The sequence below is a fragment of the Microcebus murinus genome, chromosome 5, assembly GCF_040939455.1.
Source record: "Microcebus murinus isolate Inina chromosome 5, M.murinus_Inina_mat1.0, whole genome shotgun sequence".
NCBI classification, from domain to species: Eukaryota; Metazoa; Chordata; class Mammalia; order Primates; family Cheirogaleidae; genus Microcebus; species Microcebus murinus.
Window position 1 is genome coordinate 100,385,881 of NC_134108.1, and position 144,179 is coordinate 100,530,059.

Here is a 144,179-nt window from a genome sequence, read left to right on the forward strand (position 1 = left end):
CCCTTAAGCAAAGATATGGTTTAAATATCTTTTCCCGTGAGATATGCAACATCTGGGGGATGGTCACGCTTGAAGCTCTGACTCGAGGGGGGAGGGGAGGGCAAGGGCAATATATGTAACCTTAACTTTTGTAACCCCATAATATACTGAAATAAGAAAAATGGAATAAATAAATAAAAATATATCTTTTCCCAATCTATAGGTTTATTTTCATTTTGTTGATAGTTTCCTTTGCATGCAGAAGATCTTTAATGTGATGTAGGCCCATATAGTTATTTTTGCTTTTGTGGACTGAGCTTTTGGTGTGATATCCAAAAATTCATCACCAAGGCCCAAGTCAAGATTTCCCCTATGTTTTCTCTTAAGAGTTCTATGGTTTCAGGTATTACGTTTGGATCTTTTATCCATTTTAAATTGGTTTTTGTGTATGGTGTAAGAGAAGGGTCCAATTTAATTCTTTTGCATATGGAAATCCAGTTTTCCCAGCAACATTTATTAAACAGACTGTGCTTTCCTCAATGTGATCTCTTAGGGCCAAAATTAGTTGGCCATATGTGTTTGCATTTATTTCTAGGCTATTTATTACAAGACAGTCTAGTAATAAAGCATGGGCCTAGCATGCTGTGTGTTGCTATGACAGAATATCTGAGACTCAGTAATTTATAAAGAACAGAGATTTCTTACAGTTCTGGAGGCTGGAAAGTCCAAGAGCATGGCACCAGCATCTGGCAAAGGTCATCACACTGTATCACCCATGGTGTAAGGTCAAGCAAGCACACAAGACAGGAAGGGGCCAAATGTGTCCTCCTCATGAGGAACCCACTCCTGCAATAACTAACCCACTCTAGAGATAATGGCTTTAATCCACTAATCCATTCACAAAGCCAGAGCCCTTGTGACCTTACCACCTCTTAAAGGTCCCACCTCTTGGTACTGTTGCATTAGAGGTTAAGTTTCCAACACATGAACTTTTGGGGTACATGTTCAAACCATAGAAGCTCTCTATTCTGTTCCACTGGTTTATGTGTCTGTTTTTATGCCAATATCATACTGTTCTGATTACTACAGCTCTGTGATATTTTAAATCAGGAAGTATGGTGCCTCCAACTTTATCTGTCTTTCTCAGAATTGCTTTAGCTATTTGGGGTCTTTGTGGTTCCACATAAATTTTGTTCTATTTTTGTGAAGAATAGCTATGGGATTTTGATAGGGATTGCACTGAATCTGTAGATCACTTGAGGTACCATAGACATTTTAACAATGTTAATTCTTCTGATCCATGAGCACAGAATAACTTTCCATTTACTTGTGTCTTCTTCAATGTCTTTCATTAATGTTTTATAGTTTTCAGTGTACAGATCTTTCACTTCCTTGGTTAAATTTATTCCTAAGTTTCTTTTGTTTTTTGATGCTACTATAAAGGATTGTTTTCTTGATTTTTTCAGCTAGGTCATTATTTGTATATAGAAATGCTACTGATTTGTGTATGGTCAATCTTATATTCTATAACTTTATTGAATTCCTTCATTAGTTCTAATGGGGTTTTTTGGTGAAGTCTTTAGAGTTTTCTGCATATAGGGTCATGCCATCTGCAAATAGAGATAATTTTACTTCTTCCTTTCCAACTTGGATGCCTTTTATTTCTTTTTCTTGTCTGATTGATCTTGCTAGTAGTTTTAGTATTGTGTTGAATAGAAGTTGGGGAGAGTGGGCATCCTTTCGTTGTACCCAATCTTAGAGAAAAAGCTTTGAGTTTTTCCCCATTGATTGTAATGTTAGCTATGGGTTTCCCATAGATGGCCTTTATGATGTTGAAGAACTTTCCTTCTATACCTAAACTGTTGAGAGTTTTTATCATGAAAGGTTGCTGAACTTTGTTGAATGCTTTTTCTGTGTCAATTGAGATGATCGTGTGGTTTTCATGTTTCAGTCTATTAATGTGATATATCACATTGCTTTGCTTATGCATGCCACTTTGCATACCAGTGATAAATCCCACTTGGTCAGTATGTATAATCTTTTTGAAGTGTTGTTGAATTCAGTTTACTAATATTTTATTGGAGCTTTTTACATCAATGTTCATCAGAGATATTGGCCTGTAGTATTCTTTTCTTGTAGTGTTTTTGTCTGGCTTAGGTATCAAGGTGATGCTGGCCTTGTAAAATGTGTTTGGAAGTATTCCCTTTAGGTCATTTTTGGAAGAGTTCAATAAGTATTGGCATTAATTCTTTTGGGTGTTTGGTAGAATTCAGCTGTGAAACCATCTGGTACTGAGTTTTTCTTTGTTGGGATGGGGGGTTTTTTGTTTATTTTGTTTTTTAGATGGGATCACGCCCTGCCAATGTTTTAATGTTTTGTCGTGATGAGGTCTTGCTATGTAGCCCAGGCTGGGCTCAAACTCCTGGCCTCAAGGGATCCTCCTGCCTCAACCCCCAATGTGCTGGGATTACAGGTGTGAGCCACTGCACCTGCCCTTTGTTGGGAGATTTTTAATTACTACTTCAGTCTCTGTTCGTTATTGGTCTGTTCTGGCTACTTCTTCCAAATTCAATCTTTGTAGGTTGTATTTTTCTAAGAATCATTCATTTTCTTTCAGTTATCCAATTTATTGACATATAATTGTTCATAATAGTCCCTTATAATTCTTTTTATTACTGAGGCTGTTGTCATGTTCCCACTTCCATTTCTAATTTTTTTGAGTTGTCTTTTTTTTTTTTTAGTCTAGCTAAGGGCTTGTCAATTTTATTTTTTCACAAAACCAGCTCTTAGTATCATTAAATTTTTCTATGGTTTTTCTATTCTCTATTTCTGTTCTGGTATTATTTACTTCCTTTTGCTAACTTTGGGTTTAGTTTGTCCTTTTTCTAGTCCCTTGAAGTATAGTATTAGGCTATTTATTTGGGATCTTCTTTTTAATGTCAGCGTTTATTTACAGCTATAAACTTCCCTCTACTTTCGCTGCATAGCACAGGTTTTGGTATATTGTGTTTCCAGTGTTGTCTCAAGATATTTTTTAATTTGCTCTTTAATTTCTTCCTTGACCCATTGGTTGTTCAGGAGCATATTAATTTTCATGTGTTCATGAATTTTCCAAAATTCCTCCTGTTAGTGATCTCTCATTTCATACCATTGTGGTTAGAAATGATTTCCAACTTGATTACTTCAATCTTCTTAAATTTGTAAGACTTGTTTTGTGACTTAACATATGGTCTATCCTGAAGAATGGTCCATGTGCACAAGAGAAGAATGTGTATTCTGCTGCTGCTGGATGGAAAGTTCTGTATATGTCTGTTAGGTCCATTTTAGTCCAAAGTACAGTTCAAGTTCAGCATTTCTTCATTAATTTTCTGTCTGGTTGATCTATCTATTGTTTACTGTGGGGTTTTAAAGTCCTCCACTAGCCTCAGCAACATAGTGAGACCCTGTCTCTACAAAATATTTAAAAATTTTTGGGCATGGTGGCATGCACCTGCAATCCCAGCTATTTGAGAGGCTGAGGCAGGAGGATTGCTTGAGCGTAGGAATTTGAGGTTGCTGTGAGCTATGATAATGCCACTGCACTCCAGCCTGGGCAACAGAGCAAGACTTTGTCCCCCTCCCTCCACCACCACCACCCAAAACGTTCCTCTACTATTATTGTATTGCTATTTCTCCCTTCATATACATTAATATTTGCGTTATATATTTAGGTGCTCCAATGTTGGGTGCATATATATATTTACAATAGTTATGTCCTCTTGATGAACTGACCCCTTTGTCATTAAATAATGACCTTTGTCTCTTGTGACAGTTTTTGACTTAAAGTCTATTTTATCTAAGTGTAACCACCTCTTATTTTAAATAGCTCTATTTTTAGTCAGATATTAAGTTACTCTGCAAGCAAAGAACAAATTATACTGTCCATGATAAACCTGTAAGAGGCAGCCCATATGCATGGCTTTTAGAATTTGGTCCAAATACTGTTTTTTAGCCACTTCACTTTACCAAGGACTATCTTCAGATGCATTCAGCCAAATATTCTTGGCAGAAAAAAGGAATGAGAGACATCAAGTGACACTTGGTGGGAAGAAATGACAATTGCTAACTGCTCTTCCATGAATTCAGTTCCAAGGGCCTAAGTACAAGATACACTCCTAAGACACAGACTCTCCATAATTATTCATGAATAAAAGGAGTGCATTCCTTTACACCTTTGGTTCATGCCGGGTTTCAGGATGATAAGCCACTCAGGTTCATTAGGAGCAGCAAATAAAGGGTTGTTTTATTTAGAGACCAGTAAGTGTTCTGCAGTTGGTCTGGTTTGAGATTTCAGATCCTGCAGCAGCTGGATATAATGGAAAACAAGGCCTGGTCTCTGGGCTCAGCTTGAACACCAACTCTGTCATTTGGGAAAATCCTTTCCCCTCATGAGATATCAGTCAACTCATCTGCAAATGATATCTTACTGCAATAACTGCTTAGGGTTTCCTCATGACTCTGTATTTTGAACACCTCTCCAGGATGAAGACAGAAAAAAGAGCAATAAAACCAAAACAAAACAAACAAAAAAAAATAACTGGTCACTTTTGCTGCTTATTCAAGTTGAAAAGCCTCAGAATCAGAGAATAGGAATAAGAAAAGAACAGCGACTCACTGCATACAGAAGACACAGGCACCACCACCCTTCCCAGGCATGGTAGGTAGGGCTGGAAGGGACTTGGAGAGCAGGGAACACCGTAACACTTCTGATCAGAGACAGAGACAGCTGTGGATTCCCTGGGCAGAAGATGTTACTTTCATCCAGCAAGTTTAATCTAAATTAGTAAGTTTTCAAATTTCTTGGTCTCCGGATGCCTTTACATTTTAAAAAATTGAGGACTTCAAAAAACTTTTGTTTGTACGTCACACTTATTGATATGCACCATATTAGAAATTAAAACTGAGAAAGTTTAAACATATTTTGCTATAAATTCATTTTAAAGTAACAGGCTGAGCACAGTGGCTCATGCCTGTAATCCCAGCACTTTGGGAAGCCAAGGCAGGAGGATCGCTTAAGACTAGGAGTTCAAGATCAGCCTGGTCAACATAGTGAGACTCCATCTCTATAAAATATTTAAAAATTAGCCAGGCGTGGTGGTGTGCGCCTGTAGTCCTCGCTACTTAGGAGGGAGCATTGCTTGAGCCCAGGAGTTTGAGGTTACAGTAAGCAGTAAGCTATGATCGTGCCACTGTACTCCAGCCCCAGCAGCAAGAAAAAAATAAAATAATAAGCACTTACCATAACAGGGATCAGGGATAGGCAAAATTTTTCTGTAAAGGATAAGTTGGTAAATTCAAAGGTGGTCTTACTAATAACCTATCCAACAGAGGAAAATAAACTATCAAACTCACAACACAACTACCCTTTGTTTAATTAAAACACACATGGCCTAACTTGTTATCTCTGAGTTCTTTCTCAGCCTTGAAAAAGTTCCTGAGTGGACAGTTGGACTGCGAGCTTCCCCTGCTTCCTCAAGATACAGTACCTGGTGCCTCCCACTAGCAAGAGGAAACTAATTTCTGCTATCAATCTGCTGCATGAGAAACGGAAAAAGCCAACACAGCAGCTTCACAGCCACTTTTGTAATCAGTCCTCTGAAGCAGAGAAAAAAAATTTTTTCTAGCCTTTAAAAGCACCAAACAACTTTTTTCACTGCCAGACATTTCTTTACCCGCTCTATGTGTAGTGGCCACTCTTTCTCTTTCTTTCTCGGGAAAATAAGCTTTTACTTTTGTATACACTAATCACTGTCTGAGAATTACCCCTCTCTTACAAACTTCACACCCTAACATAAATATTTTAAGTTTGCAAGCTACATGGTCTTTGTTGCAACTACTTAATTCTGTTGTGAAAACAGCCACAGACAATGCATAACAAATGAGTGTGGGTATGGGACACAGTTTGCTTGAAACAAGCCTCAAAAGGATGAAGCTCATCTATAAGTCAATTAACTATGAATAAAGCCCAATCTAATTTAAAGGAAGAAAGCAAAGGTCAGCAAGGCAACATTCATCACAATGTGTACCATCCTTTGTGGGTACTAGACCTGCAAAGAACTGGAAAATGACCAAGAACCAGGAGAAAAACTAGTCAACAAAAACAGACCCAGAAATGACAGACGGTGGAATTAGCAGACAAGGACATTAAAACACCTATCATAAACGTGGTATATTTGCTCAAAGATATAAAGGAAAATGTGAATATAATGAGGACAAATGATATAAAAAAAGAAAAAAGGGCAAAGCTAAAGAAAAATACAGTATCTGAAATGAAAATTTCGCTGGAAAGCATTAACAAATTAGACACTGCAGAATAAAAGACCAGTATACTTGGAGAACTGCAATAGAATTTATACAAAATGAAGAACAGAGAAGAAAAGGAATAATTTTTAAAAAGAACAGAGCCTCAGTGACCTATGGGATATCAAGCAGTCTGATACATGCCTATTATAACCCAACTACATGATATCTATAGAAAATCCACTTAAACTATAAAGATAGAGAGAGGTTAAAGTTACAAGATAACTAGAGTAGCAATATTAGTGTCAGACAAAGCAGGCTTCAGGACAGAGAAGGTTGCCAGATATAAAGAAGGACATTTTATAATGACAAAAGGGACAATTCATCAAGACATAATAATCCTAAATGTGCATGCAGACAATAACAAAGCTTTTAAACAGATTAAGCAAACTGACAGAACTAAGACATATGCAAATCCACAATTACAGCTGGCGTTTGAACATACCTCTGTCAACAATCTACAGAACAATGGGGAGAAAAGGCAATTAAGAATATGGAAGACTTGAACTCTGCTGGTCAATTTGACCTAATTGATACTTATAGAACATTACAGCCTACAGAATACATGTTATTTTCAAGTGAACAAGGAAGATTTACCACAACAGACCATGTGCTGGGCCATAAAACAACTTTCAATAAATTTAAAATGACTGAAATCCTCCAGAGTATGTTCTCAAACCACAGTGGAATTAGGACTCAATCACACACAAAAAAAAATTAGAACAGTGCTGTGCAGTAGAATTCGAATGCAAGCAACATATGTAATTTAAAATTTTCTATTAACCACAGAAGTAAAAAGAAACAGGTGAACTTAATTTCAATAATACGTTTTGTAACTCCACATATCCAAAATACAGGTGACCTCTTAAAGAAAGTGGGGATTAAGGCACTGGTACCCCCCCAACCATGCAGTTGAAAATCTAAGTATAACTTTTGACTCCCCAAATACTTACTAATAGCCTCCTGTTGACTGGAAACCTTATCAATAATATAAACAGCACATATTTTGTATGTTACAGGTTTAAGTACTGTATTCTTACAATAACATAAGCTCGGGAGAAGGAAATGGTAAGAAAATCATATAGATTTTCAATAGAAAATACATTTACTATGTATTAAGTAGAAGTGGATCATCACAAAAGATCATCCTCATCATCTTCACGTTGAGCAGGCTGAGGAGGAGGAGGAAAAAGAGGTTGGTCTTCCTGTCTCAGGGATAGCAGAGGCATAAGAAAATCCACAAATAAGTGAACCCACATAGTTCAAACCTGTGTTGTTCAAAGGTTAACTGTACTCTCCTTTCAACATGTAAGCAACATAAAAAATTAGTGAGCTAACTAGATTCTTTTTTCACAGTAAGTCTTCAAACCCCAGTATCATATAGGTAACAGCACAACTCGGTTTGAACCAGCCATGTTTCAAGTGCTCAAGAGCCTCGTGTGGCTAGTGGCTACCCTACTAGACAGCACAGCTCTACATGGTAAGTTAACCAATGTGTGATAGCTGGTCATTTTAATACCCATTACTAAGTTATTGTAATTTTTTTCAAAGAAAAATATCTTGCCTTGAGACACAAGGTTTTTGAAATATTTGAGCCCATCTAAAAAAGTTTTAATCTATTAATCAATGAGAGATTGCTAACTTGTCTTCAAACTTTTACTCCCTTTCACTTTCCCGCAAAACCTGTACCAATTGCAGCCATTATTCTCAAATTGGTCCATCACACATTCCATGAATACCTGCTGACTATTTTAGGGTTCTCCTAACCCTAGTTCTGCCCCAGTGCTTCCCTCTGCTTTCTCCTGCACAGACACTGATACACACAGGCCTTGTGACTGCTGGAGGTTTATCCCCACCCTCTCATATTCTGGAGTTCATGGAGATACATTGCCATCTAGTTGTGTTGTAAATGTTAGCCGGAGGGGGGGGGGTTGCTTATGTTTTTATGTAAAAAATAAAAAAAATAAAAATCCTAGCTATCATTATGTTCTTAGAATTTGACTTTGTAAAACATGCAAATGCACTGCTGATAAAAATTAATTTTTTAAAACAGAGATACAATAGTCCCCCTTTATCTGCAGGGGATATGTCCCAACACTCCCAGTGGATGCCTGAAACCACAGATAGTGCCGTAGCCTACATATAGAGTCATGTGTTGCACAAAGCTTCAGTCTATGACAGACTGCATATATAACGGCAGTCCCAAAAGATAATGGAGCTGATTACAACTATTGCCTTACTATGGCCATCATAACGTGTAATGCAATCACTTTAAATAAAATCACTTTAGGCCGGGCGCTGTGGCTCACGCCTGTAATCCTAGCTCTTGGGAGGCCGAGGCGGGCGGATTGCTCAAGGTCAGGAGTTCAAAACCAGCCTGAGCAAGAGCGAGACCCCGTCTCTACTATAAATAGAAAGAAATTAATTGGCCAACTGATATATATATATAAAAAAAAAAAAATTAGCCGGGCATGGTGGCGCATGCCTGTAGTCCCAGCTACTCGGGAGGCTGAGGCAGAAGGATCACTCAAGCCCAGGAGATTGAGGTTGCTGTGAGCTAGGCTGACGCCACGGCACTCACTCTAGCCTGGACAACAAAGTGAGACTCTGTCTCAAAAAAAAAAAAAAAAAAAAAAAACATAAAATCACTTTAATGCAATCACTTTAAAACACTACACTTTAAGTGTAGTGTTTTTATAAGTCTAAGATAGTGTAATGTCCTAGGCCTTTATATTTATTCACTGCCCATTTACTGACTCATCCAGAGCAACTTCCAGTCCTGCGATCTCCATTCATGGTAAGTGCTCTATACGAGGGTACCATATTTTATGTTTTACATCATATTTTTACTGTACCTTTTCTGTGTTTAGATATGTTCAAGTACACAAATAATTACTATTATGTTATCAGTCTATGCAGTACAGTAACATGCTATACAGGTCTATAGCCCAGGAGCAATAGGCTGTACCACCTAGGTTTGTGCACTATGATGCACACTACTATGCTCCCACAATGACAAAATCACCTAATTAGGTAATTCTCAGAATACATCCCTCTCATTAAGCCATCGCACAACTGTACTATGTTTTTATCAATCCAACAACAGCAAATGGGCAGGTATTATATACAGCATGGATACACTGGACAAGGGAATGATTCACATCAAGGTTGGATGGAATGGGATAGCCAAAGACTTCATCATGCTATTCAAAAACATATCCAATTTAAAACTTATGAATTATTTCTAGAATTTTCCATTTAGTGTCTACAGGCCACAGTGACCACAGGTAACAAACATCAGAAAGCAAAACCTGGGTAAGGGAGGACTACTATAACATTGCCTGAACTTTCCTCTTTGGCCTTAATCTATGGCAGCAAATGTGGAATAAAGGGGACCTAAAGAAACACTGCAGGATTGCAGGAAGGATACACAACCAAGGAAGCACTTCCAACAAATAATCCAAGCCTGAAAGGCTAGGCAGAGATGAAAAATGTAGACTCAAACCCAGTGACTGGCCACTAGGAACAACCAGATGAAATAAACATCCTTGAATAATGAAACAGCACTCACCCCTGGAGATTCCCTATATAAAGTCTTCCAACCTCGGTGAAAGGAGCTGTTACTGGAATTAAAATTGGCTCTGAATACTGCTTCATCCTTGACTCAGAAGGCCAGAAAACTGAGTGTGATTTTGAAAAACAATGGTTATTGTGCCAATTCCAAATTCACTCTTTTTCCCTGCTTTGTGATACTGGAGCTGTAATAATCTAAAAAGATTTCCACTTTGCCAGTGGACACATTATTAGGCTCTAAGGGACAGACACTTCATGTGGGAGGGGCTTCACTCTGGTTCTGGTGCTTTCCCTTCTTGTTCCCACTGCGTCACTGTCAGCCCATCACTGTCAGCGTGTGGCTTCCTCAACAGCAGGGTGCTTCTCTGCGAGTGAGATGGGGAGACCCAGTGGCGCACACTCTCCAGGGCTTTGCTGGCACGCCAGCAAGCAGCTTTCCTCCAAGAATCACCAGCACCCCAGCAAGTGACTTCTGCTGAGTTTTCCTGGCACCTCAGCAAACTCTGCACCCACACCCTCTTCAATGAGATGTGAATCTCAGCCTTGAGGGAGGAGGGAGAGGGCTCTTCAAGTCCTTCCTCAGGCACTCTCCTTCAGTCGCCAGGTAGCAGCTGCTCCCCACATCTGCTATTCCTGTATCTTTAGCTAATTCCCTATTACTAGGTCAGTAATTCTTCATATTGAATCTTCCTTGTTCAAATTACTGGTATAGTTTCTTTCTCCAGAATGGGCCCTACATGCTAAATGATATCATAATTTTTTTTTTTTTGAGACAAAGTCTCACTTTGTTGCCCAGGCTAGAGTGAGTGCCGTGGCATCAGCCTAGCTCACAGCAACCTCAAGCTCCTGGGCTCAAGCAATCCTACTGCCTCAGCCTCCCATCCTACTGCCTCAGCCTCCCGAGTAGCTGGGACTACAGGCATGTGCCACCATGCCCGGCTTATTTTTTGTATATGTATTTTTAGTTGGTCGATTAATTTCTTTCTATTTTTGGTAGAGACGGGGTCTTGTTCACGCTGGTTTCGAACTCCTGACCTTGAGCAATCCGCCCAACGAGGCCTCCCAGAGTGCTAGGATTACAGGCATGAGCCACCACACCCGGCCCATATCATAATATTTGTAAAATTTAAAAGATGATATATATTTTCTAGATCACTAAGAAAACTAATGCCAGGAAATTACAATCCATTTAGGGAAATCAGTGAGAAAGCATAAAACATGATCACAGATGACCAAAGTCAGTAATTAACATATAAGCAAATGGATTAAACACTATTAAAAGGCAAAGATTCTCCAAAAGGGTTGAAATACAAATTCCAAAAAGATATGCTGTTTAAGAGACAAATTATATACAAAAGTTAAAAATAAAAGGATAGACAGTTTATCAAGCAAATACAAACAAAAAAAGAAGAAAAATATTCTAACAACATTTCATTCAAGGCAAAATGCATAAGCAGGACAAAAAGGGTAACTTCAGACTAGTCAGTCTTCCATAGGAATTTTACACAACACACACAAGTATTTATATGCTAAATAACAGTTTCAAAATATACAAAGTAAAAGCTCTAGATAAACAAAATTGAGGGAAATAACTACAATAGGAGACTTTAACACAACACTATTATTTTAGGTATTGATAGCCAACAAGAAAACTGAATTTGAATAATATAATTAAATTGGCTGAGTAAACACACATTCACCTCTGTCCTATACAAACTAAATAAAACTTCATTTAAAATATCCACAGAACACTTCAAAGACGCTAGGCACCAAAACATCAATAAACATAAACTACATACTCTTTCCACAAGGTAAAAATCTTACAAGTAGCAAAAAAAATTTTTAAAAAGCCAACCACACAGAAATTTTTAAAGATTCTTAATTATTGAACCAAAAATTTTAAATGCAATGGTAAACTACTTAGAAAACAAGACGACTACACATCAAAATGGCTGGGATGCAAACATATTTAAACTTAAGAGATAATTCAAAAGCCTTCAACATATTCATTTGTATACAAACAAAAATCAGCATCAAATTCAGAAAGTTAAGGGAGAAAACTTAGAAAACAAAAAAAGTAAACATAAGAAATTAATATATTTTAAAACAAAATCACAGTTGATAAATCAAAACACTAGTTTTTTGAAGAGAAAAAAGATATCCCTAACAAGTCTAATCAAGTGAAAAGTGGTAGAACTAAGGGAAGGTAAATTTCTTATAACAAGGAATAGCAAAATTAATAGAAGATAGAGTGATAAATTATCTGCTAACAAATGTTTAAATTTCAACAAAATGAAAACTTTTCTTAAAAAGCATAAATTATTTAAATTCAGTAACAAACATAAAAGGAGAAATACATTTTAAAACAAATTTTAAAACTGAAAGTTACTTAAATTTAAAAATAGATAATATGCTAATAATCACACAAGAAACTGACAGTTATCAAGAAATTATTTCCAAAAATGGCTCTGAACTCAATTTTACAAGCACAGTCTTTCAATCTTTCACAGGACAAATCACTCCCATGCTATAATAGCTTACTGCACAAAAAATATATATAGTTATCCTATTTACTTTACAGAGCTAGCAAAATCCCAATGTTGAAATCTGTACAATAGCCCAAAAGACCAATCTTGCTCACATAAAATCGTAAATTTCCTAAATAAAAGATTAGTAAATCAAATTCTAATTAATTTCTCAGGAAGATACATGGTTGGCCAACATTAAGTCTGCCATCACTATAGTGTAGCTTTTCTTTGATATTGTTTTTTATTATCCCAGCATTATTTCTACTATTTCAAAAAGGATTCCTGTTCATGGTGGTGTTTTCCCCCCCAGCTCTTTATCACATTTAATTTCTGCTCCAAAGTTACTAAGACTTGAACATGCTTTTCAACACTAGTTTTACCACCACCACTTAAGGAATGCCTGTGAGAAAACACAATCAATGTGAATGTTAAAATAGTAACCAAAATTGCTCAGAGTGGTGCTGGGAAAGCACCTGGGTTTAACAGGATACTAACAAAAGATGATGGCATGTCTGTTTATCAATTCAAGTGGTACTGCTTTGTGGCAAAAGCATAAGCAGTTTACAAATGAGACTGCCAGGTTTTGAAATTTTGCAATTCTTAGTAATTTTAGGGGGCTACAAGTATGAGTGTTTCTTCAAACTCTAAAACAAAGTGAGCCTTTATTATTAGAGTAAATATTTTAGATCTATATAATTTAAGTCTACATAAAATGCTAGTATATTTTTTAATTTTTAAAAAATTAGTCTATCTGATTCTAATACAAAGATGGTTTAATGTTGGAAAATAATAAGATGTTAACATGTCAAATGAGAAAAACTATGTGAACATCTTAACAGATGCCCCAAATTCCAGAGCCATTTCTAATTCAAACTTCTTAAAAACTAAAAATAGATACTATCTTCCTAGATCAAGACTAACTCAGTCAACTTAGAATTAAAATACCATGGACACTGCCATTAAAATGAGAAACAAAACAAGAATGTCTACCATCGCTATCATTATTTAACATTATTCTAAACATGTCAGCCAACAAAACATGCAATAAAAATGAAATAAAACTACTATAGGAAACATTATCATTATTCACAGATAAATGACAGCAGAGTTTCCTAAAAAACCCAGGAGAAATTACTTAAAAATACACTAGGATTAAGTGACTAGATACCAGGAAAATACCAATTTTATGGTCTGATAAGACTACAAGAAAATATTACCTCTCAAATCTCTCCAACCTATCTCCATCACTACTGCCTGGACCCTAGTTTGAGCGGCTATTACTGTTTGCCTGGATTACTGCATCAGGCTCCTCAATTAACTGGCTTCCCTGTTCAGACATCACATAGTATGGCCACAGTGATGTTTCTAAAACCAAATCTGATCATGTCATTCCTTTGCTTAGAAGCTTCTCATAGCTTTCCACGATATTTAAAATAAAATTCAGATTCCTTGCCGTGGCCTTATATATGCGGCTCTGTACAACCAGAGCTTATATAAATGCCATTCTTGACACCACCCACACTGTCCTCCTTTTTGTTCCTCAAACACACTAAGGAGGCTTTGTGGTAACTATTCATTCTCCCTGGAATGCTTTTTCTTTGAATCTCACAAGGATGGCTCCTTCTAAAATGTCAATCACATATTATCTTAAATGTTACTTCTTCAAGAGATCTTTGATCATCCAATCTAAAGTCGCCACCCAGTCACTATCTCGTATCACTCTATTTAAATTTCCTCCATAGAATCTAAAACTCACAACCTGATACTTTTCCCTGTACATGTTCAGTATCTCCCCCAACTAATGTCACCTCCACGAGAACAAGAATTTTGTCTTAATAACTGCTCATCTCCAACATTTAAAAGTGTCTAACACATGAGAATCACTTTAAACATTTGGATTTTTCTTTTTTTTGGAGATAGGGCCTCGCTTAGAGTACAGTGGTGTCATCATACTTCACTCCAACCTCAAACTCCTGGGTTCAAGCAATCCTCTGCATCAGCCTTCTGGAAGTAGCTGGGAGTAGCTGGGACTGCAGGGGCATGCCACCATGTCCAGCTGATTTTTCTATTTTTTGTAGAGACAGGGTCTCTCTATGTTGCTCAGGCCAGTCTTGAACTCTTGGCCTCATGTGATCCTCCCACCTCAGCCTCCCAAAGCACTCGGATTGCAGGCATGAGCCGTCACATCCCGCCAACATTTGGATTTTAATTGTCTGCCATTCTCAACAGACTCAAGGCTCCACAAAACCAAGCCTATTTTATTTATTGTTCTATCTCCAAGACTCTGGCACAGGGTATACATTCATATAGGATGGATGAACGAACGAACAAATCAATGAATGAATTCCTCTTTCCCTCCCTTTAATCCCTAAGTATTCTGGGATTCGGCAAACTTTTTTGGTGAGCCCAACACATTGTTGGCCTATATTGAGCTTGTAGCCAACTAATACTGTACTTAATCATTGTATACGAATTGTTATAAAATTAGATCTCCCTACTTCTACCCATTCCCCAAATTCTACACTCATGAGATTGACTTTTTAAGCTAAATGCAGAGTTTTAATGAAATTTGATGGCCTTAGTGAAATTAACCTTTAAAATGCCTTTGTCAAAAAAGAACACAAGAAAGTAACAGGTTAAGAAAAATTATATCTTTTAAGTACTAATCCATAAACTGTGTAATAAGTAGCTGGCAGAGTCTCTAAAGTGATATTAAAAAAAAATTTGAGGTACTAAAAATTTTATCTTGTCAGTGTATAGACAAATGACCATTCTATGTGGAAACTTAACAAAGCCACAAAGGATTGCCTCTTAAGGATTTAAGCTAAGATACTAGATGGCCAATTGATTACCCAAGAGTTACTGATTAAATATGACACCAAGTACATAGCTGCTAAGTTTACAGGTACTCTAAGCATCTAATTACTTTAAACAAAAGGCTACATTTTAAATTTTTTATATTTTGTTTTTATTCAAGAGTTTACTGACAGGCAGCACTTTAAAATTAGGCTTTTTAAATTAAAGGCCAAAACAAAAAAATTTTGCAAATATGACACTGCTAAAAGAATGGTTGTCTTAATAATTTAAACCCTAAAATGTCCATTCTGTGGAGTTAAAGTCTTTATACACAGCATATGTAAGACTGACATCTTTTAAAATAAACCAAAAAACCACAGATGGTGGGTAAATTTGTCAATGAAGAGAAACACAGTTTCAGCCTTCCAGAGTATGAAAACCAGCAATTCACCCTGTGATAGAATATAAACTAGGCTTCAGAATTTTGACTTTAAATTCTCTTTCTCCAGCATCAAATCAGCATATCTTTGTTGAAGTTCCTTTTCTCTTTCCTGTTGTCGCTGAACATCTTCTTTCAGACACTTTGAAGAGACGAAAATATTAAATAATTATTTTATATATAAGTACACAGAAAAAAGTATCTATGGTATTTTATCATCTTAGAAACAGCTGAGTTAATTCATGATTCTTGAGAGGTAAATATTCCCCAAAGAGAAACAAATATAGCAAATACTTCTGCCATAAAAACCAGTACCACAGCCATTCTTTGATTTGATCATGTGATTACTATCTTGATTACAGTCTCTGTGGCTACCTCAAATAAACAAACTATTCTTGTCCTATCAATACCTACAAATGCCTGTAAATAAGTCCTGACTGCCCATTACCACGGAGGGGCTCTCATGCACATTTGGTAGATAAATCTAACCCAAACCTGGCCAAAGGAATTTGATGCTTTGGGATGGCTAGCTATGCTCCCCACATCCTAAGTTACAAAACAAAAAGATACTGGTTTAGTTTCCCCTCATAAAATGAGATGTAATTAAGTTTCAGAGAGAAAAATGACAATGGTTACTTATTCCATCTCACAATATATCTCTATACAAAACAGAAAATGAGTAAAGGGAAGATCTTTGTATCCACCACTTGCTTGGTCTATCCATCAACACACAGATAATTCTAGACTAGAAAGTCAAAAACTTTAGGCTCTCATTGAAAAAAGCCTGACAGTATCAACTTCAGAATAGCCTGCACAGAAAAAGGAAAAAAAAGGGAAAGCTCTGATAATTTTCTGCAGCTCTCTTTCTAAGCAACACTTCAAAACAATATATAACATTACCTCTAGCCTACGGGGAATAGCAGAATCTTCATGTTTCTTGAGTTCTTCAAAAGTACGTAGCTCCAAGTGAGCCTGCTCGATTTGGTCCCATAAGTCATTCAACTGTTTCATAAGCCCCATAGCACGAGACTGGTAACCCCCAAGCAAAATTTTCATCTTCTTTTCCATCTTTGCAGCTCTCTTGGCTTCTGTTGTCATGTGGCCCCTATTTATCTGGAGGGCAGGAGAAGATCGCATCAGCAAACATGAGAAAAGCAAGCTATTAAATAACAGGGCTAGAAAGCTACACTACATGCCTCAAAGCGAAAATACACTAGAACTCCATATACTTCAACTATCTTAACACAATTTAGGCTTAAGAGGGATTTATCTTGCGCCTGAAGGTTTTCAGAGTAATTTATAATCTATTTATATAATAACTTAACCCATGATTCAATCTCAAAGCAGAACTGAAATTCACAGTATGGGAAAAATTAACATCCACTTTCTGAGAATAGCTTCTGCTATCATTCATCTGCATTTATTTTGGGACTAGCAATAATCCATCTTCTTGATTTATATCTCAAAACTGCTCTTCTGGAAGTCTGTTCACACATCAAGTACCCCAACTTTTACAGTTTCCACCTGAGGGGCTGCATCCTAGCTCTAGATCACTAGACTCTTAGAACAAAGAGCTTGCCTGATTAAGGCACCCAAGACCAGCCATGGTAGCTCGTCTCCTATAATCCTAGCACTCTGGGAGGCTAAGACAGGAGGATCCCTTAAGGTCAGGAGTTGGAGACCAGCCTGAGCCAAGAGGAGACTCCACCTCTACCAAAAAATAGAAAAAATTAGCCAGGCATAGTGGTGCAGCCTGTAGTCCCAGCTACTTGGAAGGCTGAGGCAGGAGGATCGCTTGAGCTCAGGAGTCTGAGGCTGCGGTGAGCTGTGATGACACCATGGCACTCTACCCAGGGCAACAGAGTCACACTCTGTCCTCCAAAAAATAAATAAATGAAGTAAAATTAAAAATTAAAAAATCAGGCATGCAAGTACCTTCAAGGGCTATACCCTTTGAGAGTTGTGCATAGAAGGGCCTAAACAAGTGAAGTTTCACATTACTACCCAGAAGGGTAATTATAGTACAATTTTCCAGTGGCCACCTGACAGCCTGGCCTCTAACTTGCATCCAGGAACAAACAGTAGCCCTCAGGCAACCTGAGCAGGAACTTGGCATATCACAAGCCTTTCCTCCTGTCACTCACTGATAAATCCAGGTCTACCCATTCTTCCTAAGAGGAGTTCATCCACGTACCAAGTGCCACAATTTCTACAACTACCTCACAAGGGACTGTATCCTTAACATCCTAGCTCTGAAAGTTGATGAGGTTTTGCATTCCTGACTCTTCCTAGACCACACAAAACAAAAAGGTGGATATACAACAGGCCTGCTTCCAGCAACTATCACCCCAGGATCATGGGGTAGCCTGAACACCAGTACAGGCATTTGCCACAGAGCTGGCTTAGTGCAGAGTGGGAGAATCAGGCACTCAGCTTCAACAATAGGACAGAAGGAATGACATACATCCAATACCTCAACCTTTCCAGCTACATCTAGAGAGCTGGCTGATCTTACTGCTCTTACTGACCACCTTACTGATCACAGAGAACTGACAGGACACGGCATACCCTAATCTCCATGAGGCCACTAAAAATAGAGACAGCAGTCTGGACAAATGGAAAGATTTGAGAGGCACCTTAAAATCTTGAGCTAGATGGATTGGTGAAATCCTTCTCCTACACAAGGCCAGTCTGACAACACTGGGAGAGGCAGCTGTCTTATTTAATGTACAGAAATTAACACAGCAAGTTAAAGAAGCTGAAGAAAGAGGATAATAAATTCCAAGTAAAACCAAGCTGAGTGATTTGGAAACATGTGATCTACCCAATAGGGAATTCAAAATAATAGTCATAAAGATGCTCACTGAGGTCAGGAGAGCAATGCAAGAACAAACTGAAAACTTCAATGAAGAAACAGAAAGTATACAAAGCACCAAACTGAAACATATATCTGAAAAATACTATAACTGAAACGAGAAATTCAATAGAGGGGTTCAACAGCAGACTAGATCAAGCAGAAGAAAAGGATCAGTGAACATGAAGACAAGTCACTGGAAATCATCCAATCTGAGGAGCAAAAAGAAAAAAGAATGAGGCCCAACACAGTGGCTCACACCTGTAATCCTAGCACTCTGGAAGGCAGAGGCAGGAGGATTGCTTGAGCTCACGAGTTCGAGACCAGCCTGAGAAAGGGTGAGACCCCCATCTCTACTAAAAATAGAAAAATCACCCAGGCATCATGGCACATACCTGTAGTCCCAGCTACTCAGGAGGCTGAGGCAAGAGAATTGCTTGAGCACAAGAGTTTGAGGTTGCAGTAAGCTATAATGATGCCACTGTACTCTACCAAGGACAGAGTAAGACTGTCTCAAAAAAGAAAAAAAGAATGAAAAAGAGTAAAGATAGCTTAAGAGATTTATGAGATACAATCAGGCAGAACAACTTACACATTATTAGCATGCCAGGAGAAGAGAGAGAAAAAGGACAGAAAACATACTCAAAAAAAATAATGGCAGAAAACTTCCCAAGCCTAGGGAAGGAAATAGAAAGCTAGATCTAGGAAGCCCAAAAGACACCAAATAAGATAAATCCTGCCATTTGCAACAACATGGATGGAACTGGAGAACATTATGTTAAGTGAAATAAGCCAAGCACAGAAAGACAAATATCACATGTTCTTAATCACATGTGGGAGTTAAATATTAAAAACAATTGATCGCATAGAGACAGAGAATAGAATGATGGGTACCAGAGGCTGGGAAGGATAGCAGGAAAGGGGTATTAAAGTGGGGATGGTTAATGGATGCAAAAATATAGTTAGATCAAATGAACAATATTTGATAGCACAACAAAGTGACTATAATCAACAATATGTTAGGGTATACTTTAAAGTAACTAAAAGAATGGAACTGCAATGTTCCTAGCACAAAAGGGAATATTAAATGCCTGAAGTGCTAGATACCCCAATTTGATTAATTCACATTGTATGCCTGTATCAAAACATCACATGTATCCTACTTAATAAAAACATATGTAACTATTATGTACCCATAATTTAAAATTTTTTAATTAATTAAATTAAGCTCCTTTAAAACTATTCATTTCTTTAGCATTTTATAAAAGTTAAGCTTTTATTCCTCTGCAATTTGCTTGAGGAATAAATTCATAAGAACTGTTAAGGTCCTTTATAAAGAAATCATTTTCCTCTGATAACAATCAAAGTAAGTTCCATGGCAATGCTATGTGTCTTCTAAGAGTCAGGAAATACTGACTGAAGGCAGGCAGCACAGTACAGTGGCTAAGGAGTGAGTCACTCTTACTACCCAGCACTGCCATCCAGCTGTTTTGAGCTGGATGCAAGTTATTTAACCTGTGTGTCTCCATTTCTCCACCAGTAAAATAGCAGTCAACTGCTAAAAGTTGTTATGAAGTTTAAATAAGATCATATGTGTAAAAGACCTCAGCCTCTCAGTGCCTGGCACAGAATAAGCAGTCAATAAATGTTAGCTGATGACAATTATTATTTTACAGATACTAAGAGTTCAAACATTTACCTCTCCTCTTTAATAACTAAGGGACTAAGGATATGGCTTTAAAAGCTTCTTTAAAATTCCAACTTTAATAAAAGACTATATGGACCCCTTCTTGGAAACAGATCAAGGAAAAACAGCTCTTTCATCTTTTAAGTGAACAGTTTGCCTCTTGAGGACCACGATACCAAACACCACATACTGGACCTCTGTCCTACAACATTATCAGAAAAGGACTCATGGAGTTCCCCAATTCTATGGGAAGATTTCCTAACCCTGAAGTTCAAATTAGGTGACGAAAGTACCCAAGTACATTTGACCCAGCAATTTCACTCTTAGTATTTCCTGACAGAAATGAAAACATAAATCCATATAAAAAGGTGCACATGAATGTTCACAGAACATTATTCATAATAGCCAAAAGGTAGAAACAACCCAAATATCCATTAAGTGATGAATGGGTAAACAAAATGTGGTATTATCCATACAATGAAATATTACTCAACCATAGAAAGAAATTAAGTACAAATACATGCTATAACATGGAAGAACACTGAAAACATTACGTTAAGTACAAGAAGCCAGTCACAAAAGACCACCTATTAGTCCACTTATTTGAAATGTCTAGAATAGGCAACTAGATACAGAAAGTAGATGGCTGACTTAATGGTAGATTAAGGGCTGGGCAGGTGAGGGGGATGACTGCTAACAGTACAGGGTTTCTTTCTGGGGTGATGAAAATATTCTAATGATGGTTGTACAACTCTGTGAATTTACTAAAAACCAATTAAACTCTAAATGGTTACCCTGTAAGGTATGTAATTTTTATCTCAATAGGCAATTATAAAAATAAAGTATCCAAATAGTAGAAACATTACCTCCACGGGGTGGGGGTCTAGGGGAACTCCTTAACATCAATTAAATCTAAGCATTATTTCCCCCAGAAATCAAAAGCAGTACCTTTCTGAGTCTAAGCTCTAGAAAGGTGGTGGAGTTAGATTTTTTTTAAAAAAGGCAAAACTTCCACCTTACAAATTTCATAAGACAATCAAGGAGAGAAGATGATAATTTCCATTTGCCCTCTCCCACTTCAAATATTCCTGGAGCATGTCTTTTTAAGGCAGTGGTTTTCAACCATGGCTAAACTTGAGAATTGCCTGTGGAGCTTTTAAAATCTACCAGCACCAGTGTCCTAACCCCACAGAATGATTTAAATGGCTTCAGACTGTTTTATCTTTAAAGCTCCGAGATGATTCTAACAGGTAGTCAGGATAGAGAACTCTGTTTCAGCCTGACTCATTACGTAATCTAGGTATCAGCTGTTTTCTCAGCTATAGCTACCAAAAAGTCCTCATTCCCCATAAGAAATGAACAACTAGGCCGGGCACGCCTGTAATCCTAGCACTCTGGGAGACCGAGGTGGGCAGATTCCTCAAGGTCAGGAGTTTGAAACCAGCCTGAGCAAGAGCGAGACCCTGTCTCTACTATAAATAGAAAGAAATTAACTGGCCAACTAATAAAAACATATAGAAAAAATTAGCCAGGCATGGTGGTGCATGCCTGTAGTCCCAGCTACTCGAGAGGCTGAAGCAGTAGGATCGTTTGAGCCCAGGAGACTGAGGTTGCTGTGAGCTAGGCTGACGCCACGGCACTCACTCTAGCCTGGGCAACAAAGTGAGACTCTGTCTCAAAAAAACAAAAACAGGCCGGGCGCGGTGGCTCACGCCTGTAATCCTAGCTCTCTGGGAGGCCGAGGCGGGCGGATTGCTCGAGGTCGGGAGTTCGAAACCACCCTGAGCAAGAGCGAGACCCCGTCTCTACTATAAATAGAAAGAAACTAATCGGCCAACTAATATATATAGAAAAAATTAGCCGGGCATGGTGGCTCATGCCTGTAGTCCCAGCTACATGGGAGGCTGAGACAGAAGGACTGCTTGAGCCCAGGAGTTTGAGGTTGCTGTGAGCTAGGCTGACGCCATGGCACTCACTCTAGCCTAGGCAACGAAGCGAGACTCTGTCTCAAAAAAAAAAAAAAAAAAAAAAACAAAAACAAGAAACGAACAACTAAATTCCTCAAGTTATATCAAGTTCCTTATGCCAGTGGTCCCCAATCTTTTTGGCACTAGGGACAGGTTTCATGGAAGACAATTTTTCCATGGATGAAGGGGGGTGGTTTGGGGATGATTCAAGTGTATTACATTTATTGTGCAGTCAAACCTCTCTGCTAATGATCATCTGTATTTGCCGCCACTCCCCAGTGCTAGCATCACCACCTCAGCTCCACCTCGTATCAGGCATTAGATTCTGACGAGGAGCACAACCTAGATGTGCAGTTTACAGTAGGGTTCCTGCTCCTATGAGAATCTAATGCCGCTCCAGATGCGAGCAATGGGGAGCGGCTGTAAATACAGATGAAGCTTCCCTCACAAACCGCTCATCTCCCGCTGTGCCTACCACCTAGTTCCTAACAGGCCACAGACTGGAACTGGTCGATGGCCTTGGGAGTCAGGGACCACAGCCTTATTCTATAATTCAGTATGTTCTAAGAATATCCACATTAGATACTCTAATCACATCTGGATTCAAATACACATTCCAAAATGTAAAAAGCAAGGAGTTTCAAATTAAGATAAAGTGATTTTTTTAAATTAGCCATACAAATTAATATTTTCATTGTTAAGACAACTCAATTAGATATACATTTCACTCCATGGATATTCAATTTCTAATATGGTGTAACAGTATGCTCAGAAACTGTTTAATGATTAATAATTATCAAGGTATATTTAGTATTATTAGTACCCTGTATCTGGGAATTACCTTACCTCATACACTTGAGTCATTTATTATTCCCAAACCACCAAAGGTTTTAAAACTTCAAAGTTGTTAGCTTCCATTTAATATCAACCATTTTATTTCATTTAGTTCAACCTTTATAAAAGTCTTCTGGCTCAAATACTGTGCTAAGATTCCATGCAAGTATAGACATAAGTTGTACAAAAATTTAAGCACAGGAAAAACTTCAGCTGAAGAACTCTATGAAGCTAATCATTAAACATACAAAAAAGAAACAGGATACAGCTTTTAATATTCAAGTTTAGCTTCGTTATCTTAACTTGCCACTTTATTATTAAAATATGAAGGAAGGTACCTGCATGTTTTATAAAATGCTCAACCTATGTCTAATCAATATGCTTTAAGAGGAAAAATACAAAACTATAGTTTCTGGTCTTTTTCGAGCCAATAAATCTCAGGCATGAAATACATATGCTTATATGGGACAGAACTACCTTAAATCAGCCCCAATCCCCCCCCCAACACTCACACACACACACACAAAAATAACACTGAAGTCCAAGAGAGTATAAAACCTTATTGTTTTATACTTCAGGTTGCTGTAAGCTAGGCTGACACCATGGCACTCTAGCCTGGGTGACAGAGTGAGACTCTTGTCCCTTCCCCCCAAAAAACAACCTTTATTGTTTTTAAATACAAAGAATGAAGAAAAAAAAAAATCAGACTCTGATTTAATCAGATTAATATTTCTAAGTCCTTCAAAAAAAAAAAGCATTAGCAACTACCCTGATGGACAACTATTTTGAACAAAACAATACTGGCTTAAGGAGTTTATACTGCATTTTATAGCTGATTTACCACAAATTCTCAAAAAAAAAAAAAAGGCTTTTTCAACTCACTCCATCTTAGAGTTTATTTACCAAAAGTTTTCAAAAAATGCTTTTCAAATCTTTATATGTACTTACAGACATACTTTAGAATTTTCTTAAAACATTTAAGTTAGTACTGGAACTAACATTACTTTGTCCTAATTACCAGAGAAACTTCTCAAACATGGTTATAATGGAAGTTCAGAAGCCAGTACACTGTGATTCAAATATTTATTGGCAGAAAATTTCCAATAATCAAAAGAAAATTTCCAATAATCTTAAAAAAATGTTTACTACCACTATTAGGAATTTAAAGTAGACCAACACTTGATACAATTAAAGCTGACTTCATCCAATATGAAAAGGTAAAATTCAATTCAAAGCAGGAGATGAAGGAGAATATATCTACATATAAATGTGTAGAGAGATCCAACTGACAAATTTCATGCATCATAACTCTATAATATGATATCTGGAATTTGCTTCAAATAATCGTGGAAAGGGGGGTAACAGGTGAAACAAATGTGACTATGCTTCGATGATTTTATCATAGCTGAGTGATGATACACAGGGATTCATTATACTTATTATTCATTTTAGTCTCTACTTTTGGGTATGTTTGAAAATTCCTGAAACAAAAGATTTTTTAAAAGTCAAATTCAGTACTGCATGTACTCTAAGGCTAATTATTTTTTTAAAACTGTACACCACAAACCATGGAACATCAAGATAATCTAATATAATGAAGACATTAAAATTTACGAGTATGTCACCTATTTCCACACACCAAAATGTATACATGAAATGTTAAATTAAAATCCAATGATGTTAAATCCATTTACACTAACCAGAATCTGAGTTTTAAGCCTCAGTATAACAATCTCTCCCCTAAAATCAGCCCGTTTCAAATTTCAAATATTAATCAAAATTTATAGAATATAAAAACTTAGTCACCCTGTTGTTCAAGGTGAAGTTACTTCTTAACATTTCATATTATCAAACCAAGTATAATCCAATTTAGGTAACCAAGGGTGATGCACACTTGAAGAGACGTGGAAGAAAATTGCAATTTACTAAAACTTGCTATTTGCTAGGCACACAGCATCTCATTTAATATTACATTATCTTAAACTCATATTTCCATTAAATAAAAACTATTACCCACCCAAATTTTATAGATAAGGATACATGAGACCCAGAGAGGCTAAGTAACTTTCCCTAGGCCACACAGCCACTAAATGATGCTATAGAGTTATGTCCTACTTGAAAGTTCAACACATTGCCATTTCATTGCTAATAAACCAAATGTCCTCCCTGCCTCAGCCCCTGAAATGCAAACATGCCTGAAGACATTCAAGCTGTGGGATTGAATGGCTTAATGCCACCAGACCCAGACTGCTCCCTGAAAAACAAATTATTCTAGACACATGTAAACAAGACCTTAATGAATGGATCTGCCCATCATTCTTTCCCTGATTTAGACATTTACCTGTATGTACCCACTTATAAGCATTTTATTTGATACCTCAGAAAAGATTTTACTTTTCCCAGTTTGTTATTTTTAAATTCCAAATTTGCTTATTCTTAACAAGCTATAAAGCTGTAGGAAAACAAACACCTCTCAGAAAAATTTTATGGGAAAAAAAAGGTGACATTTAACAACTTTTTAAGAAGGACAGAATATAACTAGCATTTAATTATTCAGAGATTTCACCAGAGCTAATCTTTGCCAAAGGCTTTAAATAACAGCAAATGATAATGTTTCTCTCCTTTTTAAAATCATATTTACAATATTATACTATTAAATGAAAAATGTAGTATATGATGATCCCAGTGCAGTTTTATACCTTCCTCCCTTCATCTGCACATAGAAATAAAAAAAAAGTTATATGGGGGAGGAGGCAGGTGGGTTGGGGCATGTGTGTGTTTACACCAAAATGTTTAAGGTGATTATGCCTGGATAGTAGGCTCCTTTTCTTCTTTATTTTTTCTATTTCTTTTAAATCTTCCATAAAACACAGATATTATTTTTAGAAAGACGCCTACAAATGTTATTTTTTTTAAATGCATAGAAGAGAAACTGTCTAAAAAAGACTGGCCGGAGACCAATGGAAAACTGATGGTCCCCAGGAGATGAATCAGTAGAACCGTAAGTGTTTCTTCGGGTCATTACAAAAGGGAGCTCTATGGGACTTATAAAAGTGTAATTGTTACTTTCAAGCTAAGTTTGTTAAAGTTACTAAGCTTAAGTAATTCCAAAATAAACATATTATCCTTGGGTCTCCAATACTGTCTTCAGTTAAAGTCTGTTACAGTGAGGTTCAGAAACATTAAGAGCATCCCTCACTGAAACTCTTTGCTTGAGGAACCAGAATATAACCTTATACCACTGGAAAAATAGGTAGGATACCCCAAATAAGTAGTCAGTGGCAGCTCCACTTTCTAGCCCATCATTCAGCAGTATGATGCTATAATAGTAAAGATGTGGTTCAAATACCAAAAAGTTTGCAAACAAGAGAGTCCATGAATGACTCTCCTTTAATCATCATATTTCTCATTAGCATCAAGTTTTATTAGTGAACCCTCTCTACTATATTGATAAGATGCAGGTCCAAGTAAATGATTATTGCCACTTCTATGAGTTAGTAGCCATCAGACTGCATCCCTGCAAAACAAACTAATCAATAAGGCAAAACTTTATTTACTAAAATCCTTTCCGAGGACAGTAATAATCTAATAAAGCAATGCAAAAGCAGTTTACTTCTGTATATGTTAGGAAGTGAAATACATAAAATGCATGAAATAAATTCAGCTCAGGTTGAGGCATAAGAGAAGCAACACAGTTGTACCAATGAGACCTCTGGTATGGCTCGTAGAGTTCTTGCTAGATAGCACTATGAAATATGTCCGTGCCTTTAAGGGTCATGAAAAAAGAGAGTATTCTAAAGTACTAGAAACTCCTCCTGTCCCACAAGCTACCTCCCAGATCCCCAACCCCACAAAAGAGAACATAAGCATAAACCTGCTGATATACTACAACATACAGCCCTCTACCCAGAATTGCCCACTAATGTAATCCTTACCCTAAGTTTTCACTCTTTAAAGTATTAAGCACATTTTTCCTATGTAAAAATATCTGACTTTATAATGAAAATCACTCAGAAAATGGGATACATTGTACAGCCAATTTTGCTGAAATATAACCTTTAGTTAAGTTAACGGTCCTCATAAGAGTTCTACAAATACACTGAGAAGGATTTTAAATGTGTTATCTATGTTCTTTAAGTTACTTTACTTCCAAGAAGTCAAGGTTACATAGTATTTCTTGACTACGGTTGACTGGGCCAGTAAATCACAGAGAGAAGTAGTATTACTTCTGGACCTAGTTTCTACCTCTAAGGAAAGCCTTTCCATTTTTATAGCTAACATGACAAAATCTACTTTTCAGCCAAACTTCCTCAACATAGCAGTTTAGATACTATTTCAAATACTATTAAATTTAATGGCAGACCTAAATTCAGACTTATTTCCCTTTTGTACCTACTGGAAATTATTTTACTCAAAATAATTATGTCTTCAGATGATTTCCTATTTCCACTTAAAGTAGAAACAAATTAGAACACTTCAAATTCTATTTGCACTTCCTAAATACAGTAATGACTCATTTATCTGGCATCATCAAAAAATGAAGTTCTCCACAGTAAGTATTTTCTAGATAACTGAAGCCCACAAAAGCAGAGAACTTGTCTGCCTTGTTCCTGTTATATTCCCAGGATCTAGAACAGTGTCTGGTACATAGTAAATGCTCAGTAGCAGTCAATGAATGTGTGAATAAATAAAAGTACTAAAGCTTTTTTATCTTTAACCATTTGATAAACATTTTCCTACAAGAATTACAGCCATCTCTTTTTTAATAAAAGCATGACACTGAACAGAAATGAAGCTATATTATTAATCTGGGTTATCACTATAAACAGCAATCACTCTACTCTCCTACCATACATCTGTAATGCCCCCAGACGTTATTAAAATGCACAGGGCTTTTTGCCATCCTGTTGAAATGGCCTCAGCATGCTATGCGTTCATAACTTTTTGTTTTCTGACATTAGCTGTCATTGCTATGTTTGCTGTTGCTGTCTTATTTTACACACAAATATCTGGAAAGGTTCTAAAGTTAATTCTGTCTCAAAAGCAGAATAAAGTACATGGACTTGGTTACAATTCAGAAGTCTTTTCCACTTACTTCTGAGCTGTAACTACATTCTGATTCTATTTATTTAACAGGCTCCTCACACATGCATACCCCCTACTACATTCTACATAAAATTTGAGATAGTTCTATTAGTTTTAAATAAGTATCTTAAGGATTTTCATTTAAGTGCTAAGTTTCAAATATTAATCATGAGTAATGGCTTAACGACTAGCTCCAATATAAACCTCAGGGCATACTTTTTAAATCTATTTAGGAGACACCAGCCACAACAAAGCTGGATTTTATCTTGCTTGATAGGCTGTGATAGGGCCATAATTTAGATTCACTGTTCCAAAGTTCATGGCAACAAAAATCAAACACACTGGCAGCCCTGGTGTACTGTGCTTGTACAGAAAGGCACATCTCCTCAAACCTAAGATGGAAAGGATAATTTCAGTATAACATTTAGTTTATACAATATAACTGGAGTTCCTTCCCCACAACAAACTTTGAATAATGTTTATAATTTAGCAATCAACTGAAATGATGAAAGAATTACCACAATTGAAATAAAATATTTATGTATTTCAAACCAGTAGAACTGTATCTTCAAAAACTAAAATAAGCTAAAAGAAACCTACTTTTGATTGAGGGATGGATACAAATAAAATGTAGGTTTTGTTTATTTGGGTCTTTGAGATGCTTTTCTTCTTTTTAAAGACTTAATGAACTCCCATTTAAAATAAGCACAGTTTACTAAATTAAAGGACTTGATTAAGTATTCCTTAAAAGTAACTAGCTGGGTAAACAATAAAGTAAGTTATCCAGGAGTCAAGAAGAGAAAAATTACTTCAGACTGTTTTATGAATATTCTTCCAAAATCACCAATCCTTCAACAAAAATAGTTCAACGGAAGATTTCAGTTCCTGGTACTGAACTGAACAAAGAGAACCACATGTTTTTAATGGTTGCTCATAAACGACCCAAATAAATCTCTACAAGAACAGCAGTGGTTCTTCTGTATTTTTCCCTTCAAAACTCACAAGACCAATTCAAGATAGAAATAAAAATTACTGTACTTTATGGCACTACTCACTTCGTGACACATTTATTTGCTGTCATGAAAGTTAGAGCCTCAACAAAGTAAATGAGATTTAGGGAAAAACTTTTTTTTAACATTTTAAACAGCACAAAATGTCCTCAGCAGAAAGAGTTTACCCTACCTCAAATGAGAAGATTTTCAAACTAAGTGAGAGACTTAAGTATTTATATATAAATGTTACAAGGAAGCTTTCCAAATAGCTTTCCAATCAATTATGATGCTGACCTTAGATCAGAATTACACTGCTAACTACCATTTATAAGAAATGAAGCCTACACAACATAAAATATAACAGAATTTAACCACTGATGTTCTAGTTTCCCTGACTTTCACTTTGAATTCAAACACAGAGCAACAGCACACCCTGCTGGAAGTCAGTAATACAACTAGAGTAATCAGCAGTACTGAACTGCTAAGATTTCACGTAAGATGAGAATTACTTCAGAACCAGTAATCTCCCACTAACTAGAAAATAAAGGGGGCTCACAGGCATTAACTATCAGGTGCCTGTATATGTGACCTTAAAGATTAAGACTGAGAATAACTCAAATTAAAAGATACTGCCTTTTCCAGCTGATGTCCCCAGCCCCAACCAACCCAAATGATTTTACTATTTCTGATCTTAACCCTGAATAAAAAATATTTGCAAATCTGCTTTGTGTAAAGAGAAACTGATGATCACATAAAAGAGGAAACAAGGGTATTTTCTTCATGTGACTGCCTGAAGTCTTTCTCTTTCCCAACCTGTCTTGGCCTTAGTCCCTGAGGACCACCATTAAGAACCCACAAGGCAGCCTGGTGATCTAAGAATCACAATTTATATGCCACTGGCAAAATGCCTGCACAGATTCTAGAATCCAAAATATCCAGACTATATTAATTATATGTCATGAAACTGCATCTATATGTTTCAACATTTTCATACACATGGAAAATCATGGAAGCCATTGTCTAGGTAATCCAGCTCTGCCTTCTCTAACTCAAACTTACAGGAAACAGAGGATGTACACAAAACATATCCAAGTTTTATAAATGTGCTCTCTTGGCTATAAAATAAAACTCTGATACCACTGAGATTCCTCCTTAGAGAAAACAGGCTATTTTAGTATTGATCTACATTGTTCTGAGTGACTAGTGGTGACTTCTTGGTTCCTTGCTCTCAGATCTAAAAGGTTCTGAATGACCTGTGGTCAGGTCAGCTTGCAGGGCATTCTTCAGTCATCAAAGCCAACAATTGCAAAAAACCAATGAACATGGCCAAGGGAGATCAAACACTTCAGTGTAGTTTTCTTCAATACTTGCAAAGATAACAAACGCCTCAAGTCTCTTCTTCTGAAGTTGTCTACAGTGGTATTATGGTTCATTACTGCAATTAAGGTACATTTAAAATTAGAATTTTAAAAAGATACCAACCTCAAGCCTCTTTTCAAGAGATTCAATTCTGTCCTTTTTGCTAGCTAGATTAGCCCGTGTGTAGCGGCTCTGCCCCGGAAGATACAAAACTTGACTGTAGCATTCTTCCCACACTTGGTTATAAGCTTCACTTGAGAGTTCTCCATGGCTCATTCCTTGTTTTACCACTTCCATCTCCTGCACCAGAACATCTTGAGCCTGTTTACAATAATGATTTAATAAGTTTAAGTACTACAACTACTTGCCATCACCAGAAAGCTTAAAAGATTAGTTTTTTTCCTTCCTTCCCTGCACCAAAGGCAAAGAGTTTTGGTTGGTTGTTTTTTGGAAAAGCGGGGGAGGGGACAATACCTAATAAAAATCAATTAAAAAGTCTAAAAGTCAAGGCAGACTAATCTTAAAAAGTTAAGAATTCATGTTTCCCCAATAGTATAAACATCCTTTGCTATCACTAATTATAAGAGCAACTACCATTTCTCAGGTATCTACTATGTGCCAGAAACTAGGTTTAAAAGTTTTACCTACATTATCTCCAAAGATCACAATTACCTTACAAAGTAATCAATATTAACCTCATTTTAAAGTTGATGAAAGTAAGGTTCAGAGAGATTAAACAACTCATTCAAAACCACATCATGGCCAGGCACTGTGACTCATGCCTATAATTCCAGCACTTTGGGAGGCTGAGATGGGAAGACCACTTGATGCCAGGAGTTTGAGACCAGCCTGGAAAACACAGCAAGACCCTGCCTCTACAAAAAAATTTTTAAATTAGCAGGTGCAGTGGCACTTGCCTACAGTCCTAGCTACTAAGGAAGTTGAGGCAGGATTGCATGAGCCCAAGAGTTTGAGGTTACAATAAGCCATGATTATGCCACTGCACTCCAGCCTGAGCAACAGAATGAGACCCTGTCTCTAAAATAAATAAACATATCTAGCTTTTAAACCCACATTGTTAGTAATGTGGCAGATGATGTGGCAGATGAGGCAGGATCCAAGCCAAATGGCACCAAAGCTTGAGTGCGCTCCTTCCACTTCACCATTCCACTTAATACTAAGGACCTCACAGGACAATGAAGGGGAATCAGGAATCTTCTTTTACGACGTTCTTCTCATTCTGAGGGAATGTCCCTGACATTGGCAGAGAATGAGACTGGTGTACAAATCAGATAATGATAGACCATAAGCCAGCTTTAACTTCACTACTAAAGAACAAACTTAAGATGACAGAATGAGAGGTATCATTGGGCAGACCTGGGTTCAAATCACAGCTTTACAACTGAGGTAGCTATCTGAATTTGCTTAACTTTATGATGCTGACCTTATATCAGATACGTTTGTTATTATGATTAAGTGAACAATGTATGTTTAAAAGCCTAGTCCAATGCCAGACACACAGAATTCTATGAGCGTATCTCATGAACTTTTTCCAACCCTCTGCTTCATGGCTTATGAAAAACTGGCAACCACCTTCTTTGCTTTATAGAAGACTTCTTCCCAGTAATACTGGAAAATAAACACACATCAAAATATATAAAATCAAGAGAAATGACCAATAGACCAAAAATTTTAATAACAACAAAAAAGGAAAATCCTGTCTATAGACAGTAAGGAATGGATACTTTAAAACAATACTTAAGGGAAATAATGGTAACAAACCAATTTTGACATGCTTGATGAAACCTTGACACTTTATTAAGAGAAATCAATTTCACTCTGAAACTATACACAATAAATTTACAAGTTTGTTTATTGTAATCATTAGGAAAGAATATTGCTAAGGTATCTTTAAACTATCCATAAATAATTTGCTAAATAAATAGCTGCTTCAAATTCTTTTTGGAACAAAGAGGAATATAAATGGATATATAAAATATGAGAGAATAAACTACTTTGTTTCAAATAATTTCAAAGCCATACTTTGAATTATTATTTTCAAAAACTGTATTAGAATTTATCCCCTATATACAGCTGCTTATTCTTTTTCAAAAAGAAAAAAAAAAAAAAAAAAAAAAAAAAGAATTTATCCCCTATAGAACCTTTAACAGCAACAATGTGATCCTTGTTTCAGGTTTCCATACATATAATAAATAGAGGAAAATTTATTTCCTAAATTCCTTTTTCCCCTCATATTTTCACTCTAAAAAAAGGAAACTGGGCCGGGCGCTGTGGCTCACGCCTGTAATCCTAGCTCTTGGGAGGCCGAGGCGGGCGGATTGCTCAAGGTCAGGAGTTCAAAACCAGCCTGAGCAAGAGCGAGACCCCGTCTCTACTATAAATAGAAAGAAATTAATTGGCCAACTGATATATATATAAAAAAATTAGCCGGGCATGGTGGCTCATGCCTGTAGTCCCAGCTACTCGGAAGGCTGAGGCAGAAGGATCACTCGAGCCCAGGAGTTTGAGGTTGCTGTGAGCTAGGCTGACGCCATGGCACTCACTCTAGCCTGGACAACAAAGCGAGACTCTGTCTCAAAAAAAAAAAAAAAAAAAAAAAAAGGAAACTGTGCAAGTATCAATTTCGCAGCCTGATTCCCAACCCCAGTTCAATGATTAAATGTGCTCACCACAGAGCAGGCACTCAACGGATGTCAGTTTCCCTATCGCACTTACCAAAAAATGAGTAACTCAAAGTTACTCAGAAATCAGGGAAAAGCTGTTGAAATATAAATCTAAGCCCCCCTTCCTTTCTCTATTTTCTAAAAAAAGCCTATAATATGTACTACTTATGCAATAAGAAAATTAGAAAGTAAAAACCTGAGGCGTGGGGGGGAGAGAGGAAAAGTGCAGAAGAGAAAGACAGGAAAGAATCTTGCTTGTTTTCTCCCACTGTGCAGCAGCCCATTCCAAATCAACGGGTCTATCACTGATGCTCAGGGCTGAAGGCTAAAGAGAAGAGGCTTTTTGTTTTTTTACGAGACAGGGTCTCACTTTGTTGCCCAGGCTAGAGTGAGTGCCGTGGCATCAGCCTAGCTCACAGCAACCTCAAACTCCTAGTCTCAAGCGATACTACTGCCTCAACCTCCCGAGTAGCTGGGACTACAGGCATGCGCCACCATGCCTGGCTAATTTTATTTATATTTATATTTTTATATATATATATATATATATGTTAGCCAATTAATTTCTTTCTATTTATAGTAGAGATGGGGTCTCGCCCTTGCTCAGGTTGGTTTCAAACTCCTGACCTTGAGCAATCCGCCCGCCTTGGCCTCCCAGAGAGCTAGGAGGCGTGAGCCACTGCATCTGGCCTGAGAAAAGGCTTTTAAGCTAATGACTACTCTGCTTCCACCTATGAAATCCACTATATTTTTTATACCATTGTAAAGATTTCTATTCACAATCAGCAATGTATTTGCTCTGTCAAAGCAGAAAGAAAATAATACATATATATGGAGGAAGAGGCAGGCCATGGACTTTACATAAAAAATTGTTTCTTTTATGTCCTTATCCAAAAGAGTTGGGGGAAATTGTGTGAAGGAAATAAATTCAGTAAAAAATATTTCCTCCTTTGAATAGGGGAAAGGTTTAATCTATAAATAACATATGTTTATTATATTCCTATCTTTTCACATTAGTCTAAATAAGTGAGGTTTAAGTAATAAAGGCATTTTTATCTATTTAGACACAGCAGAGCTGAACACAGAAAATGACAACTATAGCAACTGTCAACCAAGCCAAAACACCACCCATGAAACAAAAATACCCTGCCACCAAAGCCAGTGTTTCTCAGATAAACGCTGACCGTGGAACACGGGGAAGCAGGTATTTAAAGCAGGTCCTTTTCATAACACTTAACATAAACATTTATCTCCTAACCATGTGTCAGTTGTTTATGAATACTAACGTGGCAAAATAAGTTCATATTTGTCCATGCTACACAGCATCGAACACTTAAATCTCAACATAGAAATATGCCTGCTCAATCATACCTTTTTCAGCTCTTCTTTGGAGAACTTTTCATAAGGGTTATGTTCCAGATAGGTAATGTGCTCTGAATTATTGGTGCCAAATCCTACAGTTTTTCCTTTTTTATTTCCAGATGGTTCATAAGGGTGATACAGAAGGTCATAATGAAGCATTGTGATCATTTCTTTCTTGATTAGTTCTTCACTTTTCTGTAAATCTGTTAGAGGTGGTTCTACATTTAAGGGTCTTAGAATAGTTTCATTCACCTAAAATTTTAAAACAAGTACAATTACCAAATTATCACTGCAATATGCTAATGTTATTACCTGTTACAACATGGATTAAATAGCAGTTTTATATTTTCAAAAACAATTTTTTCCCCTTCTAAATTTGTACTGGTACCAGTGAAACATTTTAAAGATTAAATTTGGGAACTACTTCACTGTATTTCACAAAGTAGATGACATTTTGTTTTACAGTCTTTATGAATGATGTAAAAAGCATCAATATATATAAAAAGAAACTTAAAACTTCCTAAGCTAAGCATAAGAAATTCTAACACTTACTTCTGATGGTCTTGGCAGTTCTTTCTGGACAGCTTTGTGCATTCGTTTCATTTCCTTTACACGCTCTGCTTCTCGTATGGCCTAAAAAATGATTTTTATATCCATTATTGCAGCTTTACAGTATTTGACACCTCTCAGGAAAGTGGAAAAGACTTTAGGCTGTAAGACCATGTATATTCGAGAGTTACAGCTGTAGAAATCTGTTCAAGTTTATAGAAAGGTAATATTAAAGCCAAAGAAATTAATCAGTCTATTCATTCTCATTACAACAGAAACTAAGAGTACTTAGAGATTCTTGCAACACAACTCTTTTCTTTTTACCCCAAAGCTATTGACTTTTAATTCAAAAAGCTAGCCAATAAATGTATTCTTCACTGATTCTTAAATTATGAATAATGTGGGTTAACAATAAAATCTCATGCCATTTCTTAGAGTAAATGTAACTCAAAAGTAGGTAAGGCCGGGCGCTGTGGCTCACGCCTGTAATCCTAGCTCTTGGGAGGCCGAGGCGGGCGGATTGCTCAAGGTCAGGAGTTCAAAACCAGCCTGAGCAAGAGCGAGACCCCGTCTCTACGATAAATAGAAAGAAATTAATTGGCCAACTGATATATATATAAAAAAAAATAAGCCGGGCATGGTGGCGCATGCCTGTAGTCCCAGCTACTCGGGAGGCTGAGGCAGGAGGATCGCTTGAGCCCAGGAGTTTGAGGTTGCTGTGAGCTAGGCTGACGCCCCGGCACTCACTCTAGCCTGGACAACAAAGTGAGACTCTGTCTCAAAAAAAAAAAAAAAAAAAAAAAAAAAAAAAAAGTAGGTAAGAACTAAACAGAAAAAGAATCAACCTCTGTTCCCACCAAAAAGCACATGGCTTCCCTTTAAAGTATGACTTCCATTGATGTCATTCTCACTCCAATCCCAGGATTAAAGCTTCCCAAAATCATCCAGAAATGGAGTATAGCAAGACTTACTGAAAAGGATCACAGAATTTCAGTGCAAGTTCAAAAGTTACCATTTACCAGTGACAAGACCTAAGAAAGTTAGCTGAATTCATCTGAGCCTGTTTTCCCATTTCTAAACTGGAGCTACAGGTTGAGTATCCCTTATCTGAAATGCTTGGGACCAGAATTATATGGAATTTTGGATTTTTTCAGATTTTGAAACAGTTGTATTATACTTACCAGTCGGGCATTCTGAATCTGAAAATCTGAAATCCAAAGTGTTGCAGTGACATTTCCTTTGAGCATCACAATGGCATTCAATAAGTTTCAGATTCTGGAGTATTTCAGATTTCAGATTTTTGGATTAGGGATGCTCAACCTATAACAGCTATTCCTATTTACATCATTAGGCTGTTGTGTGCAAATGAGAAAGTAATTTAACTATAAGATATATCAGTACAAGATGTTACTAATGCTACTAATATTATTCTGACACACTCTCTAAATTTCCAAATCTATAGTTCTTACTGCTTTACACTGACTTAAAACCATTTACTCAACCAGTCCAAGATATACTTGTTTTTGAGACTGACCAATAACATCTTTTCTTTGCTAGACTGAGCAATGTCTAAAAGACTTCCTGTATTTTTGAGAAGCACAATAAATTTAACAAAATATCTAAATTCCCATATACATATATATTTTAAGAATGCCCATCAAGATATTGAGTTCATTATTAATTATGGGAGTATATATTATTAGTGACATAATAATTTACTTTAGCATAATTTTTTTTTAAATATTAAAAAAACTTATAAGTGAAGATCTTGAGACATTTAATAGTCGTTCTTTATTTTTTAAGCCTACGGACACATTCAGCCAAACTTGCACTTCTTTCTAGCACAGTTACCCACCTGCTTTCGAGCATCCACATCAGCAGCATCTTCAACATAAGTATCATCTGCTTCACGGTCTTCCAGCTCCTTCTCAGCATTTTCTGGTAGAACAATTTCAAAATCATTCTTCGGGGCAGGAAGGCCCAACAATCCTAAACGGAGATGTTCTCGAGATTCCCTTTCCTATAGAAAAGAATTGGTTCTTCTCAGTTCACACATATTAAAATATTCAACCAATATTATATGAGTCTCTAAAAAATAATTAGCCTAATAGTAATTCTAGAAATATGATCCCTGACTTCAGAGCTAAGTCAAGTTTTTTGTTTATTTTCTATCTCCCTTTCTTCCCTACATTAAGACCAATCATAAACTTTGACTACTGATCAAAAAAATGAAGCTACTCTGGGATATTCCAATAGAAAGTTTGGGGCAGGGGCAGAAAAAAGACCACTAGGATTTTCATTTGAAGGGATACATTTCTGACACTGAAATTTAATAGCAAATAAAAAGAACAGGTTCATAAGTTAGTTTGTCCTTTGACTAATAAACCTTAATCTGAAATATGATGAAATTTATGTGTTTATTTTTAATGGAAATACTAAAGTATATGTAGATAAAAGAAAAGGAGTCTGTAGGTCCCAAAGAAACTGCCTGGTACCCAGAGTTTTCCACAGTACATCTTGGGCTTACCTTTCCAGTCTCATTTCCCACTACTCCTTACACCATGATAGGTGTGAGAACCAGAAGAGTTGCTATGTCCAACACATCTTCACGCTTACTCATATTGTGGCTTCCATCTGGGACAGTACCCACCCTCCTTCTGAGTATAGCTCTTCAATGATGCCTTTCCTGATACCCCAAAATGCAATTATTTCTTTCTTTAACCACCCTAAGCATGCTGGTATTACTCAAAAGGCTCATTCTGTTCTGATACTACAGTGATTTTCGGTCTTGGCTTAGTACTGCCAATCTCCCCAGAATATAAACTTCTTTAGGACAAAGGACATCTTTATTCAACTTTAGATTCCCGAAATTGTTCAGATGCATGCTTTGCACACATTAGGTTCTTAAGAGTTTGCATTAGTTGATATCAATTTGGGCATTAAAAATATATATGAATTAACCAAATCAATACGTGAAGTTAAAATTAATTTGTAATCCGAAGACAAGTCAATTATCATTGAAACTTCATTAAAAAAATTCACAATTTCTGTGTCATCAGATAATAAGGCCCAACAGTGAAATAATAAAAACAATAACAGGGGCAGAAGCAAGAACTGTAACTTTTAAAATTACCTTTCTACAAAGAAATTAATTGGCCAACTGATATATATATAAAAAAAAATTAGCCGGGCATGGTGGCGCATGCCTGTAGTCCCAGCTACTTGGGAGGCTGAGGCAGAAGGATTGCTTGAGCCTAGGAGTTTGAGGTTGCTGTGAGCTAGGCTGACGCCATGGCACTCACTCTAGCCTGGGCAACAAAGCGAGACTCTGTCTCAAAAAAAAAAATAAATAAAATAAAATTACCTTTCTGTACCACTCTACAAAATATACAAAAGAAAGCTTCACTGAAATCAGCAACATCAAATTAACTTGGCTTTGAGATCCAGACTGTACTTCTAAATGTATGAAGCAAACAAAGTAATTCAAGTCTCAAAATCTAATTTATAAGGCATTTGAAACTCAAAATTTTATTTATAGAAATGGAAAGAATTAAATACATCATTCAAGAAAGAATTAATAAATGATAAAAATTAAAATCAAAAGAGATAGAAGTAGCATTACTTTCAGCATCAGTATTCACAAACATAGTAAGCATAAGAAAAAGTAAGTTTTTTAGAGCCCAAAAGGTTTCCCCTTCTCATCAAGTCTTACAAATACTTTTCCTTTTCTGGCATCCTTTGGTGTACAGATTCTTAAAGGATATGTGATATACACTGACACAGGGAAAATTCTGAAACCCAGGAGATAATAAAATATTTTTTTTAGTATGGGGGAACTGACACTTACCATCTGCTTCACATAAGTAGGATCACTGTAGTCTGCCATTCCATCCTCAGGATTAATGTTTAACTTGTCTCGAAGAGGAGTTCTACCTGGGGTGGAGTTAGTAACTGGTTTAGGAGTTGTTCCACTGCGGGGTGTTAGGCCTTCAGCTCCATTAGAAGGAGTCCTAGAAAAACAGAAATCCCGATTAATAAAAGTGCCACTTATATTTGGATTTTACTTTCAAATGTTTTTCACATAAATTATTTTACAGGAAATATACAAAATAAGAGAGAAATAAACATTCCAAAAATTCTGTCTAGCTGGTTTTAAGTTAGATCTCTAAGTAAAAATAAAGGTTTGGTCTAGCTAGCATAATATTTATACATAGTATTTTTATTTTATTGGCTTCTAATAATCATTACATTTAATATTTTCTTACATTTCTAAACTAGGTCCACCAAACATTATTTCGAGCTTTTCTTAATGCATTAGGGTGACTAAGAACAAGCAGCAGGCAGGCAGGTTGGCTGCCACACTTAGTGACCCCAAATGGCACTTTGAGTTCAGGGTCTTCATCTTATCATTTGTCTCCTCCCTCTCTGTCAAGTTGTTGGTCACATCATTATCGGTGTCATCATCAGTGTGCACACTTTAAGTAGTTCCTCCCTTTACATTTTGTTTTGAAACCAAACACTACACACTTCTAGAATCACATCTAAATATGAATAAGTTCTGAGTGAGGGCTAAGAGACTCTCCTAGGAATAAAATCTATAGATTTTGCAACAGCCTATATTTTAATTATTCAAAGCCTTTTTTAGGGGTGGTGAGGGAGAGTTGCTTACTTCTGTGTCATGGTATGTTCCAGACTAGTGTGCTACCAGACAGCTATTCCTATAGGTGAGGTGTTACCGTGTAAGACGTGGTCCCTGCCCCCAAGGAGCTTACAATCTAGTTGAGAGATAAGATATACAGTCGTCTCTCAGTATGCGTGGGGGATTGGTTCCAGGAGCCACCTTGGATACAAAAATCTGGAGATGCTCAAGTTCCTTATATAAAATGGCATGGCATTTGCATATAACTTATGCACAATCTCCCATATACTTTAACACATTGCCACACTAGAAAAAAAATTTTCCCTGGGGCCACAGTGTTTTATTACACAAGTAGAATAAAACGATTCAAAACAAAACGATTCTTTCTAATTTAATGTAAAATCTGTTATTTTGTTTGTTTGTTTTCTGTGTGCCAGTTATATTCAACTTGAAAAATAGTTCATGCGGCTCCCTAGATGAAGACATATAGTTACATATGCTTCACAAGGCCCCAGGCTCAAAACTAGCGTGAGTTAAATACAACTCACCAGGCAGTTAATGTGTTAAATCATCTCTAGATTACTTATAGTATCCAATACAATGTAAATGCTATGGAAAGAGTTGTTATACTGTATTTTTATTTGTATTATTTTTAATTGCTATACTGTTATTTTTTATTTTTTGAATACTTCTGAACTGCAGTTGGTTGAATCTACTGATGCAAAACCAGAAGATACAGAGTGCCAACTGAACACAGGAAAAGAAGGATTAGGCTCTCTTACAAGCTCCACAAGAAATGTTAAATGTTAAATAAAGACTGGATGCCAATGGTTCTTGATTCTGCTATCAAGTACAGCTGTAACAGTCTGAGATGCTTTCTATACTAAACAACCAGTAAGAGGATATATCTTAACACTTAAAAGCAAATCCCAAATAGTCCAACCCTTAAAAAATTCAAATTCCATTTTAACATGATTTTTTATAACATTTGTATTTTAAAGATTCTTCTTAAAAGACAGTAGCTTAAAACAAAACAAAAAAATTGTTAATAAATACTGATTCTAACTTAATGATATGCATGCAGAAGTGCTCAGGGATGAAATGGACTGATGGGAACTTACTTCGACATGAATTAAAAATAAAATGGATTAATGGATGGATCTATGATAAAGCAAATACAATAAAACAATAACAATCATAGAAACTAGGTGGTGGATATCTGGATGTTCACTTTACCATTTGTCAACTTAAACGACTAAGAGACTGGCTCTCCAAAACAAAGAGTTTACTTGGGAATAGCAAGGGACTGCAATTCAGGATATGCATGCTATGGCAGAATATAGGTACATCCAAGAAGGCTGCGTCAAGGGGAAGCTTTTAAAGACAAAAGGAAGAATCCATGTAAGCTGTTTTGAAATGAAGACAACTGGTTACTGGGGCTTATCACAGGAGGTGGCATCTGCTCATCACTAATACAGGTTGAGTATCCCTTATCCAAAATGTTGTAACCGGAAAAGTTTTGTATTTTAGATTTTGGAATATGTGCATTATACTCACCAGTTGAGAATCCCAAATCCCAAAATCTAAAATCATGTTGGTGCTCAAAAAGTTTTGGATTGTGGATTATATAAAAATGTTTATAATTTTTATAAAATTCACCTAGTGATCATCAAAAATGGATCAGAATCTACCCTTTAAAAACAAATATAAAGTATTCAGAAACAAGGTGATAGCATCTGAAACTTTGGGAAAAAGGAACCTAAGCTCCAAAATATTAAAAACCATGTTGTATTATCTGTTTTAAGTCATACTATGTTCAGAGTTCTACGTAAGGTGGGTTTTATTTTTCTTTTTATGGATAATTTGTAATAATAAGAACTGTCCCTCATGTTAGTGAATTACATATGTACAAATTGAAACTATAAATTGTGAACACTGGAAAGCACCATTGTGACATAAACATCTTAGTAATACATTAAAATGAATGTAAATGGAGGCTAAAATTACTTTACTGTGAAACTCATCTTTCAACTCTAAAGCTTTGGAGATTTGTATTCGTGGGTAACTATTAAGGGCTTTGAAAACACTGTACATATCTGTTCAAGCCAGAATTATTATTTCTTTGTAGTTTTTTATTCTGCTTGGCAATTGCTTTTTATTTGTTGAATTTTATAACCTGGTATAACATATTTACTCAGTTTGAAACTGTTCATTTCTACACACTATTTTTTAAATAACCTCTTAGATGAAACATAAAATAAAACTACTGGTGCTGAAATTTGGGGGGAAGTTTAGGTCCTTTTTAAAAAAGTATTAATAATCATTGACTACATCTATGATAAAAGTGCTTATTTTGGTTTACTTACATAATGCTACAGTTGGTAGAAATGATAAGCATTAAAGTGTTAACATCCTATGAATGCACTGGATTTAAGAGAATAAACATTTCATAAAAATAAAAAAAAAGAGAAGCCCCAAAGAGTTTAAGCATTTCCTGGATACTACTATGTTATTTATTACTATGAGTAAGGAGAAATCCAAAAGGCAAGTTGAACACTTAACTCCATTCTCTGCCAACATTACTAAAGCAAACATGCTATGAAGGTCCTTGGATTCAAGTTTTTCTAAAATACAAAACATGTCTTTTTATAATACCTGAATGGGGTAGAAAGAACTGTGTTTGGAGTCTGCACAACCTGCCGCTGTGGAGTCACACCTGAGAAGTCACTCTCATGCAACGGGGTATTAAGTCCACCTTTTAATGGGGTATCCACATTGGTCAAGGCCATGAGGTTCTGGGCTTCCTGATTAACGAGAAGGCAAAGAAGCACATTTAACAGTATAGGCGGGCTAGCAGAATCGTCTCTTCTGGTCCTACTACACAAGTCTTAAAAACAGGTAGAATTCTTATACATTTTCTCAATGAAAACCAAGAGAGAAAATGAATACTGGGCCATGGCAGATTTCAATACTTCCATTCCTTCTGTCAACCTAACACATCACATCAGAGGTTTGGAATGAAGTTTTATGTCGAGATATACATTTGTGGCCTCACATATGATACTGTCATTACCCAAAAGCTTCTCCTATTACCTGTGCCAAACCTCTTTATAATCCAAGCAGGGTTGGGGAACCTGTGGTCTCAAGGCCACATGTGGCTTTCCAGATCCCCAAGTGCAGCCCCTCAACTATATGAAAAGGATTTTTTCTGTAAAATTTGGATTCAGCCAAAAGGCCACATTCAAGGATCCAGAAGGCCACGTGTGGCCCCAAGGCCACAGGTTCCCCACCCCTACACAGTGTTTATGAGCACCTCTGAGTCTGTTTCTTCAACTGAGAAATTTTAAGATATTCCCAAGTAACCTATCCACTTCAATAGAAAACAACTCTTGGGGTCAGGTTCCTTTCAGAAGTCTTGCCTGATCTCTTTAGACTGAATTAACTATGTTCTCTTTAGTCCCTCCACTGTAACCTTGTCCTCATTGCTATCTTCACACCTATAAACCTCTTAATCCCCAACGTAGGGCCTGTGATAAATTTTATTGTCCAGAGATGGTCACTACCATTTATCTTTCATGCTGCATGTTCTTCTTACAATCCAACCTTACACTCCTTCCTCAAGAGGTAGGGTCTATGTCCCCTCCCCTTGAATCCAGGTAGGCTTTTGATTCACTTGGAACCAAAAGAATGCAGCAAAAGTGACACTGCTTGACTTCAAGACTAGTTTAAAAATAGATGCAGCTTCCCCCACACTTACATTGGAGCCCAGAAATATCATGTGAGAAGTTCAACTGTTCTGAGGCCACCATTCTGTGAGACAGTCCAAGTCACATGAAGAGGCCACATGCAGATTCACTCTACATTTCCAGCCAAGGACCACCCAACCAACAGCCAGCAGCAATCACCAGACATAGGAAGATGACACCTCCAGGTAACTCTAGCCTGTACCTGTCAAGTCCCCCGTAACTACTGAGTCTTCCTACTGAGGCCCTAGATATCATGAAGCACAGACAGGCCACTCCTTCTGTGCCCTGTCTGAATTCCTGACCCACAGCAATCAGAAGCATAGTAAAATGTATTAAACCACTGTTTTGAGGAAAATGAAAATAACCAGAGCAAGACTTATTCCATTATTCTATCTTTATTCGTAAGAAAAAATCTTGAATTTCATATTATCAAGGTTCTGTGTATGTTCCTTTTGCTATTCTAAACATAAAATATTTCCTGGAAAGAAATGTATGTGGGCTTAACTTCTGAATAAGAAAGGAAAATAAGGATGAAAGGATAAAGCATATACACACAGAAGAGTGGCAATAATATGACAAATCATATGTGCCAATATTACCAACAGGCAAAGGTATAAACTAGAGTACACTTGAAGACCCCTCAGAAATAATCTGGCCAAGGAGAGGGGGAGTTTAGCCCAACAGAATGCTGGTGCATCTGAGAGTTGTCTCCTACACAGATTATTCTCTTGTCAACTTGGTTACCCTGAAATGTTTCCCAGAATCCCCTTTCCTATAGTGTTGGGTTAGAGTTCATCAAATGTGAAACACAGGTAGAGGTAGAGGCAGAAATAGAGGTTACAGAGGTGAAACAGCAACCACTACGTTCCGAAGGCTGTCCTTTGTTGGAGGCAGTGAGACACCTGCAGAGGCGCTGGCAGGTTTCGGTGTGTCCTTTCTTGGCTCCATGTCCACTTCTCCTTTACAGCCAGCCCTGGGGACCAACAGCAACCCCACATCCACCACCAGACTTCCAGCTTCAAACTCACAGAAACAGTAGCCACAACAAGCCAACGACCATCCACAGACTTCTACACCAACCTGCTTTGTGCCTCACTTCCAGATTTCCCTCTAAGCTCTGACTCATCCACACAAGGGCTAGTGACCTTCCTGATCTTTTAAATTACCTTTTCACATCTTTACTTCTCTAGCTTCCTCACAATTATGTAAAGAACTAATTTATATAACAAATTCCTTTTTCTGTGGTATTCACAGTGGTTCTGATCCCCTAACTGAACCTTGACTCATGCACCCTAGGACTAGATCAGAGGCCAAGAGACAAGAGCAGACTAGACTCCTCATATCCCTAGCTACACACAACAGCAGCCAGAGGCATGACCTGTCACACAGAAAAGAGACACCCAACCAATAAAAGTTCAGAAAGCAAAGACCAATTTATCAAATTTTGCATAAAAATAACTTAAAATATATCACAGTTAACCAGGTTAAATTCTCAACTTCTGTCAGTTCACCTTAGAGGTTCCAAAGGGCTTCAACCAGCTGTGATGATTTTCTAATACCTTACTGAGACAGAAACTTCTATTTGTCACCAAAAGCCCATTCTCTTCTTCCATAGTAAAAGAAGCCTCAATTCTTTTTTTTTTTTTTTTTAAATTATTTTTTTTATTTTGGCATATTAAGAAGCCTCAATTCTTTTTTTTTTTTTTTTTAAATTATTTTTTTTATTTTGGCATATTAAGAAGCCTCAATTCTTAAGTTCAATTCTTGTCCTGGCTGCCCAGGACAAAAACTATATGACCCGTAAGTTAGGTGTGGCTGTGTGTTTAAGTTCTGGCCAGTGGAATAGAAACAGAAACGATATACTAGAGAGACATGCTCTTACGAAGGGAGAGAGTGTGTCCTCCTTCCCTCTCCTCCTTTTCTGCCCACCAAATGCAAACATGATGGCTGGCCCTGTAGACACTGACCCTACCACAAGGAGAAGCTGCAAAAGGAAGCTGGGCATAGGGGAGGACAAAACAGAAGGCGCCCATGTCTCCCCAACACCAGGGAGCACCACACCGGCCCCAGTTTATCTATCTCTCAACATTTAGAACACGAAACAGAAATACACCTCTGTTCTATTTAGGCCACTGTTAGGAGTTTTCTGTTACAACTAAACTTAACTCCAACAAATAAACTTACCTTACAGACAACTTCCCCACATCTTTTAGGAGAAGAATCCAAAGTTACAAGCCCTAAACTTACTGCATACGGTCCAGCCTCCAAACCTGTTTGGTACCTTTTCAACATAACTCCTTACTGTCTTAATTAACATTCTCTCATTACCTCAATACTATTTAACAATCAATTTTCAAAGCCTTGTTAAAAACATAAAAGGATACTACAAAGCTATGGGAGTCAAGACTGCGGTGCTTGCAAAGGATGGATGTATAGATCAACAGAACAGAATTGAGAATCCAGAAATGATCCCTTACATTCACAGTCAATTGAATTTTTTAAAGGATGCCAAGACCCTAGAACAGGGAAAGGGCAGTCTTTTCAAAAACTTGTGCTAAGAAAACTGGATATTCACATTCAAAGAATGAAGGTGGACCCTTACCTCACGGTACATGCAAAAATTAACTCAAATTAGATCACAGACTTAAATGTAAGAGCTGGAACTATTTAAAACTCTTAGGAAAAAACATATGAGTAATTCTTCATGACCTTGGGCTGGGAAAGGTCTTTTTAGATAAAGCTGAATGCATAAGCAACAAAATAAAAAATAAACTATACTTCATAAAAATTGAAGCCTCTACAAATGAGAACATCAAGAAAGTAAAAAGACAACCCAGAAAATGGAAAAAAATATTTGCAAATTTTAGGTCAGATAAGGAGCTTATAGCCAGAAGACATAATGAACTCTTATAATTCAACAATAAAAAGATAACCCAATTTAAAAATGGGCAAAGGATATGAACAGCCATTTCTCAGAAAACAGCCAACCAGCTCATGAAAAGATGCTCAGTATCAATAGCTATCATGGAAATGCAAATCAAAAACATAACATGATACCACTTCACAACTACTCATAAGATAGTTATAATCAGTGGGGGGAGGGGAAAGGGCATTTATTCAAACCTTAAAATCTGTACCCCCATAATATGCCGGGGGGGGGGGAAGACAGTTATAATCAAAAACACAGGTAACAAGTGTTGATGAGGATGTGAAGAAATTGCAACCCTCACACATTCACATTCCTGACAGAAAAGTAAAATGGTAGGCCAGGCACAGTGGCTCACGCCTGTAATCCTAGCACTCTGGGAGGCCACGGCAGGAGGATCGCTCAAGGTCAGGAGTTCAAAACCAGCCTGAGCAAGAGCAAGATCCTGTCTCTACTAAAAAAAATAGAAAGAAATTAATTGGCCAACTAAAAATATATATAGAAAAAATTAGCTGGGCATGGTGGCGCATGCCTGTAATCCCAGCTACTCAGGAGGCTGAGGTAGGAGGATCGCTTGAGCCCAGGAGTTTGAGGTTGCTGTGAGCTAGGCTGACGCCATGGCACTTTAGTTCAGGCAACAGAGTGAGATTCTGTCTCAAAAAAAAAAAAAAAGAAAGAAAGAAAGAATAGTAAAATGGTGCAGCTGCTTTGGAGAACAGTCTGGCAGTTTCTGAGTAAGTGAGTTACCACGGGACCCACTAATTCCACTCCTAGGCAAATATCCAAGAGAAATGAAAAATGTATGTTCAGACAAACACCTGTTCAAAGCAGCATTATTCCTAACAATCAAAAGGTAGAAACAACTCAAGTATCCATTAGCTGAATGGATAAACAAAATGTAGTACGCTCACATAACAGAGTATCATTCAGCAATAAAAAGAAACGGAGTACAGATACAACATGGGTATAAACCTTGAAAGCCTGCCAAGTGAAAGAAGCCAGTCACAAAAGATCACATATTACATGACTCCATTTATACAAACATGCACAATAAGCAACTCTTCAGAGACAGAAAGTAGACTGATGGTTGCCTAGGGCTTGGCAGGTTGGAAGGAATGGGGAATGAGGAATGACTGCTAATAGGTATGGGACTTCTTTCTGGGAGATAAAAATATTCTAAAATTGATTGTGGTGATGGTTACATAACTGTGTGAATATATTAAAATAGGTGAATTTTGTGTTATATGAATTACATCTCAATAAAATTGTTTAAAAACCACACAAAAGGATTTCCATTGAATGATCATTATATTCATCATATACCATGATATAATTTTTGTCCCAAAATGAAAAAAAAGCTTTATTCTTCTTCTTAAAATTTTCAAGTGCTAATAATCACACTTGCAAACTTTTCCAAATCTTGACTACTAAAAAAGGGGGAACGATATTTCTATCTGTCAGAGAAGAGGAAAGAGGCTGAAGCGTGAATGAAGTGACAGACCAGGACAGCATGCCCTGCTAGGATCTGCACTTTAATGAAAGTGCTAGGTAAGTGCCGTCCATACGCAAGCCATGCTGAGTCACGTCAATACTGACAGAGCCTCTATCAGAAGCACCTACATCACTCCAGGGCCACCAGGAGAGGGTGGCTCATAGGATTCTTACACACTCACAGTCATTACTGTCCCATATTATTAATAGGCTTATTTAGTTTATGTGGATTCCTGTCTGTATTCTGGACTGTTTGGGCCCCTCCAAGTTTCCTCTCCGGGTGGTTAGCTTTACTCTTTCTCAATCTGCCTGAACAGGCTTACCTGACACTTTACCTGGCCCTGAACACCCTAGAACACATTCCTTCCCTGTGCTTAGGGTCCTAGAGAATAAATGCAAAATCACAAATATTGTTTTTAAAGCTTCTGATATGCTAGCCCTTTTACTTATAGACTTGTGAAATCGTGTGTCCAGACCTCCTCAAAGCCTTGAGTTGGCTAATAAGATAATATGCGATGATTTAGTGAACTTTCATGAAAAAACAAAATAAGAAAAAAAAGGAGAATATAAAGCAAAATCTACAGAATGGTTAACGCACGCACGCAAAAAGGAGTCACAGAAGACAGAGGGGCTTGATACTCTGAAAAGAGTACAACAAAGGAATTCTCAACTAGGGAATACCAGGAAGAGTTAAGAGTAAAATCATCATTGTGAAAAAGGGAAATGAAGTGAGAGTTTTTATTTTATTTTATTTATTTTTTTTTTTTTTGAGACAGAGTCTCGCTTTGTTGCCCAGGCTAGAGTGAGTGCCGTGGCGTCAGCCTAGCTCACAGCAACCTCAAACTCCTGGGCTCAAGCGATCCTTCTGCCTCAGCCTCCCGAGTAGCTGGGACTACAGGCATGCACCACCATGCCCGGCTAATTTTTTTGTATATATATTAGTTGGCCAATTAATTTCTTTCTATTTATAGTAGAGACGGGGTCTCGCTCTTGCTCAGGCTGGTTTCGAACTCCTGACCTTGAGCAATCCGCCCGCCTAGGCCTCCCAAGAGCTAGGATTACAGGCGTGAGCCACAGCGCCCGGCCGAGAGTTTTTATTTTAAATTGGAGACATCTACCCTTTCCCCCAGAGGCTGGCCAGCTGAATACCCTCTAGGCAGGAGACTGGAAGTTATTTCTCTGAGGAACCTTACTTAGCTAAAAAATGAAAAGACCTAGAAATACTGACACCAAGAATTCCCCAATGAAACACCCCAGCCAGATCAGCCTCCAGGGAAGCCGGGAGTCAAGGAACCTCACTCACACCCAGGGAGCTTCCAGTCAGCTTGTATCTGCCCCTACCCCCATCCCTACATACAGGACAAAAGCCAAAGATCACCAGACTTTTCAGGAAACATCCAATAGAAAAGACAGAACAACAACAACAAAACAAAAAACTCAGAGACTACACAAGGAAAAGAAAGTCTGTCAAAACAAAACAAAACTATTATTAATAGCCCCAGGGAAGTAAGAGAATATATTCACAAAATAAGAATGTTAAAAAAAATACTAAATACATTTTAAAAAGAGCTCTAAAAAATTAAATACATGACAGTAGAAATCTAAAACCTGAATAAAAGTGAGAAAATATACAAATAAACATGAAACAAGTATTACCTCGCAAGAAAAACAAAATACTTCATAGCAAAGCACACTATTATGTGGTATATTATAAACATTACATATTTGTTTAATTTTTACAAATCATAGCGTACTTCATGGCTCAGCAATGAACAGGATTTAGAGTCATAAGGTAAACCATGCATATAAAAGCTAACCAAAACTATGACACAATTATAATGCAAGATAGAGGAATAGAAAAAGTTTATGAGTCATGAGACAAAGGGTATCAGAGAGCCTAACATCAAATTCTATGTGGAAAAAACAAGATAATGCCTGAAACTGAAAGCAATCAATAAGTAACAAGCATATCTACAATAACAGAGTAAAAACGAAGAGTTATGACTGGTGCCTCTAAGAAGCAAGTGATGAGGGGCACAATTGTTTTCTTACTAAGCCTTACACAACTATTTGACTCTTGAATCAAGGCTTTAAAATTATATTTTTGACTATCAAAGAAGAGGAAATCAGATGTAAAGGTACTAAATGACTCCACAGTGTTTGGTAAGCTTGAGTAGTCTCCAGTGTGCAGACACCCTGGGAACACACATACACCTTGTGTTAAAGAGAGGGAAGAAAGTGGTACTGCTGACATACTACACCAAGCTAAGTATAGAAATGCAAGGAAGCTCTAAAAATTACTAACTACACACATCTGGTATCTTTCTAGGATTGCTAGGCAACATGAATTTTGAAATGCCATGCTTTACTAACAGATGCAAAAGACCAATGGAGGTAGAAGGGCTGGCTTCAAAAGCTGTGAACTAATAAATGTAGAGATAAAACCACCTGATGATGAATCTACTAATTTAGCTTCTCCACTACAGAAATGCTCTAGGATCTATGCATTTAGAATTCAGTTTCAAATTGTTTACCCTCAAAGAAATACAACCAAGCCACTTAATATTCTCTTTCACAATACTTTTAAGGACAATAAACAGAGTGAAAGGCTCAGTCTACTATGACGCCTTACCTGCAGAATTCTGTCCTGGGAAGCTGGCGTTCGTGGTGTTCTAAGAGCAATGCTGTTGTTGGTGACATTGTACTCAGACAAGAGAGTACTGGAAGCAGAGTTTGTTATGCCAGATTCCTCAGCAGTTTGACGTGCAATTTCACTTGCTTGGCCTACTTTTACAACTTCTTGGAGTTCTGCATCTGAAATCTAAAAGGATAATGATCATAGTAAGCAACATTTTAACTGAGAACCAACATAATTTCCCAATTCCATATTCCAGAAAGATGAAGCTGTGTGATACTAAGGGGTTCACTGTACTTAACTACTCTCATTTTTTCTGGTTTTGAAAGTCTCCACAATAAAGCTTTTAAAGTCTTCCCCTATATAATGTGAGGGAGAAAAAAATCACATGATATAGAATCAAGCTGTGAAGGTTGTTTCTCTGAACCAAAATTATTTCAAACCAACGTATTAATGTACCAAGAACATAACAGTGTTTGTACAAAACTATTTATCAATATGGAGGGAAACCAACTAAAATATCACACAGACTCCAGTTAGCCATAAGATCCCTAAGAAAATCTAAAGGTATGTTACTAATTTTACCAAATAAATATCCTAAGGAGTAATAAGAAAAAATTACAGGCAAAATTTCAATTTAAGAAATATCACTAGTAGGAATAGCAGCATGACAAAAATAGTTTATGTTTATGCCTAAGAATTTTGTGTTGATGCAGCCAATGCACTTATTTGGGGAAAGAAGCTCTTCTGGTCTCCTAAGTCCTTTCTTCTGCTTCGTTAAACTTGTCCAATTTTACAGAGCTGTACTACTCAAAACAAAAGGTTATTCAAAGTCCCCACGTTTCTGACCAACCATAATTAAGTCAAAGGAATAGAGCCTGTAATAAGCTGAATGAGGGAATGTATTTATCTCACTTCTCCCCAACTCCCACATTGATTTTCACAGCTGTTTTCTCAAAAAGAGAAGCATGACACAACAAAACATACCCTGAAACGTGGCAGCTTAAAGTCCACAAAGCCAAATCATAACTCTGTCCCATTCAGATTCAAAAAGGAGGCCTTGCACCCTAACCTGTTCAACTGTTAAGATCTCACAATTATTTACTATACTACAAGCAGTTTAAGACCTGATATAATAATTTACACAAAGAAGTGCTTATTTATCATACTATATTAAAATGACTTATTTTTATGTGTGGCTCACACATTAGACTATGAAGTTTTTTTGAGACAGGGTCTCCCTCTGTTGCCAGGGCTAGAGTGTAGTGGTGTCGTCATAGCGCATCAGACTCCAACTCCTGGGCCCAATCAATCTTCCTACCTCGGCCTCCCAAGTATTTGGAACTACAGGCACACACTACCACGCCCACCTAATTATTTTAATTTTTGTGGAGACAGGGGTCTCATGAATGCCCAGGATGGTCTCAAATTCCTGGGCTCAAACGGTCCTCCCACCTCAGCCTCCCAAAGTGCCAAGATTATAGGCATGAGCCCCCATGCCTAGCCTAGAATATAAATTTCTTTAGGGCACCTGGCAAAAGCCTGGTACACAAACATCTGCTAACTAAATGCTATCAGCATATAAATCCACACAATGAAATAATTGCTTTTATTAGATTACCTGAGGGGCAGGAAGTACTAGTTTGCTTCTCTTTTTAGTAAATTCAGAAACACCACTAGTCTGAAGAATAGCTGATGGTAAATCAGATTCTTTCTTTTTTTTCAAATGTTGTTTATCTTTTTTTCTATCTCTTCCTTCTTTTTCACTGTCATGGATCAAGGTAAAGAAAAGGAGATTTTTAAGTTACATGTAGGCAATAACACCAAAAGCTATACAAATACTCATATCCTTTAAACAAACAATTCCATTTCTAAGAAAATAGCAAAAAAAAAAAAAAAGAGAAAACAATTTACATTAAGTTGTTCCCTACACCATTACTTGCTTATTATATTCAAGATGAATGCAAAGAATAGCAATAGAATTAACAAAATAGGGAACACTAAGTAATTGAAGTACTAAATATCAAAAATGTAAGTATAAAGATTGTAATAAGCAAAACATTACGTACGTCAAAAGAAAAACATAAAACCATTCCTACATTATAATTTATTCAATAAAAATGTGTGGGCACATAGGAAAAGGATAAAGATGAGTAAGCAAAAAGGGAAACAAGTATATGTAGGAGATAAAATTAAAATATTGTGAATTTTTTAATTTCCCTTTAAAACTTATTAAATTGTGATGATTTTTAGAATTCATAATTTTTTTTAAAAGGCTATTTTAGTATTGACAAGTGACATCTGAAGGTGGTTAGGAAGCCTAAAGCCAGGCTCAAGGTGGTCTTTCACAGTTCTGGAATAGCTCCTTCCTTTCCCCCTACCTAGTCTACTCCTGAAGGATTAGTTTTCCTCTTCCATCTCTTTATTTGCAGAGCATACCTAAAGCAAAGTCCTAATTTGAGAAATAAATACAATGGAGTACACCCAAGAAAATCCTGCTTTACAGAGGCTAGTATCTACTGTTTGTAACAATTTATGTCAACAGAAATGAAAGGTCAACAGAGAGTAGGAAACTAAAAAGTCCTTGACAACCATAAACTGTTCTCCCTCTAATATTCAAATATAAGATTTAAAGAAACTCTAAAAATCTCTAGAAATAAGCAAAATCCTCTACATTCTGAAACAAAAGCATTTTATAAATATACCTACCTATCCCCATCAAGTGAAAAGATTTGAGAATTCGCACGATTTTTAAATTTCATTTTAATTAAAAATAAGGTAAAATATTTCACTAGAAAAGACAAAGAGAACCAGGCTAGACTCTGACAGGTTCCTAACCTGTTCACAAATGTACATAAATGTTAAGATGTGATTCGGTGAGCAAACAGTCCACTAAGAGCCAAGCACTATTATTCAACAGCTGCAAACAGCATTCTATGTTAAAAACATGACAGCCAAAGTCATTGGTTTTCTCACAAAGGTGAACCTATTACATAAATTTTTAAAACTGTAGGCCATGCTGTGCTAAATAATAAAAATTTGGCTCTGACAAGGATAATACTTCCTTCATATAACTCCTACTGTACCGTTCCCTTTCCAAAATCAGAAAGGCAACTTACGATCTTAGCTCCCCATCAAGATCCTGTTGTCTTAATTTCCTGAAATCTGCATCAAGAGCCTGGTAGTTTTCCTCAGAAGTATCATAAAAACCAAGAGCAGGCTTTTTTTCAAATGGGATTTCAGCATTATAATCAACTCCTCTCTTCCTTTTTCTTTTCTTCTGAATTTCTATGCCAGCTGCTCGAAGTTCTCTTCTTTTTTGGAGGGCAGCAAGACGCCTGAAAAAGAGAATGCAAAATCACTTTGAAAATTATGTACCATAGGGCAGAGATGGATCATCCAATAGAGTTAAAAACATCATGTTGGATAGGTGTGGTGACTCATGCCTATAATCCCAGCACTTTGGGAGGCCAAGGGGGGAGGATCGCTTGAGGCCCTGGATACCAACCTGGGCAACACAGTGAGATCCTCCCTCTCTCTACATAAAAACTTTAAAAAATTAGCCATGCATGGCGGCACATGCTTATAGTCCCAGCTACCCAGGAGGCTGAGGCAGGAGGATCCCTTGAGCCCAGGAGTTCAAGGCTGCAGTGAATCATAATCATGCCAGTGTACTCCAGCCTGTATGACAGAGTGAAACTGTCTCAAAAAAAGAAAAAAGAAAACCATCTGGTTATTTAGGGAAAAAAATATTTATTTAAATCCTCACCTCACACCATTCACCAACATAAATTCCAGTTTTGATTTAAAGGTACACACATATGTACATAATAAAATGGAAAACCAGAAGGAACTAGAACATGTACCTTTTCTCTGGATCGGTATGTACTTACTAAATATAAATTAAATACACGGCAACGGAAAAGATCAACAGCTTTGAGATTTAAATTTTCTAACTCTATACAGCACTATTAAAAAATATATAAAATGAAATTAAAAGGCAAATAATAGGAAACATATTTGCAACTAATAGTAGGAATAATTAAATATAAAGAGTCTAAGCAAAGTTTTTTTTTTTTTTTTAATGCACTCCAAGGGGGGAAAAAGAGCAAAAAGAAATAGAGCAGTTTACAAAGGAAAAGAAAGGCAAATAGCTAAAAATGACAAAAGTTTTACTTAACTAATAATTAAGAATCACAAATTAAATTAACAAGTACCATTTGGGAAAATCTAATTAATAGCATTAAGTTTTTTGTTTCACTTTAATGCTAAGGATGCAAAAAGTAGACAGTCTCCCACAATGGTAATAAGAAAGTAAACTGGTATAGCTTTCCCAAAAGAGAATGTGGAAATAAATATTAAAAGCCTCAAGATTTTCACATTTTTTGAGCCAGGAATTTCACTGCTCAACCTTTAGCCTAACAAAATAAACTAGACCTAATTATAAGACTTTTCATGAAGCACTGTTTAGAACAGTGAATAACTGGACACAATCTAAACATCTATCAATAAGAAATTAAATGAATTTATAACAGCTATAAAATATTATATAGCCATCAATATAACCCTTAAAAAGGCTGTAAATCTACTCTAACATAGAAAGAGGCCCAAGACATACTGCTATACAAAAAATATTATATAAAGTTTACATGTTACAGAGGAATATGTAAAAATTTTATACTATCAGTGAATATTATGCCTGGGGAGAGGTGAAGAATGTCTACCAAAATATTAACAATGATAATCGCTGAAGGGGGGAATTCCATTTAACTTTTGCTTTTTTCTTTGTTATTTTCCCATGCTGCATTCATTCATTCATTCATTCATTTATTTATTTTTGGAGACAGGGTCTTCTCTGTTGCCCAGGCTGGAGTACAGTGGCACCATCATAGCTCACTGCAGCTTTCAACTCCTAGGCTCAAGTGATCCTCCTGCCTCAGCCTCCCAAATAGCTGGGACTATAGGTGCACGCCACCATGCCCGGCTAATTTTTGTATTTTTTGTAGAGACAGGATTTCACTCTTGCTCAGGCTGGTTATTTTTGTGGTTTTTTTTTCTTTGTTTTTTTCTTTTTTCCCATGATGCTATAATTTTAATGATTTCATAAGAAAAGTTATTCACAATATTAAGGAGGAAAAACAAGTTACAAAACAGTATACATAAGTGACTTCCAGCATGACAGCAGAAGAACTCCATAAACCCACTCCCCAGAGAAATTCATGCAAATTATATACATTAAAAAAACAAATTAAAGTCTATAGAAAGGAGCCAAAAGGGATACATCAAACATACAAACATTAATCCAAGAAAATCTACTTAAATTCAGTCAGAAAAGAAAGAGTGTAGGCCGGGCGCGGTGGCTCACACCTGTAATCCTAGCTCTCTGGGAGGCCGAGGCGGGCGGATTGCTCGAGGTCGGGAGTTCGAAACCAGCCTGAGCAAGAGCGAGACCCCGTCTCTACTATAAATAGAAAGAAACTAATTGGCCAACTAATATATATAGAAAAAATTAGCCGGGCATGGTGGCTCATGCCTGTAGTCCCAGCTACTTGGGAGGCTGAGACAGAAGGATCGCTTGAGCCCAGGAGTTTGAGGTTGCTGTGAGCTAGGCTGACGCCACGGCACTCACTCTAGCCTAGGCAACAAAGTGAGACTCTGTCTCAAAAAAAAAAAAAAAAAAAAAGAAAGAGTGTAATATCTGAATCAAAACTCACTCCCTCTCTCCACCCAGGTCAGGAAGGAGACTCCACTCCACACAGGTGCAGCCAAGAACACAGGGCTCCTTCTCCCCACCTGCTCCTAATCACAGGGCTTTCATTCCAGGAGAGGTAGGACATCAGTATTCCTCATCCTGCCACTAGATACCCAATGGAGAAGCTAAGTTCCATCAAGAGTGGCTGAGAAGTGAGGCTCCCTTCTTCCATCCAGACAAAGGGCCTACCTCAGGCCCAGTGCTGCCGAGAATACTGGAGTCCTAACAGCCCTTGCCCCAGCTTGTGGATGAGGGTTCTATACTGGGAGAGGCAAGACAAGGAGACCTGAGGATGCTGATGGCCCCCTCCCCTCCCTACCAAGCATTCAGCTCATAAAGCAGGAACAGAGCCCCAAAGGAACTGACTTCATTTGCAACAGAGTATAGAGAAATTCAAACCTAAGGGCACTCTAGAAAACAGTGGAAGTTGTGGTAAAAGACAACTGGGAAGAAACTGGATAGATTAGTCAGAGATACAGGTGAAACTGTGGGCCCACCAGTTTTTACAGAGAGAAACAGGGAAAGAGCTAGCAGAGAGAAGCCCACCCAGGATCAGAACAAATCCCAAATATGAATCTTAGGAACTATCCCTTCAAAGGAGCCCAGATTTGATTGGATCCAGTTTGTATCGCAATTTATGCCCCAGAGCATCATTAAAAACAATACAGTAAACAGCCAGCAATTGTGGAGCTTAACATCTGGGTGTAGTCAGGAAAAGTGAGGTCAAAGTGTCCTGCCCAAACCCTGCCATTCAAGGGTGACTGTGGGCATACCCAAGACTGTGCCTCCCTGAGGAGCAACATCAGAGGCTTCACATTTCTAGGGGGAGGAAAGGGGAGAATACACTTCACTAAAATAATCAAGCCAGTTAGCAAACAAACAGTAAATAACAATAGGGTAGGGTACCATACCCAGAATTGCTACAGTATATTATATAAAATGTCTAGTTTCCAACAAAAAATTATAAGACATGCAAAAAAACAGGAAAGAATGAGACCCAAATGCTGGGGAGAAAAAGCAGGCAACAGAAACTGCCTGTGAGAACCACCAGATGTCAGATTTAACAAAGACTTCAAAGTAGCCATTATAAGTATGTTCTAAGAAGAAAAGAAAACCATAATTAAAGAAGGAAGGTTTGATGACAATGTTGCATCAGACAGATAATATCAGCAAAGAGATAGAAATGATTAAAAAGAACCAAATGGAAACTCTGGAGTTGAAAAGTACAAAGATGAAATGAAAACTTCACTAGAGGGACTCAATAGTAGATTTGAACTGGTAGAAAGAATGAGCAAACTTGAAGACAGAACACTACCAATTATGGTGATTCAAAGAACACAATGAAGAAACATGAACAGAAGCCCAGAGAAACGTTGAGCACCATTAAATGCACCAACATATGCATACTAGAAATGCCAAAAGGAGAGAAGTGAAAAGAGCAGGCTAACATATCTTAAGATAAATTGGCTGGAAATTTCACAAATTTATTGGAAAACATTAATCTACACACATCCAGGAAGCTCAATGAACTCCAATTAAGATAAAAGAAAAGAAATCCACAAACAAGCATATCATATTAAAGATGCTGAAAGCAAAAGATAAGGAAAAAAATCTTAAAAGCTGTAAGACAAAAATGATTCAACAATTACAAGGGAACCCCACTAAGAGTAACAGCTGACTTCTCATTAAAACAGTATATATAGTATGACCCAATTATGTATAAATGTTAGTTCAGGTATACATAATATATACAATAAATACACATCTATATTGAGAGAGAAAAAGGTCTGGAAAGATACATTTGAAAATGTTAAATTCCATTCTTTAAACAATGGAAGTAAAGACTTCAAATCACGTTAGAAAACCTTTACAACATAATGCCAAGTGAATACAACCAAGCCACATACCATTATATCAACCATGTCCCTAAATGAGTACTGGGAGTATATTACTTTTATAATCAATTTAAAAAATGGTTTAAGTTATAAGACAGATCTGTAATTTAACATTTAAAGTAAATAGCCCTGCACTGTACTTCACATCCAGGCCAATCCAGCCTGTTACAAGATGTACAACAAAATTTATAAAGATATATAGATTCTATAAGAAAATCTATAGGAAATTGTACAGCAAATTAAAATCTGCAAAAATTTATTGAAAGCAATCAATGCGAGCCACACTTGGGAGACTTTTCACATATGCATTTGCTATATACCTGGCCCAATCCACATGGCTCTAAAAATCTGGTCCCCAAACAACTATGGACAAAAATGGAAAAAGTATATTTTTTTCAACCTTAAATAGTGCACAGAATTGAAAGGTGGCTAAGAATGGTAGAAAACTTAGGACATCTCTTGGTTTCTATTTATCATCCCAGGCTGATCATACTCCCACATAAGCTAATTATTCTAGGCTAGTGATGGGCCAGCTATGCCAAGAAGAATCCTCAGGCATGAAAGACTCCTCCATCCCAGGATCTGCAACTTTAAAACCATACTGGGGAAACCATCAACACAATCTCAGTCATCAGATCATGAAGCACTTCCAACCCAGCCTGGGGACCACAGACGGCCCTGTGTCAGGCTAGGGAGGTTATTCCAATGCCCCTATCCAAAAGCTAATAAGCTGTTATACAGTTCCAACTTGCCTTTTACCTACTTTATCTTGGTTTCTGGGCCATTAGGAATGATATCAATCATGAACTTAACCAAAATGAAAAGAGAAGGAGAATGTAAAGAGAATCCTGGGTAAAAGACAATGCCTAATATGTATCACTTTTTAAATGAAGATTTGTAAAAGAACCTAAAATTTGGTTCTACTCATTAACTCTCCGTTCAGCCAAGTTTCCTGTTTCACAGCCAGTGCCTGCCCAACACCCATCAAGGAGAGTAACTAACTGATAATCATGCAAAAGTCACATAACCTTGTGTGTCCTCCAGCCACCTGACTCCACAATGGCTACAACAAATGAAGCTCCCCACACTAACAGAACAAACCCAACACACCAGGTAAACTGGGCATTACTTCTGCCATGGCTTATAAAAATTGTTTTTTTTTTTAGACACAGTCCCACTCTGTTGCCCTGGCTAGAGTGCCGTGGCATCAGCCTAGCTCACAGCAACCTCAAACTCCTGGACTCAAGCGATCCTTCTGCTTCAGCCTCCTGAGTAGCTGGGACTACAGGCATGCACCACCATGCCCGGCTAATTTTTTCTATATATTTTTAGTTAGCCAATTAATTTGTTTCTATTTTTAGTAGAGACGGGCTCTCACTCTTGCTCAGGCTGGTTTCAAACTCCTGACCTCAAGCCGTCCGCCTACCTCGGCCTCCTGTAATCCTCGGCTAGGATTACAGGCGTGTACAAAAATTTTTTAGATATTTATTTTTTTCTATAACTACTCTGAAATGGTCAGAGGAAAAAAAATACAAGACTTTTTCAGAGTAATAAATAAGCTAAGACACATTGGCAAAATGGGAACTGGACAATTCTGGTGATTACTCTCACCCAGCAGGGTTGATAAATCATACAGTTTTACTGGTTCTAAGGATGCATACACTAATTATTAAACTATGGAGTAAGATACCCATATTGTAACATTGTGAAATATGTATTTGTTTTTCATCCCTGTTTCCTAGCATATAACTCTTAAAAATCCTTGGAATCTACACAGAGTTTAAGTGTCATTTTGTATGATAATAAATTGACTGACGACTGGCAGCCCCTAGGTAGCTTCAGGATTAGAGGTGGTCACCAGAAAGACCAAGGCATGATTAGGTGGGGACTTTCAGCTCCCTACCCCTACCGCCGGGGAGGGTTGAGGGGCTGAAGGTAAAGTTGATCACCAACACCCAATGCTTTAATCAATCATTCCTACAGAATGAGATCCCATAAAAACCCAAGAGGACAGAGTTTGGAGAACTTGCAGATAGCCAAATATAGAGAGGCTTCCAGGAAGGTAAACACCACTTCCACTTCCTAGGAGGGGGGTACACCCCAACTCCACAGGGACAGAAGCTTCTGTGTGCAGGACCCTTCCAGACCTCACCCTATGTATCTCTTCATCTAGCTGTTTATCTGTATCCTTAAAATATCCTTTGTAATAAACTAGTAAACATGAGTAAGTTTGCCTGAGTTCTGGGAGCCACTCTAGTAAATTAATGGAACCCAAATAAGGGTCTATAAGAACCTGGCTTTAGAGCCACTTGGCCAGAAGCACAGCAAAATAATCTGGGGCTTCAACCTATGTGATCTGGTGCTATCTAAAGGTAGATAGTGTCAGAATTGAATTGAATTGAATTGAATTACATGGCACCCAGCTGGTGTCCACTGCAGAATCGATTGCTTGCTTGCCACACATCTGCTTACAGAAGTATTCTGTATTGATTAAGTGAGAGAACAGGAAAAACATTTTTTTCCCTATATCTTGCTTCATACCCCACATACCTTGCTTCTTCCAACTGTTTCTCTCTTGCTTTCCTCTTGGCCTTCTTTCCCTGAGTATTAGCCAGGCGGGCTCTAGCTTCAGAAAGCATCTCAAGTTCATCTGCAAAAAAAAGAGAAGAAAAACTAAGTTCTTCTCCAAGAGAAGCAAGGTATGTAAGATACACGCTAATACCTAAAATGAGAAAAAACATAAATATACTCATTATATGCTGTAATATAATGGAAATAGCTTGAGTTTTGAGGCAAAGTACCTAGGTTAAAAACCAGGCACACCACTTGCTAGCTATGTGACCTCAGTCACTTCTCTTTCCTGAGTGCATTTCCCTATAAAATTGGAATAACAATTCCTACTTCACAGAGATCTTGACTAGCGATAAATAAAATGAAGCATGTAACGAATCCACCAAGTATTCATTAGTGACCACATTATCATATCCTTCATTATCATCAACTGGCACAACACAAATTGTGAAATACTGTAAAGACTATTAAGAGGAAATCACTATCATGAGACATACTTTTTTGGTCAGAACTATTTCTCTCCTCCAACACATTTTTCGTGGCTCTCCAGAATAGAATAATAAATGCCACTACTGATGCCTTAGAACAATTTCTACACAAGGCTGTCCAATGAAATCACATGTGAACTTTTAAAAAACTCAGATTCCAGGATCACTGCCCTCCCTCTACCCCATCCTCCCCACCTCAGGATTAACTAACTCAGCATCTCCAGGGGAAGCCATGGCACTTGTATTTTTAAAAGTCTCCCATGTGACAAAGACGCTGCCAACCTAGCCAGTTTGCCTTTGGGAACCACTACCTTCAAACTTTTACATTTTAAAAACTAAAGTACTTATTGAATGCTTCACAACAACCCTGTAAGGAAAAGTAAATATTATTATGCTCCACCTAGCAGGAAAGGAAATCAAAGCTCAGCGAGATTATATGACTTGCCTAAGGTCAAATAGCTAATAAGTAGCAGACATGGATGGGTCAAAAATCCAATTCCTGATTCTTGATTCAATGCCTCACAAAATCATCATGAGTCTCATCACAGTCTCGCAGTGTTACCTTCTCACACAGATTAAATGACCTGCCTATAGTCAAAGAAATAATTAATAGGACTGAGGTCCAATATCCTGACTTGTTGCCTCTCTCCAAGGGTGGGAATGAGAAACAGGATACTCACCTCTAGCCTCTGGGAAATCTGCCCAGTGGTATTACATTGCTTAATTTTTTTTTTATTTTTATTTTTTTTTTTGAGACAGAGTCTCGCTTTCTTGCCCAGGCTAGAGTGAGTGCCGTGGCGTCATCCTAGCTCACAGCAACCTCAAACTCCTGGGCTCAAGCAATCCTCCTGCCTCAGCCTCCCGAGTAGCTGGGACTACAGGCACGAAAAAAATCACCATGCCCGGCTGATTTTTATATTATATATATTAGTTGGCCAATTAATTTCTTTCTATTTTTATGGTAGAGACGGGGTCTCGCTCAGGCTGGTTTTGAACTCCTGACCTTGAGCAATCCACCCGCCTCGGCCTCCCAGAGTGCTAGGATTACAGGCGTGAGCCACCACGCCCGGCCACATTGCTTAATTTTTGTTGTGTTTTATTTGTTTGATTAAGAGACAGGGTCCTGCTATGTTGCTCAGGCTGGCCTCAAACTCCTAGGTTCAAGTGATCCTCCCACCTTAGCCTCCCAAGACGAGTAGACAGGACTATAGCAACATTGGTTAATTAATAAAGTGAACTGAAGAAATGGAAGATAAAGGTACACTGTCCAAAAAGAGCAACTACTCTATAATAGAAAAGGCCAAATATATTTGGTAAGATACTTAGAATTAGGAGGAGGGGATGGGTATATACAACCATAACGAGTAAGATGTGCAACATTTGGGGGATGGACATGCTTGAAACTCTTACTTGAGGGGGGAGGGGGCATGGGCAATATATATAACCTTAACACTTGTACCCCCATAATATGCTAAAATAAAAAAAAATAATTAAAAAAATAAAATAAAATAAAAGATACTTAGAATTAGCAAATGTTATAAAATTGGAATTCTAAAAGGTCAGAGGAGTTCAGAAAAGAACTGAAGAATTAAAAAGAAGCCTGAGTAGTTTACAGTTACCAAAGAAAGAAACTGCTCACAAGCATACACTTACCCTCATCCATATCAATTGGATCAGGCCGTGCTGGTTTTGTTTCAGGATTTGGATCTATTTCCCCAGGTTTAAGTTTTCGTGGATCATCTGTTGTTTCCTCTTCATTGTCTCTTTGGGCAGCTTTATCCCTAGATAAAAGCCCAGATGAGTTAGTCACACTGTCATACCATTTAGTATCAGAATTACCAAGTTTCTTGCTCTGACACCAAGGAAACCCAAAAAAACCCAATATACAGGTTTCAACAAAACAAAGCAATTCTACTATCACTTCATCCAAAAGAGATGGTACTAAAATTCTCTGTTCAGTGTTTCGAATCACTATGAAATACAATCCAAGCAGCCCCTAATCACAACTGCACACTAATAAAAGAAAACTATTAGTAAAGAACCAAAATGTTCCAATAGTTAATTCTCAGCAGTGTGATTATGAGTGACTTTTATTTGCTCTTTTACTATTTTTTCCCAGATTTCCAATAATTAACCTGTATTACTTGTATCATTTTTTTAATTCTTTTAAAAAACATATAATATATATTACCATTATGATTAGTCATATAAGATTTAGAATATATAATCTAATAGCTTTAGCTCCTTTGGCTTTATTCACATCTGTAATTCTTAATAAAAGTTTAACGACAGAAAATGCTAAAAATATGTTCAGCCCCATTCAGAACATACACACACATTTTATGCAGCTTTTGAAGATTCACTTACAGAAGAAATTCATAGTGTTCTAAGCACTGGGCTGCTGTTCTTCCAATGATTGGAGCAATGGTCCTCCACTGAGTTGGCATCAACTTGGCCAAGTGCAAGAGTTTTTCCTCTTCTTCTCTGGACCATTCTGTTTTCTTAATGCTTGGATCCAGCCATTCATACCTATTAAAAAGATATCATTTTGTATATTAGTCAGCTACCGTAAGTATCCAATTTACATATTAATTACACTGACTTCTAGTGTCTGAAAAACACATTCTCATCTTTCAATTACTAAAGCTGTTCTTTTTGACAACAGAATATTCACTGTGTGGTTAAACTTATCCTACTCAATATTCCCCATCTCACCACATTGTACTGTATTTTAATTATGCAAGATTAGTAATGCTTAAAAAAGGTACTTGGCTGAATCATGACATGCCTTCTTTCTCAAGTATCATTTGTTTTTATCTATTTTTTATAGTTTATTAAAGGTTTTGAAATTATCTGGAAATAAGACATCACCCCATATTTTTACACTTTTTCTAATTTTCATACCGTGTTTCCCCAAAAATAAGACCTACCCATAAAATAAGCCCTAGCAGGAATTCTAAGCATTTGCGCAATAGATGCCCTACCCCGAAAGTAAGACCTAGTGATGGGCGTGGCTACACAGCATATCTGCACAACCCACGCATTTTGTCGCAGAGCTATAAAGAACACAAGCAGCCCTTCTCATCTGCGCCATGAGAGCTCTATTGCTCGACATGAGAGATTGAGGCCAATGGTTCTAAAGGAAATATAGTCGCAAGAAATTCAGGATGAATTAGGGGTTTGGAGAGTTATGATGATGTTCCAGAAGACAACTTAACTATATTTGAATAAATGTAGATTGTTGTACCGTACTTAAAAAAATAACACATCCCCTGAAAATAAGCCCTAGGGTGTCTCTTGAGGAAAAATAAATATAAGACCCTGTCTTCTTTTCGGGGAAACATGGTAGTACTTTCGCATCCTTTGACTCTCACAACACCTTGGCTTACTTCTTTAAGCATTTGACTTACACTCATTAAATGTATTTCCAGGTTGTATGCTTTCATTTGGTATGGGTTGAAATTAAGTGAAACTACTATAGCACCCTCTGTCTTTCCACCCACCCCACCTTTTCCATCCAGTCTACTTAGCTGGAGGAGAGGCTGGCAAACAAGACATAAGTCCTACCAAATATTAGAGAAGGAGCATAGTGCCACTAAAAGAAACAGAAATCAGAATCACTTCTTCAGCTTCAGAACGATCTTCCTCTTTAGAGTCCAATTTCCACATTCTGATCTTTTCCTCATCCATGTTCCTAGGAAATTAGGCCTCTCTTACACAATCCACAGTATATTCCTAGGCCCTCATGGGTTGGGACTGGGGCCAGATCCTCATGCCAAGAACACATGTAAACAGCTTAGTATATCCATTGCTCTGTGATTTAAAAGGTGACACCATAGGTGTAGTGTTGGCTTACATTATGTTTTAGGGTAGCAAATATACAATATTTTGACTCTACTATAAGTAATCTCAACTACTATGGGCTTTCCTAGAAAATTAACCATTATTTATCATTTGTATTTAGGAAAGTAAGTTCTAACACAGCCAACTTGCCCAGGCATAGTGGCTCATGCCTATAACCTTGGCACTTTGGCAGGGCAGATAGCTTGAGGCCGGGAGTCCATCTGAGACAAGCCTGGGCAACAAGCAAGACCTTGTCTCAATAAAAATAAAAATAAAAAAATTAGGTGGGGCTGGTGGTATGTGCCTGTAGTCCCAGCTACTTGGGAGGCTGAGGAAGGAGGATTGCTTGAGCCCAGGAGTTCAAGGTTACAGTGAGCTATGATGGTGTCACTACACTCTAGCATGGGTGACATAGCAAGACCCTGTCTCTAAAAAAAAATCAAAAAACAACAACAACAAAAAAAAAAAAACCAGCCAACTTATAGACTTTAGGAACACAATCCATCTATAAGCCAGAGACCATTTGTCCCTAAAAGTAGACTCTATGCTTCACAAAGCAATCTCAAATACACTAACTCATTTAGATGGAGCCTCACATCTCCATCAGTTAGGGCCAAGTATTATTATCCATAATTGGGAGAAAACAAGGGGAGGGAAAAGGGGACAGAAAAATCACTTGTCTGAGATCACATAAGCAGCAACTGACAGCTAAATCAAAAACCAAATCCCCATGTCCCACTTTATACTTTCTGTAATATCATGATGTCTGCTTTCTTTTATAAGGTTCAAAGAACTGACATTTTCCTCATCATAATTAAGGTAATTTTGTGTTTTCCACTTATTAATCAGTACATACCATCTGGCTTTGCACTGCTTTGCTGATTTTCTATGCAGCAATGAGGCAATCCTAGACCACTGGTTTTTCCCATATTTCATTACCGCTGCTTTCAGAATTTCATCCTAAAAAAAAAATTGTCAAAGAAAAAGGATACATTCAGTCACAAAACTCCAAGTGAGAAAAGACAAAATTTAAATTAACTCTGATAGGATTGCTGGAGAGTGAGAAAGAAAAAGAGAGAGAGAGAGACAGACACACACACACACTCCCTGGGATTAAAAAAAAATAAGTATGAAAACGTCATTAACTATAATGATAAACATCAAGTATAAATTAGCAAAATACAAGAAATTAAGAAATCCCTTAGAAGGACATCTTACCCTCCCTTACACCACAAACACCAATAAATTGGGAGTGGGAACAGCCCAATCTGAGAAACCCTACTTTATGATAGAGATTAAGAAAAAGTATTCTTTAATGTGTGGTTGTCCTCTTCAAAAAGGTATAGCTTTCTGAAATATAACTCTTGCTCATTTATACATTCACTTAAAAAACACTTCCTGAACACCTACCTTGAACCAGGTCTTGGGGAAAGAGAATCAAAATGGGACATATCCAGGCCTCAAGAAGCAAGTTGAGACTCTGCTAAATCCAAGCCTCCAGCTCTTTAATCCCAACAATGACCCAAGAATCTACATCTCAGGTCTAACCTAAGAATTAATTATTTCTTCCCTACTCCATCAATCAGCTCTGCCCCTGGTTTCCTCCAGTCTCTAGATACCATTTCACCAGGGTACCCATCACAATATGGAATATACCAATCTCAGGGCAGCCTGAGAAGCTAAACCACAGACATCAGTGCTGATGGAGCCAGAGGTGAATGCACTTGAGGGATTTTACTTCCAGGCTTTCTTCCACACTGGACTTGAGCTGTATGTCTCATACTTGAGCCACCCCACCCTGTACTCAAGAGATTTAAAAAAAAAAGAAAAGATCTCAAGGTAACACAAGTAACTTTGTAGAAAAAAAAAAGAAACAAACAAAAAAATATATATTAAAAAAAACTTAAAAATTAAAAAAAAAGAAAGGAAGAAAGGCTGCAGGGCTTTAACCACTGCATAGGAATCCTGCTGTGAATTGATTCTGTACATCTGTCTCTCCCTAAGAAGTCACCTCTTCTACAACTTAAACAGCCTGGTTCCCTCAGTGGAAAGCTGAAGCAGTTTTCACTGTCTGTATTTGTAAGTTTGTTGCAGTACTACTATACCTAAACACATCTTTGACTAAGTATATAAAGCAGGTATCCATCTACTAGATTCATTCATTAACAAATGCCAAGCAACCTACTTCATGTTGGTTACTATCCTAGGTTCTACAGATACCAAGACTTGATCTTGCAGTGCTGTCTGGTGAGGAGAAAAACCAACTAGCATTTACTGAAAGACTACACCCTGTTCTAAATGTATTGATTCATTTTAATCCTCAAGAGAGGTTAAGTATCATCTCCATTTATAAAAATGTGGAAACTGAGGCTCTAAGAGGTTAAGAAACTTTACCTAGCATCACACAGAGGAATGTGTACTTGCAAAAGGACAAACAAAGCAAGCTATAATAAATGGAAGACAAAGGAACCTTGAGACCACCCGGGTTGCTACAAATATTTACATAGTGAATGCGCAAAGATTCCAAGTGTTTCTGAACTACGTTTAAAGGACAGTCAGAAAGATGCCAAGCAGTAGGAAGATATTCCAAGAAGGCACAAGAGGTGGTTAAAAAAAAAAAAAAAAAGAGCACGAAAAGATAAGATGTGCTCCAGAAACTGATAAATTCAGTGCACTCTGTACACAAAATGCAGTAAAATCTAATCTCTATTTACTCTCTCTCTACTGCCCTTTGGCTCACTAGTGGCATTATCCACTACATTTCTGGGAGAAGAGACTACCTATGCAGTTTGTCCTAGCAAGCTTCTATCCAGGCAAAGACGGAGTGACAGGAAAAGAGAAACAGACCTTGGGATCTGTCGGCAGGGCAGACAGGTTATGCCCTGATAACAGATAACCAGAGAGGTGCGGGCATAAACGGTCTCTATGAACCTGGCACTCAAGCTGCTTCCCCTCTGCATGCAAGTCAATGAAGACACAAAGTGTGGCCAAAACAACTTCTTTATTTTCAAGTATCAGAGACAGTTGCGGTGCCTGGGCCGAGAGAGGGCGGTGGCCCAGAAGACCAACTCTAGCTGATGTCCTTAGCTTCCTAGCCACACTGAGATCCTCTGGGGAAAGAGGGTGGCGCGTCCTCAATTCCACAAATGCTCGCTAAGGGCCTAACAAATGCCTGGCAGTGAGTACGGAGCTCATCAGTCAGGTGGTTAAATCACGGTCCCTGTCCTAGAGGCGCGCACACAACCCAGGTCAGGGCACACCGTACAGCCCCGACGGTCCGCGCCAGCGCAGCCCCTCAAGCGGAGCAGACCCCGCAGGGCATCCTCCTCGCCTGCCCGACCTCCCCGCGCGTGCGCACAAGCTGCTGGAGGGGGCGGAGGGCAGCGGACGGCGGGAAAAGGAGACTCACCTCGGTATTCCTCCACACGCCCCCCTTGATCATAATTCGAGGCATCTTGGCGGCAGTTGTCCCGGCAAGCGGCCGAGAGGAGCTTCAGAGAAGTAGTAACGGCGACACGGCCTCGGGACCCAAAGCCACTTCCTCCAAGCGCGACCTTCTGCTTTTAAGCGCTCTGCGCAGGCGCAAGGTGGGGGCGGGGCGGAGGAAGCAGAATTGCAAGTCTCGCGAGATCTTTGGGGGCCTAAAGGAAAGGGGCACCGTGTTAAAGCTCCGCTGCAGGGAGACTGGCAGAAAACCATCAAACCACTCTGGCCAAAGCTCAGTATGCCGCGCGCATGTCCAAGACAGGTTGGAGGAAGCCACGGCCATCGCGAGATCCCGGCGTTCTCGGCTGGGAACCGAGCGGTGGGATTGGTCGTGACGTCACCTAGTGGCAGGGGGTGGGAACGTCAGGCGTGTAGAGTTTCAGCCCCGTGGGTCCAGAGAGAGCCTTGTCAATTTATTAATGTAGCATTTTATTAAGCACCTCACCAATGGGAATTTATTCACAGAATACTCAGGAAAAGGCAATAGCTTGTTTGAGGTTTAGTTTCCCAACCTGTCAAATACAGATAATAACAGTAGCAGCGTCATAGCATTGTCCTAAGGACTAAAGGAGATCGCAAACGCGGCTCAGCATCTGGTACGCAACTGCTCCCCCACGGTGGCAGCTATTGTTGCAAGGAGGGCAACGCCAATTTCACCCCACCTCCAGGGGATCAGTGCTTGTCCCAGAAACCCGCAGAAATGTGACGTCAAGAGTTTTTCATTCATCACTGTTCAGTCTGCATGGATTAATAACGAGTTACCATTGATAGGCACTGCTATTACACAAACGCGGGCTGGGTCGAAATCTTGGCTCTCTCTCATCAGCTTGGGTAATAACCTTACTGAATGTCAGTGTCCTCATCTGAAAAGTGGAGCTAAAAATATCTACCTCATAATTTTGAAGGGGGAGAGGACAGACTAATTGAAACATAACTAAAACCCACGGAGATAGGGACTGTCAAACTCATTGCCATCCCACCTCCCAATTACTCACGCAGTGTCCTTCTTCACTGTTCCAGAACATTTCTTTGGCTCTAGCCCTGGAAGGTATGAAAATATTCAGTGGACCAGGAAATGACCTTAGTATTTATATAGTGCCTTTCTCTTTATATTTCTTCATTTCTCCACTCGCCTCTCCTAGAAGAGCTAAGTAATTTTCTGATTATATTTTTGTTATTTATTCTTACCTTAAAGTGGGAAATTGTATCAATAAAATCACATTCTGTTGAGAGGGAGGCAGTTATAGGATTATGAAGAGCATGCAGCTTTGACCATCAACTTATTCACTCTTACGTCTACTGTCAACTGTCTGTGTGACTGGTGACAAGCCATTTTCTGTCTCTGGATCTCTGTTTGCAATGCTTCCCTGCCCACACCACCCCCAATAGCCACCCAGTTGCCATGGTTACAGGGACACACACACACACACACACACACACACACACAAACAAACACACACACACACAGAGGCCATTTGATTGGTCTGAACCAATTAAGTTTCTTCCCCAGAAATTTTAACATGGGGACATATATGAGGTGAGTCTCACTGCTGGCTGCTGAACCTCTAACATGTGACACCCAGGAGTTGCTGCCACTGTGTTTTGGGCTATGCAGACTAAGAAAGGAAGAAAGCAGGTTGCAGGTGCGTTTGAGGAGCAGAAAGGAAAGTTCAGAGAGACAGGTAGGTCCTGGTGGTGTCAGAGTCCCAGCTGCATCCTGTTCTTGCATTTTGATTAGTTCCCCTTTTGGCTTGTGCCATTTAGAGTTGGGTTTCTATTATTTGTAAGCAAGAGTCCTAACAAATCCAGAGTAGGACCAGTACTCTCTCCGAGACCTTTCAGATCTAACATTCCAAGAGTTCATGATGATGGTTTTTCCTTCCCCTAGAAAAAGATTCCCCTTCCTCAATTTTCTGCCACCTTCTGGAAAATGGTCACAAAATACTTATGTTCTGAGAAAACAACACTCTAAACTACAAGAAAATTAGATCTAGCATGTCTGCTATGGGAATCGTACCCCCTGAGGGCATGCATTGTACAACCCACCCATACAGACAGAGCAGCCCTGTCAAATGTCCCCCAAGTCACCTTTGAACAGCTGACAGTATGTCCCTTTTCAGAATTCAGGAAATGCAACATCATGCAAGTTCCATGATGTCTGAAACCAGAGTGCCATAGCCATAAACACCAGACCACAAACATGCTGTCCTCCAGGATGGCCTGAGTTAGCCAGTCTCCCCCACTGTATCACCCGAACCTCACCAGCCACGTCTGGAGACCCGTACGAAGAGGCCAGGGGGACTGCCCGGGATCTCTGGTGTGATATCCATAATGAGCAGCCACCAACAGGCAACCAGATGGGACAGCCAGTCATTGTGAACCTTTAGCAATGGTTTAGTGGCCACTTCTAAATAGAGACTTAATAAGAAAGAGGCTACACTTTTTCCTTACTCATCCAAGGCATTGGTTCCTAAACATGTTCCTCGGAACCCCAGTTGCATGGGATACTCCATTTTTAAAAAATGTATTTCATGATTACATGAATTTGAAAAAAGCAGCATCCTCTGTCCTCCCCTCTTTCACAGTCACCAAAATTAAAGCCTGTAGGGAACTGTAAGATAAAGAAATTTGTTTCTCCCTTTTGTGGGGTCGAATTGTGTTCCCAAAAATAGATATGTTCAAGTCCTAACTCCTGACAACTGTAAATGTGACCTTGTTTGGAAATAGAGTCTTTGCATATGTAATCAAGTTAAGACGAGGTCATACTGGAGCAGGGCCATCCCTAAATCCAATGACTGGTGTCCTTATGAGAAGACAAGAGATACGGACACACAGGGAGAACACCATGTGAAGAAGGAGGCAAAAATTGGAATGGTGCTTCTACAAGCTAAGTAAGGAATGCCAAGCATTGCTGGCAGCCACCAGAAGCTGAAAGAGAGGCATGGAACATGTTCTCCGTGTGAGCCACAAGAAGGAGCCAGCCTGCTGACACCTCAATGTCAGACTCTTGGCCTCTGGAACTGGGAGAGAATAAATTTCTCTTGCTTTTAAGCCACCTAGTTTTTGGTACTTTGTTACAGATGCCCCCAGGAAACTAATGCACTCCTTTTCTAATACAGCAGATCCTCAACTAACAGTTTCATTCAACGTCATTTTGTTATAATGTTGATGAGAAAAAAAAAATCAATTCCCAACTGGGGCCGCTGTCTGTGTGAAGTTGGCACATTCTCTCCACATCTACATGGATTTTCTCCAGATACTCCGGTTTCCTCCCACGTCCCCAGGATGTGCATGTTAGGTTCATCGGCGTGCCTACGTGGTCCCAGTCTGAGTGAGGGTGGAGGTGGGTGTGAATGTGCCTTGCGATGAGATGGCATCCTGTCCAGGGCTGGTTGCTGCCTGGCACCCTGAGCTGCTGGGATGGACTCCAGCCACCCGAGACCCTGAACTAGAATAAGTGGGTAAATAATCATCTTACTTGTTTTTATTAATTTTTCTTAAATGTATGCATAATGTAAGCTCACATTTATTTCAGTGCTTAATTTTAGAAGTGTTTTGGTCCTTATTTAGAAGTTCGGTGATGTTTTGGTGACCAGAAACTTAATTCTTGTTTGTGTCGATTAGCCTATGGTAAAATTGGTTTCCTTATATGTGTTTCCCTTAAAGTCTCAGTTCCCAAGAACCTACCCATGAATGACCTTAAGTGAGGACTTACTGTGTAGCATTTCCAAACTAATTTGACCTTGAAAACCTTTTTTCTTGTAATACCTATTGACACTCAGGAAACACAATTTGGGAAACTCTGGCTGAGGAACAAGGTTGGAGGTCCATCCAACTTAAAAGGGGGTGACCGGAGATGGTAGCAGGATTTTTAGGTTACACCGTCACCCATGTCCCCACCTGTCACCCCTCTCTGGGGAGCTGGTTCTGACTGAACTGAGCCAAGAAAACAATAAAAATTCTAGTTTCCCTCTCATCCAGTTTTTTGCCCACAAGAAACTATGCAGGAAAGTTAAAATTAGGGGCAGAGGCCTGTGGCAACACCAAGGCATGGTTCTGGGACAGGGTGAATCACCCCCACAATCTTCATCATCTCCCCAAATAAACATACAATTTAAGTAAAGATGCTGTTCTGCTTTGCAAATGCAGTCATGTGGCCCTTAAGAAGAGGGATACATTCTGAGAAATGCATCGTCATTAGGCAGTTTCGTCATTATGCAAACACCATAAGGTGTTCTTACACAAACCTAGACGGCATAGCCTACTACATACCTAGACTATATGTAGCCTATTGCTCCTGGGTTACAGTACTGTACAGCATGTTATTGTACGGAATATTGCAGGCAACTATAACACAATAGTATTTGTATATCTACCGTGTTTCCCCGAAAATAAGACCTACCCATAAAATAAGCCCTAGCAGGAATTCTAAGCATTTGCGCAATAGAAGCCCTACCCCGAAAATAAGACCTAGTGATGGGCGTGGCTACGCAGCCCATCTGCACAACCCATGCATTTCCTCACAGAGCGGTAAAGAACAAGAGCCCTTCTCATCTGCCCCATGAGAGCTCTATTGCTCGTCATGAGAGCTTGGGGCCAATGGTTCTAAAGGAAATAGAGTCTAAGAAATTTAGTATGGAATTCGGGGTTTGGAGAGTTATGATGATGTTCCAGAAGAGGACAACTTAACCATATTTGAATAAATGTAGATTCTTGTACCGTACTTAAAAAAAAATAACACATCCCCTGAAAATAAGCCCTAGGGTGTCTTCTTGAAGAAAAATAAATATAAGACCCTGTCGTATTTTCGGGGAAACACGGTAAATACAAAAAAGGAACAGTAAAAAGATGGTATTATAATCTCATGGGACTACCATCACATGCAGTCCGTTCTTGGCCAAACCATCTTTATGCGGTTCGTGACTGTACAATTTCAAGACAACTCCTCTAGCCCCATCCCATCTATCAGATTGCCACTCCTAAGCCCCTCCTTCCCTTTTAGAAATTTCTCAGCCAGTATTGGGAAAAGCTAATGTCCTGATGTCACGTTACTACAAGATGGAATTGCAAGCATCCCAAATCCAGGTAATTCATATTGTATTGCTAAACATGGTCAATCACTTAAATTGGCTTGAATTCATCTACTGACACTTCCTTGTGCTGAATCCAAGTGTACTTTGTAACTTTTTTCTCAGGAGACCATGTTCATTTGTGTTATTTCTAGGGAGTCCCCTTTCCCCTGTGGTGGGGAAGCGTTCCCAAAGAGACTTTGCTTCTTCTGAGGGCCCAGAGGTTCCAGAGTCTTTTTGAGCTTATTACTCATTTGGGGCTGGATATTTCCATTGTGTCATTTGCATCTGTACCCCGAACCCACATGGCACAGGCTTGGGACATACATTTCTCACAGGAGACTTTTTTTTTTCACATGCATACACCTGGCCCCCAGACTTAGATGCCCAACGAGACATCCTAGGCTAGGCCAGGAACTGTCAGACAGTTCCAGCTGTGTGTCACAGGTTCCTCAAAGTCAACTTGCCCAACACTGACCTCCTCCCAGAAAACCTGCACTTCCTCAGCGTTCCTTATTTCAGGGCTGCCGTGAGTGCTATGTAAAAAGTTCTCTGCACGACAAGCAAATGGAGGTTGAAGTCCAGCTTGCACATGACTCACCGACCTGTGCATCCATAGGGCTGCGTCCACTGAAAGGACATCTTTCCTCCATCGTACACAATGCCACATGGAGTAGAGGGGTCCCGGCAACAGCATGACCATCCACCCTGTTGCCACTTCTCCTTCTCCTGTATCTTTCCCCCACCCGCAGCCAAGCCAACCCAGCCAGGGGCTTGCCAGCTTCACCACCGCCTAGCCCTCAAATCCATCTCCTTTGTGCCACCTTCTCTGTAAGTTGCCGGATCTGGCAAGTAAAGAAATCCAGAGATCCCAGTTAAATTTGAATTTCAGATAAAGAACAAATAATTTTTAGTATAACTGTATCCCACGCATCCATTCTGTCTAACAGAATCCCAGTTTTAGCTCCAGCCCACACGTGCCCGGCCAAAAGAACACACTTCCAGCCAGAGGATCACACCCACGCTCACACCTTCGCCACGGGAAGCTGGGTCCGTCTGCTGCTCCACATTTGGTGGAGGCAAGCACATTTCCTCAGAAAACAAGGCATTGGGACACTTTGGCTGCTTATAGGGTGTGAGGATGGTACCCTCCATGCACGCCAAGAATGTTTACGTGTCAGGATTCGTACGAAGTCCAGATTTAGGAGCCTCGGTGTTGGCTCCCAAGTCAGCAGTGGCCTCCTCACTCCTGAGAGTGGGATCAGGTCACAGTCCCTCCCGGAGCTCCCCAGCATTGGAAGGACACCAGTCATCTCAAATGGGCTCCCGGGCCCTTTCCCAGAGTCCACTGGGAACTTGGCCCATAGATGCCCTAAAAGATGCACGATCACACGTCAGGCACAGCGCTCAGTCCTGGGTGGAGGTATTTGTGTATCCGGGTACTCTCTCCTGAAACACCTCTCTAGGCCAAGGGCTTGATCTTGAGGGGCTCCAACTCTAAAATACTTCACCAAGTGAATTCCAATAAACAATGCTTTTTTTTTCTTGAGACAGAGTCTCACTCTGTTACCTGGGCTAGAGTGCTGTGGCGTCAGCCTACCGTGTTTCCCCGAAAATAAGACCTACCCATAAAATAAGCCCTAGCTGGATTTCTAAGCATTTGTGCAATAGAAGCCCTACCCCCAAAATAAGACCTAGTGATGGGCGTGGCTATGCAGCGTATCTGCACAACCCATGCATATCCTCGCAGAGCGGTAAAGAAGAAGAGCAACCCTTCTCATCTGCCCCATTGTGACAGCTACTATCCCAGAGGTGACTGGAAAGGTGCGGGCAGCCCCACCAACAAGGTCAGTTCCCGCTGTCAGGTCCCGGCCATCCTGTGCGTGCTGCCAGTTGAGGCTTTGAGGGGAAAATAATACATCCCCTGAAAATAAGCCCTAGGGTGTCTTCTTGAGGAAAAATAAATATAAGACCCTGTCTTATTTTTGGGGAAACATGGTAGCTCACAGCAACCTCAAACTCCTGGGCTCAAGTGATCCTCCTGCCTCAGCCTCCCAGGTAGCTGGGACTACAGGCATACGCCACCATGCCCGGCTAATATATATATATATATATATATATATATATATATATACACACACACACATATATATATACACATACATATATATATACACACATATATATATATATTTAGTTGTCCAGCTAACTTCTTTCAATTTTTTTAGTAGAGACGGGGGTCTCACTCTTGCTCAGGCTGGTCTGGAACTTGTGACCTCAAAGGATCCTCCTGCCTTGGCCTCCCGGGGTGCTAAACAATGCTTTTACCTACCTGGCTTTTGAGGGCCAAATGCCTAAGAGAAAAAGAAAACTAACCCAATTGAATACCTCATACTAAAAATGTGGACAATTAGTGAAATCCTACAGAATATTCATAAATCCTTTCTGGAATTTTCGAATGCCTTAATATTTTGGTAACGTAGAGCGCAGAGACTGTGGAAACACTCTTGGAATTGTCTTCAATGCTCTCTCCTGTCCACAGATACCACTTTTCATTTGTCCCAGGATCTGAAACTAGAATACCTATGTGCAATGTAAAGTTGTTATTCTAGTGAATTCACTTGTAAATAGTCATGTACAGGCTGTTCCTATTAGACTTCAGTTATGGAAAGTAAGAAATGAACACACACAAACCCTGAAAGCATATGTGTTTTTATTTACTATAGAACCTAAAAGGGGGTGAAAAGGATCTTTATATCCAACAGGTTCAACCTCTTTGTACCTAGAACGAAGAGCTGGAATAGCTATAACATGCACATATTCTTCCCATATGGCCCTTCTCTACGCCTTCGTCTCCCCGACACACACAGACACACACACATCCTGCCCAAGGTTGGCAGTGGAACTCTTCTCTGCCAGCTGTTGAGGTGTCATGGAATAAGGCCTGGCCACTGAGATGTGCCCACAGAGGACACCAAATCCAGTGAAAACCGCTCTGATTTCCAGCGAATGGAATGTAGTCCTGCAATTCCAGAAGTTCAATAATTTAACAGTTGTTTTTAAAAATCACATCTACTCATGATATCTGCAGTCTGGGGAAGAAAGGAAAGAAAGGAAAGAAAGGAAAGAAAGGAAGGAAGGAAGGAAGGAAGGAAGGAAGGAAGGGAGGGAGGGAGGGAGGGAGGGAGGGAGGGAGGGAGGGGGAGGGGAGGGGAGGGGAGGGGAGGGGAGGGGAGGGGAGGGGAGGGGAGGGGAGGGAAGGGAAGGGAAGGGAAGGGAAGGGAAGGGAAGGGAAGGGAAGGGAAGGGAAGGGAAGGGAAGGGAGAGGAGAAAGAAAGAAAGAAAGAAAGAAAGAAAGAAAGAAAGAAAGAAAGAAAGAAAGAAAGAAAGAAAGAAAGAAAAGAAAGGAAGGAGGGAGGGAAGGAGGGAGAGAAGGAGGGGGGGAGGGAGGAAGGAAGGAATCAGGGTGCAGTGGCTCATGCCTATAATCCTGGCATTTTGGGAGGTCGCAGTGGGAGGTTCGCTTGAGGTCAGGAATTCAAGACCAGCGTCAGCAGGAGCAAGACCCCATCTCTACAAAAAAATAGAAAAATTAGCCAGGTGTCATGGCATGTACATATAGTCCCAGCTACTCAGGAGGCTGAGACAGAACAACCACTCAAGCCCAGGAGTTCGAGGTTGCAGTGAGCTATGACGACGCCATTGTACTCTAGCCTGGGTGACAAAGCAAGACCTGTCTCAAAAAAAAAAAAAAATTCATATCTACTCAGGGTTAGAGTACTATCTAGGAATTATATAGACCTCTTTGAAACCTGGAGACTGTAGCAAACCTTCTGAAACTGTGTTTTGGTTGTTTTTCTTAATAACTTTACTGTGTAGGACTCCTTCATTCCAAAACACCGGAATACCTTCTGAGAGCAGTTTCCTATTTCACCTAGACAATCCCTCAGGAAATTCCTATAGAATCCCTTTTTGTTCTGTGTCGTGTCCTCCATTATCCACCCACCAGGTAGTTGCAGTAAATTTTATATTTAAGTAATAAAGCCCCCAAAATATTAATTTTTCAGAAGTTAATGTATTCCAGAAAATCTCTTGGTGACTTCTCTTTTTAAAAATTATTTGGTTTTCTTTTCTTTCCTGGAGTTTTTGGGGGTGGGGTAGCCCTTATGTCTTAGGGGGCAGAGAATTAGCACAGATGTATGCTGCTGTTAACCCAAGCAGCTGTCAGGCCCAGGTGCTGGCAGGAGGCACCTTGTTCTCTGCTAGTTAATCAAAAGGCACACGGGAAGGTAGCGTGAATGCACTGCGTTCTAAATCTGCTTCATTCACTTTGGCTGTGTCTGGAGACCACGGATGTTTTGACAGGGAAGGAAATCTTCCTCCTGTCATGGGCACTTGGAGTCTCAGCATGGGCTCCAATCTCCCTTTCTCCTTTAAGGTTTCGGGAGAGACTAGATCTGCAGCCCTCATTAGCCAAAAATGCAGGCTCCTCGGTGGACAAGGAGAGAGGCTATGAAAATGCTGAGTCATTGCTTTGTTTGTGTCACTGTATGGCCTGACCATGTAGGTGGTGGCTTTTGTCCCCACCTTTTCCTCCAAATGTTTGCTTCTTGTCTGATTGACGGGATGCCCTAAAACTCATGATGGCTGGCCACTGAGCGGTCACCCTGCTTGGCTGTGTACACAGGCATTAACTGAAGTCAGGAATGGAACTCCAAGGCAGTAGTATTAAGTACCTGGTGTGGATCCAGCCTTCATGCTTTTCTGACATGTACCAAGTTAATGTTAGAGAAGACTCCAAAAACGTATTAATAAAATGAGAAGAGTCTTAGCAAAAATCATGCAAGATCACAACTACGATCTGCATGTCTGTGTCCCCCCTCTCCCCCAATTCATATGTTGAAACCTAATCCCCAAGGTGACAGTATTAGGAGGCGAGGCCATTGGGAGGCCATGTGAGCACACAGAGAGAAGGTGCTGTCTGTGAACCAGGAAGCAGGCCCTCACCAGAGACCCAATCTGCTTGGACTTCAGCCTAACTATGAGAAATAAATTCTTGTTGTTTCTAAGCCACTCGGTGTATGTATTTTGTCACAACAGCCTGAATAGACTAAGATACTCACAAAATGTCTGCATTTTACCATTGATTTGAGGGCATCCTTAGAAAACTAAATAGAATTGAACCAAACTGAATGTGGACTATATATTTGTGGTATTGCATCAATGTTAAATTCCCTGAATTTGATATTTGTAGTGTGGTTGTTAGAGAATGTCCTTGACCTTAGGAGACACACGCTGAGATATAAAGGGTTACAATGTCTGCCACTCACTCTCAAATAGGTCAGCAAAATAAAGACGTAATAATGTGTGGCAGAGAATATTTAGAAAAATGTTAACATTGTAGAATCTAGGCGGGGGAGGTGCAGGTGTTTGTTGTAAGATTCTTGCAACTTTTCTGTAAGTTTTCAAAATATGACATTTTAAAAAAGCAAAGCACAATGCTTTCTCATTAGAGTCAAACATTTGATTTAGAATAGTCACACTGTCAAAACCCATCAACTGGAAGAGGCCTGTTTCTGTTCAGGATTGTCTTGGAAAGTCCACGGCACCTATGGATAGAGGCATGGAGTTAGAGGTTGTGTTCCACGACAAGACTAACAGTTCTCAACCAACACACTAGACCCTCGGTGCACGGCCATGACATCTGCCCGAGGGGCCACCTTGGGCCAGAAGACACATCAGTTCCCAGAGAGGCTTTGCCTGCCCTCCTTTCCACCGAGAAGCCTCTCAAAGCCTGTTCTTCTGTGCTCCTCCAGTTTTTATGCTATTCTTTGAAAGCTCTTTAACACACCAGAGGGGAATGCGACGTGTGTTAAGGGCACTGATGGCTGCCAATCTTCAAGCTCCTCAACTTCTCTTATCTCATTCTGCAAACTGTTGGCCTTCTCCTTCACCCAGAAAGGCAAGCTGTAGAAAGAAGACAACAGCCTAAGTTAGAGTTTGCTGCAAAATTTACAAACACCATCTGTGGATAAGGCACTACCTGCTCCAGAAGTAAAAAGACCTCCAATTTAGGACCTCCAATTTAGCTTCAAAACAAAATATCATGTTAGTTGTTCACCATTTGCCCCTACCCCAAACCCAGCTCTCTCTTTCTCTTGTTTTTTTTTTTGTTGTTGTTGTTTGTTTGGTTTTTGTTGTTGTTGTTGTTTTTGAGACAGAGTCTCGCTCTGTTGCCTGGGCTAGAGTGCACAGCAACCTCAAACTCCTAGGCCCAAGCAATCCTTCTGCCACAGCCTCCCAAGTAGCTGGGACTACTGGTGCTCGCCACTACACCTGGCTAATTTTTTGTTTCTATTTTTAGTTGCCCAGCTAAGTTTTCCTTTATTCTTTTTTTTTTTTTTAGTAGAAACTGGGGGTCTCGCTCTTGCTGAGACTGGTCTCGAACTCCTGACCTCAAGCAGTCCTCCCACCTCGGCCTACCAGAGTGCTAAGATTTCAGGAGTGAGCCACCGCACCCAGCCCCAAACCCAGCTCTCTTTTGGGCCCTTCTCTGCCAGGAGTCTAACCCCTGCAGCTGGCATCACCTTGGCTCTCCGTGCTCCTACCTTTGAGCTGGGTATGGCTAAGGAGGCACCAATAGGAGATCAAAAGGTAGGAAGCGAGAGGTTGAGGTATTTCTTACCTACCTCCTCCCCTCACGCCCTATCATCTCCCAAGGCACCCAGTTCTGGTGGTGGCTGCATTTGGCAATGTCACGACTTCCGTTGGGCAGCCCTTGTTCCAGGGCTGCAGCTTTCACTGCTCCACAAACCATAATCCGTCTTCTTGCTGCTCAGACCTGGGAGCTTCCCGCTGCCATGAGCCTCTGGGTGCTTCGCCCTCGCACGTGGGTTCCCCCAACTCTGCCCACACACCTGTAAACAGTTCCTTTTGTTAAGCGGTCTTCAGAATCCCAGCTCAGTGCGCTTTCTGTGGTCTGCCAGGGCCTTGGCCAATGCAGACACCCAGGGTCCTCCCAGGTCTACTGAGACGTGAAAGGGCATATGCCGGGCGGCACCGAGTGTGTTCAAAGAGTTAGTAGGAAGTGTGACTTTAGCATGAGTTGCAGCAGAGAGATGGAGAATATTTTTATCTTTTGGAAGCTAGAATTCTTGTACTTTTAGAGAGAAATGGACCACGGTTGCAAAAATGCCCTGATAAAACTGCTGGGGGTAAGGAAGTCCCTGCAAGAAGGAAGAAGAGAGTTACCACATAGGTAATAGGTGGGAGTCATGCTTATCATTTAAGGCTCATGAACCAACAAGTAGAAGCCCAAGTAAATAAAGCACGACTGACAGCAATGTATATAAATATGTTAGCATAAAGAACCATCAGAGGAAAAACACAAACATTCCTAAATATCAAAAGGATTTCTTATAATAACTTTGGTTGAAGCAATCAAAGAAAACAGTGAAAGACTTACAGTAAATACATTATAATACACATAATAAAAAGTAACAAAATAATATGATAGAACTGAAATCAAATATATCAGTAAAATCAATAAATGCAAATGGCCTTAATTCACCTATCAAAGAAAAATATTTTCAGTAAGTAAAATCTAATTCTATATCTAAAAGACAGACCTAAAAGCAAAGGTGATTCAAAAGCAAAAGACTAGGCAAAAGTATATTAATGAAATGCTAACAAAATAAAGTAAGAATTAGAATCTTAATATCTGGTGAGGTATAATTTAGGACAAAAAACATTAGATGAGAAAAACATGACACAGGAAGAGTTCTTAAAAAAAAAAAGAAAAAAAATTAAATAAATAAAAAAAAAAAACAAAGATATTTTTATAATGCTAAAAGACAATTAACAACAAAGATAATCAGAAACACACTAATATCTAGACACTTTTACAAAGCAACTCTCAGTCTATGCTAGGCCAAATGGACAAAAATAACTAAGGAAATACAGAGACTAAATAACACAGCACACTGAGCATGATGGTGCACACCTGTAATGCTAGCAATTTGGGAAGCTGAGGCGGGAGGATCACTTGAGGCCAGGAGTTCAAGACCAGCCTAGGCAACATAGTGAGACCTCATCACTAAAAAAAAAAAAAAGTTTTTAACTTTTAAAAATTAGCTGGGCACAGTAGCACACATATGTAGTCCCAGCTACTCAGGAGGCTGAAGCAGGAGGGCCACTTGAGCCCAGGAATTTGAGGTTATAGTGAGCTATGATTGCACCACTGCACTCCAGCCTGGGCTGCAGAGTGAGGCCCTGTCTCAAAAAACAAAACAAAACATAACCAATAAAGTAAATCTTCTGGGTATGTACCTAACTCTGCATCCTGATAAAATAAAATACACTTTCAAGTACAAACGGAAGCATCTTATTAACTAAAGACATCTACCCTACATTGATTGCAAGATGCATCCTCATTCAAAGTTGTTAAAATGTGTGAAAATAAATTTTAAGTGTCCTAACATACATGCAAACCATAATACTTTTTCTGTGGAGGATGCATTAGTTGGAATGGCCTGCCTCCTGTTCTTCGCTGGCAGACTTATCACCTAAGACCCAGATCAAATATCACCTCCTCTACAACACATTCCCAACTTCCTCATGTGTACTATGCGCACATTGTACCATATTCGCTTTCAATTGTTTTATGTTGACTCATTTACTGGTCTCTGTCCCCCACTAGACAATGAGCCTTGAAACGAGAATCATATCTTATTCATCCTTGTGACCCCTGCCTCCATTACCTCACCACTTTCCCATTTCCTCTGTAGGCCAAGTGCATAAATCGTGCTCTACGGATATCTGTGGAGCTGATTAAATAATTCCTGTAGACGTGGTACAAATTATAGGGATCTTCTCAATGAGTAATCTAATCTTATCTCCCTAATTTTTATTCTAATTCTGGCTCTGTCACTAACTAGTTAGGGAAGACTTGGGTATGTCATATAAGACATCTGTTTATCAGATTTTTCCCTTACCTTTTTTTTTTTTTTTTTTTGAGACAAGGTTTTACTCTGTCACCCCAGCTAGAGTTTAGTGGCATCATCATAGCTCACTGCAACCTCAAACTCCTGAGTTCAAGCAATCCTCCTGCCTCAGCCTCCCAAGTATTAATAGCTGGGACTACAGGTCTATACCACCATGCCTGGCTAATTTTTCTACTTTTTTTGGAAATTGGGTCTTGCTATGTTGCCCAGGCTGGTCTTGAATTCCTGAACTCAAGCAATCCTCCCACCTCACCCTCTCAAAGTACTAAGATTATAGATCTCCTTACCTTAAAGTTGGATTGCTGCATTTGCAAATTTAACATTTTTAAATTTCCAAGCACTATTAGTACAATTTTTTTTATTTCAGCATATTGGGGGCACAAATGTTTAGGTTACATATATTGCCTTTGCCCTGCCTAAATCAGAGTTTCAAGTGTGTCCATCCCCCAGACAGAGCACACCGCACCCATTAGGTGTGAATATACCCATCCCCTCCCCCTCCTCCCCCACAATTAGTACAATATTTATTTATTTATTTTGAGATTGTTTTGATTTTTATTCGATTTGACATCCTGATTAGAATAAGATTAGTGAGAATGAAGCTTAACAAACATTGTGATATTACTACATCATAGTGATATGGCTTTACATTGATTGTATATAAAGAAAAAAATTAGAATTAAGGCAAGAACATGCGCAGACCAAGCACATTACCCTGACATAGTCCTTAGTAAAAACCTCTTTTGCTTAGGTGATGGTTGATATTGCTGCATGCAGGTCACTGCTTTGAAGGGTAAACTATGAATAGCTTCATTCATGTAAAAAAAAAAAAAAATTCTTCCTACTGGCCCACAATGGGTAGAAGCAGCCTTCGATAATCTCCACTCGTGTCACTTGCAAGCATTGTGCCCAGGGTCTTCTGATACATCTGCGTAAACATCTGTTTTATCTGCACAAGATCAATCTCACTTCGAGTGGCCACAGTCCTGACCAGGGTGGAGTCATCTGTGCCAGCACCTTTCATAGCATAGTAGAGCCTCTCAGCAAAGAAGGCAGGGCGGTTCAGGGCGCACTGCAAGATGGTCTTCAAACCACTTTCAACGTACCCAGAAAACTCACGGCCCACACTGCTTAACAAATCTCAATTAGCCATCCTGGAATAAGCCTCCATGGTAGCTTTCAGCTGAGGAAAGCTTCTCGTGGCAAGGATCATGTTAAAGCAAGATTCATCTGTCCCTAGTCTTCCCTCACCAGCTTGATAGAGACGCTGAGCATCTTCCTGAGCCATTTGGTGGTTTACACTCTGGTTGTCATCACGATTTCCCTGGCACATGGATACAAGTAAACATTCAAAAGGCCCTGATGTATCTGACCTACTGTCCTTTTCAAGGTCTCATCCTAATTCTGATTGATAACCTCTGACGATTTCTCGGATTTCCTGATTTGTTCTTGTGCACAAAATCTCAGTCAATACGCGTTCCTGAGTTCCTGCTCCTGCACTGCATTCCGTAAACTCCAGGCATCGTAATATGCAGGAGGCGTGAACAGGGCAAGGATTAGTTCTTCCATATTTCCACTTAACTCTGATTTGAGATCTTTGATCAAATCCTCGCCATACATGGTCTTAAAAGCTGCTTTAATTTTTTGCCTCTGATCTTTGGAACGGGTGGCCACAACATCCACAATGGCTTGCTCGTCTGTCCCAAAACCCTTCATTGCTTTATGGAGAATTTCTGCATCTATCATAGCATCGAAGTTGGCAGCTGGTCTGACTGTTCCTTGGGCGCCCTGAGTCATCGAAGCAGGCTGACTATGTTAAGGAGCTTGTCCTCTGGGATACTGTCCTCCAGGGGAGCCACCAGGTAGCGGGACGCGTGCTGGACCACCTCCACAAGACTGCGAAGGAGGCTGTGGATAGCCAGAAAAGCCTGCTCCACCTGGTGGGACTCCAAATCCTTGGCCAGGAGGAACTCTAGGATAGGATGGAGCTCCCCCTGCCTGTGGAACACCAGGATGGCCTCTCGGGGATGGATAACCTCCAGGTGCAGGGTGCCCTCCAGCTCCTGGGTAGCCACTACTTGGCACTTGTGGGTAAGTACCTCCTCCCACTGGAGGAAAGCCACTAGGATAAGGACACTGACCTGGAGGGGGAAAAGATGATTCCTGACCTGCAGGAGGATATCAAGGGAAAGGTGGGTAGCGTGTAGGGGGATAGCCTGGGTACGACATTCTGACCCCGGAAGCAGCGTCACAGCCCAACCCGCTCGCTCGCGAGATGGAGCCGGGAGTTAGTACAATATTTAAAGACATGAATAAATGTAATGAGAGTAATGCAACTGTACAAAGATGATTCATCAAATGAGAAAGAAAAAAACCTATGATTTTTATTCAAAGGGACAAGGAGTCTTGTTTCCAGCCATAACGAAGTAGCAGGGATCATATTTACTCTCCTGGTTAAACGGCTATAAAACTGGACAAAATATATGAAGCAGCTGCTTTCAGACGTGAGACAACAGACAGCACAGGACTGTGATCCTGGAGAAAAGGAAAACAAAGGAGGAGAGCCCTGGGATCGGCCAGATTTTGCCTGGAGGCACATTGCCTGGAGACCACATAATAGGGATGGGTAATCCCAAGCACAGCACAGTGTTCTCTCTGAGTTTGAGGAGCCAAGATCAGAGTTCAGAAAGTGTTAGAGGATTGGAAGCTGGAAGACAGAGTTCTGCAGAAGAAGCTATACAAAAAATGACCTTCGGAGATTTGCATAGCACTCTCTTTGAGTCTTTGCTAAATATTAAGGCATAAATGTGTAGGATGGAACTCCACAAGATTAGACAACAGAGTGGCTGGGAAACCATGAACTGAATAGTTCCCAGGACTCACAAAGGTCTAAAAATCATCTGAGTTCCAACCAACTAAAGTGAAGCCTCCTAAATTAAGACATAGTAAAGACCCTAAAATGGCCATGCTTCACTTAGTAGTGGGGTTAAACTACCCCTAAAGTAAAGGCTACTTTAGACATGCCCTAACAAAGCTTGAAAGCAAGGCTCAAAAGGATCAAACCAAATTACAAGTGACTTAAGTGCCTGCTAGAACAAAGCCTGGCACTCTTCAAAAGAATGCAACAAAATCCAGACACTCAACAACATAAAATTATAATTTCTAGTAGCAAACAAAAATTACTAGACATGCCAAGAAGCAGGAAAATATGATCCAGACCAGGAGAAAAATCAGTCAGTAGAAACACCCAGAAATGGCCAGGCGTGGTGGCTCACGCCTATAATCCTAGCACTCTAAGAGGCCAAGGCGGACAGATTATTTGAGCTCAGGAGTCCGAGACCAGTCTGAGCAAGAGTGAGACCCCCATCTCTACTAAAAAAAATAGAAAGAAATTAGCTGGACAACTAAAAAATATATATATATATAAAAAAAAATAGCCAGGCATGGTGGCAACCCACCTGTGGTCTCAGCTACTCAGGGGACTAAGGCAAAAGGATCACCTGAGCCCAGGAATTGAAGGTTGCAGTGAGCTACGATGACACCACTGCATTCTAGCGCAGGCAACAGAGTAAGACTCTATCTCAAAAAAAATTCAAATTGAATTTCTAAAGATTAAAAATACAATAGTCACTAGATGGATTAACAGCAAATTAGACATTGTAGAAGAAAATAGTGAATCTAGGAAACAATAAATGATAAATCTAGCACCAGAAACTGAAACTAGAGCCTTTGTCTCTCCTGCCATAACTAACTGGTTAGTGGACTTTTTCATCAGGGTGACTGTCCCCTAAAGAAAGCACCCAAGTCTCCCAATTCTCTTATTGGCCACAGCACAAAAGGATATGCTGATATACAATGTTTTGTACTTTGAAAAAAATATATACCTTTTTTTTTTTAAGGAAAACCAGACTCATTGGTATTCTATGACTTATACATGTAAAAACATATTTGCATATGAAAGGCAATGTACAAAAGCTAAAATAGTTGGGTAGGGTAATGGAGTTTAGGCAATTGCTATTATTTTGAATATTCTACAGTAGTGTTGATTTAAAAAATGTACAGTACAGATATGAGAAGCCCTAATTGTGTGACATAAGGTCTCAAGTTGGAAATAAAAGGCTTTTATTCCTACTGAGCTCCAGGGTGGATCAGACTCTGGGACCCTTTCTCGCTCTATCCATACTTATATGAGACTGTTTTGTATTAGAAAGTAAAAGGAAAGAAAAATATATCTTTCTAGGTCAGAAACCTACTTAGGTAAAATAAGTGAGGTTCAGAATGGAGCTGAGAAAAAGTATGAAATTAGAGGAATGATACTTCCCTCAAATACAGGAGTATTCTGTTGGCTTTCTCTCTGACTCTTGAAGCTAACCATTCTCCCTGGTTTCAATCATTTCAGTATGTGTTTTTGTTTTCCAACAGACTTACGTTCTGGAAAGCCAGGTCCCTGTCTTTTTGCTCCATGTAAATTCCCGATAGTGCATACCTAGCATAACACATGGCATCTCGTAGTTTGTCATTTACATCCGTTGAATATGTGGCCATCCCCATTGCCAACTCCACAAACCCTTGACCTCTATGTGTCTCTCCAAATACCCACCTTACAAACCGTCCCACACTCCTGCAGGGATTCAAAAGAGTCCCATGTGTTGGTTGTCTATAGTCTCCTCCACAGGAGAAAATAATAAATAATTGATATTCCATGAAGATGAGATAAGATAAAACATGCTAAGAGAACTCACTTGGGAATTTGTGGAAGAGGCTCAAGTGGAATAAATGTATCAAATTTCTTTTCATAAGGCACTCTGAAAAACATAAAAAGCAAGAATAAAATTAGGTTTCAAGTGTGACCATCCCCCAAACGTTGCACATCTCACTCATGTTTGTATATACTCAGACTCGAGGGGGGAGGGGAGCATGGGCAATATACGTAACCTTAACATTTGTATCCCCATAATATGCTGAAATTTAAAAAAATAATAAAATTAGAATGGCATCTAGAACAGAGATCAATACATCGTTGTGTTCAATAGAATATCTTATTTTCTTGTTTCAATTTTCAAATATAGACTTCAAACCCATAAGGACCCTAATTTTTATCATTTTAATTAACATCACTATATCCCACATGGTTAATTTTTTAAATCATATTTTAAATGTAATATACCAACTATTTTTCCTTCAATGTAATGATCCTCCTGTTCTTCTCAAGCACTTTGGTCTAAGTGTAGCTCCAAGTTTAAATCAAGCCATACAGTAGTCATTAACCAACAATCTGATTTGGTTTGAAAATTCAAATTTGTGAAAATAGAAATAGGAACAAAATTAACATGCACTCTTTTGCAGTCAAGATTCTGCATATAATTTCAATTATACACATGCATATGTGTATAAACTAATTAAAGATGAGCTTTTTAAGAAATTTTCATCCAATCATGTCCTCATGTGGTCTACTCCTCTTAAAAATATGATTTATATGTATAGAAAGAGACATAATTCCTTTAAAGTTAACTAAGTAATTCTAGGAATAACATACACTTACACTGAAAAATTCACTGGTGGGAGGGTTGCTCCTGCTTTGTAGAAGCCTTTACTCTGCTCTGGGTACATATATGGATTGTCCCCTGGAGTTAATTTTGGGATTCCGTTCCTGGGATCAATACCTGTGGAAAATGTTTGTTTGAAACAAAATCATACAGTGGGATGAAGATGATCCACAGATTTGTTGTATCAACATGACGACGGAAATAGGATATTTTAGTGTTTTATTATGAGTTCCATGGAGGTTTCTTAAAGTTCCATTGTGACTATCTTGCTTTTAGGTGATGAAGATAAAAGTATCAGTCTATGTTTGGGACATTTTCCAAAAGGTGTTGTTATGATTGCCTTTGCCCTGAGAAAGAATGATTAGGTTCAGATGGAGTGTTTTGGCTTAAAATATCCAGTGAATCAGGGGTACCTTTGCAATGATCCAACGATCTCTGATTTAAAATCTTTTCATTCCTGAGTATTAGTGCACTTGAGTCCTTGAGTCCTAGAAAGCTCAAGAAGCAAGTACACTTGGGGCTCTGCCTCTCTGGCTGGGTCTCAGGAGGAAATCAGCTAATGAGTATCCTGTTCCCCCTTCTGCTTCAAGGACTGGGGCTGTGCAGCACAGCAGGTGGCTTGTTGGTGACGAGAAAGTCCATCGCTGCTCAGCACACCCTGCCCACACAGCCGAGGCTCTGACACCCAGCTCCGCTCAATACTGCTAGAAGTAATCTGCTTAACAATCCCAGGACTGTGCAAGTCAATGAGTCGCTTGTGGATTCCCACCTGGAAGTGAGAACATTCTAACTAAGCTTAGAAGGCTGCAGCTGCCACTATGTCTTCCTCAAAAAGTCTAAGGAAGACTTCTGATAAGCTGTATCTTACCTACCCAAATTCCTCTAGCTAATGGGGAAAAAAATCACCTGCACCATAGGTGGGAGTTTTGAGTTATGGAAGTATTTAATTCTTTACCTTTCTCCTTCCAAAGCCTTTTCAATAGCTAAGAGTCTGTATTAAACTTTTCATTAGCTCTTACATGTAATGAAATCGCATCGACTACACTCATGCATGTGCGTGCCTGCCGGCAGGCAGTGCTAAGGATTCAAAGCAGGGACAGTTGAGTGACCATATCTTTTGAATCCCAAACCAGGGCACTGACAAGTAAGAGTCAGGTGACAGCAAGAGGTGAGGAGAAGGGTTTGGACTTTGGAGTCAGTACACCTGAGTTCAAATTCAATTCTGCAATTTCTAGTTCTGTGCCCTCGATCTATTTATTTAACCTCCCTAAGCCTCAGTAACCTCATTTATACACTGTTAATTTCCAATGGCTACTTTGCAGAGTTATCATGTGCCCTAAATGAGGTTGGAGGCCAAGCTGACGGACTACACGCAGCCCGCACAACCCAGCTCTCATGGAGAGGACTGAAATGGTGAAGAGACACCCAGCTCTGATGGATCATGAGAGTGAGAGCACTAGGGATCCACAGAGAGGAGGCAGGAGTGAAGTAGGAGCTGCTCAGCAAGACCAGCGGTAATTAGGGAAGGTGCCCACACGCGAGAAAGGCAAAGAGGAAAAATTCCGGACTCCAGGATTCCCCCGAGGATATTGCAACCAGAGCAGCGGGAGGTCCCCTCCACTGCAGCAGGCCTGAGACTAGGACAGAGATGTGACTGCAGGCCATGCAGCTGCAGCTCCAGAGAGAAGGGAAGGCTGGCTTGCAGCACCTGGGCGCTGTGGCTGGTGCCATTGTAACATCCCAACCCCAGAACGCTACTTTTGCCCCAGGGGGCCAATGGGCAACTGCATCCTCCTGGTGCCCCTGCCAGGCAGGGAGGGAGCAGAATTCCCAGTGCTCATGAGTGCCCCATGGGCAGGAGGTGTACACCCCTGCTGCTGCTGCTGCCCCCAGGGGTGAGAAGAGCTGGAGACCAAGGGCCTGGCACCTGCTACTGTGGCCTGGGTGATCCTGCTCAACTGCACTTACTGTGGCCAGGCAGAGCACACCTCCATAGCCCTGAGTGCCCACTGCCCACTCCAGGACAGCTGGACCAAGGCTTCCTCTGCCACTGCCTGAAAGGCCCCAAGCAGGATCAAAGCCAGCACAGCCATGGCTTTTGGACCTGGGCAGTCTACACACCATGGACCACACCATCCTCCACAGGCACCACCTGAGCACCCTACCTACCCCCGCCCATGCACCATAAGTGACCCCTGGACCTGCTCCTTCCCAAGGAGGTGCCCTGCCCCTCTTTTTCCAGGGTCCCACACCACCCCCTATAATGAGCTATGAGCCACTCCACCTCATTCCCTGTAGGTCTGAGGGCTGCTACTCCCTGAGGGTTCACCTATGAGGACCTCACCTAGCCCACAGCCCCTCAGCTGCCTAGGCCTTACACATGCATGCCGTGCCCAGCGGACCTTCTCCATCCCACATGCCCTGTCCTGCCAGCCAGTTCCACCTTGTGTGCACACCTAGTGCACACCTGGCACCAGGGGCCAGCCTTGCCACAGCAGCCAGGTTACAACCACCAGGGAGACCCAGCAGTGCATCAGCGTTAAAGGCTCACAGTGTAGCTGCCCCTCTCCTGCCTGGTCAAGCTTCTGGAGTAGGACCCAAGTGCCATACAGGGACCCATCCCTATCATCACCTAGCAACAGAGGGCTCAGCAGAGGAGAACAGGTGTACCATATCTGCAATCTGTTTTGAGCTGAAAGAAGTGGCTCCAGATGAGAAGGCACCAGCATAGAAACTCTAGCAACATGTAAAAACAGGCTGTCTCAACATCCCCAAAGGATCACAATAGCTCTCCAGTAACGAACTCCAACCAAAAGGAAACTTGAAATGACAGATACGAAATTCAGATTATGGATGGCAAGTAAGATGAATGGAATTGAGGAAATGGTAGAAAACCATCTCAAAGAAACCAAAAAAATAATTCAGGACATAAATGAAAAATTCACTAAAGAGATAGCTAACTTAGAAAAGAGATAAAGAAATGAAAGAGTCATTTAGGGAATTCCAAAATACATGAGAAAGTTTTGACAACAGACTAGACCAAGCAGAAGAAAGAATTTCAGAGCTTGAAGACAAGGATTTTGAAGTAACCTAGTCAGTAAAAATATAGGAAAAAAAAAAAAAAGAACAAAGAAGAAAGAATAATCACTGAGAAAAATATGGGATTATGCATAGCAAACCAATATAAGAATTATAGGTTTCCCCAAGGGAGAAGAAGAAAATTCAACAAGCATGGAAAACCTATTTGAGAGAATAATAGAGGAAAATTTCCCTGATATTGCTAGAGGTTTAGATATTGAGATACAAGATGGTCATCTAACACCTGGAAGATTCATATCAAATAGGACATCACCGAGACATATAATCATCATACTGACTAAAGTGAAAGAGAAAATCCTACAAGCTGCAAGATGAAAGCAACAAGTTCTTTGCAAAGAAAAACCCATTAGACTAACAGCAGACCTCTCAGCAGAGACCTTTCAAGCCAGATGGGATTGGTGTCCTATTTTTAGTCTTCTTAAACAGAATAACTGCTAGCCAAGAATTGTGTATCCTGAAAAACTAAGTTTCATAAATGAAGGAGAAATAAATTCTTTCCGAGACAAGCAAACACTAAGGGAATTTGTCACCACTACACCTTCCCTATAGGAAATGCTTTAAAGTGCTCTATACATGGAAAAGAACAATCAACACCCACCAATGTGAAAACATCCAAAAGTTAAAGCTCACAACCCTTATAAAGCAATAAAACAATGAAGAAAACAAAGTAATTGGGTACCATTCAATATGATGAACAGAACAGTATCTCACATATCAATACTAATATTGAACATAAATGATCTTAATGTTCCTTTAAAAAGATACAGACTGGCTGAATGGATGAAAAAACACACCCAGGTATCTGCTGTCTCCAAGAAACCCATATAACTCACAAGGATACTCATAGATTTAAGGTAAAGGGATGGGAAAAAAATATTCCATGCAATTGGAAACCAAAACGAAGCAGGAGTAGCTAGTCTCATATCAGATTAAATAGACTTTAAATTAACAATGGCTAAAAAAGATGAAGATAGTCATTATATAATAATAAAGGGAGCAATATAGCAAGAAGATATAACAATCCTAAATATATATGAACCTAACACAGGAGCTCCCAGCTCATAAATAAAATACCACTACATTTAATCAAAGAAGTAAAAAACAAAACCATAATTGCTGGAGACTTCACCACTCAATTAACAGAACTGAATAGATCATAGAGGCAGAAGATCAATAAGGAAACCCTTGACTTAAACAGGACTCTAGAACAAATGGATCTAACAGATACCTACAGAACAACTATACCCCAAAACTGAAGAATATACATTCTTCTCATCAGCACATGGGATATTTTCCAAGATAGATCATGTGAGCCCACAAAACAAGTCTCAGCAAATTCAGAAAAATCAAAATCATTCCATGTATCTTCTCATATCCCAGTGGAATAAAACTATAAATCAACTCCAACAGGAACTGTTAAATCTACACAAAGTCATGGAAATTAAACAACCAGCAATCCTTGGGTCAATGAAGAAATTAAAATAGACATCAAAAGATTCTTTGAACTGAGCAATCATGACACAAGCATCCAAAATCTATGGGATATAGCAAAAGCAGTTTTAAGAGGGGAATTCATAGCCTTAAATGCTTGCATCAAAAAGACAGGAAGATCACAAATTAACAACCTAATGTCACACCTCATGGAACTAGAAAAGGAAGAACAAACCAAAACCAAAGCTACCAAAAGAAAAGAAATAACAAAGCTCAGAGAAAAACTAAATGAAATGGAAACGAACAAGAAAAAATACAAAGGGCCAATGAAACAAAAAGTTGGTTCTTTGAAAGATAAACAAAATGGATAGACCTCTAGCTAGATTAACCAGAAATAGAAGACAAAGGACCCAAATATGCTCAATCAGAAATTCAAAAGGAAACATTACAATGGATACCACAGAAATACAATATATCATGCATACTAAACGAAAATGATCTGAGCAAATAACTGGGACTCAGGAAATGGTAACATAAGTTACCATAATGTCTGCAGAGAAAGAATTTTTTTAAAAAAGAAATGGTAGGCCGGGCGCTGTGGCTCACGCCTGTAATCCTAGCTCTTGGGAGGCCGAGGCGGGCGGATTGCTCAAGGTCAGGAGTTCGAAACCAGCCTGAGCAAGAGCGAGACCCCGTCTCTACTATAAATAGAAAGAAATTAATTGGCCAACTGATATATATAGAAAAAATTAGCCGGGCATGGTGGCGCATGCCTGTAGTCCCAGCTACTCGGGAGGCTGAGGCAGAAGGATCACTCGAGCCCAGGAGTTTGAGGTTGCTGTGAGCTAGGCTGACGCCACGGCACTCACTCTAGCCTGGACAACAAAGCGAGACTCTGTCTCAAAAAAAAAAAGAAATGGTAGCAGTTGTCATTATTTGAAATCAGGATGGGACTAACATCCCCTCATCCCAATTACTGTTTAATCTGAAAAATACTATTGCTATATAGTTAAGGTATTAACCTCTTCCCAGGGAATCATATCTACTCAGGGACACAAGACAAGATATGTAAATAAGGAGATAATACTATAAGGCAGTTAATGCCATACACTATAGAACAGTGGCTCTATAGTTTTATTACACCTGAAAATTACCTAGGAAGCTTGTTAAAAATGCAGCAAACCAAGAAATTATGTTTCAGAAGATCTGGAGTGTTTCCCAGAACAAGCATTTTTTTACAAACTCTCTAGCTGATTATGATGCAGGTGGTCTAAGGACAACACTTAGAAATATACTATTATTGGCTAGGCCTATAATAGTAATATTCTATATTACTATTACTATATTATAGGCTCATGCCTGTAATCTTAGCACTCAGGGAGGCCAAGGTAGGAGTATTGCTTGAGCTCAGGAGTTTGAGACCAACCCTAGCAAGAGCAAGACCCTCCCTGTTTCTACTAAACATAGATAAATTAGCTGGGTGTCATGGTGCATGCCTGTAGCCCCAGCTACTTGGGAGGCTGAGGCAGGAAGATCGCTTAAGCCCAGGAGTTTGAGGTTGCAGTGAGCTACAATGATGCCACTGCATTCTACCTGGGGTGACAGAGCAAGACTCTGTCTCAAAACAAACAAACAAAAAAGAAATACACTCTTGTAAAAGATCTCACAAAAATTAACAAGCAAGTAAAAAAATAACCAGTGGAGTGGACGTCAGTTACTTTCAGGGGAAGATCTCCCAAACAACACTTCTGAGATAATGTGTTTGTTGAAGCTATTAGTCATAATGTTGGACTTTGGTATAATTTCTGAGCATTCCACAAAAAGCCAGTATCAGCTCAAAGGGCTGGCCACTATGTATCGACAGCTGACAGACTCACACTGCTTCATGATCAGTTCTAATGCTTGTTTAGGCCTTTAGACAGATCATCCAAGCTCCTGGATGTAAAAACGTACAGAAGGTAGAAAATGGAGCACACACATTAAAAGACAAATAACCAGGCCTGGTACGGTGGCTCACACCTGTAATCCCAGCACTTTGGGAGGCGGCGGCAGGAGGATCGCTTGAGCCCAGGTGTCACAGACCAGCCTGGGCAACACAATGAAACTACGTCTCTCCAAAAAAAAAAATTTTTTTTGAGACAGAGTCTCACTCTGTTGCCTGTGCTAGAGTGCCGTGGCATCAGCCTAGCTCACAGAAACCTCAAACTCCTGGGGTCAAGTGATCCTCCTGCCTCAGCCTCCCGAGTAGCTGGGACTACAGGCATGCACCACCATACCTGGCTAATTTTTTCTATATATTTTTAGTTGTCCAATTAATTTCTTTCTATTTTTAGTAGAAACGGGATCTTGCTCTTGTTCAGGCTGGTTTCAAACTCCTGACCTTGAGCAATCCACCTGCCTTGGCCTCCCAGAGTGCTAGGATTACAGGCATGAGCCCCTGCACCCGGCCTCCAAAAATTTTTTTAAAAAATAGCTGGGCATGGTGGTCCACACTGTAGTCCTAGCTGCTACTTGGGAGGCTGAGGCCAGAGGATCACTTGAACCCAGGAGTTGGAGGCTGCTGTGAGCAATAATTGTGCCACTACACTCCATCCTGGGTACAGAGTGAGACCCTGACTCAAGAAAAAAAAAAAAAAAAAAGGACAAATAGCCATACAGAGGAGCAAACTGTTCACCAAATAACTTATTCTGCCCCACATTTCTGAGCCCCAATGCACTTAGGGAGAGCCATGTTCTGACCAATGGACTATGAGAAGAGATAATATGTCCCACTTTCAAGAAGAGGCATGTAAGGAGCTGATGTGTGGTGACCTTCCAGCACTTTCTCTTTCCCCTGCTATGACAACCTTAGAAGCCACAGGATGAGATGGAAAAGTCACAAGATAAAAGTAGGAGGGATCCTTGGAGGGGAGCTGCCCTGGAGAGCTACTAGATCCACAGTGGACTTTACAAGAGAAAGAAACAAACTGTAATGGTTAAGCTGCTGAGATTCCAGGGATTCTTTGTTACTGCAGCAGAGTGTATCCTATTCTGACTAATGCAATATGCTATACTGTAGGAAGAGCTACACAATGGAAAAATTATATTCTCAGGCCTATTTCCCTACAGCCTACAACCATAGACAACATGTTGTTCTTTCTTCTCTGGCAGCAATTAGGCCTTTAGGGAACTCCACCAATGGCCTGATGATTGTGGCTGATGGGTTAGAGTCAACCATTATTTAAACATATTTTGATTTATTTTTTCTATCATGAATGTGTTCCATTCCAGTTCATAATGGTAGCTCCTGACAGTCCTTGATTCTGCCTCTTCATCTCATCCAAGAAATAACGAGTGAGGAGAGAATATCACAAAGAAAGACATGTCCTGTGTCAAGCTTAACAGTACCAAGTGCTGCAGTGAGATCCAGGCAGAGAAGATGGAAAAAGACCATTGCATTTGATGTTTAAAGAAGTCATTGTACAACATCACCTAAGAAGTAATCATGCTAAAATGAATCAAGCCTGTAGATCCAGCCACCAGTTTACAGAAAAGATGTAGGAAAGAGGAACCTGTTAAATGGTACCAAGGGATGTAATCAGCAAAATCCTGATTGTGGTAAACACTACAGGACAAAAACCTAGTTTTTTCACCAAATGAATTGCAAGAGAAAAGGAGGGAGGAACCTATATGTTAAAAAAGACTTAAGAGGCATACCAACCCATTTCAATGTGTGGGCTTTATTTGGATACTGATTTAAACAAATTAATATTCTCAAATTATGGCATTTATGAGACAACTGATTATTTGAACACTGAATGATCATATTAAGAAGTTATTGTTAATTTTTAAGATATGATATTGTGATATGGAATTGTAGTTAAAAATAATCCTTATCCATTGGAGGTACATGATATATTTACAGATGAAATGGTATGATGTCTGGAATTTGCTTTAAAATAATCCTTGGGAGGGCCGGGCACGGTGGCTCACACCTGTAATCCTAGCACCAAGGCGGCGGATCGCTCAAGGTCAGGAGTTCGAAACCAGCCTGAGCAAGAGCGAGATCCCACCTCTACTATAAATAGAAAGAAATTAATTGGTCAACTAATATATATAGAAAAAATTAGCTGGGCATGGTGGCTCATGCCTGTAGTCCCAGCTACTTGGGAGGCTGAGGCAGCAGGATTGCTTGAGCCCAGGAATTTGAGGTTGCTGTGAACTAGGCTGACGCCATGGCAGTCACTCTAGCCTGGGCAACAAAGCGAGACTCTGTCTCAAAAAATAAAATAAAATAAAATAAAATAATCCCTGGGAGAGGGATAAAGATGAAACAAGACTAGCCACATGTTGATAATTATTAAGCTAAGTGGATGAGTCCCTTGGGTTTCATTATGCTATTCTCTCTCCTTTGACACATATTTGAAAATCTACCTAATAAAAAGTTTTTCACTTTAAAAAATGTAAAATAGGGGTTACCTCTGGAGTGGGGGGAAGAAAGATGTAGTATTCAGGGAAAGACATATCAGAGGCTTCAAATGTAAAGATAATATTCTACTTCTTAAATGGGGGTTAAGAAGCACACAAGTATTCGTGGTATTTTATTCTGTATATGCAACAAATAGTTCATAAATATGCCTTTGCATTTACTTAGTATTTATAAAACCATAAAGAAAGGAAGGCAAGAAGGGAAGGAGGAAGGAAAGGAGAGAGGGAGAGAGGGAGGAAGGAAGGGAGGAAGGGAGGAAGGAGGAGGAAAGGTTGGAATAGAAAGGTATAATAAACACAAAATTCAGCAAAAGATTTACTTTTGAGTTAGGAGGGGAGTGATGGGTGAGCGTTAGGATAATGCCATTTACTTGTGATATGTACCTGCAGCTCAGGAATGCAGGCTACAGGACTCCTCAAAGACCCCATATCAGTGACCCCTCTCCCAGCTCATCTACAATGGCTTTTCATGCATTCTCCATCCAAATAAATAAAAATTTCAATTCTCAAAACTATTTGTCTCTGCTATGAGTTTAAAACTCAAAAATGGAATGTTCTACTTGTTCCTCTTTATAGTCCTGCCACAGCAATCCTATTCAGCGCCGAAGCAATTGCCTCCTACACAGATATTGCCACAGAAGAGTGTGCCATAAATGGCCTGTTGGTACTCAGCAAAATTTTAGGGCCTTTCAATAAATCTATTCTGGGGAGGTTCAGGCGGAGAACTCACCAACCTACAAACCAAGGGGATATGGACAGTCAGATAGACAGACAGACATATATTCATCTCAATAGCTTTTCATTAAATTAAAGCTATAAAATAACAGCATGCACTTCAGGCTGAGGTTTACAGGATGTTTTCCTTGTGGAGAATATATAATACAATTTAAATGCATATGCCAGGCAGCATCTAATGGAAACAGAAATTATTTTCTTCAGACTTCAATAAGGGTTTCTATTAATAAGTATCTGAGAAAACTTCTCTGATGACTTAAATGTCACATTAGCATTTTATGAAATTCAAAGAAAAATGAAAATGTGGATCAACATATGTTGTGAGTTCTTTGCCAAAACATGTAGCATGGCAACTGTCCCCTTCACTTTTCCATCCTCCTGGCTGTTCTAGGTGACATGGTGACTCCGCAGGGCTGCCCTCAGCTACAGCACGTGGGGCCTGCAGAATCATGACTCAAGGGTTTTTCAGATATTGCACAGTCAAAGCCCAGGAGGAAAAAACATTACCGTATTTCTTTCTCCCCAAGCTCTTGTCCACCGTACTCTCTGCTACAGTCCTCCTGTTGCCGAGGAAGACCCCATTAAAGAAGCACTGCTTTCCAACATGGTAGGTGTGGATATTGCTGCTAAACCTTGGGTAAAATGTCCACTCTGGACGCTGCCCGTCTTCTGCAAGGTATGAGAAATCCTTCCATTAGTGCTGCTCCCAGTCTCATATTGCAATTGGATGACAAAAAGCTGTAAAAAAAACTCCCCAGGTGCTATCTGGCTGTTCCCTCTTTAATCAACCTGTATAATCCCTTGGTTCTACATCGGGGCAGTGTCAACCTCTGTGGGACTAGTCACAAAAGGAAGAGAAGTGGGGGGGGAGTGACCTAAGAGGCTGCATTTTCCCCCCTCTTTAATCTCTCCTTCAAAAATAAAGCCAATGCTATGTGTGGAAGTTATGTATGGGTTGGGAAGTTCAGAGACAGTCTTGCAAGCATCTCTGATCCAACCTTCACTCTGATAACTGCGTAGGAAAAATAGAACGCCCCTCAACCGGGGAATGGCTAGCCAACAATGGCATCTCAAGTAGGTGGAACATAGTGTCGACTGCAGCAATAGCACGCACACGTGCTACATACAGTTTCACCAGGAAGTGTACACACGCGGTAACATCAAATGAGAAAAGCTGCTGTCAGACCTCAGGCTAGTTACTGGACCTCTCAGTGCCTCTGTTTCATCATTTGATACTTGTCCTCTAAGATTGCTAGTGGTGTTTTTAAACAATAAAAGATCCCCTGGCAGCTCTAGGATTGTTTGGGAAATACTTGGGCTCTGGGGTAACCAAGAAAGAACACAAGCTTTGGAGGCAGGCAAGCTTGGGTTCTAATCACACATTGCTCTACTTCCTGGCTATGCGGCTGTATGGGTGACTGAATCTCTCCAAGCCTCAGTTTCCTTCTCTGTAAAATGGGTAGGTCTATATTAGCCACATAGATCTTCTATGTAATGACAGAGAAAGAAGTCCATGGTCTATTTACTGCTGATTAAAAAGAGTCTGTATACTACGACTGATTTATTTTATAACAGTATATGTATACATGTGTTTATGCATACACATACATATACATTTCAAAATTCTGGAAAAATAGATATCAACTCTTCACAGCTATACAGAATAGGGATATTGTTGGAGAATATTGAGGAGTGGGTTTTTATACTCTATATACTTCTATATTATTTTAATATTTTGCTGCAGTACTTTAACAGGTTTTATATAAAGGCATTTCATTTTTGAGAAACGTGTAACAATAACTCCCCCGCAGAGTTGCTGGGAGAAGTAGAGATAAGGCGTGTCAAATGCCTGGCACTCGGGAGTCTTCAGTGACCGCAGCCACAGTATGGCAGATTTCTGAAAAGTCCCTGGGCACAGAGGCACGCGGAGGAGTGTCCATGACTTACTTGTCTGCAACCTAAGCAGGCTGAATTCCTTGGGATATGTATCCTTTTGGACTTCAGGCAATGAGGTTTCAGAGGAGTGATCAGAATGTGAGGAGGAGGAGGATTTCTGATCCAAATCTGCAGCAGTGCTGGAAAGAAAAGAAGAATCAGATTTTTTTTTTTTTTTTTGAGACAGGGTCTCGCTTTGTTGTCCAGGCTAGAGTGAGTGCTGTGGCGTCAGCCTAGCTCACAGCAACCTCAAACTCCTGGGCTCCAGTGATCCTTCTGCCTCAGCCTCCCGAGTAGCTGGGACTACAAGCATGCGCCACTATGCCCGGCTAATTTTGTATATATATATCAGTTGGCCAATTAATTTCTTTCTATTTATAGTAGAGACGGGGTCTCGCTCTTGCTCAGGCTGGTTTTGAACTCCTGACCTTGAGCAATCCGCCCGCCTCGGCCTCCCAAGAGCTAGGATTACAGGCGTGAGCCACAGCGCCCGGCCCAGATTTTTTCTATGTGCTTAAACTGGTAGTTAGAAACTGATCTTACATATCTTATGCTAGAATTGCTCTCACTTATGAGAAGTGGGACTACTCCCCTGTAAAAGTCCCTGAGCATATAATTTATTTTTCCACAACTTGAGGGGACTGAAATATATTTTAAAAAATACATTGATTAAAAACAATTTGGTGGTTTCTCAAAAAGTTGAACATATAATTATCATACGACCCAGCAATTCTACTCTGAGGTACATACCCAAAAGATTTGAAAACAGAGGTTCAAACAGATATTTGTAAGTGAATGTTCATTGCAGCATTATTCATAATAACCAAAAAGTGAAAACAACCCAAGTGTCCATCAACATACAAATGGAGAAGCAAAATGTGGTATGTACATATAATGTGATATTATTCAGCATAAAAAGGAATGAAGTTTGAAGACATGCTACGATGACCCTTGAGAACATTATGCTAAGCAAAATAAGCCAGATAAAAAAGAATAAATATTGTATGCTTCCACTTAAATGAAATATCTAAAATAGGTAAATTCATAGAAACAGAAAGTAAATTAGAGGTTAGCAGGGGTTGGGGAGAGGGAAGAATGTTGAGTTATTGCTGAATGGGTAGAGAATTTCTGTTTGGAGTGATAAAAATGTCCTGAAAATAGATAGTGGTGATGGTTGCACAATATTATGAGTGCAATTAATGCCACAGAATTGTACACTTAAAATGGATAAAATGGCAAATGTTATGCTATATATTTTTTACTACAATTGTTAAAAAGGAATGATATACTGATATTCGTCACAACATGGATGAACCTTGAAAGCATTATGCCAGGCGAAAGAAGCCAGACACCAAGGACTGCATATTGATAATTCAATGAATATGAAATGTCCGTAATAGGCACATCTATAGAGACAAAAAGTGGATTAATGGTTGTCTCAGGCTAAGGGAACAAGGGAGATGGGGAGTGATTGCTAAACGGTTATGGATTTCTTCCTACGATGATGAAAATGTTCTAAAATCAATCGTGGTGATAATTGCACAACTCTGTGAATACACTAAAAGTCGTGGAGTTGTACACTTTAAATGGGTGAACTGTATGATATGTGAAATAATTTTCAATAAATCTGTTGCCAAAAAAAGATGCATGTTCAATAAAACCATTAAATGCAAATAAAAAATCAATAAGAATACAGAGAAGAGAAAGCAAGAATACAAAACAAACCAAGACTGAAACAGTTATAATGGGGGAGTGTTGTGTTTTGTTCTGCATTTTCTAGCAGTTAAAAAGGCCCACAACGAACTGCTGTGGGTGTCAGCAGAAAAAGCAATCACTTCTGGTTTCAATGGTTTTGCACTTGATAGATGGCCTTGGACAATGTCTTCAGGTATAGTTATCTGTTATCAAGCCATAGGATTTTTTTTTCATAATGTTGCATCACACTTATATTTGAATAGTTTCAAAGCAATTACATACTGTTTGTCTTGATTGTTCCATAACAATCTTGTTATGTAGGTAGGGTCAATAAGCATCATTTCCATTTGAAAAGGAAATGGGATATCTCAGGGAAGTTGACTTTCTCCAACAAAAAGGTTTCTTCACACCTCCACAGGGTGGGTCAGAGCTGGATCTGCAGCCCAAATCTCCTAACTCTAGACTACATGGACTAAAAATCGAAGAGAGCCCTAGCTCACTAACTCAGCACCCTCCTGTTCAGAATATATCATCATTTTGGCACTGGAATAAAATATGTCTCTCCTAAATATGAGGGGGGAAAGGCTTTGCTGAACAACTGTGTAGGAAAGATTACAAGGATAAAGGAAATTTTCCAAAAGAACTTAAGAAGTATCCACCTGCTTCATGTATTCAACAAACATTTATATGAGCACATTTTGTGGCAGGCACTGTTCTAGACATTGCGGACCCAAAGATGATTCAACACAGTTCCTGCCCACAAGGGTCTAGGGCAGGGGTCCTCAAGCTTTTTAAACAGGGGGCCAGTTCACTGTCCCTCAGACCATTGGAGAGTGTGCACTGTGGGCCCGGGACGAGTCGGCTGCTAAGCAGGACAGGCAGCGGCAGCAAAAACACCTGACGGGCTAGATAAATGTCCTGGGCGGGCAGCCTGTGGCCCGTGGGCTATAGTTTGAGGACACCTGGTCTAGGGGAAGAAGGGATGGAAACGCACACAGATGACTGTGGAAGAGTGGGTAAATGTTGTGATAGCAACCTTTCCAGGAAATACAAGGAGCGCCCAGAAAGGACACCTAATGCAATTAGGTTTGAGGGGATATGTTTGAAAATAGTTTATGGAGGAGGCTAGCCTGAGCTGAGCCTCAGGAGATGGGTGTACATTTGCCACATATATTAATTAAAGTGGAAGTGACAGAAATCCAACTCAAACCATGTTTAAACAATTACAGGGATGTATTGGTTCCAATGATGAAGGTATAGCTGGGGACAACTGGAATCAGAGCTCAACATCTCCAGAACTATTGTTCTCCCCTGTTGGTCCATGCCTGTCTTGACATCTTGGCTTTGCTTTTACCAATTGCCTATGAGCTTCTTCACAAGACCAACAAGACAACTGACAGTCTCAGATTCAAATTCTCACACAGTCTTCCAACCAGTCTTAACCCCCATCTCCAAGGTGAAACATTTCAGGGAAGGCTCTCATTGGTTCAGCTTGGATTATGTGCCCTCCCTTAAATCAATCACACTCAAGAAGTGGAGTCATGTAAGAAGATGGCAGCTCCCATTCAGAACTGAATAGAGAAGGTGAGAAAAACAGCTCCCCAGAACAGAGGGCATAGCACAGAGGAAGTCGGCGGGAGCCAAGCAGCTCCTACAACATGTGAACACAAGCAAGGGCACTGGGGGAAGCCACTTCAGGCAAAAAAAAGATAGCATGAGCTTCCTTCCATAGAAGGAAGAAACAGCAGGGAAATGAAGAATTTGATGTGGTTGCGGCAGGAGTATTGGAGCAAAGGCTGGAGAAGAGAAGGAAGACAGATCTGGAGAACTTGTATTTCCTGTGAGGGGGCTTGGACTCTTCTTTATCACACTTTCATGAGGTAGCATTGAATAATGGCAGGCAAGGACATGACCTGGTCACATAGGGTCCAATTTCCGTTCTAGAAAACTCTGGAAGCTATGTGAGGAATGGACTTTAAGAACATAAGACTTAATCCTATTGGCAGCACGTATTTTAAAAATCAATAAATAAAAGTTTTAAAAAAGACTTAAGTCCGGGAGCCCAGTTAGGAGAGTGTAGTAGGCAGCCACCAACATGGCTGCCAATGATCCCGGCCTCTTGGTATTTATTCCTTCTGTAATCTCTGCCCAGTGAGCATGGACAGGACCTAGTGACTCTAACAAACACGTGCCAAACTTCTAGCAAACAGGATAAGCAAAAGGGATAGGATGTCACTTCCAAGATTAGATTACAAAGAGACCATGGCTCTATCTGGTGTGTGCTCTTCCTTGCTTGCTGGGGAGAGCCAGGTGCCATGCCGTGAGATGCCCTACATGGAGGCAAGGAACTGAAGGAAGCCTCTGGGTGGCAGCCAGTATGGAACTGAGCTACCAGCCCCACCAGCCTGTGAGGACCTGAATCCTGCCACCAACCATGTGAGCGAGATTGGAAGTGGATCCTCCCCCAGTTGAGCCTTCAGATGAGCCCACAGCCCTGGCCAACACCTTGACTACAATCTCATAGGAGCCATAGGAACTCATCTAAGGTACGCTCAGATTCCTGACCCACAGAAAATGTGAGTTAGTAAATGTTTGTTGTTTCAAGCCACTCAGTTTTGGGGGATTTGCAGCAGTGGATAACTAATATAGAGGGTATTATGGTGGACCAGGCAAGAGATGATCAGACCCCAGAAGAGGACTGTGGGAATATAGGTAGAGTGGAAGAGATGGATGTCTAAGATATTTTAGAACTTGATCCCCAACTGGATAAATGGGAGGAGATGAGTGTGACCTAGGAGTCTACACCCTTGGAGCTGCATTAACACCGAGACTATCAACTAAGACAAGGGATACAGGAGGATCTAGTCTGTGGGGATGGGTGGTGATAAGTTCATTAAAGGCATGTTGAGTCTGAGGGGCGTGTGGGACATCCAGATGGAGATCGCTAGAAAGCAGTTAAATATATCAATTTGAAACTTGGGGCTATGTCTAGGCTGGAGTTTTATATTCAGGTATATACAGTATTGTCACCATTTGATAGATAAGAACACTGAGGCCCAGGGAGGCGAAGTAATTTGCTCAAGTTCACACAGATACTAAGTAGCAGAGCTGGGATTTGAACCCAGACAATGTAGTCCAGAATCCATGCTCTAGCCAAGCATGCCATGCTACCTCTCAGACCGTTGTCTTCTTGGTCAGAATTTCCCCCAACAGTGACAGCTCTTCCGCAGAGGCTTACTTACTCTAGGTGAGCAGACAGGCTGGGGAGGCCCAGAGGCTCATTGGCACTTGAACTCGTTTCAACAGAAGATGAGAAACTGACCCTTTTGCCAAGGGATGGCGTACTGGCAAAGCATCCCTTAGATTCCAGAAAATCACCGTGTTTAGCATCTGCAATACATAGATATTACCATTTAATTACAATATTGAAAGTACCACTCTATCTTGCTTCTTAGATTATAAATATATTTCTTCTAAAAAGAGCTAACGGCCGGGCGCTGTGGCTCACGCCTGTAATCCTAGCTCTTGGGAGGCCGAGGCGGGCGGATTGCTCAAGGTCAGGAGTTCAAAACCAGCCTGAGCAAGAGTGAGACCCCGTCTCTACTATAAATAGAAAGAAATTAATTGGCCAACTGATATATATATAAAAAATTAGCCGGGCATGGTGGCGCATGCCTGTAGTCCCAGCTACCCGGGAGGCTGAGGCAGAAGGATCACTCGAGCCCAGGAGTTTGAGGTTGCTGTGAGCTAGGCTGACGCCACGGCACTCACTCTAGCCTGGGCAACAAAGTGAGACTCTGTCTCAAAAAAAATAAATAAATAAAAAAAATAATAAAAAGAGCTAACATTTGTTGAGCATTTACTGAGTACTGGGGATTATGTCAACACTTGACACTCATTATCCCATTTAATCCCTATAACAACCCACAGACATAGATACTACTTATCATCCCTACTTTGCAGGCAAGGAAACTGAAGCTTAGAAGATTAGCAACATGCCTATGCTTACTTAGAAAATAAACCTCTAGGCCCGTACTCGATCACAGTGCTTGTGACACCAGAGCCTGAAATCCTAACCACTATACTAGCCTGCTTACACACAGACACAGTTCACGACTCCAAACTAAGTGGAAGACATAAGGTTTGAATCAAGCTATATATCACATCATACTGAGCACCTCAATACAATTTTCCAGAGGATGTGTTCATAGAAAGACTGATGAATATAGCTGGTGATCACAACCCAAAGAACTGCCTTCAGAAACTTCCATGCATTCTCATCACACTTCCTATTCATCTTAGTAGCATTTACAACAGTGACTGGCACAAAGTAGGTGGTCAATAAATGCTTGAGTGACTAAATGAAAAAGAATTATAACTCCCAATCACCCACAATTACAAGTAAGGGAGTGCTGAAAGCCAACGAGTGTCAGATAAAGACACGTACCCATTTTCTTCACTCTGATATACAATTAATATTTTGCAAGTCAGGCTGTTCTCTTACTGTTTTGTAGAGTTGCATGCCTTGTCCAGCCACACAAAAAAAACGCATCAGTTGAATAGACATTGTATTTCTTTAGGCATAACTTCATAGAGCACAGATGCTCAATAGACACAATGTAACCTCGGGTTATAAGAAAATTATAAGAAATAAAAGTCAAACTTCTATGACTCTTGAGTACATTTTCAGACTGACCACTATTTGCCTACATAATATCTTGCCTCAGTTGTCCCTCAGTATCTGCAGGGGATTGGTTCTAGGACGCCCTAAATACCAAAATCTGCAGGTGCTCAATTCCCTTATATAAAACAGAGCAGTATTTGCATATAACCTACACACATCCTCCTGTGTACCGTACTTTCAATCATCTCTAGATCACTGAGAATACCCGATACCAATGTAAATGATACATAAATAGTTGTTACATTATTTTTAGTTTGTATTTTTATTGTTGTACTGTTATTTTTTAGTGTTGTTTTCTTCTCAAATATTTCCCATCTAGGCCGGGCGCGGTGGCTCACGCCTGTAATCCTAGCACTCTGGGAGGCCGAGGCGGGCGGATTGCTCAAGCTCAGGAGTTCGAAACCAGCCTGAGCAAGAGCGAGACCCCGTCTCTACTATAAATAGAAAGAAATTAATTGGCCAACTAATATATATAGAAAAAATCAGCTAGGCATGGTGGCACATGCCTGTAGTCCCAGCTCCTCGGGAGGCTGAGGCAGTAGGATCCCTTGAGCCCAGGAGTTTGAGGTTGCTATGAGCTAGGCTGATGCCACGGCACTCACTCTAGCCTGGCCAACAGAGCGAGACTCTGTCTCAAAAAAAAAAAATTTTTCCCATCTATGGTTGATTGAATCTGTGCACGCAGAACTGATGGATATGACCGAACAGTGTAAGCCATGTGCCCTGTGAAACCCCCACCATCTGTCAGTAGGACTGCCACTTAGACAGTTTTGTATTCGTTTCCTCGCAAATTCATATGGCAAGTGAATCATATCTTTTCCCCTCTTGTCAAGTCCCAATCTTATTTCCAAACTCTTCATTCTTTTCTTTTCTTTCTTTCTTTCATTCTTTTTTTTTTTTTTTTTTGAGAGATGGAATCTTACTCTGTCACCCAGCCTAGAGTGCAGTAGTGCAGTCATAGCTCACTACAGCAGCCAGGGACTCCTGGGCTCAAGCAATCTTTCTGCCTCAGCCTCTCAAATAGCTTGGATTACACGTATGCACTACCACACTTGGCTAATTTTTGTTCTCGTTGTTGCTTGTAGAGACAGGGTCTTGCTATGTTGCCCAGGCTGGTCTTGAACTCCTGGCCTCAAGAGATCCTCCCACCTCAAACTCCCAAAGTGCTGGGATTACAGGCATGGGCTCCTGGCCCAAACTCTTCACTCTTAAAAGAACTTTGCCTGTGACTCTACAAAGCTTAAAGGTCAGCTGAGCTACTTCCTCCCTCCAAAATCCTCCCTTTCTGGGATTTCTCAGGGCTTGGCACAGGGACTCTCTGCATCAAAATTACCTGGGAGCCCTGTTAGAAATACAGGTTCTCAAATTCCATGTCAGACTTATTGAAAGAGATTAGACTCTCTCCAAGTGAGGCCTGGGAACCCGTATTTTTCTTTTCTTTCTTTTTTTTTTTTTTTTGAGACAGTGTCTCGCTTTGTTGCCCAGGCTAGAGTGAGGGCCGTGGCGTCAGCCTAGCTCACAGCAACCTCAAACTCCTGGGCTCAAGCAATCCTGCTGCCTCAGCCTCCCAAGTAGCTGGGACTACAGGCATGCGCCACCATGCCCAGCTGATTTTTTCTATATATATTAGTTGGCCAATTAATTTCTTTCTATTTATAGTAGAGACGGGGTTTCGCTCTTGCTCAGGCTGGTTTCGAACTCCTGACCTCGAGCAATCCGCACACCTCAGCCTCCCAGAGTGCTAGGATTATAGGCGTGAGCCACTGCGCCCGGCCTGGAACCTGTATTTTTCCTAAGTCCTCCTCCCCTGGTAGCTCTTAAGCTCACATTTGGCAATGATCTTCTTCAAGTCTAGCTCCAACACTGCACTGCATTTTATCCCATTCCACTTGGGTTCCCAACTGTGCAGAATTTCCTGAATGTGTCCAGTCTTGAGAATCACCTTGGGGGCACTTGTTCCACATGAAGTTTCCAGGATTATGACCCAGACTTACAGGCTGGAAAACACTGTGCTTAAGAAGCACTTCAGGTGGCTCTTAGGGTCAGCCAAGTGGGGGAAGTGCTGCCTGGTAACATGCCCCCAAGCCTAGAGCAGCAACTGGCTGCTTGAGGTGTGAGCAGCTGGGATGGAGTCCAGCCCAGCAGAGCTGTGAGGAGGAGACAACAGGCCCCCAGCAGCCAAAGGAGCAACCACTCACATACTAAGCCACAAAAGAAGTATCAACACAAGTATGACACAGACCACACTCTCTGACCACAGTGCAATACAATTAGAAATCAATAATAAAAAGACAGCCAAAAAACACCCATAAGCTTGGAAACTCAAACCACACTTCTAAATAATTCATACAAAAGAAGAAATCATAATGGAAATCATGACGTGCATAATGATCAATGAACATAAGTACTATATATCAAAACTTGTGGGATTCAACTAAAGTAGTAATTAGAAACTTGGAGCCTTAAATGCAGATACTGTATTTCGCTGAATATGACACCATCAATTATAATAACATTATTATTTCATATACCACAAAGAACAAAAGCTGCCAATTAAACTATGATGCAATGCTTTATCACTTATAATTTTGTTTATACTTATTGAAGCATTCCTTTAGACTTACTTAGATATGGATTTTAATCACATACTCATATGCATATATAATTAAGGAAAATATAAGCAGAATAAATTGGTTAAGGTATTCTTTTTTATTATTATTTTTATTTTTTTGAGACAGAGTCTCACTTTGTTGCCCTGGCTAGAATGAGTGCCATGGCGTCAGCCTAGCTCACAGCAACCTCAAACTCCTGGGCTCAAGCAATCCTCCTGCCTCAGCCTCCCAAGTAGCTGGGACTACAGGCATGCGCCACCATCCCCAGCTAATTTTTTTCTATATATATTAGTTGGCCAATTAATTTCTTTCTATTTATAGTAGAGAAGGGGTCTCGCTCTTGCTCAGGCTGGTTTCGAACTCCTGAGCTTGAGCAATCCGCCCGCCTCGCCTCCCAGAGTGCTAGGATTACAGGCGTAAGCCACCACTCCCGGCCTGTTAAGGTATTCTTAAACCTTATTCACATTCAAAAGTCTGACAACCAAATTACTTTTCAACTCAATCCCAGATATCCGCATTTCCCACCTAAAGCTGTCATCAGTGCAACAAGAGCATGAGTGTTGCAGCATTTCTTAAATGAGAGCTTCTCTCTTGCCTCTGGAATTTTCTTCTAAGCTATGGACACGCATTCTGCATGCTTCAGTGCTCACACAGAAAGACTATGACAACTACTTGACATCTGCTACAGGGCCCAAAGCACTGGTAACACCCAAACCCAACTTCAGAGAGGCATACTGTACAAAGTGTCCACTCAGAATTGATGGGTTACAGTGTTCAAAAACAAAGACTCTAAAACTACTGAGCTAAACTTTCAATTTAAGAAATAAGGAGGCCAGGCTCATGCCTGTGATCCCAGCAATTTGGGAGGCCAAAGCAGCAAGACCACTTGAGGCCAGGAGTTCGAGACCAGTCTGGGCAATATAGCAAGACCTTGTCTCTACAAAAAATTTAAAAATTAGCCACACAGGCATGCATCTGTAGTCCTAGCTACTCAGGAGACTGAGGTGGGAGGATCCCTTGAGTCCAGGAGTTCAAGGTTGCAATGAGCTATGATCACACCACTGCATTCCAGCCTGGGTAACAGAATGACACGTCTCAAAAAAGTAAAAAAAAAAGAAAAGAAAAGAAATAAAAAGGAAGCCATCCCTAATTACAAATAAAATAGAAATAACTTTACAGATAAGGAAATTAAGTACCAGAAATGTCAAATAACTCATTCAGGGTTACACAGCTATAGAGTATAATTTATGAAATGTAGTCTAATGTTACAATAATCAAGATGGTACTGACACAAACCCTAACAGATAAATCAATAGAACAAAATAGTTGGGTGCAATGGCTCATGCCTATAATCCCAACTGCTCGGGAGGCTGAGGTGGGAGGATCACTTGAGACCAAGAGTTTGAGACCAGCCTGGGCAACACAGCAAGACCTCATCTCTAAAAAAAATAATAATAATAATTTTAAAATATGAAACATAATAGAAAACATACATAGAATAAAATATTATATGATAATAGTGGCATTTTATCTCAGTGAAGAAAGGATGAATTGTTCAGAAAGTATTACTAGAACAACTAATTAACCATTGGAATAAAAATAAAATTAAATATCTTACCCCAAAATGGAATAATCAAGATGAATTATAGAGATACATGTAAAAATTAAAATAAAACTAAAATAAAGTGAAAAGATCAGTGAAAGTTTATATAATTTCAGAGTCAAGAAATTATTATTTAGAAAGATATCAAATACAGGCAAAATAAAGGAAAAGAGGTATAAATGTGAACATATATATATTATATATATACATTTAAAACTTCCATAGCAAACTACAAACTGGGGGAAAATTTGTAACTTACATGATAGAAAAAGGAGTTAGCAGTCATTACAAATCATGAGCTTTTATAAGTTTATAAGATGAAAATAAATGCCCAAAGAGAAAATAATGGGCAAAAGACACAATCGGGTAACTCAACAACAACAAAAAACTTGCTTTCTGTGAAAGTGGGTAAAAAAAAAAAACAAAAAAACACCCACATACAAACAGGCAATTTGAGAAAAAACTTCACCCATACTAATGATTAAAGAGCTGAATTTTAAAACGAGAAACCATTATTTGCTACCAGTTTGCAAATACCCAGGTTCGGCAGAGCTTAGAGGAACGGCATTCCTGTACATTGCTGGTGGGAATGTCCCCATCTTCTTGAAGAGCAATTTGGCCAGAAGTGTCCTCCAAAGCCTATGAGAAGTGCATTCTGTTTGACTCAATGGTTCCACTTCCAGATATGTATCTGTGAAAAATGTTTGAAATGTATGTACAGGGATGTGAAGAAACAATGAAATCAGGGCCAGAGATGTCTTCTAGGTTGATACTTGCATGCTGAGTTCTGAGGTACTTATTATATCATTTACTTAAGACAATTTTTGCCCACTGGTCTTAACAGTGGCTGCCTTTTCATAGTATATAAACATTTTAATCATGTATTTGCCATTACAGGACTTGAGAGTTCACCAAAGCAAGAACTGTTTGGCACTATGGGTATATCAGGGAGGCCCCTTTCACAAGGTTTTTTTATTTGTTTATTGTTATTGTGTTCTCTAGGAGCAAAATTTAAATGTATTGCATGACACTGTGCAGCAAACAGTGAAATGACACCTAAAACTTTAGCATATTTCCTTGCTTGCTTAATAAGTTTTATGGTGGCAACACTCCAGAAAGTGGCCTGTGGCTACTGTAACAGAGAAGGCTTGTCTTACAGGCAAGGATGGGAAGAGCAATCTCTTTGCTAAACAAGCAACAGCACACTCTCCAGATCAAGCTGACTACAGGATCTTTATAGAAGTGACTCAATCTCAAACATGAACTGCAGACACTACTTTTTTTTTAAAGACGGAGTCTCATTCTATTGCCCAGGCTAGAGTGCCGTGGCATCAGCCTAGCTCACAGCAACCTCAAACTCCTGGGCTCAAGCGATCCTTCTCCCTCAGCCTCTCAAGTAGCTGGGACTACAGGCATACGCCACTATGCCCGGCTAATTTTTTTTGTATGTATTTTTAGTTGGCCAATTAATTTCTTTCTATTTTTAGTAGAGACGGGGTCTTGCTCTTGCTCAGGCTGGTTTCGAACTCCTGACCTTGAGCGATCCACCTGCCTCGGCCTCCCAGAGTATTAGGATTACAAGCATGAGCCACCGCACCTGACCAAGCTGCAGACACTTAAACATGGCCTCAAGATGCCTCCCTGCCCCTCCTCAGGTGGGAGAAGAGTGCTGGAACTACAAGTCTGAATCCTTCCATTCGGATACTGATACTACACCATTGCCTAGGGTACTGTCCTGTTACTTTGAGCAAGTCAATTACCTCTCCACACCCAGCTCCCAGGACTGGCCCTCTCCCTCATCTGGTTCATAAGGTTGTGGGGAGGAACAAACACACTAAAGAGGAACAGCCTTCTGGAAAGTTTCATCATTTATCATGCACATTATTATTCAAATGAAATAAATGTCAAGTAAGCTCTAAGCCAGGAAATTCTAATAAGTCTCTAAAACACCATGACATAAGAAAAGATGACGCAATCAAAAAGACCAAGAGAAGGTTCCGGTGACTAGAAAGGAATTTAGGGGGGAAAGGAGAGTTTGGAAGAAAGTCTGTTTCTTTGATACCATCTGTGGAATTCAGGATAATTATTTCCATTTCTTTAGGCAGGAATAACACCTTACATAACCATAGCACTTGTCATCTCAGCTGATTTTCACAATAGCTCTGTCTGGCAGACAAAAATAATACATCAACAAGCCATATTAATTTGATGTGGATACCTTTTAACCAAACACTCAGTTTCCCACCCCTGCTTATGTGCTCATAAAGCAGCCTAAGGCTCTAGGACTGTGGTTTTTAACCATTTTTTTTGGATCACGTTCCCCTCCCCCATGAGAAATAATGAAAGCAATGGGCCCTCCCTGCTGGAAAATGCACAGACACACACATGTGCATGTTCATCTTCAAACGGTTTGTGGAGCCCCTTCCTTCCTGAAACTCATGGACTCCATGTTAAACTGAACCCGGATGTAGCCTCCTGAATGGACACATCTACACAGCAGAAAAGGGAACCTAACTCAGAAACATGGAAGCTCCCTAGCACACACCCTTAAAACAGCAGTTTCCTCCTTTACCCCAAGCCAAACGGGAAACTGCAGAAAGATCTGGAGCTTAAAGTTAGAATCCCAGAACTCTTTTGTCCTTGCTGTTCCAGATGCATGTGGACAATTAATATTAATAGTTCTACCTGCTCCAGATCCTCCTCCTTACTAGTCCCAGCTCATAGGTGGGTGAAGTGAGTTGTACCTCCCTCCTCTCTTCCCACTCTGAAGGAGAAAGAGATCATTCTGGGACCAAGCTAAGCTCTGATGGGGCAAAGACAGAACATTTTACAACTCCCTTTTTACAGCTTGCAGGCCACTCACCTATAACAGGCAAATGACAACTTGAGTATGGACTCACCCAGAGGTTTTCTGGGACACTGTGACTGTTCTGATCCGTGACACTGTTCCCTAAAGGCAAAGGTGCGCTCAAACATCCTTCTCAGCCTTAACCAGTTATGGAGCTACCAGCCATTATTTAACTTAAACCTTTCCTGGCACTGTTCATAATTTCCACCTGAACTGTCCCATCCCACAAACAGTACTACAAATCTACTAATAGTAGATTACTAACAGTAATTACAAATCTACTAATATCTGAACAAAGGAAAAAAAATGAAAGGACACAGGCTCTGGGAGCAGCAGACTCAAGTCAAATCCCAGGCTCACAATCTACTAACTAAAGCCCAGGGCAGGTCAACTCTTGGCTCCATTTATTCATTTATAATACACTTCTCAAGCTGTTATGAGACCCAGTGAGGTAACTTATGCGAATTTCTACCTCATTCAGACCTTGGGTTAATACAGACATGAGTAGTTCTTTCTCTCTGCCCCCAAACTAGCCTCCTTCTAAATTTCAGTGGGTGTTCCCTGGCCACAGTTTACTTGGGTATGGCAACCAAATCCACACCCAGCCATCCAGATTTCTTAGAACTCAACCGTATCTGCTCTCCATCTTGGCCAAACCAGTGTCTCCTTTCTCTGGAACCTTCTCCAGCTCTCTGCCGTAGGTGGCGCTCAAGATGGAGGGGAGACAGCAGCCAGGTGGGCCGTTTCCAGTTGTACATGGTCTCATCTATGCATGCGTCTAATTTAAATAGTAAAAGCAACCCGGAGATAAAGAGAAGACCCTTGTAAGAACGATACCAGTCAAAACAAACTCCAAAAGCCATTGAAAGTCGACCACCTCTGGCCTCTAAACCCGCGCCTCCTCCCTCCAGCTTTCCTGGTTTGGATGCGCCCCCAGCGCTCCAGCGAGCGAGTCCTGGCCCCCGGCCCAAGCGGGGGTCGCTGTCCCGCCCACCCGGGACCTCGCTCCTTCTTTTCCACTTTTGGGTCTCCCTAACCTCTTCTCCAGGGGAGTCCCGGGTCTGCGCTCGGAGGCCTTCCGTGGAGCATGCGGCCGAGACCAACGCACCCGCCCGCCACGTAATTGCCCAGGAGCCGAGAGCCAAGGGCGAGAGGGCCGCGGCCGCCTGCTGCTCCGCGGTGCGCGTTCCGGGGTTGCCAGGACACGGCCCCCGCGACCGCGCGGCCTCCTGCTGGCCCCGCTCCCCGTCGGTCCGCCTCTGTCGCTGCATGCCGGGCTCGTGGCCACCCGGCCCGGCTGGGGGTCCCCTGAGACGCGCAAAACTAGAGGCTCCAGTCCTGGCCCGGGGTCGTAGGCAAGGACCGTTGCAAAAGCCACTTAGTGGTTTGCTTGGGGGTGGTGTGGTGGTGTGGGGGGGGGGGCGTCTTATTATTTTTTAAAAGTTGAGGTTCTTTTCCAAGCAATTTTCATTATTAGAACTGTAGCCTCCGGTGGCAGTGAAGGGCGCGCCCTCCCCAAAGCCTGCAGAGATGCCCGCTTGTAATTGGCATTGATTAGACAGGATCCACCTCCCACTTACAGAGCGCCGTTTCTGGACCAGGCGCCCTGGTGGGTGTTATCCTCCGTAAGCAGCCAGCTGCGTTTTTCAAAATAGAAAACTGAATTTGAGCAAAGGCTTGCTCAAGGTCACCCAGAAAACCGAGATTCATTTCCAAGTTTCCTCATTCCAAATCCACCACTTTCCATCATACAGATTTAAATTTATCTTCCTAACCCTTTCCAGTGTCTAATAAATCTTGCATAGAAAGCTTTTTCTCCAAGGCTAGTTGAAATCCCCAAATTCACGTTTAGCCCCAGTTTTCCCTTGATAAAGTGAAAAAATATTAGACCATGTTACTATTTTTAATGAATTTTTTACTGATTATAAAAGAAATAAATTCTCATTGTAGAAATATTGGAAAACATGGGAAAGTATTTGTTAATACCCATAATCCCACAATCCAGAAATTAAATATTTTTTCTGGATATCGTTGCTGTATAACAGATCACCCCCAAACTCTGTTGCTTTAAACAACAATCATTTTTATCTTCTGATTCAGGGGGCTGGCTAGGCTAGGCTGCTTGTGCTTGGGGGTCTCTCATACAATTGCAGTCAGAGGTGGCTGGAGCCTCCTAGCTCATATGTCTGGTGACTGATGTTGGCTGTCAGCTGAGGCCTCGGCTGGGGCTTTTGCCAGCTCACCTCTGTGTGGTGTTTCCATGTGCTTCCTCACACCAGTGTCTGCGATGGGAATGTGAACATCCCAGCAGGACTAGGCAGAGTGATACTACCTCCACAGTCACACGTTCATGGAGAGGGGACTCAGACCCCACCTCCCAATGGGAGGATCAAGGTCACCTTGTATGAAAAGCTTAGGGGACAGGGGATCTTGTTGTGGCCATCCTGGAAAATACAAGCCACCTTGCTAATATTTAGGGCCTGTTTCCTCTCTGCCCCTTGTCTGTGCACATGTATGTTAACATAATTGGAATCATGTTACATATTTACACAGTTTTTTATCAGGCTTTTTAAAATTTAACATTACAGCGAGCCCTCCTTATCGGAGAGTTCTGAATCCACAAATTTGACCAATCATAGATTGAAAATGTTTATATATATATATATATATATATAACAAATAACAATACAACCATAAAACATAATACAAATAAAAATACAGTATAATAACAACTTACATAGCATTTACATTGTAATAGGCATTATAAGAAATCTAGAGATTGAAAGGACTATAGGGGAGGATTGCATAGCTTGTATATAAATGCTATGCCTTTTTCTAACAGGGACTTGAGCATCTGTGGACTTTGGCATGGGAGGAGGGTCCTGGAACCAATTCCCTGGGGATACAGAGGGATGATTGTATATCCTGAGCATTTCCCCTTTATAGTGTTAAAAAAATATTTCACCTGTTTAATGATCCCATGGTAGAATAGATAACAACTTTGTATTAGACATGTTAGCTGGGCAACAGCTTAGTAACTAATGGCTTGACTCAAGATGATGCCTCACCAGGAAGGCAGAGATTTTTTTTGTTTTGTCCCCTGCTATATCCCAAGCGCCTAGCACAATACCTGGCACATATAGATGCTCAGTAACCATTTGTTTAAGTAATGAATAAATGAGTGAGTGGATGGGTGGATGATTAAATGGTCTAGGCTGAGCCCCTCCCTCTCTTGTTTGCATCCTCCTGGGAAGACGGAGAACAGGTCCCTAACCTGCACCACCAGGTCCCAAGATACCAAGACCTTTCTGTTGGTCCCGTGATTGCAAGGCAGATGAGCGAATCCCAGAAGGGAGACTTTCTTGTCCTCAATGAGTCCTGTGAACTGCGACTCATAAACTGTCCCTTACTCTGCTGCTTAACACCTCCCAGGCCACTTTGCTCTCATCCCTTGGGCAAGTTTTAGATCTTGCTGTTCCAGACCTGCTCGGGCAGCCATCCCCAAGGTTTGTCGGGTCACCAGAGCCACGTAAGGAGTTCTAGGGCTGCAGAACTGGGCTCTCCTGGGCTTGGTCACCCCCACAGCTTGTGGGTGCCCAGGACTGGGCCCGGAAGCTTCCTGCACACAAGAGCCCCCCAGCCAGGGTTCGGCAGCAGAGGCAAGGGTGGGGGGTGCTGGGTGTGCCCAGAAGCTGAGGCCTCCTGAAGTTTCCAGAAAATCTTGGCCATGTAGCTGGAAGAGTTAAGCACTGTCGGTGGAGAAGGCCTTCTCCCGGGTTCCCTCACAGGCCCCTGACTTTGTGCTCCAAACCAAGCCCAACCTGAAAGTCACCACAAGAATCTGCAAGGGGGCTGGGGGCCTGAGGCAAGGAACGTGGTCAGTCCCAGGTCCTTGACGTCAACCAAACCATCTCTCTGGCTTTAGGGCCCTCCTTCCAGCTCTACAGTCTGGGATGTGCCATGAGCCTGGCTTTCCTGGACCTGAATGAGCTCAGGAAGCCTGGGACTCCAGCCACCACAAGCACACGCAGGATTTACCTGTGAAATATTACACTGAACCATATGAAATTGCCATATGGTAGGTCAAACACTATTGCATATCAGCAATTTCACGTGATTCAACTTAATCATGAAAGGTAGGCCGGGCGCGGTGGCTCACGCCTATAATCCTAGCACTCTGAGAGGCCGAGGCGGGCGGATTGCTCGAGGTCAGGAGTTCGAAACCAGCCTGAGCAAGAGCGCAACCCTGTCTCTACTATAAATAGAAAGAAATTAATTGGCCAACTAATATATATAGAAAAAATTAGCCGGGCATGGTGGCACATGCCTGTAGTCCCAGCTACTCGGGAGGCTGAGGCAGTAGGATTGCTTGAGCCCAGAAGTTTGAGGTTGCTGTGAGCTAGACTGACGCCATGGCACTCACTCTAGCCTGGGCAACAAAATGAGACTCTGTCTCAAAAAAAAAAAAAAAAAAATCGTGAAAGGTAGATGCTTCTGGCAGGTTTCATGGTGAGGTCAAGGAAGGTGGACTGAACTTTAAGCTCTACTTTCCCCCTCCAATGCTTCCCCTATGGGACTCCAATTTGCTTTCAGTGACCTAGTGTGGCTCTGGGAAGGGTTGGTCCTGGTTCTCCCCTGGCCGGGACACCTCCTGCCACCCAGACCCTGAGAGCAACCGAGGCAGCCATAAGAATTAGGCACCCAGGGATTAGAGTAAAGCAGATAGCAGCGGGGAAAGATATCGAATAAACTCTACCCCATTCTTCTTGGGTCTTGGTAAAACAAAAAGTGCCTGTGGCAGAGAGAAACTTGAGCCCAGAAGGATGGCATTGGATGGCTGAGGGGTCTGAGAGACTGGTCAAAAGCCTCGGTGTTTGGTAATCCTCAAGCACTGTCATCTAAATCGGGGGGTATGTCTTAAACACTACTCCTCCCCCCAGCAGCACTGCAGACAGTCTGTACAAGGGAGCATCCTCAATGTCCATCCCCAATGTCAAGAAAAGGTCACCCACCCCAAACCCTCATGTAATGTGCTTGTCCCGTAAGAGTACACCAGAGGGCAGTGTAAACCCAGATATGGGAAATAAAATGCGACCGGAGATTCTCTGCTGTTGACTTCAGCTAAGGCATCGCAGACCCTTATGCAGAGAGGGTGCTGGGGAAATCGCGTTGAGTGGATTGCTGACGCACAGTCACCTTCAAAACCCTTCCGTGGTAGGCAGAGGGAGCCTGGCAAAGACCGAGGTGAGAGAGCATTAGCTACCTAGGAACTGGCCACCACCAGCAGCTCCCACATCTTCTAAGCGGCCATCAGTTCAGGCCAGGAAACACCAAGCACCTACCGAGTTCCAGGAACTGTGCTAGGTGCAGAGGTTTAAAGGCGAGTAGAACACCTCCCTTCCCCAGGTGAGCACCTGTGGACCTGTGCCCGTCTCTTTACATTCATCATCTCACTGAATCCTTCCCGCAGTAAAGTGCTGTTAGAATTATCCCTGTTTTACAAACGAGGACAGACAGACTCAGAGGGCAGAAGTAACTAGTCTAGTCAGTAACTGGAGTTTAAACCTAGTCTCTCTAGATTCAGAGCCTGAGTTCTCGCCACTGTACCGGAGCCTTCCTAGTTTGTGCCCTTGGCAATGAGAGGGTCCATTTGTCACCTCAGGACCAGCTGGGCTATCATGGCTCCCAGCACAGGCTGCCAACTGGCAGGCTGCCAAGTGCCCAGGAGAGGCCTGGGAGGATGCTTGTCCCCAGAAGTATGAAAGTCCCTTTGGACTTGGATTTCTGAGTAACATAAACCAGTGACTAAGTCTTTTAAATATGTGCAACGTATATAATATATAAAACACATGTGAAGGGTTAGGATACCAGCTCAGGTGAGTGGAATGCCTGCGCTCTATAGACTAGGAAGGGAAAAGGCTGAATTAGATTGGGTTGTTGTGGAATTTCTTGAATACCAGGTTTAACCCAATATAGAATAGGAAGTCACTGCAGATTTCTCATCAGAGGAATGACAAGGCAAAAAAAAGGTGCTATATGCTGCATATCCTCATATCCTCCTTTGCCCCTGTGAGTCCATTCCCACTGTCTCTGCCCTCCTCTGTGCCTGGGAGTTGCCCTATATGGACCGCACCCCCAGCTCCCAAGATGGCACTGGAGGGAGGTAGGGAGGAAAATGAAGCCAAAGTTTTTATTCCGCTAGCCCCTTCCCTATTGGCCTCAGTTGTCTATGCCCCTCTCCTAAGGCCACAGCTCCTGCCAGGGGCCATCTCCACCCAGCTCTTTTTGGGGTCTAGTGACTGCTTTCTCCCCTGGACCCTGCAGGCCTAGGGGTAGCAGTGACTCCTCACTGTGACAGCCCTTGGGCATTGCCCCATTCCTTTCTGCCTTTCCTAAACACCCCCTACAGCTTTGTGAATAGTGCCTTATATTACACTCTGCAGTGACCTGGCGCGAGTGTACCATCTCTTCCTGCTGGAACCCTTGAGCTCGAGGGGGTTTAGTCGGATAAGGGCGAAAGGCCAGTGGGAAGTCCACTGCTTGAGGAGAAGGGCCAGGCCAGAAGGAACTTTCGGGTATGAGAAGCCAACCAAACAGAAGAGGCGCAAAGGCAACCCTGTAGCCTGAGAACACCGGGTCTGGATGGATCTGTTCGAACACTTGTTTTTGTGTGAGTTGGAGAAGAAAGAGGGGTGACAAGGGAAATGGTTAAGTTGGGTTCAGCCAGGCTGAGAATGGGAGATGTTGGCAGACTAATAAGAAGTTGAATGACTTTTGTTCTTGCCTAAAATTGGTACCTGGGGCTCCAAGTTGGGGACAAAGAGATATTAAGTTATAAAAAGAACATTCACCAATGGAAAGCCAGGCTATTCCTGGAGCCTATTAAGAGGCTGCCAAATCTCTGAACATTGCTGAATATTTGTTATTTTTCCACAAAAAAAATAAGTAAATAAATGTCACTGTGGCCTTCAGCCCAGCCAATACTGTGAAAATAATTTATATTTTATTATAAATATATAACATGGTGGGCACAAGTAGTCTTCAGCACCAGACTCTCTGAGTCCAGCCCTTGCTCCTCCTACTTACCAGCTGTCCACCCCAGGCAGGTCGCTCAGCCTCTACTAAAAGAAAACATTGGGGAAACGATTCAGGACATTGATCTGAGCAATGATTTCTTGAGTAATATCCCCAAAGCACAGGCAACCAAAGCAAAATTGGACAAATGGGATCACATCAAGCTAAAAAAGCCTCTACACAGCAAAGGAAACAATCAACAAAGGAAAGAGACAACCCACAGAATGGGAAAAAATATTTGCAAACTACCCATCTGATAAGGGATTGATAAGTAGAATATATTAGGAAGGAGTTTAAACAACTCAATAGGAAAAAATCAAATAATCTGATTTTAAAATAGACAAAGGATCTGAATAGACATTTTTCAAAAGAGGACATACAAATGGCCAACATGTGTATGAAAAAATGCTCAATATCTTTAGTCATCAGAGAAATGCAAATCGAAACTGCAGTGAAATATCATCTCATCCCAGTTAAAATGGCTTTTATCAAAAAGGCAGCCTGAGCAAGACCAAGACCCCACCTAAAAACAGAAAAAATTAGCTGGGTGCGGAAGTGTGCACCTGTAATCCCAACTATTCAGAAGGTTGAGGCAGGAGAATCACTTGAGCCCAGGAGTTTGAGGTTGCAGTGAGCTATGATGACACCACTGCACTCCAGCCCAGGCAACAGAGTGAGATCTTGTCTCAAAAAAAGAAAGAAAGGAAGAAGGAAGGGAGGGAGGGAGAGAGGAAAGGAAAGGAAAGGAAAGGAAAGGAAAGGAAAGGAAAGGAAAGGAAAGGAAAGGAAAGGAAAGGAAAGGAAAGGAAAGGAAAGGAAAGGAAAGGAAAGGAAAAAGGAAGGAAGGAAGGAAGGAAGGAAGGAAGGAAGGAAGGAAGGAAGGAAGGAAGGAAGGAAGGAAGGAAGAAAGAAAGAAAGAAAGAAAGAAAGAAAGAAAGAAAGAAAGAAAGAAAGAAAGAAAGAAAGAAAGAAAGAAAGAAAGAAAGAAAGAAAGGCAATAACTCTGGAGAGGATGTGGAGAAAGGGGAAACTTTGTATACTGTTGACGGGAATGTAAATTAGTGCAACCACTATGGAAAACAGTACTGAAGTTCCTCAAAAAACCAAAAATAGAACTTACCATATGACCCAGCAATCCCACTGCTGGGTATATATCCAAAGGAGAGGAAATCAGTATATCAAAAAGATATCTGCACTCCCAAGTTTATTGCAACACAATAACCAATATCCAAGATTTGGAATCAACCTAAGTGTCCATCAGCAGATGAGTGGATAAAGAAACTGTGGTGTGTGTATATATATATATATATATATATATATATATATATATATACAATGGAATGTCATATAACCACTAAAAAGAATGAACATCCTGCCATTTGCAACAACATGGATAGAACTGGAGAACATTATGCTAAGTGAAATAAGTCAAGCATAGATAGACAAATCTCACATGTTCTCATTCATATGTGGGAGCTAAATATTAAAAACAATTGATCTCATGGAGACAGCGAGTAGAGTGTTGGTTGCCAGAGGCTGGGAAGGGTATTAGGGAGCAGGAATAAAGTGGAGATGGTTAATGGGTGCAAAATTATAGTTAGATAGTTAGATAGAATGAACAATATTTGATAGCACAACAAAGTGACAATAATCAACAATAAGTCAGGGTATACTTTAAAATAACTAAAAGAGTGGAATTGGAATGTTTCTAACACAAAGAAATGATAAGTGCCTGATGTGTTGGATACCCCAGTTCCCCCGACTTGATTAATTAATGTTGTATGCCTGTATCAAAGCATCACATGTACCCCATAAAGATATACAACTATTATGTACCCATAATAATTAAAAAATTTTTTTAATCATGTAAAATTAAAAAGTGACTCAGCCTCTGGGAATCTCAGTTTCTTCATGCATAAAAGGGGATACTAAATAGTACCTACCCCACAAGTTGTTGAGAGGATTCATGTCAGTCCCTGAGGATGGCACGCACGTGGGAGGGAGTCGCTGACTGCTCGCTCTTGTGGTTAAAAGCATTTCCTCCTAGGACTGATTTCTATAATGAAGAAGCCCAGACTCAAATCTGACGCAAGAGGAACCGAACAGCATTTGACCTGTTCTCCTGGGGAAGGGTGGCGGAGAGAAAACAACAGAAGCGATTTCGTTTTTTTGCAAGTTGCTGAAGAGCGCAAGGCCTTTTGGGAAAGAAGTCAGGCCATCCTCTTACCCTGCACGCCCACCAGGCACACTGGGGGGCAGGGGCACTCTGCTACCTCCTCCTGCACCTCCACTCGGGTTTGAACTGGGGCCAGGGACAAAGAGCCTCCAGAAGGGCTGGCTTTAGGGAGACAATGGAGGGGTCTGCCTCTTGGGACAGACGGGCTTCTCCACCTAACTGCGGGGAACGTGCAGGAATGGCTGGGAAAGGAGCTCACTGGTCTGGGAAAAGAAGCATGCGTGAGAGGCAGAACCCGCAGATTAGGAGAACCAATGCAAGTTAGTGTGAAAGGATCTGTCTGGCTAAAAATTCCCCAGCTGATATGAATAAAGGTCAGATGATCCATTTCACAAGCCATAGGTAAGGCAGAGGGGTCACCCAGCCCTCGGTGGAAGAACCGACTACAGAATGGAGTGTCCACAGCCCAAGCTGGTGGTAAGAGGTGTTGTCCTGCTGGGCTCTGCCGTGGGCTCCTTCAGGTCCACCTCCACCTTTTCCCCCCTGCTGTGAGCATCAGAGTAGACAGATTTCCCTGAGTAAAACAGAAAAGGGAAAGAAAACAGAAGCCAGCAGGTTGGGCTGAGAAACTAAAGGCAGGAAGACTGATTTCTGCTCAGGGTATTGCCGATAAAGTTCAAATTTGGTGTTACAATCCATTTTATGGGACTCCTACTTTTATTTTTTATTTTTCTTGAGACAGAGTCTTGCTTTGTTGCCCAGGCTAGAGTGAGTGCCATGGCGTCAGCCTAGCTCATAGCAAACTCCTGGGCTCAAGCGATCCTCCTGCCTCAGCCTCCCGAGTAGCTGGGACTACAGGCATGCGCCACCATGCCCGGCTAATTTTTTCTATATATATTAGTTGGCCAATTAATTTCTTTCTATTTATAGTAGAGACGGGGGTCTCCTGCTCTTGCTCAGGCTGGTTTCGAACTCTTGACCTCAAGCAATCTGCCCGCCTCGGCCTCCCAGAGTGCTAGGATTACAGGCGTGAGCCACCGCGCCTGGCGGGGCTCCTACTTTTATTAAACGGTATCTTCTGAGCCAGTATCTATGCTCAGAAAAACAAGATACTCAGAGAAACACCGGGTGTCAGTCTCGTCACAAAATGGCAGCACAAGGCTGAGGCAGGAGGATTGCTTGAGCCCAGGAGTTCGAGGTTGCTGCGAGCTAGGCTGACCCCACAGCACTCACTCTAGCCCGGGCAACAGAGTGAGACTCTGTCTCAAAAATAAATAAATAAAATAAAAAATAAAGCAGAACGGCAGCACAGCCGTTGGCGTTCACTCACGGAGGCCTTCGCTCTGTGCCAGGCGGCGTTAGCTGGACCCTCTCACTTCCTCCTCGTAACAACAGTCCTGTGGAATAGGTACTGTGAGCATCCCCGCTGTCTGCAAGCCTCAGTTTGGAGAGGTTAACTAAGTCCCGCAAGGTCGCAGAACCTCACAGAGCCCTGCTCGCACCACCATAACCCAAGAGCTCCACTCTGGAGGGCTGGTTCCCTGTCCTGAGGACTGTGTGACATCAAGGGCATCCCAGCTCGCGGTGCCAACACCATTCAGCAGAACGCTGCCCTTATGCCTCACGTGCCCCAGCTTTCTATCGTTCCATTGACACGCTGTGACCAGGAGCCCAGGCAGTCCCCATAACCAGAAGTCTGGACTCTGCTAGGGATCAAACTTGTCCTCTCTGGGAGCCTCTCAGGCATTGGCAACGCTGAACAAAGACACCAGAAAAGCCCAGAGCTCCCCAAAGGCACAGAGGTGGGGAGGGGGTGCTCCGGTGGGGCTGCAGCGGCAGCCGTCCTTCCTCCTGTTGTCTCCGCCTTGCTCTTGGCGACCCTTCCAGACCTGCTTTCGCTCAGACCCCGCCATCACTGCCTTGCTGGCTCACACGTTGGCCGCCCACTTCACTTGCCCTTTGACTCTTGGCGTCTGCATGCTGTTCTTTGTATTAGTCAGCTATTGCCACGATAATGTTGTGTAACAAACCACCAACAAACTCGGAGGGCTACTGCATCAAGCATGCACTTTTCTCATTCCTGGGTCTGGAGGTCAGCGAACATCAATCCGCTGCAGGCTAGGCCTGGTCAGCTGGGCCTGGCTCTGTGGTGCAGCTCAGATTCGGGATGGCTCCCTTGGATGAGTCTCATTCCCGTGGGATGGGCAGCTGCCCAAGGCATGCTCTTCTCACACCAACCCGGGTAGCGCAAGAGCACTGAGTGAAAACACATAATGCCTCTTGAGGCCTCTGTCTGAAATTGTCACACTCTCACTTCTGCCCATGTTCTGTTGGCCAAAGCCAGTCACGTGGGAAAACCCCAAATCAGCAAGGTGAGGACACGTACTCCATCCACACGAGTGGAAGGTGACACAAAGTCACGTGGCACAGAGAGTGGACAAATAGCCCTATTAAATAAGACAGGCAGAGTGTGATGAGTTGAGAAAGATGGCTTAACCTGATGAATTTTATCCATCCTCAACAGTTCCACTGAGACACCCATGGGGTTAGGAGGCCATTGGTCCTTGTTACTTTACAAGCAGAGGGGAAAAACACCTTCCCCTTCAGCCTTCTCCAACTCCTGAAACGAACCTGTGGTCCAGATTTCTGAAGACTGGACTGCCCACTGCTTTGCTGTGGGGCTTTGGAGGCCTCCTCTGCAGGACCGCCCACATCCTCCAAGCCACATGTCTTCGTGACTCTCATGCTCTGGAATAAAGACACGGGTATGTTCTCCCAGCACACTTCAGTCCTTTCAAATTCCCTTTCTGCTTTTTGCATTTTCCAGAAATACTCTAAACCAGATGAACCCTTCTCTCGGATGAAGCAGGCCTCGAAAAGTCCCAGATGTTTCTCGATCAGCTAAACAAGATTCAGATTTAGGGGGAAGGGTAACGTCAGGAAAGAAGCAGAACTTCATGCTTAACACATTTTTTGAAAAACAGACACTGTTTTTTGGGTGCAAAACCCACCTATTTAGGAAGAGATCTTTCAGAGCAGATGAGAAGGAGAATTCGGACATTGTCACTAGTAGAAACAGCATCCTTCAAACATGGCTTCAATTTATTCTGAGAGATGGTGCTCACAGCACCACTGAGCACTTCACTGAATCCGCTTACCTGGAAGGACTCTACTTAGTACTGTGACGGGCCGGAGAAGTGAACTGTGACTGTGGCAGCTCCTATGGCACTCACTGGAGACCCTGCTCTAACACGGACACGTCAGCCGCATAGCATTTCCCACAGTGATGGCAGGAAATGAGAGGAAAATCCCTGAGAACAGTCTTCCAGGCTCCATAGCCGCCTGGGGACTGTCGTCACATGGCCGAACACGGATAAACTTACAGCAAAGAGCAAGCAGCAGGAGGCACCTGCGGTCAGCGCTCAGGGTCTCAGCCAGTCCCCTCTATATCAAAAGCCCGGGACCTTATAGGAAGTATCTGGAATGGACAAATTCAGAGAGAGAAAAGTAGAATGGGGCTGGCGGGAGGGGAATGGGGCTGGGGGGAGGGGAATGGGGCATTAGTGTTTAATGAGTGCAGAGCTTCAGTGTGGGGTGATGGAAAGTTCTGGGGACGAATAGTGGTAACAGCTGCACAACAATGTGAGCGTACTTAATGCTATTGAATTGCACACTTAAAATGGGTAAGATGGTAAATGTTGTGTTATGTCTATTTTACAATGAAATAAATAAAATTTTTGAAAGTCCACGACCCCTGGAAAAATCTATCCAGCAGTTCACCTATGTGCACATTTCTGCACCTATGTCATACTTCAATGGCAAGTTGTTTTTTTTCTTTTTTTGAGACAGAGTCTTGCTTTGTTGCCCAGGCTAGAGTGAGTGCCGTGGCATCAGCCTAGCTCACAGCAACCTCAAACTCCTGGGCTCAAGCAATCCTTCTGCCTCAGCCTCCCGAGTAGCTGGGACTACAGGCATGCGCCACCATGCCCGGCTAATTTTTTCTATATATATTAGTTGGCCAATTAATTTGTTTCTATTTTTAGTAGAGACGGGGTCTTGCTCTTGCTCAGGCTGGTCTCGAACTCCTGACCTCGAGCAATCCACCCTCCTTGGCCTCCCAGAGTGCTAGGATTACAGTCGTGAGCCACCACGCCTGGCCGCAAGTTTTTAAGTGGCAGAGAAATAAGCATGAAAATGAGAGATGTGAAAATAAGTGCTGTGAAGAAAACGAAATGGAGTGAGGTTGTGTAGAGTGGAGGAGGGAGAGGCGGGGCTCAGGGCTCGGTGCTCGGGCAGGCTCTGTTATGGACTTACTCCCCTGTCCTAAGAACACCAGGATGCAATTTTATACATTTTTTTTTTTTTTTGTAGAGGGAGATTAGATTAAAATTCAAGCACTTGGCCGGGCGCTGTGGCTCACGCCTGTAATCCTAGCTCTTGGGAGGCCGAGGCGGGCGGATTGCTCAAGGTCAGGAGTTCAAAACCAGCCTGAGCAAGAGCGAGACCCCGTCTCTACTATAAATAGAAAGAAATTAATTGGCCAACTAATATATATATAAAAAATTAGCCGGGCATGGTGGCGCATGCCTGTAGTCCCAGCTACCCGGGAGGCTGAGGCAGAAGGATCACTCGAGCCCAGGAGTTTGAGGTTGCTGTGAGCCAGGCTGACGCCACGGCACTCACTCTAGCCTGGGCAACAAAGTGAGACTCTGTCTCAAAAAAAAAAAATTCAAGCACTTAATACAGTGTATCAAATAGTCATATCTCAATATATTTATCTGTTATGTCAAAGAAGACAATGTTAACTCATTCAGGGTTAAATTCAGGTTCAATAGAGGTCTTCTCATAATTAAAAATTATTTTCAGCAAAATGCAAGGGCTTTTTGTTTTGTTATTTTGTTTTATTATTTTTTTAACCTGGTCCCAAAATTTTGAATGAAAGACAAATGTGGCCGGGAGCGGTGGCTCACGCCTGTAATCCTAGCTCTCTGGGAGGCCGAGACGGGCGGATTGCTCAAGGTCAGGAGTTCGAAACCAGCCTGAGCAAGAGTAAGACCTCGTCTCTACTATAAATAGAAAGAAATTAATTGGCCAACTAATATATATAGAAAAAATTAGCCGGGCATGGTGGCGCATGCCTGTAGTCCCAGCTACTCAGGAGGCTGAGGCAGGAGGATTGCTTGAGCCCAGGAGATTGAGGTTGCTGTGAGCTAGGCTAACACCACGGCACTCACTCTAGCCTGGGCAACAAGTGAGACTCTGTCTCAAAAAAAAAAAAAGAAAGACAAATGTGATAAACACAACTTTGTTGAAAATCAAGTGAAAAATATTTTTATGTATATATACATATATGTGTGTGTATATATATACACATATACACATACGTATATGTGCGTATACACATACATTCTTTATGCAAAAGAAAGCACTTTTTCTTAAAATAAAATTATAGGCAATTTTCTTGGAAGTCCAGGACCATGTGCTGCCGGATTTCGGCTTTGACTGAGGGGTCGGCCAAAATCAGACTCGGGTCTTAACTTTGCAGACTGGAGAAGTCAGGAGAAAGATGTAGTAAGACTCCAAGGAAGCCAGCCTCAAACCACCCTTCAGGGAAAAGAAATTCTCACAACTGACCCTACTCTACCCTTTCTTGCTTCTCCTCTGTGTTCTGTCAGCCTCAGCCCCAACCACCACAATCTAGACTCTCTTCCCGAGTCAACACTGTCTGAGGCAAAGAAAATGTGGAGTGTCTTTTAGGCATCAATATTTCTGCATGACGGCTCCAGAGTAATTAATTACTGCCCTTTTTTCTCAGGCAGTCAAGAGCCATCTAATACCTTCCATTGATCCTTCCCCACAGTCCCATGCCGGGATAAGGGTATCATCACCCTAAGAGCTGACAACCAGAGAGGAATAACTTGCCGGTCCTCTGTCTGATTCCTAGATGATGTACCCCAGGTAGTATCTGCTTACCTGCGGTCCAAGAGGGCACACTGGCCACCCGAAAGTTTGCCAGAACCTGTCCCTGGGTGGGAGGAGCTTGGAACAAGGAGGAAACTCAAGATGTTAGTTTCATGGGTCACATTTCTCAAGGCAGAGAGAAGCCTTTGAATGAGCCTTTCAGCTCCTGCTTCCATAAGACTCAAGTGCTCCTCTCTCTAAGGAAAATGCAGTCTGGGCCAGCCAAGCCGCTCCTCCCCGGCCTTAGGACTCTCTTGGATGTCTCTCCAAAGAGCCCTCCCCAATGCTGCAAGTCGGGGCTGGGTTATGTGCCCCACCAGCCCTGATCACGTGTGATGTCCCCCACGCCCCGGGACTGAGAGCTCCCCGAGGCCAAGGACTCTACTGGCCTCGCTTGGCACTTAGTAGCCATTCCATAAACACTTGTGGAACGGAACTGATTTACATGCTGCCTTTATTACATTAACCAATTACAGCATAGCTCCTTTTTCAGCCGTGGTTGAGGAATTTTCCAGGGATATTTCCAAACCATTACTGTTATTCTCATTAGGCCTCCAAGATTATTTGTTATTGAACTCTTCCTAAAATGCTTTGACTATTTTCTTGACTTGCTAACATAATGTAACCTTTCTTTCATGTGCTGGGATGAATGCATTGGCTTGTGAGTTTGGCTCTCTAATAGATTTAATTCACGTGGCTTAAACAAGAGAGTTTATTTCTCTCCCATGAAATAATGCGGGAATAAATAGTCCAAGGCTCCCATGGTGACCCCACAGGGTCAGGAACCCAAGCTCTTTCCACACTCCTGCTCTGCTGTCCCTGGGGGTTATCCTTCTTAAATCACTCTGCCCTCTAAGACTCCATACCAGCCCTGGAAAGGAAAGGCAGGAGGGCGGAGCTTGCAGCACCTGACACACTTCACTTCCGCTCCTAGTGCAGGGGCCAAAACTCAGCCACGTGGCCACACCTACCATGTTTCGCCGAAAATAAGACCTACCCATAAAATAAGCCCTAGCAGGAATTCTAAGCATTTGTGCGATATAAGCCCTACCCTGAAAATAAGACCTAGTGATGGGCGTGGCTACATAGCCTATCTGCACAACCCATGCATTTCCTCGCAGTGCGGTAAAGAACTGAACACAAGCAGCCCTTCTCATCTGCCCCGTGAGAGCTCTATTGCTCGACATGAGAGATTGGGGCCGATGGTTCTAAAGGAAATAGAGTCGCAAGAAATTCAGGATGGAATTCGGGGTTTGGAGAGTTATGATGATGTTCCAGAGGAAGACGACTTAACTATATTTGAATAAATGTAGATTGTTGTACCACACTTAAAAAAAAAATAACACATCCCCTGAAAATAAGCCCTAGGGTGCCTTCTTGAGGAAAAATAAATATAAGACCCTGTCTTATTTTCGGGGAAACATGGTAGCAGCAAGAGAGACTCAGCAGTGTAAAAGTCGTTCTATTGCTAAGAGAAAGAAGGGGAAATTGAGCAGTGGAGAGTAGCTGATAGTGTCTTCCGCAGCCATCACTGTAAATATTAATGTGCCATGGTGCTAGATGGTGTTTTGGCGGTTCCTGTAAGGATGCTGAAATGTGCAAGGCTGACTCCCAGTGAGGATGGAGATCCTTGAGTTTACAGATTCTCCATCTCCTCAGTTACTACTAGGCTGCCGCAATGTGTCCTCATGTGATGAGTAGGCTTGTTTGTCATGATCCTCTAGTGATCCTACTTTGTAGTCTGCTGAGAGCTAGAAAACCAGATATCTGAGCTTTTTAGAATTAGGATTTCTCTCTCTCTCTCTCTCTCTCTCTCTCACACACACACACACACACACACACACACACACACACACACACACACACACAGATGGGAGTAGAGCGCGGTGGTTAACAGCATGGGCTCTGGAGCCAGCCAGGCTGCTCTGCCAGTTGCTGTCTGTATGCCGTTAAGTCCCTTCGCCTGTTTCTTCACCTGTAAAATGGGAATAATAATAACTTACCTCGTTGGGTTGTCGTGAGGATTAAAAAGTTATTACACATAAAGCATGTTACCTGGCACATAGTAAGTGCCCAATAAGGGGTAGCTACTATTATTAATATAAAGTAAGTTGCTGATTCCACAGGTCCTGAGTGAGTCTAAGAGAGGCCCTCCTTTGAACTGAGCTTCTTGGGCTTTATGGCAGCACTTCTTGCTGCTCAGAGGCCCTTGTCCCTCTCTCTCGTCCTCTGGGCTGTGTCCCAGGTGGCTTCAAGCCACTGGAAGCCAGAGGGCCAGAGAGATGGAGTGCCATTGTAAATTGAAATCAACTTAAATTTGATATGTTTTATCTCACTCACATCCTGCATGCATTTTTAATAGCATCTCAAAGACAACAGAGTAAACGGATAGCAAATGAAAATTACATTAATGTTAGGATTCTTAATTCTGTGTTTATATTTCCAATCTCCAGACATCCTTAGAGACAGAAGCCCCATTTCAAGAAGGGATAATGGAACTCTGTGTTCTAATTTATTAAATACTTTTTGCGGAAGGCCTTCCCATCAGAAGTCTCTAGACCGCAGCCAGAAGGACTCTCTCCATTCCTCACAGCTCAAATGACAGGAAGGAAGCTGCAGGGATCAGACACTCTGGTGAGTGAGCCGATTCACTCTCAGGAGTCACGGATGTCACATGACACCAGCCTTTACTGCATGTGTTCTGGAAGGCAGTGCCATTCTGCATCCCAAAATGTCACTTGTAGGAGGAAGTCTGCCCAGACATCTTTGTGAAAGGGGAAAGATTTGATGATAAACTTACGTGCAAGAATAAACAAACAAGCAAAATAAAAAACAAAGCAAAGAGAAATAAAACCAACATCAAAATAACGCACGTTGACAGCAGAGCCACATGCATAACGCTCATCATGTCATGCAGCATCTGTCTCACCGTGTGGTGCTGGTCTTTGTAACTGAAATTATGTCTTAATCAGGGAAGGCCATAGCTTTAAAATTTTCCTCTCATTTCTCCCAAGGAACTGGAGAATATTGTTTCATGTTATTTCATGTTCTCTCTCTTTATATTTTATTTATTTAATTTTGAACAGGAAATTCATTTACATAGCTTGCAAAAATCAAAGACTATAGGCCAGGCGTGGTAGCTCAGGCCTATAATCCTAGCACTCTGGGAGGCCGAGGCGGGAAGATTGCTCGAGGTCAGGAGTTCGAGACCCCGTCTTTACCATAACTATAAAGAAAATTAGCCAAACAACTGAAAATAGAAAAAATTAGCTGGTCACGGTGGCATGGACCTATAGTCCCAGCTACTCAGGAGGCTGAGGCAGGAGGATCGCTTGAGCCCAGGAGTTTGAGGTTGCTGTGAGCTAGGCTGACGCCACGGCACTCTAGCTCAGGCTACAGAGTGAGACTCTGTCTCAAAAAAAAAAAAAAAAAATCAAAGACTATAAAAAAGCATACAGGACAAGCCTCCCTCCCATCCCACCCCCACTGGCCAGGCCCCAGCTCCACCCTAGCCCAGTCGAAACCACTGTAACATATATAACCCTTCCACAGCTATACAAGCAAATACGAATATGTGCGCCTCTTCCATCCCTTTGTATGCAATAGTAGCATAGGATCCCGGTATTCTGCGTATGTTTCTTTTCACTTTTAGAGAGCTTTTCGTAGCATTTCATACAGAATTTCTTTATTCCAGATTTTTCTTAAGGAAGGAAAACACGGTATACAAGACCTAACCCTTGGTCAATTTGATGAAAAATGGATTCTTCATTACGCAGCCCGCAGGAAGGCTGCTCTGACACTTTCCCCAACGAGCTTCACTGGCTGGTCTAAGGCGCTGCCTAGCACATGGGGCTGTGCTCACAGACGTGCTCCGAGCGCGTCTCAGCCCCTCCCTGCTTCCCCTCACCCACCCGAGTGTCTCAGCCCACGCCTGCAAGGAGGCTTTCTAGATGGCCCAACCCCAGCATTCACAACCGCACTCATGAAAACTACTCAACCTTCAGCTTTTTTCCCCCAATAACATGTACTTCTTCTGAATTAGAAAAAAATACAATGAATACTACTTTTTTAAAAAAATCAAGGGTGCTCCATGAACATATGGCTTAGAAGGGGGTTATTTTCATTTTTAAAATTTTTATTTTTAATTGACGAATCATTTTATATATTTATAGGTACAATGTGATGTTTTGATATATGTCTACATCATGGAATAATTAAATCAAGCTAATTACCGTATCCATTGTAAGGTTTTTCGGCAGTGGCGAAAAGAAAAGAGACACAGAAAGAGAAAGAGTAGGGGGGCCAAACCACGTGGCTTTATTATACACTCGTGGACGAGGTTCTGGAGCCCCAAGAGCGGGGGCCCCGGAAGTCGCCGCAGTTTGAAGGGGCTGAGGCCTTTTATACCCTTTGGGCGGGGCTAGGGACTTGTGGCGGGAAGAGCTGGGATTCTCTATTGTGACCTTGGAAGGTCGTTGAGAAATAGGAGGGGCTGGAGGTATTGTGGAATCCAGGAGCGAATCCAGGTGGAGATCTGGGAGTGGTTCCTCTCAGTGAGGCCTGGCAGTTTGTCCTTGGCAGGTCAGGTCACTAAGCGTTTTCTTTTCCATCTAGGGAGGGGAGGGGGCCCCTGCCACCAGCCTTACATTCATCACCTCACATACTTATTACTTTGTTGTGAACTTATTACTTTAGTGTGAACATTTAAAATCTACTTGCTTAGCAACCTTGATATATACATTACATTATTGTTACCTATACTCACCGTGCTGTGCAATAGATCTCAAAGATGTATACCTCCTAACTGAAACTTTATACCCTTTAAACAACATCTCCTTATACCCTCCCACATGGAGCTTAGCAGTTTTGAATCTTTTATTCCACTGTCTAAAATGACTACCTCTAAATTCATCCTTTTTTTAGTGCATTTCAGAGTAAGTTGCAAATACCAGAATACTTCAACCTAAACACTTCAGATGCATATCAACTAGATTCAGTGTTTTTTAGGTTTCTGGTTTTTGTTTTTATCTGTTCTTTCTTTCTTTGTTTGTTTTTGGGATACAGGATCTCACTCTGTTGCTCAGACTGGAGCACAGTGCCATGATCACAGCTCACTGCAACCTCCGACTCCTGGGCTCAAGTCATCTTCCTGGCCCATCCTCCAAGTAGTTAGGACTACAGGCGTGTGTCACCATGCCCAGCTAATTTTTTTGTTTTTTATAGAGACAAGGTCTTACTATGTTGCCCAGGCTGAACTCCTGGACTCAAGCAATCCTCCCACCTAGACCTCCCAAAGCTCTGGAATTACAGGCATGAGACATCAGGCCCAGTAGGGTTTTGTTTTTCTTTAATTACATGCTATGTGTAGGGGACTGACATATATTTTCCTAGTTTAAGAATTAAAGTTAGTGAGTAACACATGTGTTCTGCCCACAGTGTTTGAAAGTAATCTGTTCCGGACAGGCTCCCTGTGATAAACAAAGGTGTTGCCTAGAGACATAACAAAGGACCTGAGCTGCAACTAGCAAGAGCAGCCCCACCGGAAGCCACACGATAAACATATTGTTCCTGTGATTGCTGCGTACAACCCATAAGATGGCTGGTTAGTCAATGACGGGTAAGACCCCTTAAGGGAGGGGCGACCTAAGCCAGGCACAGTCGCCGGGGTTCAGCCGAAGATCTTAGGGGGTCACCCTAAGAGAAGCTGGGATGAGAAATGCCCGCTGTGGCTCACCTTGCCCATCCTTGCTAATCTTGGTCCTTTATCTATGCCTAGCGCCTAGAGCAACCACCTGGAAACCTTGAGCCAGGGGATATCTGCTTCCCTAAGGCTACGCATTCTGGAATTTATGGCCATTGCTGCAATGCCTGGGCGGTTACATACAAGGAACTAACTTTAATCTTTTAGAGTACAAAAATAAAACGGACCCCATGTATTATTACTCGAGTCAACTGTCCATCTGTGTGTCCACATTTTTCTTTGTATTCTGCGCGTTTGTGTTTTATGTTCTGTGTTCATCCTCCATCCTGTAAACGGGCTGCAACACTATGATATCACTTCACACACTTTAGGATGCCTATGATAAACAAAGCAAAACAAAACAAAAACGGAAAATAACAAGTGTTGGCAAAGATGTGGAGAAATTGAAACCCTTGTGCATTGTTGGTGGGACTATAAAATGGCACAGCCACTGTGGAAAACAGTATGGCAGTTCCTCAACAAATTAAAAATAGAATTATTATATGATCCATTAATTTCAGTTTGGGGTATATACCCAAAAGAATTTTTTAAAAGATCTTGAAGAGATATTTGTATTATGTTCATAGTAGCATTATTCACAATAGCTAAAACTTAGAAACCACCACCAAGTGCCCACAGATGGATGAATGGAGAAGCAAAATGCAGCAAAATGGAATACTATTCAGCCTTAAAGAGGAAGAAAATTCTTTTTTTTAGCTCAGTATTAGTTTAGTTGGTTTTTTTATTTTAATAGATTTAGGAGATATAAGTTGGATCCTGTTGCATGTATATATTGTATAATGGTAGAGTCTGAGCTTTTGGTGTGCCCATCACCCAAGTAGCATACATTGTACCCAACAGATAATTTTTCATCCCTCACCCCTCACCTTGTGAGTCTCCAATGTCCATCATATCACTCTGCGTGCCTTTGGGCAGCCATAGTTTAGCTCCCACTTATAAGAATATGCATCATCTATCTTTCTATTGCTGAGTTACTTCACTTAAGATTGTGGCCTCCAGTTATACCCAAGCTGCTGAAAAAGAAACTATTTCATTCTTTCTTATTGCTGAGTAGTGCTCCATGGTATACATATACACCACATTTTCTTTATCCATTCATCAGTTGATGGGCACTTAAGCTGATTCTGTATCTTTGCAATTGTGAATTATGCTGTGATAAACATATAAGTGCAGGTATCTTTTTGATATAAAGATTTATTTTCCTCTGGGTAGATATCCAGTAGTGGGATTGCAGGATTGAATGAATGGTAGATCTACTTTTAGTTCTTTGAGAAATCTCCATACTGATCTCCATATAGGTTGTACTAATTTACATTCCCACCAACAGCATATAAATGTTTCCTTTTCACCACATTCACACCAACATCTATTGTTTTTTGAATTTTTATTAATGGCCATTCTAATTAGGGTAAGATGGTATCTCACTGATGATTAGTAATGTTGAGCATTTTTCCATGTGTTTATTGGCCATTTGTATATCTTCTTTTGAAAAAAAAAAATGCTTGTTCATGTCATTTGCCCAGTTTTTAATGGGGTTTGGATTTTTTCCTGCTGAGTTGTTTGAGTTCCTTGTAGATTCTGGATATTTAGTCATTTGTTGGACACACAGTTTGTGAATATTCTCTCCCATTCTGTAGGTTGTCTATTTATTCTTTTGGTGATTTCTTTTGCTATTCAGAGCTTTTTTATTTAATTAAGTCTCATTTGTCTGCATTTTTTTTTATTGTGTTTGCTTTTGAGGTCTTGATCATAAATTCATTGCCTAGGCCAATAGCCAGAAGAGTTTTTCCTAAGTTTTCTTCTAGGCTGTTTATTGTTTCAGCTCTTACATTTGAGTCATTAATCCATCTTGAGTTAATATCTGTAGATGGTAAGAGATATACCATATCTTCATTCTTCTGCATATGGCTATCCAATTCTCTGAGCACTATTTATTGAATAGTATGTCCTTTTCCCCATGTATGTTTTTGTCTGCTTTGTCAAAAATCAGTTGGTTGTAGGCATATGATTTTATTTCTGGGTTCTCCATTCTGTTCCATTGATCTATGTGTCTATTTTTATGTCAGTACCATGCTGGTGTTGGTTACTATAGCTTTGTATTATAATTTGAAGTCAGGTAATGTGATGCCTCCAGTGTTGCTTAGGATTGCGTTGGCTATTCAGGCTCTTCTATGGTTCCATATGAATTTTAGAATTATTTTTTTCTAATTCTGTGAAAAATGACATTAGTATTTTGATAGAAATTGTATTGAATCTGTAGGTTGCTTTGGGCAGTATGGTCATTCTAACAATATTGATTCTTCTGATCCATGAGCATGGGATGTTTTTCTATTTGTTTGTGTCATCTATGATATCTTTCATCAGTGATTTGCAGTTCTCCTTGTAGAGATCTTCTACCTCCTTGGTTAAATTTATTCCTAGAATTTTTTGCAGGCTTTGTGTGTGTGTGTGTGTGTGTGTGTGTGTGTGTGTGTGTGTGTGTGTGTGTGTGTGTTGCTGGTGTTTTTTGTTTTGGGTTTTTTTTTTTCTTTTGCAGCTATTGTAAATGGGATTGATTTCTTGATTTTGTTCTCAGCTTGGTTATTATTGATGTATAGAAATGCTATTGATTTTAGTACATTAATTTTATAACCTGAGACTTGGCTGAATTCATTTATCAAATCTAGGAGTCTTTTGGAGGAGTCCTTAGGGTTTTCTAGGATACAGTTTTCATATCATCAGCAGACAGAGATAATTTTATTTCCTCTTTCCAGTTTGGATGCTCTTTACCTCCTTCTCTTGCCTGATTGCTTTGGCTAGGACTTCCAGTACAATGTTGAATAGATGTGGTGACACTGGGCATCCTTGCCTTGTTCCAGTTCTCAGGAAGAATGCTTTCAACTTTTTCCCATTCAAGATGATGTTGGCTGTGGATTTGTCATAGATGGCTTTTATTATTTTGAGGTATATTCCTTCTATGTCGAGTTTTTTGAGGGTTTTTATCATGAAGGGATGCTGGATTTTATTGAACAGTTTTCCTGCATCTATTGAGGTGATCATATGGTTTTTATTTTTAATCTGTTTATGTGGTAAATCACGTTTATTTATTGACTTCATATGTTGAACCATTTTTGCATCCTGGGGATGAAACACACTTGATCATGGTGAATCTTTCTTTTGATGTGCTGTTGGATTCAATGCTAGTATTTTCTTGAGGATTTTTGCACCCATATTCATCAGAAATATTGGTCTATAGTTTTCTTTTTTGTTGCATCATTTCCTGGCTTAGATGTTAGGGTGATACTGGCTTTGTAGAATGAGTTAGGGAGTATTCCCTCATTCTTATTCTTTTGGAACAGTTTCAGTAGGATTGGCATCAGTTCTTTGTACATCTGGTAGAATTAAGCTGTGAATCCATCTGGTCCTGAGCTTTTTTGGTGAGAGAGATTTTGATTACTGATTCAATCTTGCTACTCATTACTGGTCTATTCAGGAGTTCTATTTCTTCCTGGCTCAATCTTGGGAGATTGTATGCTTTCAGGAATTCATACATTTCCTCTAGGTTTTCTAGTTTGTGAGTATATAGTTATTCATAATAGCCTCTGATGATTTTTGTATTTCTGAGGTATCAGTTGTAATGCCTTCTTTTTATTTTTGTTTGTTTATTTGGATCATCTCTCTTCTTCGTTAGTCTAACTAGTGGTTTTCAATTTTGTTTATCTTTTCAAACAATCAACTTTCCATTTTGTTGATCCTTTGGTGTTTTGTTTGTTTGTTTGTTTGTTTGGTCAGTTTTCATTTAGTTCTGCTCTGATCTTTGTTATTGATATTTCTTTTCTTCTGCTAACTTTGGGTTTGGTTTGTTCTTGTTTTTCTAGTTCCTTGAGACAATGTTAGGTTGTTAATTTGTGATCTTTTTTACTTTTTTGATGTAGGCATTTAATGCTATAAACTTCTTAACTAGCACTGCTTTTGCTGTATACACAGGTTTTGGTAGGTTCTGTTTTAATTTTCATCCATTTCAAAAAATTTTTAAATTTCCATCTTTATTTCTTTGTTAACTCAGTGATCATTCACTAATTTCCATGTATTTGTATAGCTTCTGAAGTTCCGCTTTGTATTGATATCTAGCTTTACTCTACTGTGATCTGAGAAGATACTTGATATCATTTCAATTTTTAAAGCTTTGTTAAATTGTGGTATATCTTGGAGAATGTTCCATGTAGTGATTAAAAGAATGTATTTTCTGTAGTTTTTGGGTGCAATATTCTGTAAATGCCTGTTAAGTCCATTTGGTCTAAAGTCCAATTTAAGTCCAATGTTTCAATTTTTCTGTCTTAATGATCTGTCTGGTACTGTGAGTCTGGTGTTGAAGCCCCCAACTATTATTGTGTTGCTTTCTATCTTTTTTATTTAGGTCCAGCAATATTCATTTTATAAATCATTGGGTGCTCCAACGTTAGGTGCAAATACATTTAGGATTGTTATATCCTCTTGCTGAATTGATCCCTTTATCATTATATAATGACATTCTTTGTCTTTTTTTTTTTTTACTGTTTTTGACTTAAAGTCTGTTTTATCTAATATAAGTATAGCTACTCCTGCTCATTTTGACTTCCATTTGGGTGGAATATCTTTTTCCACCCCTTTACTTTCAATCTGTATGTGTCTTTATGGGTAAAGAGAGTTTCTTATAAGGAGGAGCATATAGTTGGATGATGTTTTTTAAAATCCATTCTGTCAATCTATAGCTTTTAATTGGAGCATTTAATCCATTTATGTTCAAGGTTAATATTAATAGTGATATCTGAGGCTTTGTTTTTATCATATTGTTAGTTGATTTCTAGTTGTTTTATAAATTATTTATTTCTTTTTCTCTTTTTGTCTTTGTGGTTTGCAGAACTTCTGTCATGTTGCCATTTAATTGCTCTCTCTTCCTTGTTGTGTGATTGTTTTATAAGATCTGTGAGTTTTATATTTTCACTGTTTTTGTGATGGTGAATGTTAACCTTTCATTTCCATCTTTAAGACTCCTTTGAGCATTTCCTATAGGGCCAGTCTAGTAGTGATGAATTCTCCCAATGTTTGCTTGTCTGTGAAAGACTTTATTTCTCCTTCATTTATGAAGTTTATTCTGGCAGGACATAAAATTCTTGGCTGACAGTTCTTTTCCTTTCAGCACTTTGAAAATGATATCCATTCTCTTGTGGCCTGTAAGATTCTGCTGAGAGGTCCACTGTTAGTCTGATGGGGTTTCTTCTATTGGTGACAAAATGCTTTTCTCTTGCTAATTTTAAAATTCTCTCTTTCACTTTGACTTTAGTCATTCTGATTTTAACATGCCATAGTGAAGTCCTTTTTGCAGTGTATTTGCCTGGGGATCATTGGGCCTCTTGTATCTGAACATCTAACTCTCTTGCTAGTCCCGGGAAGTTTTTCATCAATTATTTCATTCAATGGTGTTTCTAAACTTTTTGACCTCTCTTCTCCCTTGGGAATTGATAATTCATAAGTTCAGTTGCTTTATGTAGTCCCAGTTGTCTCAAAGGCTTTTATCACTCTTTTTTATCCTTTTGTCCTTATTTTTGTCTGACTAGATTATTTCAAAGGATCCATCTTCAAATTCTGAAATTCTTTCTTCTGCTTGGTCTAGGCTGTTTTTGAAGTTTTCTAATATGTTTTGGATTTCCCCCAATGAATTTTTCAGCTCCAGAATTTGTGGGTGTTTTTTTTAATATCTACCTCCTTGGTAAATTTCTCATTCATATCCTGAAATTATTTTTTTATTTTTTTATATTGGTTTTAAGGTTTCTCTTGCATCTCATTGAGATTCTTTAGAATCAATATTTGGAATTCTTTATCTGGCATTATGAGGAATGCTTTTCGATTGGGATCCATTGCTAGAGAATTGCTGTGGTCCTTTTGTGGTGTAATATTTCCTTATTTTTTCATGTTTCCTGTGTCATTTCATTGATATCTGTGCATCTGATGTAGCAGTTGCTTGTTCTGATTTTTTGAAATTGCTTTTGAAGGGGAGATTTTTTTTTTCCTGAAGATGTATATATGCTGTTGATTGAGTAGGACACTTCAGTCTTGATTTGGGGTGCCTGCAGTAGTGTGGTCTTTATATGATTTTTTGGGCAGCATACAGATCAGTGGTATCTGTGATTTCCTTGGTGGCCTAGGGGCACAATTATTAGTTGAGGCTGTGGGGCAGTTTTGCTGGGGACTTGAATGCCAACTGAGCCAGTCTTTGGGCCCCAGTGGTGGAAGCAGAGTGCTGAGTATGCCTGATTTTAGGACCCAGAGCAGCTCACACCATAGCGGTATTAGTGTGTCCTGGGGGGCTAATTCTTGGGTCTTCAGGCGGCTTGCTAGGGAGTTAGTGGTTGGAGCAGAGGGCCAGATGTGTGGGGGGGTTCTCAGGCCCCTCAGCCACTGGTATAATGAGGTGGCAGTTAGCAGTGGTGGAGCCACCCACTAGAACCCAAGTGGTCGGTGTTGGTATTACCAGTGGCAGGAATGGATTGAGCAGGCTAGTCCCCTGTCCAACAGCTGCCTGTAACAGGGCAGTGAGTTCTATCTGCAGTGTGCTTTGCCAAGCTTGGTCTCTCCTGTCCTGCCCCAACTGGATGCTGGCTGCAACCATGTCACCTTGAATTCAGCCCAAGGGTGGGGAGTGGCCCAGCATTAAGCTCTCGAAATGGGGCCAGTGTGGGCCTGCAATCTAAAAGAGCAGGGCCCCTTTCAGGCAAGTGGAATGGGTAAGGGACTGTGGGGACTGTGGCCCACTTCTGTCTCAGTCTCACAGGAACCTGTGGCAGGAAAGTGGGAATGGGCTCCCCTGTCCCTCCTCATCTGGGCAGGGCTGCACCACATCAGACTGAACTCAGCCCGAGGGTGGGGCACTGCCCAGCTTTAAACTCCCAAGATGGCGCCTTGGGCCTGTGACCAGAGAGGCTGAGCTCCTTCTCAGGTGGGCTGCATGGAAGGAAACTGTAGGGAGTGCAGTTCAACTGAAGACTCCATCCCACAGTCTCTCCTTGTCCTTCCTTAGTCTATCCCTGCCCCACCCTCCAGAGGAAACCACTTTGTTAATAAAAAATCAGATTTTGAAAATCAAATTTAAAAAAATAAATGACTTTGCCTGTCACTTCATAACAGTGGAATCATTAAGTATGTGCTCTTTTGCGTAAGGCTCCTTTTCACTGAGCGTCTTTTTTAGATTCATCCATGTTGTTGTGCATGTCAGTATTTTGTTCTTTTATATAGCTGAGTTGTAGTACATTGTATGAATATATCACGATTTGTTTATCCATTCTCCTGTTAATGGACACCTGGACTGCTTCAAGTTCTTGGCTATTACAAGTAAAATTGTCATAAACATTCGTGTACAAGTCTTTCTGAAGATACATTTTCATTTCTTTTGGTTAAATATCTAGAAGAGGAATTGCTAAGTAATCAGGTAATATAATTCTTTTTCTCTTTTCTTTTTTTTTTTTTTTTTTTCAGACAGAGTCTTGCTTTGTTGCCCAGGCTAGGGTGAGTGCAGTGGCGTCGGCCTAGCTCACAGCAAGCTCAAACTCCTGGGCTCAAGCGATCCTCCTGCCTCAGCCTCTCAAGTAGCTGGGACTACAGGCATGCGCCACCATGCCCGGCTAATTTTTTCTATATATATTAGTTGGCCAATTAATTTCTTTCTATTTATAGTAGAGACGGGGTCTCGCTCTTGCTCAGGCTGGTTTCAAACTCCTGACCTTGAGCAATCCGCCCCGCCTCGGCCTCCCAGAGTGCTAGGATTACAGGCGTGAGCCACCACGCCCGGCCCTATATTTCTTTATATGGTTTAGTTTAGTTCTATCATTTTGCTATCTGTTTTCTGTTTGTCCCATGTTTTTTTGTTCCCCTGTTCCTCCTTTTATATCTTCCTTTGAGTTAACTAAATAATTTTTATAATTCAATTTTAACTTCTCTATTGTTTTTTTATTATGTTTTATTTATTTATTTTTTTGAGACAGAGTCTCACTCTGTTGCCCAGGCTAGAGTGCTATGGCGTCAGCCTAGCTCACAGCAACCTCAAACTCCTGGGCTCAAGCAATCCTTCTGCCTCCCAAATAGCTGAGACTACAGTCATGTGCCACCATGCCCGTCTAATTTCTTCTATATATTTTTAGTTGGTCAATTAATTTCTTTCTATTTTCAGTAGAGATGGGGTCTCACTCTTGCTCAGGCTGGTTTCAAACTCCTGACCTTGAGTGATTCTCCCGCCTCAGCCTCCCAGAGTGCTAGAATTACAGGTGTGAGCCACCACACACGGCCTATTCTGGACATTTCATATAAGTGAGATCATACAATAGGTGCCCTTTTGTATTTGACTTCTTTCACTTAACAGAATGTTTTCAAGGTTCTTCCACATTGTAGCATATATCAGCACTCCATTCCTTTTTATGATTGGTTAATATTCCATTGTATGTATATATCACACTTTGCTTATCCATTCATCCATTGATGGATATTTGGGTTGTTTCCATCTTATTATAAATATAAATTTAAATATAAATATTATAAATATTATTATATTATATATTATTATATACTTATTATAAATATAAATATAAATGCTCGTTGCATTATTTCTGAGTGGTTGCTTTAGGGGAGCAATTTTCAAATGTTTAAGTTTCAGGTTATACTCCTAAAAAGTATTGACAACTCGCAAAGAATTTCTATGTGGGCTGTATCTACCATAAACTAAACTAAAATAAAACTTTATTTTAACTAATTAAAATAAAATAAACCCATTACATGTTAACAAAATTTTTTTATGTTAAAAAGAGCTATATTTCCCCCTCAAAGTAGTGAGAAATTGGAACTATTTTACATTTTTGCAAATGCCTTTAATTTCTTCCTTAGTAAAAGGCAGATGAATTCTCAAGTCTGCCTCTTTATTCTGTTGTGGATATTTTTTTTGGTTGACATATAAGAAGAAAATCCAGCCTCATACAGATATGAGTTGGAAATGGGAGGACCTTGAAGACTTCCTGAATGGGTTTGGGGGGCCTCCAAGGTCCTTGTCCCTAAGTACTGCTGCTCTAGGGATTACATTATACATCCTTCACTTTTCAGAGTCTACCTAGAGTTAATATTCTACCACTTCATGTAAAACATTAAGTATTTTGCAACTATATGGTTCCACTTACCACTCCCAGTCTTTTTTTTTTTTTGAAATGGGGCCTCACTATGCTGCCCAGGCTGGCCTCAAACTTCTAGGCTCAAGTGATCCTACCCCTTCAGCCTCCAGAACCATTCCCATTCTTTGTAGACATATACATATATTACATAACAGGGAGAATAAGAGCAATAAATATAACTAACAATTGCAAAATTCTTTTGCTTTAAGCTATTAAACGCATTTTAAATAATTTGAGGGAGGCCAGGCATAGTGGCTCACACCTGTTATCCTAGCATTTTGGGAGACCAAGTCAGGAAGACAGCTTGAGGCCAGGAGGTCAAGATCAACCTGAGCAAGATCAAGACCCTGTCTCTACCAAAAATAGAAAAATTAGCTGGGTGTGGTGGCGCACACCTGTAGTCCCAGCTACTTGGAAGGCTGAAGCTGAAGCTCATTCAAGCCCAGGAGTTGGAGGTTGCAGTGAGCTACTATGACACCACCGTACTCTAACCTGGGAGACAGAGTGAGACCCTGTCTCAATACAAATAAATAAATAAATGTACAAAAAGATAACCTTTCATATTTATCCACATGCATACTTATCATTTCTGGTGTTCGTCATTTCTTCCTAAAGATTCAACTGTCTTTCTAGTTATATTTCCTTTCAGCCTCCAGAACTCCCTCTTGGTGTAGTCTGCTGGCAATAAACTCTCTTAGTTTTTATCTGAAAATGTTGCTTTGTTTTCATTCCTTGAATGATACTTTTGCTAGAGACAGAATTCTGTGTTGACAGGTTTTTTTTTCTTTCAGCTCTTTAAGGACACTTTCCCACTG

At 40.5% G+C, this 144,179-nt stretch overlaps 2 protein-coding genes and 1 pseudogene across 2 annotated transcripts; all 3 read right to left on the minus strand.

The window, feature by feature from the left end:
- Window positions 1-11,007: 11,007 nt before the first annotated feature.
- Window positions 11,008-68,720, minus strand: CDC5L (cell division cycle 5 like). The gene is made up of 16 exons (XM_076003317.1): window positions 68,423-68,720; window positions 65,870-65,973; window positions 63,538-63,699; window positions 62,824-62,951; window positions 60,662-60,761; window positions 53,584-53,802; window positions 52,086-52,230; window positions 50,462-50,650; window positions 42,322-42,470; window positions 38,875-39,037; window positions 36,883-37,047; window positions 35,031-35,111; window positions 34,488-34,730; window positions 30,556-30,753; window positions 16,555-16,767; window positions 11,008-15,796 (listed from the first exon to the last, which is right to left on the minus strand). The coding sequence occupies exons 1-16, from the start codon at window positions 68,465-68,467 to the stop codon at window positions 15,692-15,694; spliced, it is 2,409 nt and encodes an 802-aa protein (XP_075859432.1). The 5' UTR covers window positions 68,468-68,720; the 3' UTR covers window positions 11,008-15,691.
- A 9,984-nt stretch (window positions 68,721-78,704) lies between these two features.
- On the minus strand, window positions 78,705-114,420 carry SPATS1 (spermatogenesis associated serine rich 1). The gene is made up of 7 exons (XM_076002748.1): window positions 114,263-114,420; window positions 104,721-104,868; window positions 99,796-99,923; window positions 98,356-98,517; window positions 88,113-88,233; window positions 87,313-87,375; window positions 78,705-79,535 (listed from the first exon to the last, which is right to left on the minus strand). The coding sequence occupies exons 1-7, from the start codon at window positions 114,312-114,314 to the stop codon at window positions 79,388-79,390; spliced, it is 822 nt and encodes a 273-aa protein (XP_075858863.1). The 5' UTR covers window positions 114,315-114,420; the 3' UTR covers window positions 78,705-79,387.
- LOC105859548 (annexin A7 pseudogene) lies at window positions 83,104-84,850 on the minus strand (annotated as a pseudogene).
- Window positions 114,421-144,179: the final 29,759 nt, after the last annotated feature.

What these genes read in the sequence shown, in the direction of transcription:
- CDC5L (XM_076003317.1), bottom strand. Translation starts at nt 68,467, where the DNA reads ATGCCTCGAATTATGATCAAGGGGGGCGTGTGGAGGAATACCGAG. An exon ending in CTTGATGGGGAGCTAAGATC is followed by an intron (nt 52,231 to 53,583) that starts GTAAGTTGCCTT and finishes GATCCATGACAG; the next exon opens with TGAAAAAGAAGGAAGAGATA. An exon ending in AACTGCCAAGACCATCAGAA is followed by an intron (nt 34,731 to 35,030) that starts GTAAGTGTTAGA and finishes TTAAAATTTTAG; the next exon opens with GTGAATGAAACTATTCTAAG.
- SPATS1 (XM_076002748.1), bottom strand. Translation starts at nt 114,314, where the DNA reads ATGCTCCACGGAAGGCCTCCGAGCGCAGACCCGGGACTCCCCTGGAGA. An exon ending in CCTGCTTAGGTTGCAGACAA is followed by an intron (nt 98,518 to 99,795) that starts GTAAGTCATGGA and finishes CATACCTTGCAG; the next exon opens with AAGACGGGCAGCGTCCAGAG. An exon ending in CTTGGGGAGAAAGAAATACG is followed by an intron (nt 88,234 to 98,355) that starts GTAATGTTTTTT and finishes CATTTTCCACAG; the next exon opens with GTATTGATCCCAGGAACGGA.